Here is a 144,179-nt window from a genome sequence, read left to right as displayed (position 1 = left end):
ACTGATTACACGCCGAGCTCCGTGAGTGCACGACAGTGTAAACAGCAGTGTCAACGGGGCAGGGTGGTGAAGTGAAGCGGGTCACTGAAGTGTGTTTCCAGGGTGAGCTGAGTTAAAGCTGAACTTAAATTTTATGGGGACTGCAGCTCAAAAAGGTTGAGAACCACTGGCCTGAATGAGATTCATCAGGAACATGAACTTCCCATTTCCCTTCTCTAACTATTGACAGTTTGATGTCACATAACTGACTGACCTGTAATTTTAACCAGTTGAGATGTTCATTTAAATCTGCTGCAGAGCGGCTGAAGATACTGTATCAGTGTGGAAAAGGCAAAACTCGACATATAATTAAGTTTTTTTTTTTCTGCACTGTATTAAGGTGTTAGCCTCTGCCAACGAGACATGTAAACTGATCTTTGCTGTTTTTTTTAACATAAAAATCATCCAGTAATAACACAGAGGGCTGTTACTGTGTTTTTGTTTTTTTTTTTGTGAGTCTGTTCAGTCCCTGGGCGTCTTGAGCATCATGTCTGGAAGTGTTATGATGCTTTTTCATACACTGCACCTCTAAAAGGTGTAGTCTGAAATATAGTAAATAAATATACCAACAGTCAGCAGGACAGTGTGCAGTCGAACTTAAATTGAGCTGCTAAAGTGACACAGACTCTGGTTGCTGAGAGGACAAACCTGTCCAAAATCCACCATGAAACTGAAATGGAGGAAAAGGTCATCAACACCATGATGGGTGGAGACCGGACATCCAGCTAAACATATTCTACAGCGGGTTCAGCATCTCACAACTACAAGAACCCCAGGACCTGAGCTGCCTAAGGAATGGGGGGGGGGGTCTTTGTCAGACTGTCTGTCTGTCGGACTCCGGCTTTGTTCCCCTCATGTGGAAGGAATCCATCATTAAACCTGTAAAAAAAGGCTGATGTCCCAAATGACTACAGGGCAGCAGCATTAACACCTGTGCTGTGTAAATGGATGCAGCGTGTGGTGTGTGTGACCACCACCACCACTCCGGTTTGCCCATGAATCAAAGGGAGTGGTTGAGGATGCCTGTCTGACACTACTGGACACTGTGTGATACATTCTCCACAAGGATTTTATTTATGGGCTTTTCCTCAAGCTTTTAATAGACTCTTTGTTTAACCACTTCTCTGGATCTGCAGGACACACCACCAAGGGCGTCGGTTTGGTCTCAACATTGATAGAGAAACAGCAGCTCCTCCAAAACATAGATGAATTTATAATGCTATGAACTGAATGGTTTATTAACATATGATCTGTATTTACATTTCAGTAAGAAGAAGACAAAGCGACAGAACAAAGACGAAAAGAAAGTAAACTTTAGGAAATTACTAAAACAATTATTAAAATGATATTTTAGCATCTAACATCAACACTTTTACGTTTAGTGTTCCTCCAGTGCTGCAGTTTCCCGTTCACACTATATTTTTCACATTTAAAAATCCACTCCACCTTGACCTGCTCCAACAGTAACGGCTGCTAATGCAGTGATGCATCAGTATTAACAGTCTAATATTGGAAGGCTGGTAACGTTATGTAGCTATAGCAGGTTTTCATTTAAATCCCTGTGGCTGCTGGCTAGCTGACTACTTATTACTGATACTCTGGATGGTGAAAAAGCTCCAGATGTCTCTTTAATAGTGCCATGATATTTAAGTACAAAACATGATGGCGATGACAACATGAAGTTATGTGTGCTGTGCAGTGCAGGCAATAGAGGAAAGGACATGGTGCAAAATACCCCAGAATCCAGAGATGTAGTTGTCCAGATGTTTCAGACTCTGACCCATATATGATGGAATCTGGACTGGACATGCTCCGATTACAGCATTGTTAGATGTCATTCTTGCAACAACCTAAAACGGATATCTCCAGATTCCTGGGAGTTTGGCGCAGTGGGAGTCATCTGAAATACTAAACTTTCACCCATGCTTGAGGTCTGGACTGACTCTGATAACTTAGCGCCGTCAGCACACTGATCCGCTGTCGCCTCCTCCGTGTCTGGTGGTAGTTGTTTTCAATTTCATTTTAGTTTTAATTTGTTATTAAGGCTCATTTAGTTTTTACTTTTTGAAAATGCTTAGTTTTAGTTTTCATCAGTTCCAGTGTTTTAGTTTTTTGTAATATGTGGTATTTGTCAGGGGTGACGTTCAAAAAGGTCAGAAAAAGTATTATGTGATAAAAACTCAACAAAATGTCAGTGCTCTTCACAAATGGTTTCACTGAGGATGAACAACCATTCACAACTATGAAAGTTGTTAGGTAGTGTTAGTCAGTGTGTTTGTGTCTTTATGCAGAAAAAATTCAACTGGGCACAGCAACAACTTGACATCATTAAATACAGTGAATGTTTTGGACACTTAAAGTACATGTGCACTGGTTGTACACTGAGAGCCAATCAGCTGGTAAGATACTGCTCCGCCTGACAAAAATTTCATATCCACCCAAAATACTCGGTATATGTATGAAATAAACTGACACAGAGGAAAACTAAAGACATTTTCTCTATGGTTTTAGTTTAAGTGAGCTTGTTTTGTAACAATACGGTTTCGTTATGATTCTTTAAAAAAAATGTATAAAGCCTCCTTTTTATTTTTATTTCAGTGAACAAAAAGGTTTTTTCATCTAGATTTCGTTATTTCATATTTTTTACTTAACTTGATGAGTTCACTCAAATATTGGCGACGCCCTCTTGTGGGTCAATGGATCAAGACTCAGCAACGTTGCTGTAAACACAGGGTCCCACAGGGCAGAGTTGTACCTCCCGTCCCTTTCCGTGCCCCCCAAGACATGAATTTGTCAGCATATTGGAAACGTGAGCTCCTTGGTCACCCTCACTGATGAGTGCTGTGCCGTGGGATGAGACTAACCTCTGGTGATGTACCCCTGATGAACCCCTGGAATTAAAAGGACAGGTGGTGGGGTTCGGGTGAAGCAGACAAAGTTGTGTCCAGGAAGCTCAACAGTTTAATGTGAGTTTTAAAGGAAAGACATTTGAACAGCCTGGTCACTCACTGAATCAGTCCTCTCATTCAATATGACATCTTGGTGTAACGTTCTCTCAGTTAAAACCAAATCAAAACTTTCAACTGTGCAAGTAAAATAACAGGCACAACCCAGCCTCACTAGCTGTAAAGCAAGTGTCATCACACAGGACCATCCACACCCCCTCTACAATGCATTCCAGTCGGAGGGTCTGGGTCTCTGGAGACCTTTATTCCTGCATACTTGAGAATTTTATGAAAATATTTTAATGGCTGATGAAGTAAATAAAGTAAGGCAGGGTTTGCCTTGGGCCCCAGGATCACTCAATCCAACCCTGGTACTAGGCAACAGTGGTTGTAGTAAGAGGCTGATTTCAAGCAGACAGTAGCTCCAGCAGGTTGAAAAATACAGAGCCAAGATTTATCATTTCAGCAGATTTTGTGTCACTGAACCCGGACCATTGGACTTTGTATCTAAGATAATCAAACAAAACACAGTCAGCCTTCATATTAATGTCACACTGATACTTGTGTTACTGTCAGCTACCTCGTTTGTGCCCAGTAACCACACATCATTATGGGCCAGTCAGTCCAGGAACATACCAAATGTCTCTATTTTGATACTTATTGGCCCAGTTGTCCAGCGGCTCATCGGGGAAGCTCCTGATTCTCCTGATGTCCAGACAGAATTACTGCCCTAACATTTGCACATATTTGCCCTTAACAGCCAAACTGTTCTTAACTATATGTGTAAAAGCTGTACATACAGTCCAGAATGTATATATTTTTTATTCTTCAGGCTTTGTGCTTCAGCATATTCAGTTTGAATTAAGATAATGAACACTACTGTACGTTAAAGTGGTTTGAGGGTAGATTAAGGTGGGGTTACTCTTGGTATGAGAAGTAAAGAAGAAGAAAACAAGGCTTAAAAAAGCTATCATAGAGATATCGAAGGTAGCTGGTTTGCCAGAACAGTTGGGTACATTCTAGAAAAGCTGGTGTGCATCATACTTATTTGAGTATGAGAAAAGAGAAAAAATCAAGAGAAAACCTCAAAAGCAGAAAGGCCAGGCTGCAGTTCACATCATGCAAGAAGAAACTGACAGCGTTCTGGACCAAAGGGTGCTATGGACCGATGAAGGAAAATCTACCTGTTCGTCAAACATGGCAGTGATTGTGTTGGGCATGTATTGATGACTTTACTGCTGATGAACACAACAGATGAGTGTGTGCTCAGATTCAGTCAAATACAACAAACTCTGGACGACATTTCATCATTTGGCTGGACAACAATTCTAAAATACGACTGAAAGCAACCACAGAGCTTTTCAGGGGGAAAAGGTGGATTATCAGTCTGCTCTCAGCCAACCTGCTGGAGACCCCACAACAAGCAAGAGCAGTGGCTGCAGTGGAGGCCGGGGAGAGCATCATCAGGGACGATACAGAGTCATTGATTTTGTTTCACCTTGTGTATCTGTCCAATTAACGTTTCAACTTTGGGCGCTGTGTGATTAAAGGGCTGTCTGTCCCACACAGTTCTTTCTACACTGATGTAAAATGTGTAGTTGTCTATATGACCTGCACTGTATAATAATAAATAACAATAATAATAATAATAATAATAATAATAATAATAATAATAATCTTTATTTGTATGGCATCTTTCATACAGGAAAAACAGCTCACAGTTTTTTACAACACAATAAATTACACATGTTAAAAACATTAATGTAAAATGTGGTGGAATAATAATAATGACATAATAACAGAAAAAAGTTAAATGCAAGTTAAAAATGGATGAAATAGAAAGCATGAAGTCAGTAAGACATTATAACATTCAAAAGAAGTGCGGAGCAGTGCATGAGTGTGAAGAAAAGTGCAAGATTTCAGAGCTGGTTAAAGGCTGAAGTGAAGAGATAAGTTTTTATCTTTCTTTTAAAAACACTCAGTGAAAAGCTCCTCTGATATCTATAGGCCATCTGCTCCACAGCTTTGGGTCGTAACTGAAAAAAAGGCCGCGCCCCCAGGTTTCCCTGGGCTGATCTCAGCGCTCTTGGAAGTCTGTAGTTAATCAGGGAGTTAGTTAGCTGATGGACTATTGTGCTCTCTGCTCTTGGTTCTGGTTTACAGCAGAGCTGCAGAGTTTTGAATGAGCTGAAGTTTCTCAGTAAAAAGTGTCTTACAGTAATTGAGTTGGCTTGAAATGAAGGCATGGCTCAGTCTTTCAGCATCTTCTTGATTTATAAAAGCTCGTACCTTTGCTATGTTGCTAAGGTGGAGAAATGATGTTTCTGTCACCTTTTTGATGTGGGACTTGAAGCTCAGATCTGAATCTAAGATAACACCAAGACTTGTAACCTCAGGTTTAATCCAGGGATTTCCCCAGGTTATTAAACAGTATTTCTCTTTTTGCACTGGGGCCGACTAGTAGGATTTTAGTTTTGTCCTTATTTAACTTTAAGAAAGATATTATTGTTCGTCCATTTATTTATTGCCAGAAGATATATGCTATGTGCATATTTTCTACAAAAATAAAAGTACCAGAAGCTTCTGATGCTTTCTCATGGAGCAGTGTGTCATTTTTATTACCAAGGACTTTTAAAGTCACCCTGTGGGATGTATAGACACTGACAGATACAGAGGATTAGTCAGGTTGAAGTGAAACACAGAGTGTTTGGAAGATTAAAACAGCTAAAATAAAACAAATACTGAGAACAAAGATATGCTGAGAAATATGAATAAATGTTGAGAGGAAGATTGGCGAATATAATGTGTCTTCATTAAAAAAAAAAAAAAAAGCTCAGCTGCAGCTCCTCATGAAAACTAATGGCAGTACTTTGCATTCAGCCTTGGCAGGTGTATGCTGCGCTCTCAGGCTGACACTAAAATGTTACACACCTCTTCATTTTGTTTTCTGTGTTGTCATTTGCTCTTAATGTAAAATTCATGTCACAATGAAAAACAGTTCATTCAGTCAATTATTCAAAACAAAAGGTAAATAATTACCCCTTTCATTTAATTATGACACAGTAAATGCACCCATACAGAACAGATATTTATGTCCCTATATCAAGTGTGATGTTGCCATATATGTAGCTTGTACTACTATCAGATATATACATCCTCTAGATAGATGAAGATAGAAATTGATACCATGTGAGAAATACCTTTAGTGAAATGTGTATATTAAAAATATCTATATGATGATTTTTTTATATGCTATAACATGCTGCAACCATATTTGTTAACAATATATATTTGATTTACATATGCAAGCTTATTTAAACAATATATGAATAAAAATTCTTATGTATGTTTTTCTAATTAATTTCTCATTCATTTTAAACATGTCTCTTCTCAAAAGTGGTCTTAGACTTTTTGACCCTACAGTATAATATTGACAGACTTTGGGATGGATGTTTCCTTGTCTACAATATAACCATACATACATACACATTTGTACTTGTATGGACTAGACATATATGTTAATATATTAAATTGTTCCAATTTCTAATAAGTTTCATATATAAGTTTTACTTTTGTGCTTTTACCTTATATGTACGTAAATGTTATATCTGAAAATACAGTAACTGTACATATATTACATTTGGATATGGGCATGTATGAAAAGAAATAAATATTGAACTGTGAAAAAGAAATACCTATAACAATGTATATGTAGTTTTATTTGCTTTGACTTCGTTTAGGCTTCATAAGCAGGAAAATGGAGAAACACAAAAGAGAAATGACAATGACAGAGCAACAGACAACAGAATGGTTTGTGATATCCAAGGGGAGCTGGCTGGAAAAAGCTAAGGTGAGACTGGAAATAAATAAAGCTAGCTGGCGTGAGTGATGAAGGAACCATTTGAAGAGTGTTCCACATAAACACTTGGAGCCAACAGGAGCCCCCGTCCTCCCACTGAGTCTCCAAATAAAACCTGAGGGCCATACCGCACATCAAATCCCAGGGACACATCATAGATCCACCTTCAGGACTAAATTTGCTGTTACATTCTCATGGGGGTGAATTATTCCAGGTTTTGGTGACACAATAAGGTCATTTGATTATAAATGGAAAAAAAGAAACTCTGAAATGCAGATATGGGTGAATACCTCAAACTTCCAGGCGAGCTGAGGGTCGAACATCTGCCCTTTCCATCATCGAGAGGCTGATGAGGAGGTTCTGGCATCAGGCATAGAGCCATGCCAGCCTCCCAATGGGGATGACTCCCCAGAATCTATGGTACACCCACCTAATACCCATCAGTGCACACTCTGAAAGGGGAGTTTAGACAGGTGCTCTCCCAGTACAAGATGCAGTCTGTTTGCGGGTTCACGTCTCTGTAACGGAGTCAGCATGTTTTGGTTCTGTCGCTGTCTGGCTACCACATTACAATTAAAAGCCTCACTACGCCGTTAGAAAATAAGTAGTTAGTGTCAGTGGATGAAGATTGTTTTTGATATGGAGCTAAAACACTTGTATGGATGGAAATTGCTTTATTTATTATCACCATCCTAAGGCTACTTTCACATTACCATGTTTTCATTTGAAAAGGGCATTTTAAAATGAGAGTGTAGTAGTGTGTCCGTAGCCTTAGGATGGTGATAAAGTGCTCGCTGAGTGTATATCACTTCATGAATGACAAATTGACTTTTCCTCTAGTGCCACCAGCAGGTCACAGGATCACCAAAGTCAATAGAGTGTGTCCTCTAGGGACCTTGGATATCTGTACAATCAATCATACAGTGATGAACGTCGTTAGACCCACACTGTATGTATTTTTCCTTCCATGAATCTCTTGAAAAACAGGCTGGCAGGCGTTCTTTTCAGTTTTGGGGAATGATTCCTTTGATTGCTATGCAGCCTCTGGGTCCACAGTCTATTAAGAATGTTCTCCTCTATCAGACCAAGTAAGCCGATTATGGGGCAGACAGGAAAAGTGGCACCGAGGATCTGAGAAATTATGGACACTGCCTCAGAACAGAATGTCTTAACAGGAGATAGAATAATGTTCTTCAATTACCACAATTAAACCGACATAAGTCCTAATTGTAACCATAATCTGCATAAACATTAGTACTGTATAATTCTGTACCTGATATGTGTATGAGAGCTGATAGCTGTAATAATAAATAACTGTTATCCCACTCTGCAATGATGCAGGAGCATCTAGAAGAGTGTGGAAGGTGTTATTGAGACTGAAGTGACTATAAAGAAATATAATGAATAATAAAAAGTCTGGATGCCACAACTTTTCAAGTGTTGAATCAGGGCAGAGAGACCATCACTATCAAGTCTTCTATTTAACTGTTTAATAATGGTGCAGTTATATTTAATAATCTCATTATTAACTGCTGTAAGTACCTTGAATGGTACCAAATGGTTTAAAGAGATATATTTTACCTTTCCAAGCTACCAGGCTCAAGTTTGGACTTATAGGTCCAATACAGTGGGCATATGGCATCATAGGACAATAATACTAAAACAAATGATGGGCACAGAAAATTTTGTGTCCAATCACCAGGACTTGTCTGCAAATGTGACTAATCACCAATCAAGTTTCACCAATCACAGTGGTGGGAAAGAAATCCAGCCTTGGACTGATCCACTGGGACCGGCCGCATGAATGACATTGACAGAGCTGTTAAAGACACTGATGGAGCTGATAATAACTTAAAAATCTTTATGCATGTTTTGACGGTCCAACGGCCGACTGTTTGAGCCGGTAGTCCTCAGTCCAGTCCACCTGTGCTCTGGTCTCATCTCTTTCTTTGTCAGAGGCTTTTTAGATTAAAACATTTTGATGAAAAAGGATTTAAGGAAATTCTGGAAGGTCACTTTCACCTGAGCGTTGAATACTGCACTGTGACATCTCACCTGTGGGCGGGGCCTGTGTGTTTATAAATGTGGAGAGGACCAATGGTTTAACAGGAGGGGCTCACATGCACTAACATGCACATGTACGTGCACTAACAAGCACATGCTACCAAGACAAAGAACAGGGGAACTGAGATTACAACACACACTAGGGGGAGGGGCTTCGTTCACTGCTCAGGACGCCATGACTCCACTATATCTTTACATAGAAAACAGTTGTTTGCTGCTGTGTTAATGTTTAAAATCTCATTTACAGAACTTTTAACCTGTGTTCGTAGAGCTAGAGTACAGTGCATACTTCTGTAACCAATGACATCCCACTGAACCAGTGGGATTATTCCTGCCCTCAAAATGCCTCTGTGCAAGGTGTGGGCATGTGTGTGTGTTGAATGACTCAATATGAGCTGTAGAGTAAAAGTTCACACCCTGTACTCATTGTTGAGGACTGACAGCTTGATGCTTTCATGTGTCAACACACCGGGAAATAAATTACCATGCGTCTTCCCTAAAGCTCTGAGCAGAGCCAGAAGACTGAGTCATTTAAGCTTTAAAAACTTCAAAGGCTGTTTTTGAGAGTGGCTGTCTTGGTGTTTAGGTTTTAAATGGAGCTGGTTCTCAAGGGAACAGATGGATGTCAGGAGTGACCTGACACTCTGTAATGAAATAAGACAGATGGATGATTTATCTTCATAGAGAGCAGAGCTGCAACATGAACTGAATTAATGTAAAGAACAAAACACGGGGGACAATCCAGATGTTTATCTCAGCAGCCATGGGGGTTTCTTCCAGGCCTGCGGTAGGGAAACATCTGTCTGAGCCTTTACTGGAATACACCTGGAAGAAGCTTGAGCTAATCACGAAGTTGAGAAAATATGGTGCCATGATTCAGCACAAAGGCCGTCAGGGTTGATAAAAGGCTTTGCAGAGCCAATTAAGTGCAAGCAGGGAGAGAGGGGATGTTTGAATCAGCATATTGCAAGAGAAAGACTTACATAACTCAAGCCGACAAGAGGAAAGATGCAAATTGTTGTAACTAGTAAGCTCACTGTGTCCCACAGCCAAGAGGCCTGAGTGCACATTACAGATTGCACGTAAATACAGACATATTTCAGTCCACTGAGATATGCCCTTACTGCAGAAGTGAATTGCTTGGACTGCACAGTTCCCCTGAGTGCAACTGACTACAATGGGCAATGAGGCTTAATATACAGAGTCTCCAGCCCAGCCCGTTGAACCATTATCCCTCTGTCTGTTAGTCTCTGCAAACCGCTGCTTTAGAAGAGCGAAGAAATGAGAGAACGTAGTGCATTGATAGTCTTATGATTTCTATTATTAATTCACAAGGCAGCGAGATAATGACATAAAAATAAACTTTTATCATGAAATTATTTTAGGACTATAACACAATATTGTTTTCTTATGCACAGCATGTATGGCTGAGCACAGGGGAGGGTAAACATGAGAGCAGACCAGAGGATTTAAAGGGAACCTATCATGCTCATTTCCAGCTCTATATTTTTATTCTGGGACTCCACTAGAGCAGATCTGCATGATTCACAGTTCAATAAAAGTCCTTATTTATCTCAAACTGTCTGTAATGCAGCCCCTCAGCTGGGCCCCTGACTGAAGCAATATTAGCTCAGGCCTCCTTGAAAGCCCAGTTCCTTCTGATTGGCTGAGTTATTTATTTGGACATTGGCACTAAGAGGTAGCGACCCCTCTAATTCTGTATCTTTGTAATTTCTTAATATATATGTCATCGTCAGCAGCATCAAATATTTTTTTTTTAAGATGCAGGAATCCTGTCTGTCTACATTCTTTATTCATTACTGTTCACATGATACATTATGTTTCAGAGAACCATGAGAGCAAAGGAATGGGTCTGTAATTAGAGAATGCCTGAATTTCTATCTCCAATCATATTAACAAAAATTTTATAAAATTAATCTCTAACCAAATCAACTTTATTGACAGTTGTATTATTCCCTGTCAAGAAACAGGCAGCCTGTCTTTCCACTTCCATTTTTAATATTGTTGTTTTTTTTTGTTGTTGTTTTTAAACTTTTTATTTATTTCACATACATAAACATACATAACATACAACACATATGGAGAAGCAATAATACATAATAAAGATCTTTTTTACCATGTCTCACCATTGCGTTATATTGGGAGCCTGTGGCTTCAGCCAGGAAATAGTTATCATTTCCTTTGCTAGCAAGAGCAGAATTCTCAGTAAATAGATCAAATCTCTATATCCAGTATGCAGAGTGCTGGATCCAAATCAAAGTTGAAAAGTTTGTGTCCAGCTTTGAATGCTTCCTCCCATTAATCATCTATTATTATAATATTTGCTTCCAGTTCCCACTTTTCTTTGACATAAATATTTTGATTGCTGGATTCATATTGCTGTGCTTTATATATTTTTAACATCATCTCTTTTTTTGACTCCTCCTCTGTAAAAGACAGAAACTATTTTTCTAATTTGGCAAATTCTTTACAAATATTTTCCCATTCCTTATGTCTTAATTGTAGGTATTTATAGAAGTCTTATATATATATACATATACATATACATATACATATATATATATATATATATATATATATATATATATATATATATATATATATATATATATATATATATATATATATATATAGATATATAGATATATATATATAGATATATATACACACATATATGGTTTAAATTCTTGGTGAAGTTGTTCGAACAACATATTTTGATCATTGAACAATTGCAAACTGTTAGGATGACCCTTTAGGATGCAGTAAAATAGGTGATGGTAAGGTGTACCAACCAGGTGGAACTTATTGTTTTTACCCCGGGGAACTGTGGCCGAACACCCTGGAGCAGACAATGGAAAAGAACAGGTGCGTGTTTTACAATACGACTTAACAAAATACACCAAACTAATGCACAAGTACACTGTTTTACTTCACAACAAATAGCACATAGATCATAATTTACATAGAACACAGTTGAACTATTATTCAATTATTAACGTATGTTTGCACAAACAATGTTATTGGATCCTAATCCAACTCCGCTTTCTTTCAGGCGGAGCCTATTACCCACCACAGCACCTGCCAGACGACAGCACAACAAGGGTTTGAAATACTCAATAAATATGCCATAAATACTCAATAACTAGTACAATAAATACTTGATAGAAAATGTACAAATATGCAATGTGCAAAATGTTCTGTGCAAATCCTGCTTATAAAGTTCAAATATTATTATAAAAGTGCAAAGTGCCGTAATTAATGTGCATAGTTAAGTTGTTTGTTAAAAGTGCAATTAATAGACCCCATTGTACAATATTTACAGGGCCAAAGCCGTCAGTCACTAGTAACTCTTTGTTACACTAACATCATATTTCATTTTAATGTCATAGTGGGCACATTGGGTTGGTAGTGTTCAGTCTGTCTTTTAGTTTGTCTATACATCTATTAGCCAGTGAAACAGAGCAGATTATTCATCTATATTTGTTTTGCCTTTTTTAGGATGTGTGTCCGTCCTGCTGTTCTCTTTAGTTTGATGTTCACTCAGGTAAACCTTTTGGCTTCTCTGTTTATGACCAGCTTTGTTTTACTGTCCTGCGCAGTCTAAAGCAGGCTGGCAGCATTAGTTTGTATATTTACATTCTTATTTTCAAAGAACTGAAGCACTGTTAGGCCAAATTAAGATCATCCAGATCTGCATTAACTTGAGCTCCCAGATCGCCTCCATCAGTCCAGGCAGCTTGTTGGTGAGCACCTTAGAGACCTCCTGATCTCTCCCACCTCATCTTCACTCAGGTTTTTCTTCGTTGACATTGTTCTGATCCGATGCACTGGTCTGAAAACTTTCCTCTGTGGTTTGACTCAAACAGAAGCACAAAGACCATGGTCTTTAACAAAGCACCATCACCCCACACACACCATGCAAAAGATTGGTTACAAAAAAAGAAATATCAGCTTCACACTTCAGATAACAAAGCACCATATCACTCCTCAGTGTTGGGAGCTCTTGTTGGGGATTCTGCTGCTGAAAGAATTTCAATGTGAAATACCTGTGCAGGAGTGTTGCATTTTATTGGCTGCAACTTAATATTGAATGAAGCAGCAAATTGAAGCAAATAGGAGCAAGAGGTGGGAGTAGGTTTAAATAATAGAAACACCTCTCTGTATAGTGCAGTTAATACAACAGTTCAACAGCACCACACACAACCAGTCCTCCCACCTAAACAACCAACAACCCTCTGATACAACTCATAGGAGTATCTCCTCTATGACAGCAGACCTACCGGAACGTGGTTGTCACCGTTACAATAATAAACACGAGGACTGGACCAAGAGCAGAGTACCTACACTCATCACCATGGTTACTATAATAATGGTCATGCCTTGGTTAGGTTTAAGAAAAGATGGTGATTTGGGTTGAAATAAATACTTCCTCGGCATTAAATGATCTCTGTTGTCATGGTTACAATAACAACAGTCATGGATAATAGAAACAACATAAGCTGCTACTGTCACATGGGAATTGAACACCGCTCTCCTGTGTCATATTCATCCATCCACCCCAACCTCCTCCTGACGTGGACTTTGTCGCTCTATAAACCTCGTCACTGCACTTTTCCCTTTGCTCCTGCCATCATTACTACGACCACTAGATGTCGCCTAGCAACAAAACCTAACTATGGGTCATAATAACCTGCTGACAGAAGTCCTGTGGGCTTGTTTTTTACATGACAGTCTCAGCACACACTGCATCCTCCAAAGTCAATCTACACTCTTTAAAACTGTTTCAACTGCAGATGCTCCATGAAGGCAGAAACTACTTGTTTTAGCTTTAGCTCATAAACTAGCAGTTTGAGTGTTTCCTGTAACTGGGATTTGTCATTAACCTTTGTACCATCAATAATACTTACCCACAATTTAAACCTGCTGTTTTCTCTCCCTAACAGCTAAGAATAGAGCATTTGAAATACTTGGTATCTGAACTCGGAAGCCTTTACAAACAGACACATACGCCTGGTGCTGGGACAAATCAGCCCATCTGTCTGGTGTATATTGGGTTTTGGGCCAGTTCTGCTTTTGTTTAGGCTTTGAAACACCACCTGCTGTTACCTGAGCTCTCAGGTGGGAGGAAATGGAAAAACACTGTCTAACCACATAGACACACATACTGAGCGTAGACACAGACACTAGTGACTGGTTGCTGAGTCAAATGGATGAGCACAGTAACTCCATGAGTTAAACAGGTGCTATAAATTCAGAGTAAACCACTTTCTGGACAAAACACGTTCTTAGATTATAGAGTCAAGTGTGACTCTGAAGCAGGACTTGCCTTGACAATTAACTAATAACCTCTGAAAACTACTGCATCAATGTTGCTGGGAGGCCATTAAACAGGCACCTGATTTATTGCTTCTATGACTGCTTCATTTAATTTCCCAGAGGGCTATGAAAGTGGATTGCTTTTTCGTTTATTAATGTCATGAGGCAAGCTCATAATCAGACTAAATACAACAGATTGTTTTGTTGGGGGAACTGTATGCTCTGCTCAGAAATGTCATTTTGGTCCATACCATGCTCTGAATTTCAGATCCAGCTCACACTCCCATCCCTAAAGAGCAGAGTGAGTGAATCTGGCAATACAAGGCATTAGGATCCTGCACAGCGAGCCTCAGATTTGTGGATTACAAGTGGGAACAACTGCAGAAAATGACGGCAGAGTGGTTTAAGTGTGTCAGAGTTTCAACACGACACATCAGACTAAAGTCTTGACTAAAAGCCTTGCTGGCAGCTGTGGAGGCTCTTTTTAGTCCACCACGTTGAAGTGTTGAACCCTCTGACAAGTGTGTTTGTCTTACATTGTTACCAACTGGGAGAGAAAAAATAAAGCATTTACTTCACATTTACTCAGGGAGAAAAACTCAGACAATTCAACAGAACCGTCCAACAATAAAGACAAAGTGATACCATTGCAGGTGCAAATAGCCTATGCAATATCAAGCTATATATATTTATATTACTCTGCCACTATATTAACTGTGAAATAAAGGCATAGAAAATGTATAAATAACTAGAATCACCACCTCCACCAAGCAGCCAAGAGACAGGAAATATGGTCCTCTGCTCCTGAGTTACAGTGTTGAATAATGGCCAGAGGTGTTTTTGCAGAACATTATTATGTCACAGTCAAGTTGACCTTTGACCGTTTGAATATAAATATTATCCTTATAGACATCTGAGTTAAACTGTGTCATAATTAGTGAATTAATTTTGTTAGTTATGGCCAAAAGCGTGTTTTGTGAGCCTGACCTTTGACCACCAAAATTTAATCAGTTTATTTTTGAGTCCAAATGAACGTCTGAGCCAAATTTGAAGAAGTTCCCTCAAGGTGTTCACAAACATAATGCCTCCAGCACGGAGAAAAATACTCCCATCGGCCACAACATTAAAACCAGCTACCTGTTTTAATATTGTGGGCGTGCATATTAAAGCCAAATGAGAACCCACACACTTTTTACACACCACAGCAGCCAGCAGAGCCCGTGTGACTCTCAATACAAATGCGCCTTGGGTAGTCAGGTGTGGCGCAGCTATAAGGATGGCGTGGAGGCAAGGAGGTGGCTATGACCCTGTTCAACTCTTCACTGAAATCTAGGCACTCAGAAGGGGCATTGAACAGAAATTGCATTTCCTGCGGAAAATGCTGTGTGAATGCTGAGAGCTGAATGGGATACCTGAAGCAATGCTAAAGAAGCTGAAGCAAACAAACAAACAAATAAACAATAATAATAAATGATTCTGATTTTGAACAGACTTGAAATGATGCATTTTCTCAGCTCCTCTGTTTTTACAGTGTAGAGGACATTACTGCCACTTATGTAAAGAATCTGAATACTTCCTCCATCACTGTACTTCTACTGAATTAAATTTTCATGATAATGCAGTAGTACGCCAGCTATGAAAAGGCTGCGGGTTCATCATTCATGACCTGTTTAGCATAAATTACTGGAGCATGGAGTAACCAGGAAGGATGTGGAGCTTTTCAAACACCCATGAGGTTTTTGCAGCACAGTTTGTAGGCACCTGCTACTGTACATGTCGCACCATTTCTATCTATAATTGGAGCATGTTGTTGTTCGAACCATGAACTTCCTCCGCTGGAGCCATGTCAGGCTCCGCTTACATCATGAGAGCTCCAGTGCCAGAGTCTGTTCTGCTACTGATAAAAATACATACTGCAAATCCTGTGTTATGAAAGCGGGGATGCAGAGCCGACAATCTGTTCCACAGCACTGCCAATGGGCAGAGAGGAAGTAAAACACCAGGCGGCAGACACACACGCACACACACACACACACACACACACACACACACACACACACACACACACACACACACACACACAGTTGTGTCTCCATGTTTTCAGAGGACATTAAAGTCATCTCCTGGAGACTCTAACCTTAACCATAAGTCCTGCCCGCCTAACCCGAACCCCAACTTAAACCAAACTCTTATCTTAACCTTAACCTAAACCTAAACCTAAACCTGGAAACATGTCTTCACCTTAAAATTGAATGATTTAAGTAATAAGGATCTGCTTTTTGTCCTGATAAGGAAGACAAGTCCCCATAATGTGACTGTGTGACTGTGTGCAATGTGACTGATTTAGGTCCCCACAACATGAGTAATACATGGACCGCACACACACACACACACACACACACACACACACACACACACACACACACACACACACACACACACACACGGCACGTTCTACCCTGCACAGGCTCAAAAAGGCATGTGATAATTAAATGAAATCAGTGAGTTGAGGATTACATGCTCAGCATTTAGCATCATACAGTCAGACATTCAGTGCAGTCACAAACAGCTCTGCAGAGGGTCAGAGGTGAGTCCTGGTCTCACTGTACCTGGTCTCCCAGCTGCAGTGTGAGATCTTCATATCGAAGAGATGGAGGGGTTTTGTACTGTGGGACGTATGGATGTAAAGACCTGACAGCTGTGTGGAAGAGCTCTGATTGAAAGACTATAACTTTTCTGTTTTCTCCACTTGGGGAAACTGTGACATCACCCACTGAGCGGACAGGTGTAGACTGGGCCTGGGTTGCCAGGAACAGAAGGAGTCTGTATTCTCTATGATTGTAGGCTGAGAGACAGACGAGAAGGAAGATGGAAAGGCATCTGAGGTGCCAGCATGTGTGCAGACATTTGAAGCGATGACCACCACATTAACTTCAGTCAACAATTTTAGCTGGCAGCAGCAGAGCTTGGGTGGAGGCCAGCTGTGGGACAGAGAACAGAGGTGGTCATGTGGTGATCGGAGCTTTAGCTCTGCAGAGACAGAGCTGCTCTGCCCATACACACACCTAATACATGATGTTTCCATCTATATCATTATCACATTATGTTCATCCTCTGGATATATCGAGATATACGTTTATAACATATAAAATACCCATAGAAATGTATCTATGGTATACATAGAATGTATATGTATACATATACATTATAAAAAATATTTTACATACAGTATTAAAAATATCTTTAATGAATTTTCATATGATCTAATATGTTGCAACCACATATGTTAACAATATATATTTCATTTATATATGCAAGTTAATTAAAACAACATACAACTCAGCATGTTTATATATGTTTTTCTTATTCATTTCTCATTAATTTTAAAAATGTCTCTTTTCATTCTGGACCCTACTGTATATAATATCAACATATACTGACAGGCTTTGGTGTATATATATATTTATGTAACATATGTACTTGATATACATATTTTTCAAGATATGAGCTTGTTCCAATTTCTAATCATGTTCTTTGATTTCTCCAGTGCTTTCAACACCATCCAACCCACAATCCTGAGGGATAAGTTGGAGTGCACGGGAGTGGACCACCACCTCACCACATGTATCCTTGACTACCTCACCAACCGGCCACGGTATGTGAGGATCCAGGACTGTGTGTCTGACAGGGTCATCTGCAGTACAGGGGCCCCGCAGGGAACCGTTCTGGCTCCGTTCCTCTTCACCCTCTACACTGCAGACTTCTCCTGCAACTCCACCAACTGCCACCTGCAAAAGTTCTGATGACCCTGCAATTGTTGGCCTCATTGCTGATGGGGACGACGGGGAGTACAGAGAACTGACCCAGGACTTTGTGAACTGGTGCCAGCAGAACCACCTCCAGATCAACGCGGGGAAAACCAAGGAACTGGTGGTGGATTTCCGCAGGCACAAATACTCTCAAACCACCCCAGTGAACATCCAGGGAATGGACATTGAGATTGTGGACTCGTATAAGTACCTGGGTGTTCACCTGAACAATAAACTGGACTGGACTGACAACACACATGCTCATGCAGGCTGTACCTGCTACGGAGACTGAGGTCTTTTGGGGTGCAGGGGGCACTCCTGAAGACCTTTTACGACTCTGTGGTGGCATCAACCATCTTTTACGGTGTGGTCTGCTGGGGCAGCAGCATCTCCACTGCTGACAGGAGGAGACTGAACAGGCTGATCAGGAAGGCCAGCTCTGTCCTGGGATGCCCCTTGGACTCAGTGGAGGTAGTGGGCGACAGGAGAATGGTGGCGAAGCTATCATCCCTGTTGGAGAACACCTCCCACCCCATGCAGGACACTCTGACAGCACTGAGCAGCTCCTTCAGTGACAGGCTGCTGCACCCACGGTGTGTGAAGGAGAGATACCGCAAGTCTTTCCTTCCAGCTGCTGTCAGACTTTACAACAAACACTGTGCTCAGTAACCACACACACACACACACATACACCAGAAACAGACAACTCACCACCGTAACAACCTCATGCATTAGCTACTGTTGTTGTAAATATGTAATTTTTTGTATCTGTATATTTAGTATATCATTATATTGTTATTATTTATCGCTGCTGTAACACTGTGAATTTCCCCACTGTGGGACTAGTAAAGGCAATCTTATCTTATATAGGTTTTATACATATGAAGGGATTCTGCTGCTGTTTATATATATATATATATATATATATATATACATATACACACATACACATACATCATTTTAGATATATTTTTATTTTATATGTACATATACAGTATGTCATATAAAGAAATTCAGTATATATATATATATATATATATATATATATATATATATATATATATATATATATATAATTCATCACTGTGGTTGTAAGGCCTAAAAAAAAAAAAACAACCCCAAAAAAAAAAAACAAAAAAATGGACTCTTCAAATACAAAAACATGTTTACTTCAATTACTAACTTGTTAAGTTAGTTAAAGGTGCCATATGGTATCAAGGTAGATGTGCATGTGTTTGTGATTATAAAGCAGTTCTAGGTTCTATATTAATACTGTGAAAGTATCAAAGCCTCAGTCCACAGAGAAATGCACACAGCCTGTATTCAGAAACTGAGCCTTAAAACCAGCCGTCAGGACTTCTGGAACAAAACAGTCACTGTTCTTAGCCATGCCCCAAGCTCCGCCCACCTGGAACCAGCATCCAACCTTGCAGGATTTGGTTTCTCTGAGTGTTTACCTGAAATTTCTGTTATATCTTAATTGGATCAATCAGAAAAAAGTCAGCCAATCATAGGTGAGGCTCTGAGCCTCTCTTCTGATTGGCTGACTGACCTGTTGTTACTAGAGAGGCCTGAGAGAGGAGATGTAAGACTACACTGAGATGGTTTTTGGTTCTTAAACCACAAATCATGTCTTCTGATGGAGATCAACACTTCAGACACAGGGAGAGTGTAAAATATGGAGCTTTAACTAAGTTGTCTGGAAAGAACAAACATCCAAGATGCAGATGGATGTTGTTCGATGAAACCTGGTGTTTTTCAGTAAGAAAGAGAGAGAGAAACAGGATGCAAGCATAGCAGAAATGATGTGTGGGGTAGGTAAGTGATAAACTCTCCACTATTGATCCCAGCTGTAAAAAACTGCTCTTCTCTGGTGACCAATGCTGTTTCCTAAAAATGACACTCATTTACCACTGAATGGTTTTACAAGAGGGTAATTACTGCCTTGATTATGTCCACTGGCAACAGTTCCAGTCCAGTAAGTCTGAGGTTGTTGTTCAGCACAGCTTGACTTTTCACCAGAGGCTGGCTTCACATCCTGCCTCCCATTCATGGTTAAGCCTCGTACTTCGGTCAACATTCAGGAAGGATGGTGGTTTTGGTTAAAGTTGTGGTCATTGTTTTTGACAGCAGATCAGTTTTGAATATTGCTGGGAGTGATGGATCAAGAAGGAGCAGCTACAGTGAGCTGTTAGATGGAGAGCTGCAGGCGACAGACTCCTGTCACTGGTTCCTGTTGTTGTGTGGAAAACTACTTGAGCTGTGTGCAGTTAAAAATCAGATCAGCGTTGCAATTTTATTCGAATGACCTCCTTATTAAATCATGGTTTGGTTGCACTGTAAAAAAATAGACCAGATACTATTTCTGACAAAGTATCTGCAGCAGACAGGTTTGTTGCACATGTGAAATCTTAAGGTTTATAACTTTAAATATTATTTTTCTTTAGCTTCATGTCAGAGTTGAGTCGCTCAATATTTAACTTTGATCTTGCTCTAATTCATTTGCGTTAAATTCACATTTCTTTGTTGCTCCTTCCACCCTGCAAAATCAAATATGAAAGAAACTGGCAGGGGAAAATACTGACATGTGGTAACATGCAAGCTACTTGCAGTATGCAGTTTGTTAAGGCATTTCCACACTACAAACCATGTAAGAACATTCATTCCACTTATTGGTCAGATTGTTTGGTGGAAGCAGGAAAGAAAAAACAGGAGGAAGGTCGTGTATTCTGGACTGTGACATCCTATGCAACATAGATCAGCGTCAGAACTGGTATTTCTTCATGGCTCTAATATGTATCTGGGTAATTTACCTATACTTTACTATCCTACTACTCCCCATACTATCCTACTATCCTACACACTATCATACTGACACCAGAACGTGGAATTGGCTTCAGTGCGTTGTCTTAATGGTGCACAGATTGAGACTCTGCGAAGATGTGCTGCTTTAACATGTCTGAGAAGGATGGAGCTGATGTTGAGGATGTGCAATGACATGCAAACTTGTGAGTTCACCTGCTGGTGGGATCGGATCAAGTTCACAGTTAGTTTGGGACCAGACAGAGACCACCTCCTCAAAAGGGTCTTGGTGTGATTGTCTTGGTCCACACTTGCCCAAACGAATTGCAAGAATCGACTAAAAAGTGCAGTTGTGACAGTGCTAGTGTTTTAGTGTTTATATGTCCCAATGATTTATGATTTTGGTCATCTCCTTTTCTCTCTTCCTGGACCACAATACAAACTACAAAACATTCGCCACCACTGTGTTCCTACATAGAACAGTGCACACCCTATTACTCCGCAGATCTCTTGTCTGAGTCAGACTGAGCTAAGTGTAAATGTGCTTGTGTGTAGGAATACAGTAGTTCAACGGTTGAGAAAATGTAGTTCCAAAGGAAAAGGCTGTCTGACGGCAGATAAAGTGGTGAAAATATTAGTATCAAAGCAAACACTTGAACTGATTTTGCATTTTTTTTTAAATGGCTAAAACAGTTTTTTTCTGCAGCACGTCACTCAGCTCCTGTGCCAGTGCTCCTGTCTGTTCCTCCAAACTGACAACACACCGATCTAAATCTGCTGCAGCTTATTCTCTGACTACAAGAACCTCACACAACTCCACATCAAATAACCCAGACTCCCAGTCACTTTAAGATGCTCAGTGCTGCCTGCACTCGTTTACCTGTGATCATTTCTCAGAGCTTCCTCTTTGCTTCTGGGAAACACCTGTTCAGCTTAAAGGCTGGTAGTTTTACAATCAACTATCCTTTCAGTGCCTTTGGCCAATGGGGCACTGATCATATCGTATTCCTGTGGTGATGCATTCTTCATGCATATACATCAACATGTTTTTTTGTTATCCAGATTATATACATAGTAATCCCAAGTGGGTAGGGGGCTCTTGATGTCACACTTTGGACTATATTCTTACCCCATGCTCAGGCCAATCTTTAATTTCTCTGAGCATAATCAAGCTAAAGATAAACCTTTTCAACTTGAAACTATGACCTTTCCTCTCGGAGGCACTTCTTACTCTCAGCCCTGGTAAGACTGAGAATATGAAAATGAACGGTGTGTAGCACTGTTGTGGTGCCACTCTGCCTGCTCAGCTGCTCTGTCCCTGAAGCTGATCAGCCCCCAGTCAGAGGTGGGGGTGCTAATTTTCCAAACTTCCGATGGAAATGAAACCATGTTCACAGAGCTGTACCACACTGTGTACAGACTGTCGGCAGGCTGAAATATATGATGTCACATACTGTATCCTGTAATGCCTTGTAGTTGCTTTTTTCAGCGCTATCCCACAGTGCAGTTCTTAAAGCCTGGGGAGCCACTCTGCCCTTCAGTATGCATTACAGAGGAGGATGAGAGGGGGATGTTTAATGCAGAAAGGTCTGAAGTGTTTGAGCAAGAAGAAGAGTCAGTGCTTCTCTGCAGAACGTTGCTCCCAGTGAGAGCCCCAGCTCAATGTTATTTCAATGTTGTTGTCTTCTGTGATGAAGCAGAGGCTGGCAGGGCCACATATATGTGTGTGTGTGTGTGTGTGTGTGTGTGTGTGTGTGTGTGTGTGGGGGGGGGGGGGGGGGGGGGGGGGGGGGTTAATGACACACAAGAGACAAGCGCTCATTAGGATGGTGGGGTTCATTTGTTCCCACCAGCCCTGTGACAGTCATGGCCCAGAGCAGGACGCCTCGACTACACAGCCAGCAGAACGAGCCAGTCACAGAGGGGCTGACGAGTGGGAAACTCACTCCATAACTGGATGTGCATGAGAGAAGCACAAAGGACAGACATGATGACTGGAGTCAGGTTTCCATCTGAATGAACAGCAAACCTTTAACCAAATTTATTGAAAATCGACAAAAGAAAATGCCAATGAATGCACGTGTCCATCCACTGCTGCCAATGCAAATATTACAGGTTTGCTTTATCGAGCTAAGCAGTAGGTGGCACTCGTTCTCTACCCAGGTGCCATTATACCACTGCAGAGGAAGAGGGTACAACAAGATGACGGGATAAAAAGAGGCCAGTCGAAGCTCAAACAAAGGAAAACCATGAATGTGTTAATGTGATGGAGAGTTTGATGACGGAGAGCTGGACACTGGACAGTGGTTGTTTCTTGTGTTCTTTCAGGGATCAGTCCACACAGGCCTCATGTTTTCATCTGCCGCCATTCTTTGTCTCTGCTGGAGCAGAAGCTTGATGAGCGACCTGATTTCTGTTCATTTATTCGCTGAATATTTCTTTTGCGCATTCACCTTTACCTTTTCCTTCTCTCCCATTTTTTTTGTTTTGCGATATTATGAGATTTGTTTTTTAATTTTTGGTGTTTCCTGTTTTTTAATGCACAAATTGAAAATGAGCATGTAGAGAAATCTCAAAGTTTATCCTGAGAAATGGGGGGAACCTCAGCTAAATTTCAAATGTCATAGCAGACTGTCTGAATACTTATGTCAATGTAATAGTTAAGTTTTTCCTCTTTAATATATTTGCAGAAATTTCTGTTTTCACTTTGTCATTATGGGAAAGTGAATGCGACGGTGAAAGAACTGAAGGGTTCTGAAGACTTTCTGAATGCTCTGTATCTTGAAGATTAACCTTAAGTTTTGACCATTAGTAAAACTGTTATTTGCACAATAATGAGTATGGTGTACATGCTAAAACCAAGCGGCAAATGAAGCCAACAAAGTTCCAGAAACTGCAGTTCCTCTAATGAGCACTAGAGTCTGGCTCCAACAGTGAGTCAGTCCCCATAGACTCCCATGTTCAAATGTCCAACTTTACAGCAGAAAGAAACATGTTTACAGCCTGGTACAAAACCTGTTCTGGTCTCTAGAGCTAATTTGTTAACTATATTTGCTTGCCACAAACTGGTATGCACTGAAGTCTCGGCTCCACATGCCCCACCTCGTTGTTAGGTGGAGTCAGGCACTGCTAAGATATTGAAGGCAGGGCAGCTCACTCTGAGCTTCAAAACTGTTCTTTAGAAACCTGAGGGTGACGTCACGGAGGCTAGGCCCATCTTTATTTACAGTCTGTGTGTGAGGATGCAGATGAAAATGTCCACCAATGTCAAAAATATACTGAAATTGTGTTACCAAATATTAAAATAGGTTTTCTGTGGCACTGTGCAGCTCCACCAGGTAAAAATCTATGTAATTTGTTATGATAAAAATACAAAAACAAGATGGGCAAATAACTTTCCGATGAGAACTACCTTTTACAGTAACTCCATATAGAAGCACCTAATTATGAATTTAGTATCATTGATTACAGTGTTTACAACACCACAGATCAATAATTGAGAATTAGAATTGGTCAATTAAAGTGATTTAAAGTTAATCTACCATGGAGGACTGTGCTGTTTATAATCGCACTTATGCCATGCATGTTTTATGGGCTAATTCATAATTCATTTTTTAGTCTAAAAAAATGAAAAGGTCAAAAATATTAAAGAAGCTTCATGGTGTGATCAGTAAGTTTTACACTGGTTGGTCAGCTCAGGCTAGTAGGGGTGAGTGTAGGACGGTGCAGCTAGCATGGTCAATCACAGAGACAAACACAAAAGCTCCAGGGAATATGTCAATCCTAATCACAGTACAGGGCAGCAGCAGCCAGCAGGAAGGAGAGCCAGAGAACGAGAGAAAGCAAGGGAGGAGGGAGAAGGGGGGATGAGTGGGCAAGGACACAGAGTGTTAGAGGACAAGAGGAAACGATGGCAGCGTCAGGACAGAAATGTGAGTTCAAAGAGTCAAATATATGAATCCAATGTAAAGGATAACCTGAAGTGTGACACTGCTGCTGCACATGGCACAGCGCTCTGAACTGTGGTTTCCAGCAGAGTCAACACGTGAAGTCCTGTCTGTGATTAAAGGTCCCACATTTTACACTTCGCACCATCACTGCATTAGGAATATCAAAATGTGATGAGGATGTGAATATTCCCATATTGTATAAAGTGAGATGTCCATTTTTTTTAATTATAAAGGTTCAGATCCTCTCCTCTGATTGGCTGACTGACCAGTTGTTACTAGCACTCCACAGAGAAGCCTGAGAGAGGAGATGTAAAACTACACTGAAATGGTTTTTAGTTCTTAAAACCACAAATATATCTTCTGATAAGAAGTTGTTGGTTCAACAACACTGAAAAGGTGTTGTTGAACCAGTCGGAAGAGAAGCTTTGAGGCCCTTTTCTGATTGGCTGACTGTTTTCTGAGTGAGTGAATAAAAATATAGCAGATTTCAGGTAAACACTCAGAGAAACCAAATCCTGCAAGGTTAGATGGTCGGTCCAGGTGGGCGGGGCTTGGGGTGTGGCTGAGGGTGGTGACTGCTTTGTTGTGACATCACAAAGTTCCAGAAGTCCTAACGGCTGGTTTTAAGGCTCAGTTTCTGAATACAGGCTGTGTGCATTTCTCTGTGGACTGAGGCTTTGATACTTTCACAGTATTAATATAGAACCTAGATCTGCTTTTTAATCACAAACACATGGACATCTACCTTTATACTATATGGGACCTTTAAATATGGTGTCTATTATAGCATGATTTGTCGAATAAAGTCTAACTATATTTGATTTATAATAGTATGTCAGGATCTCCTGTCTGGTTTCTTATTAAACTATTATTTAGTGTACTAAATGCTGTTTATTTTGGATGTAATATAGAATTATATGTGGTTTCTAATTACAGCATAATTTAGGTCTGTGGTGTCTAATTAGGGTTTAACTGTTTGTTTACTGTCTAATAAATGTGTTATTTCAATTTTTTTCCTATTTGATACAAAGTACAGCTTGTTACATCTTATTAATGAACCATGAAATATAGTGTGGTCAAATCATCTCTCCAACTGTGATTTGTAGTGGTTTTGGAAGGCTGTGATAAATGTTGAGGTGTTAGATTAGAAAACCCTCATATAATGTCTAAAACGCTTTGTTTGGAGAACTTACTGGAACCTTGAAATGAACAATGATCAAATTTTCTGAAGGCAATGCTGGATTACTTACTGGGCAATGTGGGAGCGGGAACAGAACAACTCCCCGGGACCCTGACCTGTGAAAATAGGTAGACTGTATTTAAACAGTGTTTGTAGACCTAGGGGAAATCTGGACTGGCAGCAAGCAACGCACAGGCTAGGGAGCACTGTGTAGCCAAAATAAAGAACTGTGGACTGATAGGGAGAGGAACAACGTTAACGTCTTGTATAGGCCAGAGCTCACTTATTTCTGAGCACAATTTCATCCACTTCAGAGGAACACAATCCAATTAAATATTACCACTAACATATCCCATAACTTAAATAAAACATTGTGACTAAAAGAAAATAAGCACATGAATTCAAAACTAAAGTAGGTATACTCAAAATACTACAATGGTACTAGGTACAATAATAATAATAATAATAATAATAATAATAATAATAATAATAAATAAGTAACCTACCATTTCCTACTGTCACTGACAGTGGCATCAGCAGGATTATATTTCATAGTACACACTGCTTGAATAGGCTAACTTTAGGTCTCCAGCTAGGGTCGCCACCCATCCTGTAAATTGCAGGACTGTCCCGTATTTGAAGATAAAATGCTGCAATTTGTCTCCAGTCCCATGCTGTAAATAATGTAAGGTCAAGTAAAACCAAAGTAGTTATAGCCTATAAATGGACTGGAGAATTTTATCAATGAGCAGTAGACCGATGAGCTTTGTGCACTGAGGAAACACATGTATGGTTGCCTTTTATAAATAAGAGTGACCAAACTCTGTAGTGAATTGACTGCTCACTTTGTAGGGCACAGGTCTTATGCCCTCATATTCAACCACAGCATTCTGGGATTGAGTCCAACCAGAGGCCCTTTGCTGCATGTCATCTGGTTTCTTCTTTCATAGTAACTGTAAAACAGTAATATGCTGCTTTTTGTTACCCTTGATATTTTTGGGTTATAAGCACACGAAAGTGTATCACAGTATAAAAGTACTGGCTATTTGAAATCTCCAAAAATGTTGCAGCAACAGATTCCATCATTTAGCTAAATAAACAAACAAAATCATTAAAAAAAAAAAAAAAAAAAAAAAGTTTTAAATTTACGTACAGGATGCTGGTGCCACTGCTCGCTGACACAAAGGCATATGCAATCCTGTTTACACTCATTCACCACTAGCAGAACACATACATAACCTTCCTACAACATTCTCACACACTATGGCGACAGTGAACAAGATGGCGTAACCACAACATGTTGGTGAGAATGTGAAACCAGTTGAAATACAGGATTCCTCCTAACACCATTTACTTGTGGCTGGTTGGCTAACACCCTAACAATATTTACAACACGTTTAATCATGTTACTGATTATTAGTACATACATACATACGTTGCTGTGCTTACTGATGTTCCTGGGAACAATTACTGTTGTCATGATGACAAAAACAAACTCACTGCACCTATTACACATATCACAAACCATCCGAAACAACACAAAACTACTAACACTGTATTTACATTAGTTTGAGAACCAGTTTAAGACTACAAAAGTGAGTTTCACAGTACCTGTGCACTTATCGAGAGAGGACCCAAGTTAGCTTCATCACCAGGCCACAGCTCGTCTATTTCTGAGCCGCATATGTGCAGAGCATGTAGCTATAAGCATGTAGGTGGGGCATGTAGGGGGGGGTTGTTTCAATGAAGGTGGACATATAACCTTTTTCCACACTGCAACATATGCGCTATATACTTAATTTTACTTAACTGCTTATGAGCACAACATTTTTAGGTTCTTTGTGTTTCCTTCTCTGCCATCATTTTCTTCATCGATGCTCTACTACTGAAGCACTTTGCAGAGTCTGTTTCAATATGAGCACAAGTGTTTAATCATTAATCATCTTTGTGATGTTTATTAATGACGACGAATACATCACTGTTTGATGGTTTACAGGTACATGTGGTTCATGAATGATGCGGGTTCTATAAATAGCTAGAGCTGTGCGTAATGGTCACAGCAGATGCTCCTGCTCTGTTGCTGATGTAGTCAGTGAAACTGCTCTTCCTTTCTGCCCTTCTTTTCATTGACAGGTCTCTCTAGTGGTGAAGCAGGCACAGGTATTGACATGCAGATGGGGGATTAGGGGCATCTGAACATCCATTCATGGCTACCTTTGGGACTGGAAATCGGTTGAATGCGCCCTGTTCCATAATGATACAGATTCATGGCACAGTCCAGGATTATGCTTGGCTTATTGACACTGGATGTGGATTTCTGTTTTTGTGAGTAAACACAGTATTAGCTGTGTATCTATGCAGTTTTATGCTTCATAATTTGGAAAGTATGGAGCAACACTAGAATACAATAGGTTTTGGTGATACAACCTTTGTGACAGGTTTTGCTGACAACAGCACAGGAACAGGATCCAAATACCAACACAAAAAGGCAGGCTAATGCAAAGAGGTAGTCTTATATACACTATACACACACACACACACACACACACATTTTACAGGCAGATGGATGGAGGAGCAGTCAAGCTGGTCAGGAATCCAAAAAGGTGATTCAAAAACACAGGAAGCAAGAACCAAGGTCAATTTATGGGAACACAAAAACAGATGATCTGACAGAGAGCAAGAGACAGAGGTGGCTTTAAGACAGTGGGAGGGGAAGCTATGTGATAACAAATGGAAAACAGGTGAGTAAGTGGAACAGGAAATAAACAGGACTGGGGGGGAAGTCATGACAGCCTCCCCCCTCTGTAAAGAGCAGCTGGAGGGGGTCCAGAGGCCAGAATCAGGGAGCAAGATGGAGTTGGGGACCAAGAAAATTCAGGTGGACAGCTGAAGAACATGGCAGAAAACCAAGGTGGGCAGACTGGCAAAGGCAGGGACGAAGGTAGAGCCACTCTGGTGGGCCCTAGAATGGGTCTGATCTGCAATGGGCCAGCAAACTCCCACATGTCTGGAGATGTTAAAAAAGAGCACTGTCACCTGCTACCCATTGTCCCCTTTAGCTCCCAGTATACTGTGTTTACTGGTCCATGTCCACTTGTCAGATTGTCCCAGCTGTAGCTTCCAGGCTGTCAGGCTTGCTCTGCCTGCTCTTGGACCCTTTGCCAGCTCTTTTTGCCTTGTTCACCTGGTGTTTCTGCCTGCCTGTTGCCGACCTCTGCCTGCTTACTGACTTCATCCCTCCCCACCCCCCTACCTGCCTTTCCCTGCATCACCTTTGAATAAAGGGCTGAAAGATTTAACCTGAGCCTGAGTCTCTGGTGTAGATGCTGCAGATCTCAAACTGCTCCAAGTGTGCAGGAGATGGTGTTAGGGAGGGCTGCAGGGACTGCACCTGTTCTCCTCTGAATCTCAGTCTTAAATATTCTTTAGTCTTTATCAAAATGATCTTCACGCACCTCCAAAACATGTCTCCTCTCTCTCTGCTTCAACCCCATCTCTTTGCAACAGTTCTGGAGCTCTCCTGGGTAGTTTCCCAGATTAACAAAGCTGATAAAATGCTCTTACATCTAGTCCTACACCTAAGTACAACCATCATTAATATAGTAATGGTGACTGTGGCTCAGGAGGTAGAGTGGGTCATCTCCTAATCAGAGGGTCAGTGGTTTGATCCCCAGCTCCTCCAGTCTGCATGTTGAAGTGTCCTTGGGCAAGATACTGAACCTGAACTTGCCTCTGATGGCTGTGTGTGAATGTGACTTACATTGTAAATCACTCTCAGTGCTCGATAAGACTAGAAAAATGCTAAATATGCAGTTCATTTTAATGGTAGTAACCTGGAGAAACCACAGGGGAACATATGGAGAAAATGTTCTACATGTTGACCTGTTTAAATGACAGTCCAGCATTGAAGACTTTGCCCCAGTGGCTTGTAGTTTGTCAGTTGTACTTGCAATATGTCCAGTAACTTCACAACATACATGCAGCTTGTATCTTTAGCACCAGTTCAAAAGGAGAGAACCTGTTTTTGCTCTACATCATCTTTTTGAAACTCCAGGTACAGATGCAGTTCTTCTCTTTGGTGGTGATCCTCACTTATCTTAATCATTTATATATTTTTGCATATGAAATGTATCACTTTGTGTGGGTGACCAGTAGGCAAAATGTAATGAAATGAAACAATCATAGACCCAATAAAAACAGCTCTAACTTTATTCAGATGCAGCAATGCCTCCAACAGGGGCTGGTCTTTTAATACATATATGAACTGGGGAGAGGACCTGTAGAGCCCCCCACTTGATGTGTCCCCCAATGTTCAAATGAAGCACCCATACCATATATACTGTCTTTAGGTTTAGACATAAAAAAACATAACCACTGTGCTTATTGTGTGTTACAATACTGTGTTACTGTACTGTGACTACTGCACAAGTCATTTTTGTAATAAGGTAGAAGCACCAACTTGCTAAAATATCAGACAGGACAGGTCTGTAGAGGTTTTGCTGGGTATTTTCATCACACCACTGTTACCACCTCGATGAGCCCGTGTGGGACTCTGTGCCTCAGGCTCCACTGGATGCCCAACAACATTCAGACAGTTTACAGGATGTGTTGCCTCAGGATTTTCTGACAACAGATAGATGAGGTCTTGCACAAATACCCACAAAATCATGTCCGGTGACGGTTTATATTCAGTAATAGACCAGATCTGCTGGATTGTGGTTTAGTCCAACAAACCACTGCATGAAGTATAGTTGTGATTTTAGGGGGAGTCTGTTACATTTCTGTTTGCACAGATTAAGCAGATGTTGTATTATCAGCTTTAAAGGTGTTGGTTGTTTTATTTTTCCCTCTCAAGTCTTTTTTCTGAGCTGAGTTTAGAAGAACCTCACCCTGACTAGAGCTCTGTATCTAACACAGACATGAGATAGAAAATTTCTACACAGAGAAATCACAGTAACACCTGAACAGATATTCACTAGTTGGTCCCTGTCCTGTTGGTGGGGTTGCCAAGTTTGAGTACTGTTTTCACAAAACAAAGGTGGCTCAAACCTGCTTGAGTGTCCTCTTGTAAAACACAAGCCCATTAATTGTCTCTGCAACAGGTTTTTATTACACATACTTACGTTTTGTTGCTAGGCGACATCTAGTGGTCGTAGGAATTATGACAGGAGCAAAGGGAAAAGTGCGATGACGTAGTTTATAGAGCGACAAAGTCCACATCAGGAGGTTGGGGTGGATGGATGGGTCAACAAAACACAGGAACATGACACAGGAGAGCAGTGTTTAATTCCCATGTGACAGTAGCAGTTTATGTTTATGTTATAATAACCATGACATCAAAGATTGTCTAATGTTGAGGAAGTATTTTTTTTAACCCAAATTGCCATCTTTCCTAAACCTAACCAAGTCCTGACCAATATTATAGTAACCATGCCGACAAAGGTAGGTATGTTGCTCTTGGAAGAGTCTAAGTGTTTTTTTATTAAAAGGGCCAACCAAGGGCTGGTACGCCAGCCACCATAGGGGCACTATTTCAGGAGACAGTCCTGTGGGTTGTATCAGAGGGTTGTTGGTGGAGGACTGGTTGGAGGACTAGTTGGCTTGACAAGATGCAACATGTAGAGGAGGTTCTCAAGCTCTCAAAACACAACATTAACAGCTTCAACTTTGCTACACTGCATTTGGCCTGTTGATTAGAGAGGTCGTGGCTCAGGTGGTGCAGCAGGTCCACTTCTGATCTCTGGGTTGACGGTACGATCTCCAGCTCCTCAAATCCAAATATTCACAAACTAGCGCATCCTTAGTGCTAGTCCCAAGCCTGGATGAGTAGGAGGGTATCCGGTGTTAAACCTACACCAAATCAAATATGCAGATCATGCACCAGAATGATCTGCTGTGGTGACCCCTAACAGAGAGCAGACAAAAGAATTAATTTCTTATTGCTATGTGCATGTGAACCGATTCCAGAAAATAAAGCAAACAAAGTTTTAAACTTCACCTAAACCTGTGTCTTTTCCTTTATTTAAAGGTTCTGTAAACAAGATTTTAAACAATAGTATAGCAGTAAAAAAACTATTTTCTATGTTAAGATATAGTGGAGTAATGGCATCCTAAGCCCTCTCTGTGTGTGCTGAATTTCTCTGGTCTCTGTTTTGGTAAATGGTCTGAGAAAGAGGGATGTTCGTACATTTGAGTCCCTCCTGTTAAACTGTTGGCCTTCCCCATGTTTAAAACACACAGGCACCGCCCACATGTGAGCTGACATAATGCAGTATGGAGCGTTCAGGTGACAGCATTAAGGTAAAAGCCACTGTCTAGAATTTCCTCCACTGAAGAAACCACTTTTTCATCTAAAAAGCTTCTGACAAAGAAAGAGATAAGACCAGAGGTCATGGGATCACGTTTACCAGCTCCTTCAGTGTCATTTGGGCGACTGCAGTGTTAATGGAGGTGTGGCTGACAAAGCATTTGTTGCGACATCTAGTGGCAGTGATGATGGTTTACAGAACCTTTTACTTGTTTTGGTGACATGTAGTTTTTGATCCCTCACACTGGTCTCTTGCAGTACCATGATGTAAAAGTGCATTATTTTGCATCATCTTGTGATGCAGCTGTCTGACCTAACTGATGCAGTATAATGTTTCCTATCTGTTAACATTATTGACAACATTTTCACATGCGGTACTGTTCTGCACATTTATTTTGTGTGCGCTGGGGCTGTCAGGAACCCTATGGGAAATAATAAATAATAATAATAATAATAATAATAATAATAATAATAATAATAATAATAATAATAAAAGGTGGAATGCTGTCATATAAATGATTTCTTTATCCTTTGTTGTTGCCTCTTGTTTATTTTTGAATTTATTATTTATGTTTAATTTGTCTGGTTACTCCATTGTTCTGTTTGACTCATTTTCCTGTGTCCCTGTTTTTACCATCCAGTTACTGTATTTGTTGTAATAATTGAACTGAAGCTGACCAGTGTCCATGATTGTCTCCTGGGTTTCAATGACTGTGGTTCTATGGAGATTTACCAGAGTGACAGTCCAGACATCCAGATTTAATTTGTGTAATTAGGGTCAACAATGCCTTGGGTAATGGAGATAGGACACTCCGCTTTCGCTAATAAAAATGTATTTTTACAGTGTAATCCTCCCTACAAAGAGGCGTTAGTGGGGGGAAAGCCATTTGACTCATGAGATTACCCCAAATGAAGAAATGAAATTCAGTCTAGACATGGAATTGCTGTGGGGTAAACCAGTTCTTGCACATCAATAATTCATAATCAGTTTCACCTGCCTCTCCTTCTGTTTAACGGTTGGAAATAAGAAGCAAAACGAGCACAGGGTGCAGAGGGTAAAATCCACAAGACCATTTAGATTCCATAACGCGTTACTCACTGTACCCTATGTGATGTTTTCCTGCAGTTTAACTTAGCATGTACACAAGAAGACAGCCGCATCTCCAAGGGGCAGCTGTGTTTCCCCCAACAAGGCTGCCAACGATCCAAGATATCTAGTGTTTTTCTCCAGTAATGCCGATTGAACTTCAATGTAATTTTCTCTGAGCTTCAATTTGAAAATGTGGTGAAAGTGCAAACTCTCTGTCATTGCGTTGCTCACTAATGTAGCTTTTATTTGAGGCGTGATTTTAATCAGGTTTAATCTGTCATACAATCAAACATGAGTTACCATTACCAAATAAAACACACCACTATCCATCTGCAGCCCTACTGTATTTCTACTAGGAGAAGATGGCAACCATACGCACATATTAAGCAGAAAAAACCAACAGCAGTTGTTGTGTGTGGCTGCACAGAGAGCTGCGGGGCCCTGGAGAAAAGAGGGAGCTGCTGCCAGCTGCACGGATGGCCAACAGCAGTGAAATCAGTCTGTTACCAACCCTGTGTCCTCTCAAGGCTGCAGGGAACACACTGTTTCCTCACACCTCATTCCTCCACTGTACAGTCTGCTGATTACAATTCACTTGCACTCAGACATTAGAGTTTTGCTCTTGTGAATTTCCACCCAGCCACAAATGTTCATTTGAAACAAATTGTCCAAAACTGGAGTGGCAGCCGTCACCCTATGCCACCCTGGTAGATCTGCTCCTGAGACTCAGAGATGAATGAGAGGTGGGAAGGTGATGCAGAGCAGAGAAGCTGCTGGAAGGTGAGATGCTGAGCAGCAGGTAGGTGGGATGAGGTTTGGTCCTGGAGAACAGGTTGGCCAAATTGGGGAAAAGCAAAGGACTTGAGCAGAAACCACTGAGCACTTGGTGTTTGTGCCACAGAGGAGAACCAGGGTTTAAATACTGCACACTAACGAAATGATGAAGAGCAGGTGTGTAGCAGACCACCTTTTGGTTTTGTGAAATGCTGTTTCTCATTTCGTCCACTAGAGGGCAGCTTATGTTTGTTATATGAGTTAAATCTTGAAAAAGTCATAAAAGGTGTGTATATTCCAACATGATTTGGGTATAAATATATTATTGATGATTTAAGTTTATGGTAAAAATGTAATTCATTTGTTTTTTATATGTTTATTGCTCGTTTTGGAGTTTAAGATAGTATTGAGCTTTTATTTTGAAGCATCGCTAAATCTCCTCCTACTTCCTGGCGGTTTTCTGTCTCCCTGTAACAACAACGGAAATTGACGACGATACGAGTTGACGTAAAAGCAAAGTAAACAAAGGCAGCAAGGAAAATAAAGCCGTGACGGTAACATAAGAATAAAATGGTGAAGGCTGACGGTAATAGCAACCACTCGAGGAGGCACAAGTTCTCACGTTGGTCTCACATTGATATAAGGATTTCATGAAGTTGATTACGGAGCTTGCATGAAAAATAAAACATTGTGAAAACCATCAGTTTGGGTCCACCATCTTTCGAAGGGTATGCTACAGTGAGAACTTGTGCCTCCTCGAGGGGCCAGCTACAAATTACCACATGCATCGCCACTCCATCTGTGAACTCCATGGTCAAGCAACACAGCACGGAGCTACTCTTCAACATCGTGTGGTAAAGTGATGGCTCAAGGGACGGTAAAGACTGCAAATACAGTTAGAATGGATGCTTTAAATGAACAGATAAATCATCTTCAAACAGAAATCGAAGGAAATAGAGGATTATTAAATCAAAGGGATGAAGAAAACTTGTCATGGCAAGAATTAAAGGAGCTAACTAAAAACAAAGATACACTACTATTTGAGCCTCAACCAATGAATGAAACTGAAGAAATAAAAATACCACGTCATTCAGAACGCAAAAGTGTACCCACGGAGAAGTTTCTTGCCTATCAAAAAGAGGAACAAAGTAAAAGGGAAAAGAGACTGCTTAGTCTTTATGAACAATGGAAAACTCAACTTAGATCAACAAAAGAAAGCCTAAAGCAAAACACATCAGATGAAGAACTAGCTAAAATGGCAGACACTGTTGAAAACGGAAGGGATGACATCTTGAAAATGTATAACGAAATAAGACAGAATGCCACCCCATCTGCAGATCTAAGACGCAAAATAGATGCCTGTGAGGCAGTCACTCAAGACATTATGAGAATAATTAATGAACGCTTGTCTGGAATAGACGAGGTCTTTGATGCAGAGCGTGAAAAACGCAAACTCCGTGAGCTACATGCCCATAACTATGCCCACTCCATATACGGGACTGCTTCTCAGTCAGCCAAAAGTCACTTCTCTGAAACATCAGTCATGGCCGCGAAGAGAGTTGAAGCAGTCGCAGAGCTTGCTGCAAAAGAGGCTCAATGTATACTAATGGAGGAAGAAAGAAAGCAAAAAGAAAAAATAAGGATGATGGAGTCTGAATTAGAGCGTTTGCAAGCAGAAAGGGACAGAAAAGTAGCACTTGCCAGACTGGAAAGCTACGACAGACAAATCAGACAGGAAACTGGCAGTCAACCCTTACAACAAGAAGACAACAATCTGCCTACACAGCAACAAGACAACAGATACAACAGGCAGAGCCCCCCCATTCCCTTTGTGCATCACCAAAGCCCTTCCCTAGTTCTCCCAAATCCCCCCACTGACATCTCCTCTCTAGCCCAAGCATTACAAGACAGCATAACCATTAACAGACTCCCCATGCCAATGCCCACGGTGTTTGGAGGAGACCCTATCCACTACATTGAATGGAGAGCTTCATTCATGTCACTGATAGACAGAAAGGGCATCTCATCAGCCGACAAACTTTATTATCTAAAGAAACATGTCAGTGGCCCTGCTCACAAATGTATTGAAGGAACCTTTTTTCGAGATGATGATGCAGCATACAGAGATGCATGGAACAAGCTCAACCAACGGTACGGACAGCCATTCGTCATTCAAAGGGCTTTCAGGGACAAGCTGTCAAAATGGCCAAAAGTGCAAACCAAAGATGCTGAAGGGTTGAGGGCCTTCTCTGACTTCCTGAATGCCTGTCTCCAAGCTATGCCTCACGTGAGAGGTTTAGAAATATTGAATGATTGTGAAGAGAATCAAAAGCTGGCTAGCAGCACACTGGAATCGCCGAGTCTCCATAGCTCTCATGGCAGGTAGAGACTTCCCCACCTTTGAAGTTTTCGCCACATTTGTGTCAGTAGAAGCGGAGATAGCATGTAATCCAATCACCTCCCTGCATGCTCTGCACGCATCCAGCTCATCCTATGTCAAAAGAAACACAAATGAGGCAAAGGGAAACAAAGTAAGTGTCTTCAGCACTCAAACAAATGCAAACACTGAAAACATAAGGCCAAGTCATGGAAAAGAAAAGCCTCCCTGCATGTGGTGCAAAGATGACAAGCATCAACTGTCCAAGTGCACAAAATTCAAAGACAAGTCCCTTGAAGAAAGACGAACATTCATAAAAGACAATAAACTGTGCTATGGATGTGTCAAACCAGGTCACAGTGCCAAAGAATGTCATCACCGCCACACTTGTGAGCTGTGTAAAGGAAGGCACCCCACCTGTCTGCATGATGAAAATTACAAAGGGCAAGAGGAGAAAGACAAACCTGCAGTGATAGAAAGAAGGAAATCTACAGCTAATGTGAACACAGCTTCAAACAGTACAAGTGAAATTGTGACAGCAAGCCCACTCTGTGTCACAAGAGAAGGTCAGTCATACAGCACCTCCATGATCGTCCCTGTGTGGATCTCCTCTGCCACACAGCCGTCGAAAGAGCAGCTCGTCTACGCACTGCTGGACACCCAGAGTGACAGCACCTTCATTGAGAGAGAAGTAAGTGATGAATTGCAACCAAACACTTTTCCTGTACAACTGAAACTCACTACTATGTTGGGAGAGAGCATGATTATGAAAAGTGAAAGAGTAGAGGGGCTCCGTGTCAGAGGCTATAATTCGGGCATCTACATTGATCTCCCTCCTTCATACACAAAAGACTGTATCCCCATGAACCGTGATAACATACCCACCCATCAAACAGCAAAACAATGGCCTCACCTAACAGCAATCGCAGATCAGGTACCACCTCTCCTCAGCTGTGATGTGGGACTCCTCATTGGGTATAACTGTCCAAGAGCTATAAAACCCAGACAAATGATTGATGGAGCTGACAACGAGCCCTATGCCGTCCTTACAGACTTGGGGTGGAGCATTGTGGGCTGCTCTACACCCGGCCTCAATGAAAGACAATTCAGTGTGTGTCACAGAGTCACGGTCAAGGAAATTCCTCCAGTAACGCCAGTGGATGTGATAAGCGTCCTGGAGTCAGACTTTAAGGACACAAAAGGAGATGACAAAACTGTCTCACAAGAGGACCTCATGTTCCTGAGCCAACTCAAGGATGGTATAAAGAAAAATGCCCAAGGACACTACGAGATGCCTCTTCCATTTAAGAAACGGCCCTCTCTGCCTGATAACACAAAGCTCGCTGAAATCAGGCTCAGTCACCTTCGACGAAAGTTCAGCAGAGATGAGAAATACAAAAGAGACTACACAACATACATGAAAGAAATCATAGAGAGAGGTGATGTGGAAGAGGTGCCTTCTGATGGAACTCAAGGTGAGCGGTGGTATATTCCACATCATGGCATATATCACCCTCAGAAGCCAGACAAACTACGCATTGTGTTTGATTGCTCTGCAAAATATGGTGGCACAAGCTTAAATGAACACCTGCTCCCAGGGCCAGACATGATCAACAACCTAACAGGCATTCTCATAAGGTTCAGACGGCATCCCATCGCTCTTCTCTGTGACATAGAAAAAATGTTTCACCAATTTCATGTCCAAGAGGAAGACCGCAACTACCTCCACTTCCTCTGGTGGAAGGATGGAGATACTACAACACAACCACAGGAGTACCGTATGAAAGTTCACCTTTTCGGTGCAGTGTCATCCCCTGGGTGTGCGAACTATGGACTAAAATACTTAGCCAAAGAACACAGCCACTCACACCCAGCAGGATCCCAGTTTGTGGCAAAAGACTTTTATGTCGACGACGGAGTGACAAGTACCGACAAAGTGGAAAAGGCAATTCAGTTGGCTCAAGAGGCAAGGGAGATATGCAGCAAAGGTGGTCTCCGCCTCCACAAATTTGTGTCAAACAACCACAATGTGTTACAGAGCCTTCCCTCATCAGAGTGTGCAGCAGAGGCAAAAACAAAAGACTTAATCTTCAAGGACACACTGGAGCGAGCCTTAGGAATTCAATGGAGTATAAAAGAGGACAGCTTCAGATTCAACAACACCTTAAAAGACCAACCAGCCACAAGGAGAGGCATATTATCCACCGTTGCTTCCATATATGACCCTCTCGGCTTTCTCGCACCATATGTCCTCAACGGAAAGAGAATCCTCCAAGAGATGTGCAACCAGGGCATTGGTTGGGATGAACCCCTGCCAGAGAGGCTGAAGCCACGGTGGGAGAGCTGGCAACGTGACTTCATCAACCTACAAAAGGTAAACATCACTCGCTGTTACTTACCTGCTGACTTTGGAGAAGTTGTTGAAAGTGAATTACATCACTTCTCAGATGCGAGCACCAGCGGATACGGGCAATGCTCTTATCTGAGAGTGAAGAACAAGAGAGGAGAGATTCACTGCTCATTAGTGATTGGAAAGGCCCGTGTTTCTCCAACAAAAGTAACAACAATACCACGGCTCGAATTAACTGCAGCAGTGGTTTCAGTCTGCATCAGTAACATGCTCCGAGAAGAATTGAGAATTGTTGATGTGAAAGAATACTTTTGGACTGATTCAAAGGTGGTGTTGGGTTACATAAATAACGATGCACGGCGGTTTCACACCTTTGTAGCCAACCGGGTCCAGAAGATCCGCCACTGCACAGACCCGCAGCAATGGCGCTATGTCCCTACAGCTGAGAATCCAGCGGATGGAGCATCCCGAGGTAAAACTGTAAATGAACTACTTACCTCTGACTGGTTTACAGGTCCCATGTTCCTATGGGAGAAGGAGTTACCTGTGGAAAATGATGCAGTGCCAGACCTGTGCATAGGGGATCCAGAAGTCAAAAAGGCACAAGCCCTACACACAAAAACCACGGAAATAATGAGTCTTGTCGACCGCCTGTCCAAGTTCTCATCATGGTCCCGAGCTACCAGAGCCGTAGCCCGTCTGCTCCGACGAGCTAAAAAGATCACATCACATGACCTTTCAACAGTGAGCGAAAGAGAAAGTGCTGAGCGAGTCATAATACGGGATCTGCAAAGACAAGCATATGAAGAGGAAATCAAATTATTGAGCAAAGGTAATCAACTACAGCGTTGTAACAAACTACACCACCTTGATGCTTTCCTTGACACCGACGGTCTCCTCAAGGTGGGAGGACGACTCCGCCACTCGTCACTCACTGACTCCTTCAAGCATCCAGTTGTCATTCCCAAAGAGCACCATGTGACAAAGTTAATCATCGCTCACAACCATGAAAAGACAAAACATCAAGGAAAAGGATTCACAATAAATGAAATCAGAGCCAGCGGATATTGGATTCCTGGAATGAGCCGAGCAGTAACATCATACATCCATCAGTGTGTGATCTGTCGTAAGCTCAGGAGAGCTACAGAGAGTCAGAGGATGAGTGACTTACCTGTGGAACGTGTCGAGCCCTCCCCTCCATTCACATACTGTGGGATGGATTGCTTTGGCCCACTCATGACCACACAAGGAAGAAAACAGCATAAACGGTACGGCCTGCTCTTCACCTGTTTCTGCTCAAGAGCTATTCACATCGAGGTGTTGGAGGATATGTCCACTGACACCTTCATCAACGCCCTGCGGTGTTTCATTGCTATTCGAGGCTCAGTTCGCCAGATTCAGTGCGACCAAGGCACCAATTTTGTTGGTGCGAAGAATGAGTTCAAGGCAGCTTTACAAGAGCTTGACACACAGAAACTGAGCACATTCCTGTCACAAAAACAGTGTGACTTTGTGATGAATGCGCCTCACTCCAGTCATGCAGGAGGGGTGTGGGAGCGTCAGATAAAGACCGCCAAAAGTGTTCTGAGCTCCACCCTGTCTCTTTCTCAAGGCAGACTGAATGACGCTTCATTAAGGACTGTACTGTACGAAGCTATGGCCATAGTTAACAGTCGACCCCTCACTGTGGACAACTTAAACTGCCCTGACAGTCTAGAACCTCTCACCCCCAATCACCTCATCAACATGAAGTCCACCACAGCACTCCCTCCACCAGGCACGTTCCCTAAAGAGGACCTATATGGAGCAAAGAGATGGCGTCGTGTACAGTTCTTAGTTGAACAGTTTTGGTGTCGATGGAAACGAGAATATCTGCACAATATCACCACAAGGCAGCGGTGGCACACGCCAAAGAGAAATCTAATGGTGGGTGATATAGTCATGGACAAAGATGAACTGTTACCCAGAGGTGAATGGAAACTTGCAAGAGTCATAGAAACTGTCAGCGACAAGGACGGACTGGTAAGGAGAGTGAAAATCTCTGTAGGAGATAAAAATCTGAGCAAGAAAGGGAAGCCTCTTGCAAAACCTTCAGTGTTGGAACGCCCAGTTCAGAAGTTAGTTCTTCTGTTTGAAGCTTCTTAAGCTGTGGCTACATAAAGACATAGACACTCTTAATGAGAAAATTATTCTCAGTTCACAGCATTTAATGTGTGATGCTCATAATTTTGGTGGGAGTGTAGCAGACCACCTTTTGGTTTTGTGAAATGCTGTTTCTCATTTCGTCCACTAGAGGGCAGCTTATGTTTGTTATATGAGTTAAATCTTGAAAAAGTCATAAAAGGTGTGTATATTCCAACATGATTTGGGTATAAATATATTATTGATGATTTAAGTTTATGGTAAAAATGTAATTCATTTGTTTTTTATATGTTTATTGCTCGTTTTGGAGTTTAAGATAGTATTGAGCTTTTATTTTGAAGCATCGCTAAATCTCCTCCTACTTCCTGGTGGTTTTCTGTCTCCCTGTAACAACAACGGAAATTGACGACGATACGAGTTGACGTAAAAGCAAAGTAAACAAAGGCAGCAAGGAAAATAAAGCCGTGACGGTAACATAAGAATAAAACGGTGAAGGCTGACGGTAATAGCAACCCCTCAAGGAGGCACAAGTTCTCACGTTGGTCTCACATTGATATAAGGATTTCATGAAGTTGATTACGGAGCTTGCATGAAAAATAAAACATTGTGAAAACCATCAGTTTGGGTCCACCATCTTTCGAAGGGTATGCTACAAGGTGAGTTGGCTGGTGCAATCAGGGGGAGGAGTAGAGTGGACTAGAGAAACACAACTAAGCACAGACAAACGGGGGAGAGACACACTGGAAACAATTTGTTAGTCTAGTAGAATATGTGTATGTTGCATAATGAATGATGAAAAAGATGTCTGTCTAAATTTAACTAATTTCACGTCATCAGCAGCAGTTAGACTCTAAAGTGTTTGTTGCTGTGTTTGTCTGTACTGCGGACCAAATACCCACATCAGATAAGACCAAGGAGATTATGGCAATTAAGAAAAAGGGTATATGTGCTATTCAAAATATTCCCTGTAGATCTGTGTCGTGAAGGACAATAAAGCAAGAACCCCAGTAATTATGTCTTGTGTGGCAACTAACTTCCCTGGCTTCAACATAAAGACCCATGTTACGTTTACTGGGAGGTTTAAAAAAATACAAGTGTGATATGATGAAAATATTGAAGGACGTGGGTACAATTTGGATGTGGGGAGTCATGAAACATCAGACTGGAGATGGTTTGATCCTTCTTGTTTATGACATATATATATGTATATATATAGATATATATATATATATATAAAGTGCTGAGAATATAGTCTTTGGCACTTGGTCTCATAGGGGAGTTATTTAGGGTTGGGATGAGCCATATATATATGGCTAGTGAACGCTCTCACACTGATAAACGTTGAAGATCCCTCAATGGGATGGTTGAGAGTCCTCTGGCGAAGAGATGCCGAAGAACCCTCTGATGCTGAGATGGCTGAAGATCCCTCTGACACTGATTATGGCTGATGATCGCTCTGACGATGGATGGAATAACTGGAATTTAAGAAACTCTGGAACCGGGTGGAAATGGGGAGGAGGAGGGGTGCATATCAGTGGAGCAGGACACTGAAAGCTGAGAAGGAACATCTTTGAAAAGGGAGCGCCAGTAGATTGGCTAAAAAGAAAGTGTCGCCCTGCTGTTGGTTAGATGTGAACAGCTGACAGAAAGGCTGAAATGACAGATGACAACAGCAGGCAGGTAGAATGAGAGAATAACGAGTGAATATGTGAGAAGGGGTATGCCATAATCAAGATTTTATATATACAGAATGTGCATGCAAAAGGATAGGTCTTCCTGACTGAACTTCATATATAGCGTGCATCCAGAAAGTATTCACAGCACATTTTGTTATGTTATAGCCTTATTCCAAAATGGAATAAATTAATTTTTTACCTCCAAATTCTACACACAATACCCTATAATGAGAAAGTGAAAAAAGTTTGAAAGCTTGAAATTTTTGCGAATATATTAAAAATTGGAAAACAAAAAACGTCACATGTACATAAGTATTCACAGCCTTTGCCATGACACTCAAAATTGAGCTCAGGTGCATCCTGTTTCCACTGATCATCCTTCAGAGGTTTCCACAACTTGATTGGAGTCCACCTGTGGTAAATTCAGCTGATTGGACATGATTTGGAAAGGCACACACCTGTTTATATAAGGTGCCATAGTTGACAATGCATGGCAGAGCACAAACCAAGCCATGAAATCCAAGGAATTGTCTGTAGACCTCTGAGACAGGATTGTATCGAGGCACAGATCTGGGGAAGGGTACAGAAACATTTCTGCAGCATTGAGGGTCCCAATGAGCACAGTGGCCTCCATCATCTGTAAATGGAAGAAGTTTGGAACCACCAGGACTCTTCCTAGAGCTGGCCGCTCGGCCAATCTGAGGGATCAGGCCAGAAGGGCCTTAGTCAGAGAGGTGACCAAGAACCCGATGGTCACTCTGACAGTACTCCAGTGTTGCTCTGTGGAGAGAGGAGAACCTTCCAGAAGGACAACCATTTCTGCAGCACTCCACCAATCAGGCCTGTATGGTAGAGTGGCCAGACGGAAGCCACTCCTCAGTAAAAGGCACATGACAGCCCGCCTGGAGTTTGCCAAAAGGCACCTGAAGGACTCTCAGACCATGAGAAACAAAATTCTCTGGTCTGATGAAACAAAGATTGAACTCTTTGACCTGAGGAAACCAGGCACCGCTCATCACCTGGCCAATACCATCCCTACAGTGAAGCATGGTGGTGGCAGCATCATGCTGTGGGGATGTTTTTCGGCAGCAGGGACTGGGAGACTAGTCAGGGTTGAGGGAAAGATGAATGCAGCAATGTACAGAGACGTCCTTGATGATAACCTGCTCCAGAGCGCTCTGGACCTCGGACTGGGGCGAAGGTTCATCTTCTAACAAGACAACGACCCTAAGCACACAGCCAAGATAACAAAGGAGTGGCCTTGGGACAACTCTGTGAATGTCCTTGAGTGGCCCAGCCAGAGCCCAGACTTGAACCCGATTGAACATCTCTGGAGAGATCTGAAAATGGCTGTGCACCAACGCTCCCCATCCAACCTGATGGAGCTTGAGAGGTTCTGCAAAGAAGAATGGGAGAAACTGCCCAAAAATAGGTGTGCCAAGCTTGTAGGATCATACTCAAAAAGACTTGAGGCTGTAATTGCTGCCAAAGGTGCTTCAACAAAGTATTGAGCAAAGGCTGTGAATACTTATGCACATGTTATATTTTTGTTTTTTATTTTTCATAAATTTGCAAAAGTTTCAAGTAAACTTTTTTCACTTTGTCATTATGGGGTATTGTGTATAGAATTTTGAGGTAAAAAATGAATTTCATCCATTTTGGTATAAGGCTGTAACATAACAAAATGTGGAAAAAGTGAAGTGCTGTGAATACTTTACGGATGCTATCTATCTATATATATATATAGATATATATATATATATATTCTGTTGAACATGTTTTCACTCATAAAAAGTGAAGAAACCTGGATCAGGCCTTGGCCCGGCCCCCCACCACCTGCTTGCTCCAGGTGTCCAGGTGAAAGAGCAGAGTGGATGAAGACGGTTAGAAGAGGAAACATCAGAGAGACTCAGCCACATGTTGGAGCCTCAGTCAGACCCAGACTCAGATGAGGAGTCTGAGACCAGAATCAGAGACTAGCAGACAGATCAGAACAGTTAGCATAGTTAGCATCTTTTATTTGTTTATGTTGTTTGTTAGCTTGCAACTGGCAGTAGTTGACACAGTGTTAGTGATTGTGCTCATGCTAACTCTGCCTCTCTGTACTGACAAGATTTCAGGTGTATTTAGCCCCGCCCCTCTGTCCCCACAAATTGACAGGATTGGTTCCTTAGATTCTATGATGTATGAATCCCTGGCTGTCTGAATCTGAGTTTATGAGACCATCACTGTTTCACTGCAGTTCAAGGTGGAAACACTCAGTCATGGTGTTGACTGATTATTTCACTCATCATGTGTCTTTATTATATAAAAACACAGTTTTAACAAAGTTAAACACTTGATTGTGATTGCAGAGCGTCTTTAAAGTCAAACATGCAACTGACCCTGACAGTGTGGTAAAAAAAAACTGTAACTGTCTACAGACTGAAATCATGGCAGCGAGGACGCCAGAAAGAAGTAATGTTGAAATAATCATCTTGGGCCTGTGATTCCATGGCTGGATTGAGTCACATATGGTGCACCAGCTGCCTTTGATAAATAATAATCACTTCCTTCACTGAATATGAATTTGAAGCCATGCGCAGACAGCTGGACTACAGCCCTCTGCTGCTTCCCATCACTTCTTGACATGGTAGAACTGATCTGCAGATCTGAGAGCAGTGATTTGTTTGCATGTATGAAAGTGCAGGTAAGAAAAGGATATTTGCAAACATTTGGCAAGCAGAACTCCGAATTTCACACTTATCTTGTCATTTTTAATGAGAGCAGTCTGAACAGCTGCTCAGCTACAGAGAAATAAACTCACTGAGGGAAGGAAAGTGCGAAAAAAGCGTGTTGGCTTAATGTGTTCATGTTAATGAGCTGGCTGTAATCATTTCTTGAGATAAAACTGACTGGCTGTCACATAAAGTCAAGAGGTCTGATTTAGTGGGAGAGCATTCCTACCTTATGCACTCAATCAAGCTGCTCTGCAATATGTGGTTTCTCACTGAGGCTCCCTGCCTTATTATTGACTAAGAGTTATTGTTATGCTCTTGGCAAAGCCTCAAAATTGGCTCTTTGTATGATTTACATTCAGTTGCATATATTTTTCTCAGCAAGTCTCCTCAATTTCTGTAACAGATGATCAATCGCATGGTTTGAAGTGAAGCCTTGTCTTTAGGAAATTACATTCTTCTTACATTCTTTTATCTTTATCCCAAAGTGTGAAGTGGGTTTGGTTTTTTCACTAGGTACAAGCATTGTAAAGCTTCAATTAAAGTTTAACCCTTCTAAAAAACTTGATGAAAAAATTTACGCATCACAAAACTGAAATGGAGATCTTCTGCTCATTAACATATTACTGCAATTTTTTTACCTCTCTGCCGTTATAACATAGAATCTATTTTATCAGGCTTTCATTCTAAAGTCCTGGCGACAAACCTTTAGTTTTTACTGTTTTCCACCACATGAAGCCCCATTTGGCCTATGGAGCACATACATACATTTTCCTGGTTTCCACTAGAACTATTGCTGCTCTTTCATGGGGCACTGTAGGCCAATTAAATATATGTATGCAACTAAAATGGTGTGGGTGTGTTAAGGATGTCAGTGTGTGGTGTGAATGTGTGTATTGAGAAATTAGTGTGTGTATGTGTGTGCTTGTACTTGCTACATAGTAAGGACCAAAAAAAGTAAAGAGTGAGGACATTTTGGGAAAGTGAGTACATTTTGGCCAGTCCTCACTTTTTGAGACACCTTAAAATCACATTTTGAGGGTTAAGACTTGGTTTTAGAGTTATGGTTAGAATTAGGTTTAGGTTAGGGTTAGGGTCAGGGTTGGGGTTAGGCACTCAGCTGTGATGGTTAAGGTTAGGGTAAGGGGCTAGGGAATGCATTATGTCAATGTCCTCACAAAGATGGAAGTACAAGTGTGTGTGTGTGTGTGTGTGTGTGTGTGTGTGTTTTGATGATGACACACACACACTCACCAAGCCTACGATTAAACAGGTGTTGTCATCATACAGTCTACATACAACCAACTTGATATCGTACCCAAGTTCATCAGATCCATGTTGCACAGTGTGGCTTGCAATAACCTTCTAAGATTGGAGAAATCCCTAAGTCTGTAGGCACCATAATGCATCCACAAGCACTATATGATGAGCAGAACTGGAAATAAAATCTAAACTTCTGATGTCTGTGATCAGATCAATGATCCACACACTGATCAGTATTTCATCATTAGAAATGAGCATTTCAGTCACACTGATGTTGCTGTAAATTGATTAACTGACAGCTATCACACTTTCCTTTCAGATCATGTTAAGTACATTATTTATGGTTCTGATGTTGTTGCTTATAATTAAAAACCCCGCCTCTTTCACATGAACATGCTTGTATACAGACAGGTAAAACCACCTTTTCCATTGTTGAATGTTAGGACAATGGACTTCTTAGCTTCAACATTTCCAAAGGAAAGATGTGGCTGGGGATTGAACCCAGGATCTAGTGCATGCAAAACATGTGCTCTACTTCTGAGCTACATCCTCTACATTAAACCTTACTCTATTCTTAGCATAGGGGTTCAAGGGTGCTTCCACACTAAAGATTACATTTTAAGTGCTTGTGGATACATTATGTTGCCTACAGACTGAGAGATTTCCCCAATCTTAAAAAGATATTGCAGGCCATGCTGTGAATTGTGGATCTAAGAAACTTGGGTACGATATCAAGTTGGATATATGTAGACTCTACAATGAAAACACCTTTTACCACAACATTGTTTGCCAACCGCTATAAAAATCAATCAGAAGAGAACAAGAGGAAGGGAAAAACAGAAATCATAATGTGCCACTGCTTAACAAGAATATGAGAATGAGGCCAGGAGTTCCATGCCATTTAGCTGTTTGCCATGTTTCAAAGAAGAATCTTGTGGGCAATGCAAGATATTCGCAGGGTTACAAATTTTTGGCCGCACATGAATGTCAGGACGTAGACAACGTTCAAATCATGTGACCAAAGGGTACAGTATGAATGGGTCCTTGACCTATGTCAGATGTCAGGGATTGAACCCCCTTGAACATGCATAGCATGCTATCTACCATTGTAGACAGCAAACTAGAACAGCACATGAAAATGTACACCCCGTTGCAAGATTCATATCTGCACGGGGATACCCCAATGGATTTCTAGTCTACTGTCCTTTGTCCATAGTGCATTATTCTGTGTGGGTTCAGGTTTGAAAATCTAGGTAGAACCTATGTGTATCAGGTAGAAAGGGCTGATCAAATCTTTCTATTCCAGGTTATAGAGGCACAGATTTCTGAAAGGAAATCAAAGAGTTACACACTAAAGTTTATCTGCAATGGCTGGGAATCAAACCCAGGTCAACTGCAAGTGAGCAAAAATATTGGAACATGTGACTGACAGGTGTTTCTTGCTGCCCAGGTGCTGCCTTTTAGATTGATTGTTTAAACATTAAGGCTGCGTTCAGACTGCCAGCCAAAATCCGATTTTTAGCCCATCCAGATTGGAACTGGATGGCTCTTTTGAAGTCTGAACAGTCACAAATCACATGAAATCTGATTTTTGGAAACCAGATCGAAACCACCTTTGGGAGGTAGTTTCAGATCGCATTTGGACAGATGCGTCTCAGTCTGAACAGCTCCAAACGCTCAGATCGGTTTTGACTGTCCATGACGTCACTCTACGCGACGCCAGACCCAGCTCTTCGGGTGGCACCACACTCGTCACTGCACAGAAACTCCGGCAGTGAGTGCAGCACGAAGCATTGTTGTGTATAATCCTACCAGCCTCCTGCGTCAAATGTCTAGGGCAGGGGTGCCAAATACGTCGATCACGATCTACTGGTCGATCGCGATCTACTGGTCGATCGCAAGAGAAGTGCAGGTAGATCGCACAAAACTCCCAATGAAGTTGAGGAAAAAATGTAGATCGCACGGCATTAAAAGAAGTAGATTCTACTTCTTTTAATGCCGCGATCGACGTATTGGGCAACCCTGGTCTAGCGCGTCTGAGATGTTCTGCACCTCTACTAGACAGTGATAAGGCCAATATACTGAGGTGACTTGCCTCCATCATGTTTGTTGTTGTTGTTGTTGTTGTCGCTGTCGCAATTATATGACATATATCAGACGCTCCGTTACTACAGCAACCTGTCAGATCAGTCAATAATGTGGCACAGTCTGAACAGAGCCGTATCCGATTTGGACACTTGCTAAAAACAGTGTGGACAGTAAGCCCTAAAAATCGGATTTGAGTAGGAATCTGATTTGAATCAGATTCGCCTGCAGTCTGAACGCAGCCTAAATAGCTCTGAGTGTCTACTGTTTGTTTTAGCCCTGGGTTTCACCTGTGAAGACTGCATTTCTTGTTAAAAAGGATAAACCAATATGAAGACGAGAGAGCTGTCTATGGGAGAAAAGCAAGCCATTTTGAAGCTGAGAGAAGAGGGAAAATCAATCAGAGCCATTGGACAAACACTGGGCAAAGCCAACACAACAATTTGGAATGTCCTGAAAAAGAAAGAAACTACTAGTGTAGCAAATGACATCCAACAGGTTGGCCAAGGAAAACAACAGCAGTTGATGACAGAAACATGGTGAGATCTGTGAAGAAAAACCCAAAAACAACAGTCAGTGACATCACCAACAACCTCCACAGTGCAGCATTTGAAGAACACTTAAGGAGCAGAAATATAGAGGCCATACCACAAGATGCAAACAACTCATTAGCAGTAAGAATTGGAAGGGCAGATTGGAATTTGAAAAGAAGTACAGAGATGAGCCACAAAAGTTCTGGAACAATGTCTTATGGACCGATGACACCAAAATTAATCTCTGCTAAAGTGACAGAAAGGCCAAAGTGTGGAGAAAGAAAGGATCCGCTTATGATCCAAAGCATACAAGCTCATCTGTGAAGCATGGTGGAGGTGGTGCTGTGGCTTGGGTTTGCATGGCTGCTTCTGGAACAGGCTCATTAATATTTATTGATGATGTAACTCATGATGGTAGCAGCAGAATGAATTCAGAAGTCTACAGAAATGTTTTGTCTGCCAATTTACAGAGAAATGCATCCAAACTTATCGGGAGGAAGTTCATCATGCAGCAAGACAATGACCCAAAACACACTGCCAACACCACAAAAGACTTTATCAGGGGAAAAAAGTGGAAGGTTTTAGACTGGCCAAGTCATCACCAGACCTTAACCCAATAGAGCATGCACTTCACCTCCTGAAGAAGAGACTGGAGCGAGAAACCCTCTAAAATAAACAAGAAGTGAAAGAGGCTGCGGTAAAAGGCTGGAAAAGCATCACATATGAATTGTGTCAGTGGGTCGCAGGCTTGATGCAGTTATTGCAAGCAAAGGTTAAGAAACCAAATATTAAATGTTATTTACTTTAAGATTATCTGTTCCTTTACTTTTGCTTACCTAAAACTGGGGCAGTCTGATACAAAATGTGCTGTCCAAAGTTGTTTAACACATCTAGATGTCAATACCAGGAAATAAAAGCTGAAATTCTGAACTCTTGTCTCTTGTCTTTTGATTTTAAACCCAAATGTCTTCAGTGAACAGTAAAAACAAAGGAACTGGCCCTGCTGTTCCAATTCTTTTGGGGGGGACTGTAGGTATGTAGTGGTGCACGAAACACAATGATGTCTGATTGACAGAGTGGTATATATTGCCAAAAATATTTAAACTGGCACAGGAGTCATTACCCACATTACTCCCTTTGTACTTTGTCAATGTAATATTTTTATGCATACAAGGACGCCTCATTAGTTTGAAGAAAGTGTGGCTGTTGCATCAATAATGGATCAGGTTTTTTGCTTCTCTGTGGTTACTTATGTTACAGTGAATTTCATCATAATGCAGTTTTTATTTTTATCTGTTTCTGTTGTCAGATTAATGGATTACTGCCATTAGCAAAGAAATACTGTTATCTTGTTATAATTTTGTCTCCTTCAATTAAAGTGACTACTTTGGGTTTCCCTTCCCCTATTTAAATGGGATTATTACAGTTTCTTCTGAAGATCTGATGAGGTTTTGGACCAGTTGGACAGTTCTCCCAAAGTATCTATATGTGGATGTGTCTACATGCCAGTCTGTGCCAACTGCCTCCATCTGCCTCACAACACTCAAAAACACCTTTGATGTGTGCAACATACGATACTTTCGTACAGAATTTAAAGGTAGCTGTTAAGTCTTTCAAGTTTGGCTTTGGCATGATGTATTGAGGAGCAGCATGCATTAAGTTAGACACAAATATGTTATGAAGGTATTCTGAAGACTTGTTCATAGCTGACAATATACTGTAGATGTTTATTGTAGTATGTTGTAGTATGTGGCACGTGTGTAAGTCACCTATTATGTTCCTTTTTCAAGCATGTATTTATGCAAACAATCTTGCAGACAAATAGTAGTTTATTATGTAAGCACAAATGTAAAAAAAAAAATATTCCAGTGCTGTTTGAAAACAATAGAATGTGAAGTTTTAAAACTTTAAAGTTGTCTTGGTAATTTTTTGTCTTAAGCTAATTCTCCAAACATGTCCATAAGTCAATGGACTTTTGCTGTGTAAACACCAACAGCATCCATTAGGGACACGTCCTGGTTTGGTAATGCTGTTGTCTCTTCAGGAGTAAGGTCTTGGTTGAGATCTGGTTACTGTGAAGGTCATAGGATATGATTTACATCATTTTCATATCATCAAACCATCAGTGACCCTCATGACCTGTGGATGAGGGCCCTGTCATCCTGGTAGAGACCACTCCCAACGGGATAGAAATGTTTCATTGTAGTTAAAGGTGATGAACAAGAACAGTTATTTGCAGTGAGCTTTCCCCCTATGGAGACAAGCTGATCCAAACTGAGCCAGCAGTATTCTTCCCATGGTAGACCCGCCCACTTGTCCAGAATATGATGAAGAATGATTTGTGGCTACATCACTTTTTTTCAACATCTCTGTAGACCAGTGCCACACATCTGCAATGTACATGATTATTTGGAAGAAAGGAGCTCCATATCTCCACTACTGTTTCAGAGACTGGATTAATTAAAGGATCATTAAAGCTGTTGGGGTAGTATTTGCCCTTTCTTTATAACGTCACCTGTCTGTATGCCGTGCACACAAATGGTGACTATCCTGATTTCCCAGTAAATCTGTAAATTAACCGATTACATTCTCGATTTTAGTTGGTTGATTTTCATTTTTCACAAGAAATGTACATGCTCATTTATTGTGATGAATGTGCATTGTATCGGGTTATGCATATTCCCCGAACAAGACAGGAAATTTGGGTGGTCTTCCCAGTGAAAAAGGTCATTTGTGTGGAAAGCACTGCATTGCTGCACAAGTGAGGCTGGCTGTGTGCATGGGTGAATAATCAAAGGATTGTGCATTACATCATCTTACAAATGGACACTGTATAACCAATCTCATCTTCCCAAACATGCTTAACACATAAAGACACAGCACACAGACATGTAAAAATACAAGCCAGATCAGGAATCACATTCAGAGTAGATCTGGAGACTGATGGCCCTCAGTTCTAAGACCATGGTGGTTCCAGGCTTCCTTAAATGAGTGCAGTTGGTGTTGTAGTTGTGGCAGAAAGCTCCAGTGCAGTGTAAACATTGTCAAGATCCAATAGCCCCTCTGCCTCCATGTGTCTGAAGACTGTGGAACATATCAAGGACTTGCTGGTACATGTCTCTCCATAACTATTCAATCCTGCAAACAATTATAGTTTTAAAGTAGAAGTGTCACACACTAGAAAAAGTTAAAGAAAAATGTAGCACTTCTTAGATCTGTTATTCTATCTATCAATCTATCTACATCTATTTAATAAGTGCTACAGTGAAGCAGCATGATCGAGCTATGGATGCAATGTGGTCAGAGAAAGATAATTGGTCATCAAATATGACACCCCGTTCTCAACCTTAGATGGGGTAAGGGATGAAGAGGCGATTTTGATCTAATGATGAAAGGACTGATTGATCGACTGATTGACCAGGATGACTAGGAGTTCAGCCTTTGAGAGGTTTAGTTGAAGGTGGCGTTCCCTCATCCATGCTCATCTCAGCTTGTCAGAGAGACAAGAGACCGTGGGGTCATCTGGCGGGAATGACAGCTATAGCTGGGTGTCGTCAGTGTAACAGTGATACAAGAAGCCACGTGAGGAAATAATTGGACCCAAGGAGGTGGTTTATGTACCAAAGAGGAGAGATCCCAGAACAGATCCTTGGACACTCCACCTGGGAGGGGGTGGACTAAGGACATTTTGCCTTGCCATGACACAGTGAAGATGCCCCCAGTAAGATAGGATTCAAACCAAGAAAGGGCTTTGCCCATGATGCCCATGTTGGACAGCAGGATGTGGTGGTTCACGGTATCGAAGGCTGCTGAGAGGTTCAGTAAGATAAGAACTGAGGACTGACCTGCAGCTCTGGCTGCCCTCAGGGCTTCTGTCACGGACAACAATGCCATTTCAGTGGAGTGGCAGTGCAAACTGCCAGTGTCAAAATGCACTGTAGCCATGCCATGTCACCCACAGGCTCTTGTGCATCCAAATACTTTTTTTCTTCTTTTCTTCAACTATTCTTCAACAACAGACAAATTGATACTAAAAAGATTGAGTTTTTTGGTTTTTGTCAGTTGGAGGAGGAGGACCAACTGCCTCTATTCAAAACATGTCCCATAACCAAACAATTCCTTTAAGATCATCATCACACCAGTTTACTGGCTCACAATCATATCTCCACATAAACAGCAGTCCTACACAGAAGCCCCTGTAGTCAGCCCCAGTGGTTAGTAGGTGCATCAAAAGCCAAATGGTGTTTGGACATGGTCCTGGGTGATTATTCATTAGTGAAAAACAACAGTAAATTAGTGATTATCCAATAATGAAAACCTGGTATAGTGCCACTTAAGCAATAGCACAGGAGGCTCTGTTGTAACCCTCATATGTAATCTGGTGATTACACTTTGGGGGATGGCTTTCCATGTGTTTGTACCATTAAATAGATCATCTTGACCTACCAAAGCATTTTATACCCAAAAAATGCCCTTTGAATGATGATAATATCATTCAGTTCCCAAGACACCAAGAGACATCAGCATGGAAATGACCTTTGATTACACATACTTCTCCTGGTTATGTGAGAGTGCCTGTTCTCCCCACGATTTTGCACCATGAAATGTGCCACTTCAATGTTTTCCAACCTGTTATCTGACCTAACATGATATGGCAGACCAGACCGGTGCACAGCACCAAGGAAACTGTCCAGCACTGTGGATGCCCGCCTGTTGGTGGCCGCAGTGAGGTACACAATTTGACGGCTGAAGTTGTAAATTCCACCATGAACCACAAATCTCCACCTAGTAATAAAAGGGACTATGAGTTACGTACTATAACTGATATACAATTGTACTAATACTATTTCAATACTACTGCTACATTTTTACTTTGATAATTATGGGACATTGACTGGTTTAAGCTTCAAATATTCAAACTACTAGTATATAACTGCTGCATCAATTACTTTACCTACTGCATGAAATTATTAATTAGGCAACAATTACTTTATTAAATACTCCTTCATCTTCTTCAGCTAATCCCAAAGTACTTACAAAGTACTGCTTCAACTATATGTAGTAATGCTTTAACTACCACTTAATTTACTGCTTAAAAGTTTTACTACATGTCTTACTTTCATGTACTTCAACCCCTTCAACTACTACTACATTTAGTACAACTTCAAGTACTTCAACTCTTTCTACTACTTCAAGCAAAAGCAAGCATACTCAAATTTTCGTCACCAAATTTAGCCTTTTCGTCTTTCACTTGCAAACATTAATTTCAAACACAAACGCACACCCAGTATGTACTACAAAAGTATGTCAACTGGTTACTAAAAACATACCTAACAAAAGGAACAGAGGAAGGTTAAACAGAATTCAGGGCCAGAAAAGAAATACCTGAGCAATTTGTGATTTCCATGTCTGTGCCATATTGCACTGGGGGCAGGAACAGACCCCACTCCGTTCAATGGGGTCATAATCCAGGACGAAAAAAAATGGCCACAAAATGGTGGCCTCACTAGAATTTAGAGAATAATCACCCCAACTTTGTAAATAATGCATCTTTGTTTTAGCAAATGGTTCTTGAGATTGTTTTTTAATATGCATTAGTTATGTATTAAATGATCCAGCACATTGATCAACAAGCCTGGAGCTCCATGACATTTCAGCAATGCATCTAGGCTTAGATATGTGAAAGCCTGTCTCCGATCTAATGGATAAACATTAGTAACTACGTCTGCAATCAGCAATTACTATCAAATCTTCACAAGCCATGTACTGTATCTATCATGGATCACAGACTGTGCAGAACAACGGTAGCTACAATAACACGCCTCACAACAGCACTGGTTTAAAAAGGACTACACAGTGAAAGACAGAGTCTGTTAAACAGCCTACAGTAATATTACTGGTGACAATAATAGCTACACCAAATCGTCTGTGTCGAGGTGAAAGTAAAGTTAGCATACACACATACTTCCAGCTCTCCTACATAAGTGTTGTTTGACAGATAAAGATTTTCTGACACACTCCTGCGATACCCTTGACTTTTACTTCTGCTAGCAGCTATGTCCCTGTGATGTCTATGGGGATGTTATTCTGCAGGAGCACAGTGTCTCTCAAACTTGAGAACACCACCTCATCTACATCGGTGAGTATTCTGCAATACTTCCATTCAACTGCTCAGCTCTGTAGCGAGCACCTGCTGGCGAGATGAGGTTTCTGTCAAGCTGGTCAGCCAGTGATTATTTCCCACACCAGCCAAGCCACTGCCATTGTCCCAGACAGGTCATACAGACTCTGCCACCTCTGGTTAATGAGAGGTCTGACAGATTGCATTTTCATTTTCACTGACCCCAAAATAGCGTAGTGACATGTAAATGTAAATGCAAATGCAATAAACTGGGGGCGCTCATTGCATTTAAATATTGCCCGTTAGTAGAGCAAGATAGGTCTTTGAAAAGAAAATGTGAAATTCAGTTTTCATTTTAATTTTAAGCTTGTTGGAAAATTCTATTTTTTATTTCCATTTTGACCTCAAAAAAGAGCGTAGTGACGTGTAAATGAAAACTTAATAGATGTTTCACTGCGTTTGCAGTCCTGATCATCACTACCACAATATTAAATCATTTTCAGGGTTTAAATACCAGTTCGTTTACATACTACCACTGTCACTTTCCATATACTAAATACTAAGGGGAGATATTTTGTGTGGATATTCACAAAAAATTATGCTGTAAAAACTATTTGCTTTCAGCTCATATGCACAGGCAATTACATACTCTTGTACACACTGGTACACCCTACAAAGATGCACACACCCCGTTACACACACACAACTTCAAAGCTCAAAAGGCTACTGTAACTCGTATTCCAAAATGTTCTGCTTTAATATTTTATATTCCATTGAATGCAGTAGTGTGACCAGGCAGTGAAATGAGAGCAGGACAGGCAACGCCTGAAAGAGCACTGGAGGACAATCCAGCACCAATTCACTCCAGCAGGAGGTGCAATCAGAATGACAAGAGCACCAGCTGCTGTTGGAAGGTGCAGCAGCCGACCCGGGAACACTTCTGAGGTCTAGTTTTCCAGTCTGGTGAGGTTCCCTGGGTGGAAAGGCCTGAAAATGCAGCCATGTCATAAAGATGAAGATATTGAACATTACTGAACAACTTTTGAGAGAATCGCCAGTGCATCACCAATGGCCACAGGAGGAGTGGGCACTACATCTGACTCCACTTCTCAGTGGTAAGGCACGAGCTGCTTATGTAGCCATGGACAGTCATAAGACTATGGACTATGCGAAGGTGAAGAGAGCTGTTCTCCAAAAATTTGAAATAAGGCCAGAATGAGGTTCTGCTCCACTACATTGGAGGACAACGAGACCTCCAAAGAGTTGCAGATGTGCGTGAGAGATCTGTATGACAAGTGGATGATCCTGAAAGAAAAGACCAAGGAGAACATAGGAGATACTGTTATAATGGAGCAGTTCCTGAGACTCCTCCACCCTGATCCTTGCACCTGGGTAAAAGGGCACGATCCAACCAGATCAAAGCAAGCTGCAGAGATGGCCGAAGCTTTCCTCGCAACCTGATGAGCTACATCGCTCCCAGGTCCAGTCCAGCCCCTCGTAAAACAATAAGTAGACACACAAGGTAAGTTATTTCAAAATAAAACAGGAAATAAACAAAAGTTCAAACATAAAGTTCAGACAAATAGCACTTTCAGAGGCAGACCATGACAAATTTCCCTCTATTTATCTTAATCTTCATATTTAGCACAGATTATTTTATGCTGTGACTCCTTTCATGCAGAAACAAAACCAAGAATCATTTAAAATGAGTAAATGAGTAAATATTTTTGTTGTGACATTCAGATGGGACTGAGTGTGGTTTATTTCAGGACACACTGTACATACAGCGGAATGGGGAGGGAGGCTTACTGTCGCTCCCTCCACCATCTCTTGACAAGCATGTCATTGGACTCTAATGTAAGATGAAAACTGGATCTCTACAAGCAGTCATGCATACTTAAATCTATCCAGGGCTTCATTTAAACGTTAGGAGGCATGGAAGCCCTGTGGGATGTGTTCGTGTTTAGTCCTCTTACTGTGCCCATTTGAGTGAATATTTCTTGGTAACATGTGCTTAGCTCCAACTGTGCGTACATTAAGTATCTAAGTGTAGGATGATTCCCTGCACATATATTTCATGTGCATTGATTCTAAGGATGATACCTTTATCTGTGCATTGACAAAAGCCTTATATTCTGAAGAGCGGTTTTGAAGCTCAGAGCAGGCTACTCTGCCGTCGCCATCTTGGCAGCGGCTGATCCTGTCCAACACCTGGCTAATCCTAAAATGTGAGCTGAGCCAAGACTTCAGTGCATGCCAGTTTGTGGCAAACGTGCACTCACCTAAAGCGACCATGCTCTCAATTATACATTTCTCTAAGCTTTGATAAAATGTAAACAGGTGAGTTATATCAAATTCAGCCCGTACAGTTGTCATGAAGGAGGAAATTAGCTCTAGAGACCAGAACAGTTTTTGTACCAGGCTGTAAACATGTTTGTTTCTGCTGTAAAGTTGGACATTTGAACATGGGAGTCTATGGGGACTGACTCACTGTTGGAGCCAGACTCTAGTGGTCATTGGAGGAACTGCAGCTTCTAGCACTAAGGTGTTGGCTTAATTTTTCAGTCCTGGGGGTTTCTGCTTGGGGAAAACAAAATAATTATATGTACTAATGCTAATGCTACATTTTTTAACACCACTAATAACAATAATAACAGATGGTAAGTATTGCTTGTTCAATTCTTCTTCCTTTGGCAAACTGATGAGAATCACCTCTGCTTAGCCTTCCACTCCTTCAAGAGATTTATATGCAGTACCCTAGTGGAATGTGGCTGTGCATGTGTGCACTGCATATGTAGCATGAGGTATGAATACACTAATTCTAAATCAAGCAAACCTGGATTAGATTTTTAAATATGATGAAAAGGCTTTTGTGTCCATATTTTTGTCATCCTCTTATCTAATTCTTTCTAAAATCTCATTAATAGTTGAACAAGCTTAGTGATTTCAGTGGCTTTAAAATGTTGACTCTTCTGGACCCCAGTGTTGTGATGGCAATGTAATGTTAGTAACTCTTCCCTGATTTGTAATTTATCTTTTAGATGTTCTACGATTTCAGTGTATAAGATATTTCAATTTAGAATCTTCTTTTCAAGGAGGCTACGGTGTCTACATAATCAACCATTTGCAGACACATGGAAATGGTGAAATCACAATCAGAACTGAGAACACTGGACACAACAAAATAAAAAAATACAATGTCTACATCAGTTTGTATTGTGTGCGTGGTGCTCTTTTATTACATGTCTTCCTGTGATGGTAAAGTAAGGGTTCACATTTAAGAAAGAACTCAGAAATGTTGGCTTGCTTGTTTCCAACAAGAAAAGGGAGTGCCACGATGAAGATGACAGCACAGTAAAAGAACATACTGGGAAGACTGTACAGAATATTGTGTTTTAGAAAAAAATGTTTGAAAATTGACAAAATATAAATTAAATGTGCCATACTAAATATGTGTCTGATTTGAATGGGCAGTGTGGACTAAGCAGGAGGTTCACTTGGGCCTTCTAGTCTTATACACTGTAATATTACAGTGCACTTTCATGCATGCAATATGATAATAGTTTGAAGATGTCTGTTATATCTATTATAAAAGAGAATATCAAATCTTTAAAGCATTCAGCACTGCTTATTGATTATATTTATCTGGAGAGAAAAAACTTGTTTGGGTTCAGATGAATAGTAAATGGTTTTTAAAAACCTTTTCAAGCGACTAGAGGGGAACCACAAGAGTAGGGCTGGGTATAATCAAAAATATTCAATGTCGGTACTGATACTGATACCTTGACTTTGATACCTTGTCTTTGATACTGATTATTGATTCTTAGTTCCATACCAATTATATCAAATTAAAGGGTTGAAGACAACAACCTGTATGGTTCTTCAGGTTGGAGGACTTGTTAGGACTTGATGTCATTTAGTTCCCAGATCGGATCAATTACCTGGTGAGTAACATGTTATCACAACTTAAAATATAATATAAAATGTTTACGTACTTAAAATACGTAAACAACATGAAACTGGAATCAGACACTTAAGGTTCAGTCACTGACTGAATGTTAGGAGCTGCTATGATGTGTCAACGGCACTTGCAGTAATTGGAGTCTCGCATTAATCAGATTATCATGAAATTGCAATGATGCAAATCAAAGTCTTTGCAGTTTAACAAGGCAACTATCATCCTGAACTCTTCACTTGTCATCTGCTTCAGGACCAATCACGCAGATCATTAACTTTAATTTGCTGCCATCCGAATGACCTCTGTCTAGATGAGTGCACACTGCCCATTAGGTAGACAAGTAGAAATTGAAGCATATGCAGAAACACTGATGCTGAAATGAATGAGTAGAAATGACTGAGACTATCTGGTGACTGGAATGCTCTCAATACAAAACCATAAGGTTACATACTACTGTGCTGAGAATATCTAAAATGTAAAACACACAAAAAGAAGAAGACAGAGGTGGGAATAAATAAAGAAAATATCATTTCATTACACTGCTGTGTCTGGTCCTGATAAAGCCCTGTTCTAGTGACACGAGCACTACAACAACAACAACAACAAGAACAACTAAAACAATCAAAAGATGCAGAAATCACTCAACAAATAAGAACTTTAAATAAGGTGAAAGGAGTAATTGCCCCCTGGTCTGGTTAAATTAATCTTTTTTATACATGAATTGAAAAAATATTTTTTCACATTGAGAGGGAAAATAAAATATTTACTGTACAAGAAATGACACCAAGAGGGATCCTCAACTCCCAATGTGTACAATCCCATGAAAAATCACCCACAATCCCTTTGTTAATGCTTTTTGGAACACATTAAAAAACACTTGACCTCCAAATTATTGATAACCAATTCTGATGGTAAGAAAAACTGTAGAAAAATAAAGTACCAGTAATCTCAAGATTAAAAGACCAAATGCCCTTGAAAATTTTCTTAAAATCTCCAGACAAATCGGAGAGGAGTAATCCACAAATGCTGTACTTTATTTTCTTTTTTTTTTTTTGCTTTTTTTTTTGCCTTAAAAAAGATTTGTTTTTTATTTCATCAGTCCAGCGGTCGATCTTCTGGCAGTTTGTGGAACAAGAGTGGAATTGTGGGGAATATTGGGAGGGTTCTTGGGAAATTTCCTGGCATCTTCGTCTCCTTCAGGCCGAACTCCACACTCATGGAGGTCAAAGGTCTTAGTTCAGTGTTGATGCTCGTTCCTTCTGATGTGGTCTGGTGGTTCACGTCAAAAAGGCAGTGCATTCAGGTGGAATGGCTGGGGATGCTGAGGTAAAATGGTGTGATGGAGACAGTAAGGAGGGAGAAGTGGGGGCAGCTGAAAGGAGTGGTTCAAGGGTTGGTAGAATGAAAGAAAGAGATGGACAGATGGTCAGAGAGAGGAAAAAAAAGAGAAAGATATCTTTAGTGGAAGTTCAGATCACAACACATGAAAACACCAGCAAAATCTGATCTGTGAGCACAGAAGGAAAAAGGAAATGATAGAAAATGAAAGGAAGAAATAACAAAAACTTTCACTAGTTACACATTAATTGATAACAAATTGATTATGTGTAAGGCAGTGGTTCCAAACCTGTGGGTCGTGAAGGTATTGCAAGTTGGCCGACAAATCATTTCCGAAACAGTACAATTTTAGTATCAAGATGTAATTAAGAAAGAAAATTTATACATCACTAATGTTTTAAAAGTCTTAAAATGAAATGACCTTTAAAAACTAAAAAAAGGTTTTGTTTTTTTTCTCTAAGGCCTATGAATGTGATCAGCCAACGATAGGAACTTCTATGTTGCGGATGACTGGACCACTTTGCCGCTGGACCACATCGTATTCTAGTTAGCTGTCTCGGTCTGATTGCGCGCTACAAGATCACATCCGTGGCAGAAACTATTCAAAGGAAACAGTCATGGGACAGATGGTGAATCGACAGGTCATCTCTCCTCTCTCAAACAAAACAGAAAAATTGAGCATCCTCTCTTTTCAGTTAAATCCTGAATGGTCAATTGTTTGTAGGTAGAGCACATACCATTAAGGCTTAGCCCTGACTATAGCGGCCTGGGTTTGAATCCGGCCTGTGGCCCTTTGCTCTATGCATGTGCATGCGACATGAGTGTCGTTGTACTGATCGAAGTAATGCTGTTAAAATGTACATTATACTGAATTTATCAGGTAAACATGGACCATGTGCTGAGTTTGTATTAACAGCTCATTAGATCAGGAGCAGGTCAGAAAACAGTGATGCTTTTTACTGAAATATGACAAAACATTCTCATAAAAGGAAAAAAAAACATTTCAGGTTTGCATAAAGACACAAGACCAGGTCACAATCTAGACTATATCTGGACTGCATATGGTCAATGTGCAAAATTGAGGACGTAGTTCAAAACTGTTGTGGAGCCGCTGTACAGCTGACAACATCTGGTCGTCTTGTGTCTCTCTGTGCTCACATATATCCCATATATTTTACTACAGCTGAATTCACAATAGACAGACTGTGTTGAGATTTCAGCTGCATGCTAGTAACAAATGCTCAGTTCTACTGCTGCGTCTCATGTCGCGTATTTCCATACTCACACTGGCTGTTTTAAGTACTTAAATGTGTTCACATTGACGAGCATGGCGACACACAGTGCAGTGTAAGTACCTGGATGGTTCACTCAACACGATCAAGAAATTGAGTTTAAAATGATGGACGCTTCTCACCCTTAACAGTCGCCATATTGGTGACCAACTTGTGAGAATGGTCTTCTGGAAGGCCTGGGTTCAAAAAGGTATCACAGTTCTAGAGGACTTCAAACATGAAAATCTTTTGAGGCACTCAGACAGTAATTCAACTGAATTTTAAAAGTATTTGCAGTTAAGACACCTGCTGGTATAAACTCCCCTTCAATAGCCCCATGTAATGCTGACACTCTAGAGAAGGTCCTAAAAATCTTTGGACGTCATCATGAAGCTTCTGCCTACTATTCTGTGATCTTTATGGCCTCAGATTCCAATATATTTCCTGTAAATAAGGTGTCCTTTAGAGAGGCAGAGTAGGGAACAATTCCTAGGAATGGGGAAAAAAAAAACCAAGGGAACCGCAAGCGATCCAGTTCTAAATTATAAATAGAGTTTACTAGACACCATCCAGGCTGGACAAAGTGGGTTTGGTGGACAGCTCAGAGGGCTGGAGGTGTCATGACGAAGACGATGCATCCCTTTCTCCCCGAGTCTTTTGTTTATTTTGGGTGACCCTTAAGCATTAAGTAACTTGCCTGAACCTCGTGCTGACTGGCTCCAGACTGCCCTCATGTTAGGGCAGAATCTCGTAGTCAAAGAGTGGAAAGCCTCCTCTGCACCAGCGTCATCTCGGTCATCTGGCTGCACTAGAGCAATGATCTGCTTGATAAGTTGGAGGACTATCGCTTAAAATGGGGGCAGTCCACTTGTTATATACCAGGCGTTTAATGGCATTTCCAGCTCATAAAACAAACTATTATATAAAGTACATTTGGTTGGAATACCGGTTGACAAGCAATGCTGTAAACTTTTAAGCACTCACTGTGCATCACAGACCAGTTGGACTTTTTTTTTTTCCCCTTCTTCTCATCTCAGTATATTATCCTCATCTTTTGTTTATTTTGTGTGGTGGTTGTATTCAGTATGGTTCCTTCTTACTCCATTTTAATCTTCCATGTCATTTGTGATCGAAATAGTTGCACATATTTGCAAGTTTTGTTAATTTTGAAAACAAACTATTAATCATACAAAAAAACAAAACCTTGTGAAAACAGTGACTGAAGAAGGAAGACGTGTCATCAGCACTGATGGCCGATGTTGCAGGAAAGTAAAACATTCAATTTCAAGCCAAAACAGCAAATCAGGCAGGCGAAGGTCACATGTTGTGATCGTCATTTCCGGTGAGTCCACAACAGCAGTGTTTCATTTGGGACACAAACCTGTCAAAATTCGCATATGAAGCGTGCTATGTGTGAGTGTACTGACTGAAGTATCTGATGCAGCATGTCTGTCAATCAGTCACTTGTGTTTAAAATATGCTTTGTATTATTTCTGCTCTTCATTAACATTCCCTCTGGCTCTAAAGCTCAACAGGTGTGATAAACAGCTAATACAGGACAAAGATATTAGGATGATAATGGCAGAGTAAAACCAAATAAAGCAGTGCATTTCTACTTTATGTTTATGGAAGCAATAAAATGTTTAATGTGACAGCAGCTTGTGTGTCAGAGAGCTGGAGACCCTCTCTTCATGTAGGACAGTGTAATGAACACGTCTGTGCCACAGCAGCAGATCCAGAGGATTTAACTCAGAGGAAGGATGCAGTGGTTAGAGTCTGGGGATGAAGCTGTTCTCAGGCTTCACTCTGATCTAAACAAATTGAAGTTGACTGAATATGCCAGGAGAACAGAGGCACATGGGAGTGTTTAATCCCTCAGTGATGTCTCTCAGACTAATTACACCCTAACTCCTCTCACACAGGAATGATCCTACTCTTCACAAAGCCCCTCTTAGAAGAATAAAGTCGAGAAACTGCAGCTTGTTTCGGAAGTTCAGACTCCAAGTTTCTCAAAACAGACACAAAGGTAAAATGGATGTGGAGAGTTATGCTCTGGGCGTCAGTAACTAATTACGCCCTCTGAGTGCAAATTGTATCCTAGCATAAAGCTGTTTTAATAAATTAATAAAAACATCTGCTTAGCTAGCTCCTGCCTCCTAACCTCCACTGCTAACATGTAATGCTACTGATAAGCTAACAAAAGGCCTTACGCACAGTTCAAACTCTTGTTCCTGAAATTTCGTAACAGGGAAGTTGAATATGTGAAATCTAAATGGTCAATGTTTTGTCTAAATAATATCAAAATTATATTTGGTTACACAATGACACTTGTAGGTTTTTTCATGGCCTTCTGCCATCACTGCTGCTTCTCTGTTGATGCAAAATGCATGCTGGGATAACTGGTGTTAACATGCGAGTCAGCTCCCTTCTTCTGGACTGTTCTGCTAAATGTGGACTTGGAACAGTAATTTCACAGACTGTGTCACATGACTACCTTTACTATTACTTGTACTAGTTTAACTTCGGCACGTTTGTGATGGCTGTGCTCATCTAGATGCCTTAACAGTCTGTCAGACTGCACAGAGGGCTTGCAAGGCCCCCACCCATGCCCCCATAGCTGACTGGGAGGCAGGGCCATGTGTTTACATACCAGGCTGTCAGTCGGCTAAACAGCACCAGATTCCCAGCCTGAACCCTTTGACGTCCCATAAACAAGGCCACAATTAAAGCCTCATGGGCACCATTACTTAACATACCTCCTGCTTCTGAGGCAACGTGTTTCGTGTTGAAACATACTCGACCAAACTAATACCACTTTCATACAATCCCTCAGTACACATTTTAATTAGCATTTTGCAAGGTTAAGCAGTGATCAGTTGAGTCACAATCAAGACCTATGTAGTGTCATGATTATCACCATCACCATGTTTACAGCTTTGCTTACAGTTCTGTCGTATGTTCAGCAGCTCGTTATGCGTCCATTTACAACAAACAAACAACAAAACTGTCAGAGGAAGATTCACTACAACGAATCACTGCCTCGTGGTTGTTTCCTCCACCAACCAGACAAGTTACAGGAAGTATGCTCACAATCTCAAAGGATGGCCATCACTTCATCATTTTATCTTATTAGACATTTGGCTTAAACTGTGTAATAATTAATTTAAGAATTTGTGAGTTATAAAATGTGTTCTAATCAGTTCACCCTCAAGTCCGATTTAATGTTTGAGCTGGAATGAGTGACAATCTGACTTTGGCTTATGATCCTCTTCAGAGGTCAGTATATTTACATATCTAATCCATTGTTGACTGTTAAACAGCTAGCCTGCTAACTTGCAGCTAAAAAATACCTAAATGTAGCAGCTCATTAAAAAATAGCAGCACTGGGATGATATGAAAATTTCAACGTTAATTACTAATGTGTAACGTTACTTAATTTTGCCTGTAGTTCGGTGAACTGAGCTGGATCTTGGAGATGAGTGTTCAGATTGGAGGTGTTGGACGGTGGGGGAGACACCTTCCTCCAGCAGGTTCTGCAGATGGGCATTTAATGTCCCTGTTGGTTTTAGTTGAATCCAAAGTATTTCCACACATCCAACTTAACTTTTTTGGTGGGGGGGTACAATGGACAAGCTGAACCTTCAGCCATGGTGACAGGCGCATTTAGAAATGACTGGAAAGATGCAAGCTCCCCCATGTGGCAATTAAAAATAAATCAAAATAGGCTGTATGTTGGCGAGCCAGGCAGCATTTTCAAGTCACTCCTGTGAGGATATTGATGATTATCCCCATTCAGCATTATCCCGATGATGGAAATTCATCACGATTAACTTATTTTAAGTGTTTTTTTTGTGATGTATGATAAAATCATGTATACTAGTCCCTAGTCCAAACCAATAATCCATATGAACAAAGCAAAAAGTGAGATTGGTTGTAAACAGAAGACATTAAGGACGAACAACATCCAAAAGAAGCGCCACAGTGGTGGAAAGATGCAAATCACAACTTCTACTCACTTTCACAATAAAATTGGAGCAGAAACAGGATGCAGATCGTGATTCTACCCAAAAAGATGCCATATGATCTTTTGCCCAGTAGCCCAAGTTATCTTCATTCACCTGAAAAAAAACTGCTCTGGAAATAAACTATGATACAATAATGTATAAACATTCATTAGTAGGATAAGTCCTGTGAGATGAACCATCTCATTTTCAAGGGGGTCCTTAACACAAATATACAGAAACTACATAAATCAGATCAGCACAGAGACACACAGATGCTCTCCCAGGCCCAGCCACTCCCACACCCACAGGTTCACCTATGATGATGAATACATTAAATAAATGCACACATACCCATATAAAGCAATACACATACATCAACTACAGTACCTACACAGCACCTACACAGTGGGAAAAAAATCCTAAGCATAATTATTAATGCATTAGGAAGCATGAGGGAGGGAGAGGGGGAGAAGGTGACTGAGCATCAGGTCCAGCAGCTCAGAGCAGAGTCAGTGGGTCTGGATGTTACTGCAGTAAAAATTGCAGCCAAACACGCATTTAAATGTCTGGCTCATGTGGCTCACGTTGGCTAAATCCCGTTATTCTCAACCCCTGTTCTTTGTGCAATGCATATGCCAGAAGGAGAGAAGTGCAGCATCAAACAATCACTAAAATAACAGGACGACTGTGACTCCAGCTCACTGCGTCTCATAGATAAAAGCAGCTTATGTGTTCGGGGCAGAATCTGCTGCATCCTGCACAAAAGCCTGTAGAGAGGATCTCAGTGCTTTGTGGTAGAGACATGCATCCAGCCACAGAACCAGAGGGCGGGTGTGTTAGACAAGTTTATTACAAACTAATATAAAGAAACATCCATTCATGGCCTCTGTGAATTTGACTGTCAAATGGATTCAATCTTTGTCGTCCTTCCTGTAAGGCCAGAATCAGCCGCATGATAGAAAATTCTTCGGACAGCCCACTTACACTCAGGATTACTGGACATGTAAGATTAATCAAATTGGTTTGAAGTCAAAATGAGGGATTTCTATTAAGAGGCCGTTATCTTTCCTCGTCTCCACAACTCATTAATCATGACTCCGTAACCTTTAGTAATAACACACTGGTGTTAACAAGCCAATGTTTGTGCCTGACCACTGGACATGGTGTAACTAACAGACATACCAACAATATGGTCTTCTCTGAATCTTTATGGGGCATTACTTTAAGTTGTCCAAATCACACAGAACCACACGAGACATCAAAACAAGATGCTGTCAGTGAGATTGCAGATAGTGTGAAGACAACAGCAGTGGGACACACAAGGACAGAAATTACTGTTTTAATCCTGTTTCTCTATGATTTCATGGATGATTGACTCCCACTCCAGTTTATCACAGTAAATTGATACGTCTTATTATAAGACGTATCAATTTACTGTGATAAACTATCATTTATACCACCCATCCATATTCTACTGCTTCTTCGTATGTGGGTCACAGAGACAGCAGTCTATGCAGGGCTGCACTGATGTCAGCTCCGCCACCTCCTCCAGCGTTTTGCAGTCGATGAGAGCGCCTCTGTCTGGACTGAGAGTGAGCTGTGAGCCGCGTGCAGACTGCTAACATGGATCTCATCCATGGGTTGGTCATCTTGTCAGTGTTGGAGTCTCAGTGTGAGACGATGCTGTAGTTAAATGTGTGTTTTTGAAACTTATTCAGCGGGGATACACAGCAGCTAGCAGCTAGTTAGCATGGCCGCTGTCCTTAAAACCCTATCACGCTGGACCAGGAGGCGGAGCGGCATGACGTAATATGAAGTGGGCATAGCTGTTAGTATTGAAGCCTGCAAACGAATCCTTTTGCCTGGTTCAGTAAGTCACTCCTAAGCCCAGGTTCTCCTCAGCAGCTGATCGCTCCTCAGACTCACTTTTAAGACAAATTGGGAAAAGAGAATAAAACAATAACACCAGATGGGAACACATCCACCTTTGGTTCATTTCTTCTCAGGGTTCATTATCAGACGGGTAAAAACATATCTGAACACATGGCACTCCTGCAACAGATGTAAGTAATCATCAGCTAATTACACTCATACAGTCTGTTCCGCTCCTGCTCTGCTGTGTCCTCAGCTCAGAGGCAGAGGTGGCTTCTTTCAATCACATTGATTGATGTATAACTTCATAATTAGATGTTTTTCACATCACTGTTTCTTATTTATTCGTGTTATTTTCTGGCCTTCTAATTGGTGTGTGCAGCTGGGACGCCAGCTCAACTCTTGCTTTTTGTTCTTCCAGTTGTTTGAATGACGCTTCTCCCGTGAGGGATGGCTGAGAGTGGGTCCACTCACCTTCCAAAGGATCAGTCTGTCCTACTCTGGGGCGATCTCCGTTTCCTGGTGCACAACCACTTTGGTAACAGACATATCTGGGTGCTGCTCTTTTGCCTCTTTAATGGCCTGAGCCAAAGCCTGAGGAGTGAACAAGTCCAGGTTGGTTAATGAGAACATAATTTATGAGTTTAATTAAAATAACTTGCACACAGAACAGATTTACTTCATATATGAACGCAATTGTGCTGTGAGGCAAATTAAGCTGACAAACAATCCTAACTTCTTCTATTGGGCACATATACATCAAGCAGAAAGCAGTAGCAATAAATCCCACCACTTGGGTACTACAGTGCTTTGAGGGAAACATTATCTTCCATCATTCACAGTCCTCACCTTGTCGTGATCAATTTCAGTGTCTCCAGTGATGACGATTCTCTTCTCAATGCGGGTCTCAGAGATCCCTCCTTTCACCGTCTACAACAGAGACACAACACAAGCTGAAATACAAGTGAGGAAAAACTGATCGCCCTGTAAGAGAAGTGTGATAGAGGATTACGACACATAAACTATATGGTTTTTGAGACATTTGAGATGCATTTAAATGAGAGCAAAGAACTAGAATGGCAGCATGTCCTGCTGGAACATGCTCACTGCCGAGTACGTCTCTGCTGGTTGTGCCGGACTTTGTGTAAATTCTATTAGATTCTCCAGAATATTCCCTACAGCAGATTGTACTGCACCATTTCTCAACACTGCATTTGGGAAATGAGCCTTCTCTGTAACAGCCACACATCAGTGGAACAGTGTGACGATGAGGAGCTGCAGCTCTATCAGCACTTTTCAAACAAGCTGAGCTCTGTACTCACTGACTGGCTTTTACTTGTTGACACAATGCTTGTTGTGCGCTCTCTTTTGTAAAGCTTTGTATGTTGTCTTTACTCTGTAAACATAACTGTGTATTATACTGTGAATTACTCTGTTGTTTCTGGCCTGGCAAGGGGCTGCAGATGAGAGTTAGCTTGAAGCCACAATCTGGTGTGGCACATTTATGTTGAAAGCTGTACATGGTCCCTTTTAAATAAATAAATAAACAAATCGTTTTCTGGCGTCCTTGCAGAGCTCTGTGCATAGCAGTTATCAGGAGAAGAGGACAGAATCTTGGGCAGTCGGCCCAACGGTCGGACAGACAGGCAGAGCCGCTTGGGCAGCCTGGAGGCTGGAAGACGGGAGAGAGGCGGACGCAGAGACGAAGGCAGGGCTGCTCTGGTGCTGGGCGGGGAGGGCAGGGATGAAGGCAGGACTGCTCCAGAGGTTAAGCAGAATGCCAGTGGTGAAGGCAGGTACCCTCAGGAAGCCGACCAGGAAGGCAATGGCAGAGATGGGTCCCATCAGGAGGAAGAGCAGGAGGGTGATGACAAAGGCTGTTTCCCTCAGAAACAAAAGCTGGAGGGCAACCAGACAGACAGAGCCTCTCTGGAGGATGATATGGAGGCCAGTGATGTAGGTGAAACCGCTCTTGAGGACAGCGAAGAGACTGGCAGAAACCACTGCAGGTCGGAGCTGAGAGCAGGGCAGGCAGACCACTGGAGTGCTGAGGTGGTGAGCTGGAGATATGGTTCGGCAAAGATGGCTGACTGATGATATGGGAGATGAGGAAGACTGTCCGACTGGGAAGAAGAGCAGACTTCATGTCAAATGGAACCTGTGACATGAGAACAGACCTGCCAACTCAGGAACAGACTCAGGAACAGATGAAACATTAGCTGATACTCCTGACTCAGGAACAGTTTCAGGAACAGGCAAAACGTAGGGCCCCTGATGCAGGAACAGACAGAGCATTGGCAGGGACAGTCAACTGGCTAGGGGCCCGGCTAGGCAGCGATCACGGCGCTGGGCAGCGCTTCCTTTTAAGAACTCTGGATACTGCAGCATTCAAACCATGATTGATTGGTATTAAGGTGCCAAAGTGAGGAAAGAAAAACATTCCCCACACCATCAAACCACCACCACCACCACCTGGACAGGGTGGGTCCATGGATTCAGACTCTGACCCTACCATCTGCTGCCTCAGCAGAAATCCAGATCCATCAGACCAGGTCTTCACCTGTCCAGTGTGGTGAGTCTGTGTCCACTGCAGCCTCAGGTTTCTGGTCTTGGTGACAGGAAGTGGATCCTGACGTGGTCTCTGCTGTTGCAGTCCATCCACCTCCAGGTTGGACGTGTTGTTCACTCTGAAGCTTTTCTGCTCACCACAGTTGTAAAGAGTGGTTATCTGAGTGACTGTAGCATTTCTGTCAGCCAGTCTGTCCATCCTCCTCTGACCTCTGACCTCTCTCATCAACACAGAGCTGCTGCTCACTGATGGTTTGTTGTTGTGAGTCTGTTGTGAGTGAAAATCCAGGAGATCAGCAGCTTCAGAATCAGTCAGACCAGCCAACTGGAATTCTCTTGCAGTGTTAACAATCCACATCAGGCTCCTGGGGCCATCCTCAAACCATAAAACCCAAACACCATCAAAAACAAAGCAAAGCAAACAAAAAAATCACTGCTCCTAATTTTCAGCAGGTACTTAAGTAAGTGTGCTGTGAAGGGGCAGTCCCACTGGCACAACTGATTGAAAGTAGAGATCCACCACGGCATGGTAGTAAATCACTGTATTGATCTGTATTGACTGACTGTGGGAGTGTTAGCGAAGGAAGCAGACCTTGGTGATCTGGGTGGTGGTGGTGGTGCTGATAGTCTCGGAGGTGATGGTTTGGGCACTCAGCAGCACTCCTGAGTCCCTCTCTGCCAGGCTGTCCACCGGCTGTGGGAGAGACACCTTTTAAGTGTTAGACCGGAATCTCAAATGAATCCATTTAAACACACTCAGTTAACTCTTATCTGTTATTTGTATGCATGATTTGTAATTTGTGTAACTGTGAGACTTACAAAGATATTATGATTTTATCTGGACCTGGAGTTAAATCACTGTTACTACTGCATGTCAAGATTAGTAATCTTCCTAATAATTATGTTTTAATCTAAGTTTAAACATTATTATAGGCTGTTTTATTCAGATTCAGTTCTTGTGTGACTGCCTTTTTTAAACTACTCTGCCTTTGTTGTCAATGACAAAAAACGTATATTTCTCCAAATTATGTAATAGAAATAGAAATAATGGAGGCTGGATTACTAACTGGGCAAATAGGGCAACTGCCCCGCGGCTCCAGTACCTCAAGACTCCCAAAAGTTCCAGGTTAAATGTAAATAGTTAAATGGCTGCATTTATATAGCACTTCTTCCAATATCATTAAAAAAGGCTGAGAAACAAACAGAATGAAGCAGTGTGGCCATAAAACAGAGTCACCACGAAGAAACTGAGGTAAGTTAACCAAACATTATAAACATTGTTTTCCTTTAAAGGTCCCATATTGTACAAAGGGAGGCGTCCATGTGTTTGTGATTATAAAGCAGGTCTCTGTTCTATATTAATACTGTGAAAGTATCAAAGCCTCAGTCCACAGAGAAATGCACACAGCCTGTATTCAGAAACTGAGCCTTAAAACCAGCCGTCAGGACTTCTGGAACTTTGTGATGTCACAACAAAGCAGTAACCGCCCTCAGCCATGCCAGTGTCTCAGTGCTATAACGCTGCTATATTTTTATTGGATCACTCAGAAAATGGTCAGCCAATCAGAACAGAGGCTCAGAGGCTCAGATCCTCTCCTCTGATTGGCTGACTGACCTGTTGTTACTAGAGCTCCAGAGAGAAACCTGAGAGAGGAGATGTAAAACTACACTGAGATGGTTTTTGGTTCTTAAAACCACAAATATATCTTCTGATGGAGATTAACACTTCAGATAAAACACAGGTAATGTCATGGATTACATTGACAGACACTTTGTGTTCGATCGCTTTTGGTCTCTGGGTTTAGACTTTAATTTATTTTCTGTTTTATTTTGTAACTACACCCCTTGTGTCTCATGTTAGTTTACTTCCTGTCTTTGTCTTTCTTTTTTCCACCTTGATTGTCTGCCCTGCCTTAATGTGTTTCACCTGTGTTCAATTGCCCTTGCCTCCCTTGTGTATTTAAGTCTCTGTCTTTCCCTTTGTCCTTGCCAGTTCATCTGTTCTGTTATACCTCGGTTGTTTCCTGCTCTCTAGTTTTTTCCTGTTTGGCTTTTGAGTTCTGTGCATTTTCAGATCTTGTTGACTTTGAATGGATCCATGCCAGCTAAATGTAGTGTAGGGTAACACCTGCTGGTTATTAAAATGCACAGCTGTCTAGTACTTAGCTTCCTTTGTGAGCAGTGCACCTTTCATAATCAAGGCCACAAATAACATAAAAAAAAAATCAATTTTAATGGTAGCATACAACCTACTATAAGACAAGCTAGTACAACACTACCACTGAGGCCTACAAAATTAAAGAATAACATATTAATGTGGGATTTACTGTTGGGATGTTGTCAATTCTCTTTTTGATCGTGAGGGGTTTTCTTTTGTCTGGATACTTCCTGATTGACTCATATTGCAAGAGTGAGATTGCTTTGTATTTTTTCTAATTTTGCTGCATCTTTCCAGACTGGATTGTTTATACTCTTTCATGTCTGGATATATTGCTTAAATGAATAACATCAGACCACACAGTCTCTCTCCAAAGCTTACTCATACAGTCTGTCATTTGGTGGCAGTTTGTTGAAGTGTGCTCATTCCTGTTCTTGACTAACACTGGACTAATACGTCGACGTTTTGGCAGATCAGCTAAGGACCAGAATGTCAAGCAGGACCAGTGAATACTCTGTATGTCTACACGTGTAGTATCACAGCTTTAAGAATAAACCAGCATTACATACAAAGGTGAGACAATTTGGTATACTTATTTAATCAGAGCCTGAATATAGTTTGTGTAAAAATGTTTCCTCCTGTGTGCAGTTCCCAGAATTCCCCTCACCTGTGCTGACTCGTATGTAATGGTCTTGGTCTCAGTGTGAACTAAGGGCATGTCCTTGTAGGTCACAGTTCCTCTCAGGGAGTTGGTGACGTCGGAGATGGTGATTGTCTGGGTCTTTAGCACAGGAGACTGGAAGGATGAGATGAATAGTCAGCAACAACCTCTGTGACGGCTCCATCACAACAAACTTTCACACATGAATGTATGATAGATAGAGCAAGAAAGCCAAACACACTGATGCAATGCAGCCTGTAACGATTAAAGGTCCCATATACAGTAGTCTAAAGGTAGATTTCCACGTGGTCCATGTGTTTTTTGATTATAAAGCAGGTCTAGATTCTATACTAATACTGTGAAAGTATCAAAGTCACAGGACCTCTGTGACTTTGTGATGTCATAACACATCAGTGCCATCGGCCATTCCCCAAGTCCCGTCCACCTGGGCCTACAATCCAACCTTGCAGGATTTGGTTTCTCTGAGTGTTTCCCTGAAATCTGCTATATTTTCATTCCATCACTCAGAAAACAGCCAGCCAATCAGAAGAGATGCTCAGAGCCTCTGCCCCTTCTGATTGGCTCACTGACCTGTTGTCACTAGAGCACCAGAGAGAACCCTGAGAGAGGAGATGTAAAACTAAACTGAGATGTTTTTGTTCTTAAAACCACAAATATATCTTCTGATGGTGGTCAACACTTCAAATAAAACACTGGAGAAAAGTAAGATATGGGACCTTTAAGGCTGGACTGAGGTCCTGTGGTTGACGACGCCTGCAACTGCCACCATACTGGTGGGGCAGATAACATGGTACTCTTCGTCCTGCAGGCATGCACATATATTAATACTGAAGGCTGGGCTAACTACTGTAGTTCTCATTTCTTAAGAAAGGCACAACATTAATACAAGTCAGAAAACACAAGATACAATCAGATCTTTTGATCTTACACCAGATAACAGACACAGATCCTTGTTCAGGTGTGTTTACTGAGCAGAGTTTCACTACGTGTGATGTCCATCTGAAGCAGGATGAGGTGTCACATTTCCAACATCAGTCTAATCAGCTAACTAAGAAACAGACAGGGCTTGTTGTCATCACCTGTGCAGTGTAACATTAGTTAAGCCTAAGCTGAGCTTTCACTGAACAGCATCACATCCACGTATCTCTCTTACTTTGTTTGTTTTATTTGGATCTGCTGAAAAAGCTTTGCTGTGCTCACCTTACTACTACTGTAACTCTTTATTGTCAGGATGTCCCAAAAATTCAGTAAAAAGCCTCCAATTGATCCAAAACGCGGCAGCACGAGTACTGACAGGAACTAGGAAACGAGATCACATCTCTCCTGTGTTAGCCTCTCTGCATTGGCTCCCTGTAAAATCCAGGATAGAATTTAAAATGCTCCTCCTCACCTACAAAGCCATTAATGGTCAGGCACCATCGTACCTTGGAGAGCTTATAGTTCCCTATTTTCCCAATAGCACACTTCGCTCTCTAAATGCAGGTCAACTTGTGGTTCCCAGAGTTTGTAAGAGCAGAATGGGGGCAGAGCCTTCAGCTATCAGGCTCCTCTCCTGTGGAACCAGCTCCCAGTGTGGGTTCGGGAGGCAGACACCCTCTCTACCTTTAAGATCAGGCTTAAAACTGTCTTGTTTAGTAAAGCTGTTAGGGCTGGCTCGGGTATGTCCTGACCCATCCCTTAGTTATGCTGCTATAGAGCTAGACTGCTGGGGGATTCCCATGATTCACTGGGCGCTCTCTCTCTATTTCTGTCTCTCTCCCTCTCTCTCTCTCGATGACTTCATGCCATTAACTTTGTATTTTTTTCCTCTCCTGTAGTTTGTGCTTCTCCTCTCTCTCCCTCTCTCTGTCCTCATTCTGCAGGTCTCTCTGCCTCTGGAGCAGCAGGATCCAGATCCACCACTACTCATCATTACTATTAACCACTGTTATCTATCATTATTATTGATAACACCATTACCTACACAGCTGTTCCTGGTCTCTCTCTCTCTCTCTCTCTCTCTGTTCTCTCCTCTCTCCTCCCCCTCCCCCTCTTTCTATCTTCTCCTAAACCCAACCGGTCGAGGCAGACGGCCGCCCACCCTGAGCCCGGTTCTGTTGGAGGTTTCTTCCTGTTAAAAGGGAGTTTTTCCTCCCCCCTGTCACCAAGCGCTTGCTCGTTGTGGGAACTGTTGGGTTTTTTCTCTGTAACAAAGTAAGGTCTCAGCCTTACCCTGTAAAGTGCCTTGAGATAATGTATATTATGATTTGGCGCTATACAAATAAAATTGAATTGAATTGAATTGAACCTTAAATGTGTAAGTATGAGGTGAATTTGTGACCAACTTACACACAGTGACGTTTAACCTGAAGCGTCCAGTGCTCAAACACTGAGAACAGACTCTTCAGTGAAGCACGTCCTCCAGTGAAACTTTTGAAATGAACAATATATGCTCATAGATTCAGAATTTTATGATTTTGATTAGGTAATTAAACATTTTAACATTTTGGATAAATATCATCGATCATATCAGACACAAAAGACTTTGATGATTTAAGGAGATCTTTAATTATGTCAGCTGAATACCAGCAAAGCATTTTTCATTCAAAATGAAGATGAGGGATGATGTTGGTGCTTAGATAAATGTGTGGCAAGGCACTGACAGCACCTTCAGGCAGGACAAACGTCGAAAACCTGGTGTGTCAGTGGCACATAAGATGGAAACAAGCTGCATGGCTTAATTATCCCTGAACTCACTACAGTGTATTTATGGTTATACTGTCCCTATATCAAGGAGAACACAAGGATATGTCTATAGAAGATGCAGTCCATGAATTAGGACACTACTGAAACACTGAGTCCACAACCCTAAACATGTCACCATACACTTTTAAAGAAGAAACTAACACACTGGATAAATATGATCAGTCAGCTGAGAGCAAGCATGCTCACAAACGTTGAGTCAGGTGTCAGCAGAGTGAAAGCTTTCCAGTGTTGTTACAAAATGTGTTTTCAGTTCAGACATAACTTGAAAGGAAAGTTAACCAGATAGACTTCATGGATTAACAGTAACATTGCACATAAATATTTTTCAAGTATGAGAATTACAATTTCTTTAACACAGTGCTTGCAAATGCCATGCCATGTTTGCTGAAAAGCAAATCTAAAACAGAGCAGACAAGTTGTTTAATAACCTACAAAATTTAAGAAGTGTGTGTCTAGCAATTCCAAGCAATTAGTGTGTTTGAAAATGCCAACACTTACAGACAACATCTGCGCATTTCTGCTCGCTTTATTACTCTTCATAAGGAGCCAACCTTTTTAATAAATCCTCAGCCTTATCAGTGTTTTTTTTTTTTTTTTTAACACCTTCCCCTTGACGTAAAGGTTCTGTAAGTGACCATCACTACCACTAGATGTCGCACTAGATCACCAACATCTTAAACCTAAACAAACGCCTCATCTGCCACACCTCCCGACTTTATATGTTCTCAGTCAGCCAAATTTTATAAAGCCGAGTGAAAGCAACACTAAACATACAAGAAGCACAACTGAATAAAGTTGCCCTGTGCACTTGAGTTCCAACAAAAAAAGCAATCCAGCCACAACCATTAGCCCACGCTAGCATTACTATGAAATGCTCCACAGCAGTGCTGACAGTTAGCCAGCTAACGATAGCAACATTTGCCGAACACATGCATAGTATTGGAAAAAGTACATTAGCTAACATTACCACATATACTGTAGCTCTCACTAATAAAATAGACATGTAATATTATGTAGCATCAAGTTACTGACACATGGAGGAGAAGAAAACCAGTTCTGAGTTCAGCTGGAGCCTTTAGCAGCTCATAGGGTTCTCCATCTCTGTAAAGACAGACCAGAATTGGCTCTACGGTCAAATGGGAAAGAAATTCCAACTGCATTCAAACAGTCTCAGGTAACTCCTTTGTTCAGAAAACCTTAACTTGACCTTGCTCAAGTAGAGAACTACCGACCAGTCTCGCTACTTCCATTCTCTAAGTGCATGGACTGGATGGTTTTTAAGCAGGTCTCAAAATTCACGGAACGATCTTCTTGATCCAAATCAGTCAGGCTTTAGGGGTGGTCACTCCACTAAAACAGCTCTGTTGTTTCTGACAAAAGCCACATACTGAGCTCAGTCCTCAGTTCATATCTTGCTGGACTTATCAGCAGCCTTTGATATAGTGAACCACTGCATCCTGCTGTCGGTAGTCTCAAACATGGGCATCTTGGGTAAAGTGCTTTCTTGGTTTAAACCCTATCTCATGTTCGCTCCTTCAGTGTGTCATGGCAAGGACAAACATCCTTACCCCATCCCTTCCCCACTGGAGTGCCCCAAGGATCAGTATTGGGACCCCTTCTCTAGACCTCGTCCATGGGTCTAATTATCTGCTAACATGGCTTCTCATATCACTGCTATGCCGACAACACACAACTATACCTGTCATTCCCACCAGACGACTCCACTGTCTATGCACAGATCTCACTGTCTCTCTGACATATCCACATGGATGAAGGAATGCCACCTTCAACTAAAGACCGAACTGCTAGTCCTCCTAGCCAATCAATTCATCACAATATCAATATCATAACCACCTCTTCATCCCTTACCCCAGCTCCCTCCTAACACCTTTAACACCCTAACATGGCTAACTAGCACTTACTATGCACTTTTGGTGCACTTCTTCACTTGATCTCTATGCACTTATTAAAAAGATGTCGCCCCTAGTACTTACAAGGTATCCTACTGCACTGAAGCTTTAGTGATGTCTCTCACCAGCTAAATTAGTAAATGTAATGTAATAAAGATTATCACATTTAGGTAAAGAAATTACCATTTCTAAGAGCTGTTGGCATGACAACATACATATTTAACATACATTAAACTTCTAATTCAAAAGTTTCTTGGACCTTTGAGCTACAATCTGCTCTATTTGACTACATGATGAGATGGGAGAAGGTGGACAGAGCAACCTATAGTGTCACAGATGTTCACCTCATGGGGAAGTGGCATGTACATACCCTGCAGACTCCAGAGGGACCATCATCAAAGACATGCAAGGCAAGAAAACACTGTCATTCATACCAGTAGACCACAACTGTATCACACATAGTCAAAGGTACATACTTTAGTTTTGATGCATTTATTATTTTTACAGTACCTGTAACACGCCTAACTGTAGCTTTAAATTAATACTAGAAAAGTCACAATATACCAAGAAAGATAGGAGAAATCCAGTGGCTGAATGAGGGATGTCCATCAGAAGACAATGAAAAAATATGTCATGTCCTACAGTTTCACAGTGAAAAGTGCAGGATTACAGATTCAGAATTATCCAAATAAAGTTAAAAAAAAAATCCAATGACAATAAACCATCAGCAGGTGATACAGATGTGCATGCACCCACCAATGGCTTGAGGGCATTAACTTGAGCATGCACAGTCTTTTATGTTTGTATTTATTTAATTAGCAGCATTGTATAAGTGTATTATGTCAGTCCCACCAACATTTCAAAGGGTAAACATTATACTTTCCCAGAGTTTGTTTAGACCCAGTCCTGTGATTTTACATTTACATTTTAAAGGCTTCTGAGCATCAGCTACACTGTGGATACAACATTTATTAAACTTAGAAACTATGCTGAGGAATCCATGATACAGTATATTGCAATGGATTCTTAGAAGATGGTTTAGTGATGCAAGAAAAGTTTGATACAGAGTGTAATGTCAGTAAAAACAATAAAAATATCTTTTTTGAAACAAGCCCTGGAAAAGTTCTCAGGAAACTAAAGATGTTGTGGAAGTCACACAGCAGGAAAATGATACTACACATCTTAGTGGACCAGACTGAAGCCATCAACAAATTGGACTTACAGCATTAACAAAGGAACCACAACAATACATCACCAACCCCGAAACAAGGGTTTCTATCTGTCTACCTGCACTGTTTAGACACGTACACAGACCAGATTTAAAACTAAATATGCAACTTTTTACACTGAATAACCATTGAAATAAAGACTCATTGAGCACTTTATTTGGAACCCCTGTGCATCTGATTATTCATGCACTTATCCAAGCAGCAAATCCTACACATACAGGTCAGGAACTTCAGTTAATGTTCACATCAAACATGAGAATGAGGACAAATGTGACTCAGTGACTTTGAGTGTGATGTGATTGTTGGTGTCAGTGGGCTGGTTTGAGTGTTTCGGAAACTGCTGATCTCCTGGATTTTCACTCACAACGGACTGAGAGACAGAAACGGACAGAAAGGCTACGGTCACTCAGATAGCCACTCTTTACAACTGGGCTGAGCAGAAAAGCTTCAGACTGAACAACACATCCAACCTGGAGGTGGATGAACTACAACAGCAGAGACCACATCAGGTTCCACTTCCTGTCACCAAGACCAGAAACCTGAGGCAGCAGTAAGTAGAGAAACCTTCCCTTAACAGAAGTGGAGGTCTAAGACACCACCTGTACCCCCACCTACAATGCTTTCCTTCGCTCTCTTCCCAGGAGATTTAACAACCATTCACATTTTGCCTCAGGTGACTCCAACAACTCTAATAACATGTCATTACAAAACCAGGAGCACAATGAATAAAGTGACATCAATGGCCTTGATAACAACCCAGCAGAGGCTCAGTACCTGGATCTCCTCACCTGCCAGTCAGACCTGAAGAAGCTTCTTGGATGAGAGCTGAAACGTTTTCAAGTTTCTACCGCAAAGTCCAGTTACCCACGACTCATATTTTCTTGGAAACGCAAAATAATTGTTTGTTAATTTTGTCACAAGCATAACAACCTGAAATGGCTTAAACACAACTTCCCAAATCAACTCTGCCATCTTTACTGTAGACCCAACATCTCTCAATTACTGCTCACTGCTGGAGAAAGCCGCTGCACCAAGGCAGGTGTTGATTTTAGCTTTAAGCTGTTATTCCGGTGCCACAGCTCCACCTCTATCTCACTGCCCCTTGCCATAATGTGTCAGACACTCACATCAGTGCTCTAGTGTCAGTTTTAGACAGAAATCTAACACCAGGAGTAAGTCTCTTCGCCCAACAATGGACTGTACTGAAACGATTCAGGTGTGTTGAAAGAACGTAAAGCGAATTTAAGATGGGATGAAACTTCATTCAAAGCAACTGAAAGAGCTTATCATGAGTCTGTTCTGATCTGGATCTGGAAAATCTGATCTGGAAAATAACAGGAAGACCTGGACTTCCTGGTGACCTCTGACATTAGCCTTCTGAACAGGTGCTAGCTAACACTTGGCATAATTGGTACATTGGCTGTTTGGGCTGAATAAACACAGACTGTACAAAAAGTACAGCAGTCAAATTTGTGTGACTCACACATTGTGGCCATTCACTTTGTTTGGTCTGATCATCTCTGTTGTAGAGCAGTATAAGCAGGGTTAATCAAAATTGCATGGGGGAAACAGCATAGTAGCTTCTTCCTTTTTGGATACAAATAAATCAGCAAGCCAAAGAGAACCACAGTTAAGCTCCACATGGATTTACTTTGCCTCTGCGACTGGATCCAGATGAGTCACATAGAAAACCACACAGAAAAGTTGCACATCATAGCTACACATACAAGAAAACCTCCAACAGTCATGCAACTAACAGTTTGTTTTGATTACCAGCGATGATGTCATGTAAACAAGTACACCATGCCTTAAGAAGTGCAACAGCTACAGTTTAAGGCATTTGAAGGTACATGAGCACTGCAGGTCAGTAGGCTACTGAGCCAACTACTTCAGAACATGATGTGTTACGTATTGAAATAATTTAACTTTCTCCTCGTTGGAAGCTGGACCTCACCGTCCCATGAAAACCACACGTCTCCAGTTCTGATGGATGTATCGCTTTACAGATGTGTGAATAAGTTGATTACATGTATCTTCAAAAGTTTAGGAAATTCTCCTGTTAGGCTCAGGAAATTCTTTCAAAAGCATCTTAACTGTGTCAAAATTACAACTATACAACTGTTACAACTGCTGCAAACTGTTTCATTATCTGTAACCTTTAAATGTTGAGATAGCTCAGTAATGTCCTAAACTACAGCCACTAAACCAAATGTTGCTCATGTCCCCTCTTCTTAACTTCTGGACGACTACAAAAATATTTATCTACAGTTTTATCCCATTTGGACATTGTTATATTATCATCTCAATGTCATGGCTGTGTCTACACAGTTGGTCCAATCATCAATTAGAGCTTAACTTGTTCTTGAAATCAGAATCATGATTTGTTTGATTACAAGTCACTGGAAAAGTAGAAAATTGCTGCGATGCATTCCTGAGTTAATTCCTTACCTCCTCTCCACTGACGGACTCTTAAACTACACATGGCCTGATTGTCTGCTGATACTTGGTCCGAGATTAACACGGGGCTAATGCATGTCAGTCACAGCATCACACTGCTGAGCTTCACACAGATTCTTAACACAGTCTGAGAGCTTTGGTCAACTGACTGAACTGTACTTCTTCCTCGTGGCTGAATGTAAAACATCCTAAAGAAACATCCTAAGTGAGGTCTTAGTATATTTTGAAATTTATCATGCAACTTACTACTTCCTGTAGTGCAGTAGTAAAAAGTGCTAACTACTTAGGAGAACAAACTGTATATACAATGCAAGTGCTAAGTTCTAGTTACCATATTACCTTCAGTCAATTAAAAGCGGGGTCTCCAATAATGGCCGGGGCGTGGTCAACACAAACAAATAATGGCCGGCCCCCAAATACAGGCCGGGGAACAAACACTATGCTGTTTTCAACACTTTATTGTTCTGGATTACTCATCTAAAGTATTTGATTCATTCACTCTGATCCCCTTTGCTTTGTCGTCCTTTAATCCCGTCTGGATGTTGTTGCATATGGTATGCCTCCAAATGCTTCATAATATAAGCCCTGTTAAGACACGAAAGGTTTTTGTCCAATAGAATGCTAGAGGGCTTTTAATTTGAAATGGTTACAGGAAGTGTTGCATTTGCATTAACAGCATTATACAGTAACTTAAACAGAGTGGATCAAAACAAGGGGTCCTATTAAAATGTGACCAGAGGGAATTAGAAATAAAGGCCTGTTAGCTTCTGCAGTTGAGGTAAATAAAGGCCCCGGCCACTACTTGAGGAAATACATTATTACTAACTTCCTGAAGAGTGCACACGTTGTATTATGTTTCATTAATGAGAACACAGAAAAAAAGTAAAGTTTTTCTGAAAAAGAAATGATACTGCACTGATTCTTCAAGTGAGAGAATGTAACTTTTAAAACAAGGAACAGCAACTGGGCAATAAAAAGCTTCATTCAGTTCACTTGCTGATGTAGTCTTACTTGGTCTGGTGGTTGCTAATGTTAGCAAACATTGGATGGCATTTCATTAACATTACACGTGTTAAGTATTTTAGCATTTACCCTTACACTGTGATTGACCTTTTGCTCAGTGTCTCCCCTGAATGACAGCTTAGGCTAGCAGGTCTGTCAACCTTTGGACTTCTCCACATGATGAAGCAGAGTGTGTGTGGCTCTGGTAAGGACTGTGCTCGACAGGGGTCCAAACTGATGGTGTCTTTTTTTTTCTTCTTTATGTTTTCCAATCAGAAACACAAGGAAACTTGTAAGGAGTGGATTAAACAGTGTTTGTCTGCTAATGTTAGCATGCCTGGTGAACCTGCTTACTACCAACAGTGGTCACCTTATGTTCCAGGGGCATATTGTTCACTACATTGTTTTGTGGGGTTAAAGGTTACATGAGGAAGAGGACTGGAGCATCTTCGGTGCGAGAGCTGGTCCAAGATGCAACGGCATCTGTTTGTCTCACTTCTGCTGTTAATTGGATTTGGGAGGTTTGCACTCCAGTAACCCAGCAGAGCTATTTACTCGAGACAGTGTTATGTTTGTCAAACTCAGTGGTTAGTTCTCATTCCCAAATCCTTTAGAGGGATTCATTACATATGAAAAAGTGAACGAGTGGATCTTCTCATTGGTGTGAGCTGAGCTGTGACTCGGAGGATGTTACCTCTTTGTTAAAACCTTATTAATACACTGTGACAACCACATAAATAATCTTAATGATAACTTTATAAAAAGAATAAGAAGAGGGTCAGAATCAGAGCTTAACATTGCAGCTCTATGAAGGGTGATGCTTTCATTTACTGAATTTCATTTAAACGGTGATGCAACTGCTGTGAGGGAATCTTTAAACTGAACTGAATTACAGGATTAAAATCAGCAGGTTTTAGTATGGATACATTATCACTGATGTATTCTTGATCAACAGCAAGAGACAGTTTCGAAGCATTCAAGGGTATAGGTAATTAGTTAGCAGTAGTTAGTAGAATCTGCCAGTGACAGTTATTTCAGCCAGCAAAATTGAAGGTTTAGGTCAGCGGTTCCTAACCTGTGGGTTGGGGCCTACTCGTGGGCTGTGAAGGTGTTGCAAGTGGGCTGACAAATCATTAGAACATTTTTTTTAAAGATTTGAAAAGAAGTAATTATATATATATATATATATATATATATATATATATATATATATATAAATGCATTTAATGTTATAAATCGTGTAAAATGAAATGATATTTAAAAAGATTAAAAATGTTGAAAAACTCTGTTTTGTTTCTTGGATTAAGGCCTACCACTGTGATCAGCCAATGATAGAAACATTTATGTTGTTGCTGCTGGACCACATCATACACTTTGCCATCTCAATCTGATTGTGTTTTAAAAGATTACATCCATAGCAAAAACTGGAGAATCAAACTGGAAAGCCATTTAGAAACAGGAACAATTAAAAGGAGTCAAGAGACATTTGGTGAATCGACAAGTGATCTGCCCCACATCACACAAAAAAGAAAAACTGAGCTTCCGACATGTTTTCCCTGATTTCAGTTCAGTCCTGAATGTTTGACTATTATCATTAAAATAAAAAGTGCTGCTCTGAGGAGGCTTTATTTGGCCTCCATGTTGTTATGGGGTCAGATGTGGGGCACCAACATATTTAAGGATTTTCAAGTGGGCCATGGGTTGGAAAAGGTTGGGAACCACTGGAAAAGGTTAAAAACAAGAAGGCTGTTCTGCATCAGCTCCATCTGAAACAGAGCTGCTGTGGATTCCCACTAATAGATCTGCCACCTTTATCATTGTGGAGAGGTTGACTGGCAGCAATAAATAAGCAGGAGAGGAGCTCAGCAAGGGTCAACTGCTAATTGTGGCCACAGATCAGCAAAAGTTACATAGGCTCGCTTTAAAGAGTAACATTTCTTTTTGAGTCTGGCCATTTTTGGCTGAAATGAGATGCATGAAGAAAATAACTGCAAGTATAGAACACATAGAAATTATGACTTCAAGGCAGAAGGACAAAACAGCGCTTGAATGAAGCAGTCTCTGGATGGCTGGGGAGACCTTGCAGGAATTAATGTTCAGGGGTCTCCCCATTTACTTGTCTTTTAAATAAAGGCCAGCCACAGCATGGTGAGGGCCATCACCAGCAGCCCCGACAGAAAGAAAGACATCCGCGAGGGCTTCAGTCTGGCTGGGTTCAGCTCGCACGGGTTAATCGTGCTCCTCTCCTCATCTGGCACATTGATAGCCACCCTTAGAGTGTGACCGCGAGCTTGTTCTTCCTCCTCTTCCTCCTCCTCATCAACATCATCAACCCACTCAACCTCACTGTCCTCCTCATCTTCTTCCAGCAGACAGTCGTGTCTGTGCGGCGGCGGCCGTCCCCCTGGCACTGGGGACAAACTACATGCTCTTACCTTGTGTCCGAACAGAGACTGCTTCCCTCGCTGTGCTCAGCAGCAGCAGCAGACCAAGAGAGACAGATAACAATGAACAGAGAAGTGGAATATGGTCAACTGACAGGAGAAGGAGGAGGGGGGATAGAGGGATGATGAGATGGAGGAAGGCGATGGTGGAGGGAAGGTACAAGAAAGGGAGGTTCTGGAGGGCATGGGTTCAGTCCCCTGTGACTTTTAATAAAGTCGTTTGTGGTTTTGCCCGACAGAGGAATGTTAACATGTACAGACAATTCACTTCACACAGTAACTCCATCATTAGCTTCATGGAGCCACATGTGAATGTCATAACTCGGCTGAGCTCATACTCTAGTTATGACAAGGTGAAGATGCTGGGTGGCTTCCTGTCACATGAAACAGGATAAATCTGGTCTAGTTGTCACAGCTGACTGTACCTGAAGTGTTTCTTTTATTTTCATATGTTACACAATTACTACAGAAAAAGATTTTCAGATTTTCAGATTTGACTTATTGCTTTAAAATGCACGAGGAGACAGTTCAGGACACAACTTAAGTTTGGTTTATATCAACCTGAGTCATATTTTTGTATCTATTTGTTATAACATTGTACTCCACAGAGTAATTGCCAAGATGCGGGAACACAGCAACATTGCACAACAGAGTCTGAAACAACAGAGCAAAGAGGGTTAGGTTTAAGCTGGGACTAGGTTTGGGTTGCCATAGCTTAACCAAATAGGAGTCAGGGGACTAATCAGGGTAAAACCCTCTCGCCTTTAATGTTGCTAATAATTCCTTACTGCATATTAAAACCTTGAGTGTGAAGAAGTCTGGTAGGTCAAAGTTGAAAGAACCAGGAAGTCCCTCTCTTTGGATAGATATTTTACAGGTGATGTTTGTTTTCTCTTGTGATATAAGTTTGGCCAACCCTGTGCTTTGTTTCCTGTCTAATCATCTGAACACTTCTTTTTTAGTGACGTTGCCCTTTTACAAAGTTAATGCAACAGGTAAAAATGATTAGATCCAAGTTGTAATAAGGTGGAATTATCCTTTTTACTCATTTTTTCTACAGAGACTGACAGAACGGTACGGACTGTAAGGACTGTATTTCTTGGCTTTGTTGCAGTGTATTTTTGCACAGGTCCCTGCTCCTGCTGGCTTTGGTCCACTGACAACATGTAACTATAAGAAACTTAAAAAGCTTCCTGGAGAAATCTGAAGGTTAGCAGAGATATTCTGTTGCTGTATGAGCCAGTTCAGTAGCCAGCTCTGGTTGTTATATGAACTGTGGCTTATTTAGAGTTAGCTGGGTGCATTTTGGCTACATCCACGCAAATACATCTTAGTTTTAAGACACATCACTTTTGCTACATTTACATCTGGCATCAGTTTTTGGCCTTCTAAAACAGAAACGTTTGGAAATGCTGATGGCCGCATTTTAGTTTGAAAAGTCTGCATTTTAGTCTGGACAGACGGAAACAGACTTTCGAAATGATAACGCCCAAATTTGCTTCCTGACTGGGTCTTATCACTCATGATGTATCTTTCCCTAATCTGTGGATTTGATGGATAATGCTCCCTGTACCACTAATATGTTGCTGTATTTGCTTTGTGATTCCGTCGCCATGACCACCTTATACTCTTGTTACTTTCAGCGACAGTTCCAACCTGTCATCAGTCCAAGCAAAGAAATCTCTGGCCTTACTTTTTGCCGCTGCTGTTCCTCGTTTGCTATACCTTCTGCAACTAAGAAACCAACTGCAGAGTAGATGATCAACTTCCTGTTTACACCAGCACGCACATGCCCAGTGCACATGAGTGGTCATGTGATATGCGTTTTCAGGCATGTTCATATGAACGGAGATTAAATTTTTGTTTGAAAATGAAAACATATTAGTGTGGACGTCACCGTTGCAGATCAAAGCTAAGCTGCAGTGGCTGTGGCTCCATTTGAATCCAACAAACTGTATCATGGAGACAGATTGTGCGTGATCAGAGCCTGACTGAGGGATAAAAACACCATGCTCCTGTCACTCTGTGGGTCACCCATCTCTATGGGTACAATGAAGAAATTAACCATTGGCTAAAGCCCTATGACAAAGAGCAATTGTCCAGTATTAGTTAAGCAACTGTAGACTAAATAGCTCTGGGTTGGATTTGTTCACATGATAAAAGGGGTAAACACTGGACACTAGTAAGAGTAATACTCATCTAAAGAGGATGGAGGCTATCTTCATAGTTCATAGTTCAGTCCAAAGCTACAAACAAAAGAGCAGCTTGTTTATCTGCTCTTAGGAAAGCCAGTGACATTGGCACGCATTGATTATTAGTTTACCACCTACAGTGGTAATGTAGCATTACTTCCATAGCAATGAGTTTGCATATCATTAATTAATCAAACTACATCACAGGTGACGTTAGAAGATGGCCCATCCACTGCATAGGAGCCTGTCCTGGTTGCTACTATATGAGAATTTAAAGTAAATGAAACATAGTGTTTGTTTATATGTTGTGAAAGTGTATTTTTTCTTCTCTGTACTATAAAACTGAGTTTGCATGACATCATCTATGTAGCCATCAAATGCACATTTAAGACCCTTTTGCTGGGTTCTGATTTGATTTTTAGTTTACATTCTTGAGTCAGCCAAAAACACTGCAGAGTTTTCAGGGAACAGTTAGTCAGTGAGCTAGAGCTGATCAAATCTGACAGTTCAGCTGAAAAAAACCTATGGTCACTGACTAAAAATGAGATGCCTACTTTGGTCTTCCTGTGTGAGAAATCAAGGAACCTATTGTGAATCAGGAATTACCACAAATTTTGAAGCTGAAGTCATTAGCTGTGTCCCTATTCAGTGGCCGCATCCATCGGAGGATGAGCTCTACTAAAGTCTGGCCTCTGTAGCCGCTGTAGACCACAAAGGCCGAACCAAAATGAAACGGTCTGGCCTACAGAGGAATTTCGCTTTGCATCACCAGCTGTGCCTGCTTTCACCATTGCATCACAAAGACCGGCTCCTGTCGCCTAGCAGCCTTGACAACACATAACTTTTTTAATGCCTCCGCACTGGTGACAGCCAGAACCGGAGGCATTGTTTTTTATGGTTGTCTGTCCATCCATCCATACGTCCATGGGAACGTGATAGAATTTGGCACAAACATGAACTGATTAGATTTTGGTGGTCAAAGGTTAAAGATCAAGGTCACAGTGACCTCATTTTCTTGTGAATGAGAAATATTAGGAACGCCCAGAGGGAATTCCATTACATCTGGCACAAAAATTCACTGGACTCAAAGATGAACTGACAAGATACAATTAAGTGATGAAAAGGCCCTTGGTTTTAACCGTTGTACCATTAGCTGTTGAACTGAGCTAAAACTCAACACTGACTTTGGGCTTTCAGTCTGTGTTGTTTGCTGCCACATTATTTTGACTACCAGCATGCAATGAATCCTGGGATAGGTTGGGTCATGAAGGATCAACCCGTTGGAGGCTTCGTTGCCCACAAAAAGACATGGGCCACATTTCTTGGCCACATTTGAAGGCGCCTGGGACAGCCTAGTTGTGCTGTTGTGACACATTTAGTCTTCAAATTCAGCCTTTGAGGGATGCGAACCCTGAACTGGGACACAGCTAGTATGAACTGTGTACAGTGCTAGAATGGAAAGCTTGACAGGTGTAGCAACAGGAACTAAGGGGGGTGGGGGATTACTGATAGTGATGGTGGGGATTACTACTGCTATTTGAATTAATTTGACCATGATTTGTCTCCACTGTGGTAAGCGACTGTAGTTCAGCTGAAGGAGAAAGAGGACTATTAAGTGATTTATTCCTGGCAACAAGTCAAAGGATATCAAATGTTCATTTAAACATGAGTATGAGCACAAACTGAGTTAATGTCTCAGAAAAACAGCCACTGAAAAATCCTGTCAGTTGAAAAAAGATGGCAGGGACACAGAGGAGGTTGAATCAGGCTGCAGCGGCACAGGGGGAAGGAAAGAAGGAAGAAAGGAGGGGAAGAGGAGTGCACTGAGAATTGATAAACCTCTGCTCCATGGTGGGAATAGGACCAGCTTTCTCTTACAGCTGAATTGCTAGCTAGTGCAAACCGTTTGGTAGTGCAAAGTTGTCTAAATACCAACAGGATGGGAGAAACACCAGAAAAGTGAATGGAATGGGCAAAACCTATAATATGCATTGCTTTACAATGTACCAAAAGTCTGTCAAATATCTTGGCAACTCAGATGACAGGAAGTCTGGAGGAGCTTGCCATGAAACCTTTTTTAAGGTATCTCTGCACTGCACTCGGTGGGGCTGATGAGGATGTAGAATTGCACACAAGGCAAGGTCTGTGTTGAGCCTGCAAGAATCTAACAGCTCAGGGAGAATCTGAGGGTTTTTAACTGACAGAGGGTGATGCAATGGAGACTATTTCTGTTTTTTCATCTCATGTGTCATCATAGCATTCAGCAATAATATGAAATTACCAAGACTGTGCCTCAAGCTTTCAGCAAAAAAAGTGCCACCATGGCTGGATTTTTGAGTATTAAAAAAAGGAGATCATTATTGTGCAGGGTCCCATGGCTGGGATAGAAACTGTGTCTTCAAGTTGTGGGCAGAGGAAAGCCGAGAGCCAGGGGGGGACACCGGCAGGTCAGAGGACTGAGATCCTCTCTGAGCTTCAGTGTCATTGTTTGAATGCACAAGAAAGGATGGTGGGGGCTGTGGGGGAGAGGATGGAGTTGGTGGGGTTTTCACGGGGGCCAAAACAGGCCCAGACTTCAAAGAGGAAGTGAAAGGAGAGGAGGACAGACATGGCAGAGATACAAGACAGAGACACAGAAAAACAAATAAAGACATCCAGGTAGGGACAGATATGGGGAAGAGGATTGGAGGGTGAGACAGATTGGGGGAGGGGGGGTCAGTCCTCTGGCTAATAATCATTGTTCTTTAACCTATTTTCTTGTGTTCTGTTGCTCTTCAGTCTTTCACCGATCATATCAGGCACAAGAGTCATGCAAATACATCATCAGCATTAACCCGGCCATGCGATTGATCAAGCAGGATGGCAAAGCTTGCAGTAGCCATTCACAGAGCAAAGGCAGTGGTAAGGGGGCGAGCTCAGGGATAGAGGGGGTGGGACCCAGGACAAGGCACCTACAAAGGTGCCAGTATGCTTCAAACAAATTGGTTGAAAGAAACCCTCTCCCCCTAAACTTATCCGACTTTGTTTCAGGGGGCCTGCGTCTAACAGTTTTTGTAACTTTTCCAAAAGCAACTTCACGAAGTGACTGGACAGGTGTGCAGAGGTGAGAGAGTGAGCACGACGTGATGGAAGTACAGCACCACAAAAGCCTTTGAGAACAGACTTTCCCCAAATATCCACCATTTTCCCCATTTGTACCATTCATGGAGTCTATTTCCTCTCTGTGACAGCCAGCTCCAATCTACCAATGCTGTGTCTCAATCCACATTCTTCCATACTCACACTGACTATAAGTGCGTTCACACTGACAATTAGCCAGCAGGTGCACCTCTCTTCCTCTACGGTCGCCATCATGACTACATAGAAGAAGGGGAGGGTCCACCAACGTATTTCCAAACTTGTGAAAATGACGCTGATGGCGGCTTAATTTCCATTAATGTCACATGACATATGAGGTAGACACAGAAAAGTAAAACGTTCAATTTAAGTTGAGGGAGCAAAGCAGGCGGCAGGTGGACGACAATCGTGGTCACATGTTGCCCTCGTCTTTTCCGGTGAGTGCACAACAGCAGTGTTTGACCTGTCGAACTACACCAGTGAGTATACTGTGTACACAGTGTACAGCATGTGAGTGTACTGACTGAATTATAGGACTTGGGACACGGTGTATCAACACCTCTGCCTCTGAGCACGCTCAGGCAACACTTCTACGAACTAGTTGGTTTGAAGCATACTGAACCCTTTATGCTGCAGCTGAGCACAGTCTGTTGATGTTGGAAAGCTGCTTGCTAACAGTCGGCCATGACCGCAGCCTCCAGGAGCCATTCTTCACATTGCTCATGAGGAAACACTGGACAGCGTCGACCTTCTGCAGCCGAGGCTTTAAAAAAAGCTTTAGGTGAGAGCACCTTTACCTCAGACACGCCATCAACTACTCTGTGTGCAGGTACAACTGCGGACATCCTCCCCTGTACGCGCACACACACACACACACACACACACACACACACACACACACACACACACACACACACACACACACACACACACACACACACACACACACACACACACACACCATCTTCGCATTGGCAAATATGGAAAGCAATCCTGAAGTGTCTGGTCCCTCTGTGACTGCAGCTCTAATCATGCTAAAGCAGTGAAATGATATGGACATAGCCAACAGCACCACCTAATGGAGGATCAGTGTACAGGTCTGGATGATGAACTACATTGTGGACATCTGCTATATTCTTCATGTTCAGTATTGTTCATATATATGTGTCTTGTCCATAAAAATCCTCCATGCAGGTGTGGACATACTATTTAAAACGGTGGGAATATACAACCGAAGACTAAGCAAAGTGAGCAGTGCAGTCAACACAATAAAAACTGAAAAGCTCTCAGATTTTTAAAACTATGTCTAACAGAGGGACCTAAAATCTAAAGTAACAGGTCAAATTGACAGGTCAAATAGTCCTCCATGAAAAAGACATTCTGGGCCTGATACATAAAACAGTCTTGACTTAATTTGTTGTGGGGCTTTAATCAAAGTTGCCCCTAAGGGATCTGTACAAATGATATGATGGTGATGATAATAAGGTGATATAGTGCTTTTATAGTTCTGCAGATCTAGCTGAAGCTACCATTAGTAGCCAATAGCCTGCCGGTTAGTTAGCTAGCATACAAAGTGTTTGGTTAAAGGAACAGTCTGACATTTTAGAAAAATCCTTGTTTGACATCTCACCTAGAGTCAGATGAGAAGAATGACATCAGTTTCACCTCTGTATGTCCAGCCCATAGCTAGGTCAGAGATGTGTTTAGCCTAGCTTAGCACATCCCAGACTGGTATAGCACAAGCCTGGAACCCGGGGCAGCTGCTAGCATAGCTACATCACATGAAGAAACACACCACTTGGAAGCTTTAAACTGACTCTGCGTATGTGGATGATCTAACGCTTATATCTCCAAGAAAACTGGACAGTACGGCTGCAGTGGATTCTCTCCTGGGGCTGCTGGACTCACCGCTGGTTGGAACTGGCCGTTGATGCTTGCCGTGCGGAACGGTGAGTTGGTGGAGAGACGCTTGTCCCACTCACTGGGCCGAGGCTCTGGTACCGACTCCATGAAACTCCTCTTCAGCTCGCTGATGCTAGTGTGGTGACGCATGATCTCAGTCTGGGTCTTATCCAGGTCCTTCAACGAGAACACAAGAGTCAGAGCAGGTAGAGAGAAGGGACGGAATGACAATGTGAGAGAAAACAGGATGACAGAAAATGACTGGATGAGATGTGAAAGAAAGAATTGGTGAAAAGAACATGTCAACATGTAGAAAGTAAAGATTTATAAGATGAAAGGAGATAAATAGCTAAAAATAATAAAGAAGCTGTAAGAACAATCTGCCATTCTCTCAACATGCTGACAGATGATTCTTTAATATGCAGTGTGGCCTTGTGTTATTTCATGTACATTCCCAATGACACGCTGAGGTCATGGAAGAAGATATGTTCCAGACAAACCAGACACCAGACTGCAGTGGGAGCAGTCAGCATCTGTCTGATGTGATCTGTGATCCATATTTCAGCTACTGAGATTTGGAGTTTACAGCCTTTTCTAAATCTCCCTCACGTGGGAGATTGTGATAACAGAAATGAAGCGGCAGAGGCACTGAGGATTATTGGTCACTAATAAGGCGCACAGATTATGTCTTTCATCAGTGCCTCTGAAAGGGGATGTTAAAAACCTGAATATGGTGAGCAGGTCTGATGGAAGGTACACATCCAAGAGTCTGTAGGTTGTTTGTGTATTGTCACAACAATGAACACATTTTTTCCTGCTGTTTCCGAGATGAGGCTTAATATCTACACCTGCACTGTACAGGCTGTGGCCTTTGTAGTAACAATCTTTGGATGACAGGTGTTATTTTGTGTGTAGGTAGACAGTCTGTTTTTTATTCACAGGAACATAGACTTCCCTTTTTTTTCCTCATGGAATAATACAGAAATGAACTAATTTCCTTAATGATCAAACAGCTTAAAGGTCCCATATTTAACACTATTCCTGTGTTTTATCTGAAGTGTTGATCTCCATCAGAAGATATATTTGTGGTTTTAAGAACTAAAAACCATCTCAGTGTAGTTTCACATCTCCTCTCTCAGGCTTCTCTCTGGAGCTCTAGTAACAACAGGTCAGTCAGCCAATCAGAAGAGAGGATCTGAGCCTCTCTTCTGATTGGCTGACTGTTTTCTGAGTGATGGAATAAAAATAAAGCAGATTTCAGGTAAACACTCAGAGAAACCAAATGGTTGAGAACAGTGACTGCTTTGTTGTGACATCACAAAGTTCCAGAAGTCCTGACGGCTGGTTTTAAGGCTCAGTGTCTGAATACAGGCTGTGAGCATACTGTTGTTTTGATTGTGTACAGCCATGTGAAATAGCAACGTGATCATAGCCACCGCCTATACTGCATATCTAAATGACTATTGTCAGGCTGAACAGGGGGCAGGCTGAGTAAACAGAAGAGGGGGAGATATGTCACTTAAGTTGTACCCAGTATTAACAAAGCTGTGAGCTCAAAGAGCTGCAGAGATGATCAATTATTACCTGTGCTTGTCACTATGAGTGACGCCTTTTACACTACATGTAGTCTTGCAGGGCAGCTTTGATAGGGGGACACCACTATGAGTGCTATCAAACTGTCGCACATGTCACCCCTCTCTTCTGAAATCACTTCAACTCAGCACACAGGATGTCACACAGTGGAAACAGTAATCAGGGCGACAGAGACGCAGTCACACACAGACAGTAAACACAGCACGAACATCACAAGAGTGTCAGGTCCATGTAGTGAATCGAATGAAAACAGAGAGGAGGTCATCTGTGAGCACGAGGACCAATGAGAAGAACAGCAGCAGAGTCAGTGACATCGCTGAGGCATACATGACTGGGAAAGAACAAAAAAGTCTTCTTCTGTCAAAAGATCCTCCTCACAGCAGCCATTTTGACTTTTCTACAGCAGGTGGAATTAATAACACAGATGACGGCTGTATTCCACTTCCAGGGTTCACTCACTGGCTGTGTCCCAATTCGGAGGCATTTAAAGACCGATTATGACACAGCAGTGGGACTAGACTGTCCCATTTCAAAGGCTCCTCCAAGTGCTGCCGAGAAATACCACCTTCCTTCGCAGCCAAACCTATATCCCAAGATTCATTGCGTGCCAGTAATGACAATAATATGGCAGCAAACAACAGTGACAGAGAGCCTGAGGATTACACTGTTAAATGTAAGTGTTGGGTTTTAACGGTACAACTGTTAAAACCAAGGGCCTTGAAACCTCAGGTTTTATTCCGTGTTGTCAAGGTTGCTAGGCAACAGGAGCCACAGTTTGCAACGCAACTGTAAGGGCGGGCGCAGCTGGTGACGCAAAGTGAAACTCCTCTGCAGGCCAGACCGTGTCATGTGGTCCGGCCCTCGCAGTCTTCGACAGCGACGAAGGGTTGGGACGCTCATGACACAGCTTACTGGGATTAGCATTGTTAATGTTTTCATGTAAACCTGTGCGCCTCCTGCTTTGACTGTCTGCTGGGACAGAGGAACAACATGGCAGAACAGCAGACTGGGTCCTGAACCTAAACTGGGCCCCTCCTTTCTCACAGTCCTAGTTCAGATTGTTTTTAGTCACAGTCAGTGTTTGTGAAGGTCAGGAGAAGGCCATGGTTTCACTCTCAGTCATGTAAAAAAAGAAAAATCCAGTCCACTGCTTGTCTGAACTTTTGTTATATACTGTGTAGTGACCAACAGATGGTGCGAGGAGGGAGGAGTTCGTGGTTTTTAATCTGTGAGCTGAAGTTTAACGTTTTTGTCGAGCTTAGGGTGGTGAGAGCGACATTACTGTACGGCTGATGTCGTGATATGTGAATTGACAACAAATTAAATGGAGTGGACTTGACCAACGTTACACACAATGACCAGTTTACTGGTCATGAGGAGTACTACTGTAAAGACAGCTGTACAGAGGACATCAGTCTGGGTAAATAACCCAGCATTACCAAGCAGGGTGGGGATCCACTGATGGAAAGGCTGATATATCAGCAGACTTGTGGTGGCGTAACGACCAGCACAAGCTGCACTGTGACAGTTTTGTAATTTCCTGATCTTGACATTTGCTTTGTGCAACTCCAGTCCAGGTGTCAGGGCGCAGAGCGTCTGGTGCACAGGTGGGAGGTTGATTCGAATGAGGCAGCGTAAAGCGAGTTAGACTTTGCACTGAGCAAAGCAAATGAGCAGCAATGATGGAATAATTCTTAAAATGTACATCAGGCATTTTAATGAACCGGCCAGTAGCGGCATTTAAATCAGAATAAAAACTTCACGTTCACAGTCTTTAAAGCAGGAACCTTGGCTTATCACCCGGTTGAGCATTTATGAAGTAAGGTACAGGAGAAATAAAACTGTGTATTCAGAGAAATGAGATCATTGATGTGACGGGATAAGATCACACCCTGCGATTTCTCTTCCACCTCAGTCAGCACTTTAACACTTTGTGCTGCTGCACCTGCACAAACCCAAACAGCCGGTGTGGCTGAAGACGCAGGGTTAAAATAGAGCCCTGTGTCTGCACTGTTTGGTTTCTCTTGGAGACCCAACATCTTTACATCAAATGAGGCAGGTAGAGGTAGGTATGGGTATATCTTTGACTTGATCTGCAAGTGTCTTGACAATGATAAGTTTATATCGCACAACATTTTTTGTTTCAGCACCACAGGCCAATCGGCAGTACCACTTTACACATTGACCTAGACAACAGGCCTTTCCCAATCACATATTTCATACAATGACAATATAAAATGACACAGACAATGTCAGAGTGACATGAAGCTACTTGCATGAGAATCAGAGAGGAAAATGGTGCATGCCAAGCCTTTAGGGTTAAGCTGAAAACAAGGCAAGAAATGTCAAAGCAAAAAGAAAATCAATACAAACTTCATGCAGGAAGAAAAAGATGACGACAAACAGCCAGGACAGATATCTGAAGACTGAAGATACAAACCTCCAGCATTAAATTGCTATGTCTGATATAAATAGTTTCACCCTCAAGTTTCTTAGCTCTTTTCTGTGGAAAATTAGGAGAAAGGGAAGAGCTGGTTGGAAATGATGCAGAACTGACCCAAACATTTAAGTATTTGATTTGCAGTGAGGAGCAGTGACAACGACAAGAATCACCAAAAAAATAAAAGCACTATGGGGTTGCAGCTCTCAGGGTGCCCAGCTCAGCGGGGGGGCTGAATTCAGAATTCAGCTACACGCACACACACACACACGCGCATGCACACACACACACACCAGTTGCGTGTATGAGAAGCCAGGCAGATGCACTCTCACTGCTGGTTGTGGAGGTTACATGCTGTGCATGCAAAGGCTGCTGCAGTGCAGTGCGCAGGAGGAGGAGCATCAGTGTGCGTCTGCTGGAAGAGTCACTTCAGGAATTTGCATATTTTAAAAAACACATTCACTTCTGACTTTTCACATTTCAGCTCCTTGATAAAAATCTAATTTTAAAAGTTATTGATTAGCTTGTTGATACATATTCTATGATCTTATTTAGAAATATGTGACCTGGCCATCTTCAGTTGAGACCACCGTGTCATGTGTCAGCCACAGTGATCCGTAGGCCTGGTTGATATTCAAAAAGTAATATCTCCATACAGTCCAGCCCAAATATTCCAATATATGATATTATTTATATTATTGTATTTTATGTTTCAGGTACAAGTGTAATTTCTTGACCTTGGCACTGTCTTTGCACATCTCTGTGGTTTGTGTGTCAGGGCGCAGAGTGTCTGGTACACAGGTGTGGACAGGAGGGAGATTCATTCGAATGAGGCAGCGCAAAGCGAGTTGTTTGTGGAAACTTTGTCTTTTGACTTTACACTGAGCAAAGAAAATGAGCAGCAATGATAGAATAATTCTTAAAATGTAAATAAGGTATTTTATTGAACCGGCCAGTAGAGGCGATTAATTCAGAATAAAAACTTCACGTTTTACAGTCTTTCAACCAGGAACGTTGGCTAATCACTCAGTTGATTAAATCCCTGCAGCCGTCTGAAGGCAGCAGGACATGTGATGGTGGATCTACAGCTTCTGATATAATATCGGCCCAAGCCTAGAGGTACGACCGCGTTGGCCTGGATTGCTGCAGACTAAACGTTTTCTTCACCAGATACAAAATCACCTACAACTAGTCACCAGGGCACCATGTAATTGGCTGTGAGCCGGCCAATGTAACAGTAGGACTGACATCACTGGCCAATAAAAACCTGCAAGATTGAATTTGTGAATTTGTGAAATATATTAGAACTGACATATCATCACCCAGACAGTCTGTTATTTACAGAGCAGCATTATCCTCCAGCTGGAGTCATGTTTCTGGTCAAATCCTACATTCACCAGCTCCTGAGGGAAATATCTGGCTCCCAGCTGCTGAACGCTCCACTCTGGTGTGTTACGCTAATCATCAATATGTGCATCAGTGTGTGGTGCGTCTCCCTCACATGACACCACCTTTACAAAAAACAGAGATTTCTTGAATTAAGTTGTAGTATTTTGGGAACAGTCTCAATCTGATTTAGAAAAGCCATGACATTATTAGGATTATGGAAGTTATTGTTATATTTTAAAAAAGTAAACTAGATTGAGTTGATTAGATGTGTTTTGGATTTCCTCACTGTTCAGTTGCTATTTTAATTGCAGAAGTTTTGTGTTTGTGCTGCAGAGTCTGATGTCTATCTTTAATCTAACTTAATAAGAAGGCAGCAGAGCATTAACCTCCACTCCATGCACAGAACATCACTAACCAGTCCCTCCAGGAAGTTGTGATGTTGCGATCGCAACTATTAAGGCAAATTCGACCAATCCCCGCAAAGTGGTGGTAAACTGTTTTGCAACACGTGCAATATTGTGGTGGAACACAGACAAAGTCTGTGAGCAGCTGTAGACCAAATTTCGGAGATATTTTTTGTTGATGTAGAAGTTCAGTGGTATTTTGCTGATACCGTGTATACAGGTAATGTGAAGATCTGAACTTGGATGCAGGATATGCACTTTTGTATTAATGGAATTTTTCAACATTTCATTTCATTATTTTATTTATATTCAGTCTATTATTTTTAAGAAAGTACTTGAAGAGATTTGTTGTCGTCACTGACAGCTGATATCAATGTTCTGTGCACTTTAAACCTTAATATTGTTGAAATCCTGTGTCTTTTTTGTAAAGGTTACATAGAACCTTTACAAAAGTTGCAACTGTTTTTGTAAATTCATTTGTTCTTGCAGTGTTATAGAAAAAATAACATTGTAAAACATCGCAACTTTCACTGCAACTTTTTGAAAAAGCTGCTGCAAAATCAGGCATTTTAGGCCCCAACAATCCTGGAGGGACTGATTAACATTAGAACTACTAAGATCGGTAATTATGACAGTGCGTGTGTGTGTGTGTGTGTGTGTGTGTGTGTGTGTGTGTGTGTGTGTGTGTGTGTGTGTGTGTGTGTGTGTGTGTGTGTGGGCTCTGTGGCTCAGCTGCCTGGAGGACGATCCATACCCTGAAAGCCTGTCTGGTTATGGTTTCATACATACATCAATTAATCAATCAATGTAAAATCAATATAACAAAATAACCAATTTTAGGGCTTAAATATTTAAAATATGGACGCAGAAGCAGAAGAGCTGCTAATACACAGTTGAAAACATAACAGTATCACGTATGTTAACTTCATTTGACTTGGATTCAGATAAAAAAACACATCCACGTGTTAAACAGACTGTAAACATAACTGACTTGAAAGAAGATTAAGAAATTCAGTGTAGAGAAGACATCACTGTACTGTATGATAAGAAGACCAGCCATTGGCTCGTTTTTTGATTTTAGATTTTTATATTATTTTTATTATTATTATCATTATTATTGTTATTATTACACTTTAAACAACAAGCTACTGCTAAATCCTGGAGGGACTGATTCTACTGGAGTTTTTCCGAAATAGAAATGAACACATGAGTTTATGTGTTAAACCAAAGGTATCCTCCTTCTGACAAATCTCATTCTGTAAACCAGTATAACTATGTTTTGCTTCTGGAGAAGGAGAAACCAAGTTTTACACAGTAAAAGATATTTCTGTCAAACAGCTGTAGGGAATAACAATCAATTGATTTCTCCTTGGTCCAAAGAGCAAGTTGTCGTGCATGAACAAGCCTTCACAGACACAGAAACAGCCAGGAATCACAGAGCAATCCGTCCATTAGAGTGTTAGGTGTCTGTGCAATGATGGACAGACAACAGAAAACAAATTAAAAGCCTCTTGATGTGTAACTGATACATGGATGAGGGTGAGAGGCTGGCTCAGGAACATGCTAACCTTCCTCATTCGCACCACCTCCATCTTTGTTTTGTCCTGAGGAGAGTGCTGCTCCCCCATCAAAGGAAAGACACAGTTACTGTATATTAAGGTTTATACTGTAAATTCTAAGAAAGGCATAGTGAAAAACTATGAGCTACATGGACTGCACCATATGTGTGTGTGTGTGTGTGTATGTGTGTGTGTGTATATATACATATATATATATATATATATATATATATATATATTAAGGCTGTCAAAAACGTAACATGCCTTTAACGGGAGTAATTTTTTTAACGTGATTAACGCTTGTGACATTTGAACCTCGGGAAATCAGGAAGCAATGCACCGAGGTCGATGCCGTTGTGAGCAGTAATGGATAAAAAATATATTTTGAATGGCAAGTTCAGCTTCAAAGTCTTGCCAGATGGCTCTCTTGACAGGACAAAAGTAATTTGTATTTATTGTTGCGGTGAATTTATGTACCACCGGAGTACGTCTAGTCTCAAATACCACATTACTATAATGTTACAGTTAGTAAATTGCTATGCCCATCTGTAATTTTTTTGTTGGGCTTTTGTTTTAGTTTATTTCAGCATCTTGTTTTACAATGCAGTTTGCACGTTAGTTACTTGAACTGAGAGTATTTCTCATTGTAGCAATAAACAAACATGATTTTTTTGCATAAAGCAAGCATTTGTCTATTCTCATGTTGAAAAGAGTATTACAATTTGAAAAAAATCAGTTCAAGGTACATTTAGAACAGATTAAAAATATGCGATTAATCATGATTAACTATGATCACTCATGCGATTAATCGTGATTAAATATTTTAATCGATTGACAGCCCTAATATATATATATATATATATATATATATATATATATATACACACATACATACACATATGCATATAGGTGCAAAAAGTCTGAGACCACTAGCAAAGACAGTAAAGATCCTTCTATTTTGCATTTGTTTCAAAAGTACGACAATAATCAGTTTAAATGAACTTAAATTTCAGCTCTGAGTGCGATCCTGCTGCAACATGAATCCTCCTCTACAAAGACGCAAACAGAGGGTGGAGGGTGGAGCATGGCTCTCAAGAATGGAGTGGTACTCCTCCTTGGTCAGGTGGTATTTCTGAGACACCAGCCCCCCCCATAATAGCAGCCCCCCCCCGAAGGTGGAGCTAAGAACGAGTGAGGGGTGGAGCTGACCTGCTCTGTACTCTATCCTGATTGTGTAGTACAGTCTGTCAATCACATGGTAGCCCCGCCCTAACGCATCCTCTGCTTTATGGTCTATTTTCCTCAAAATGGACATTAATGTAAAAAATGAACATCATGTTGTATTGAAGAAGACTTGAAACTAGAGACTGAGACCATGAACTCATCAGGAAAACGTTTACTGAGGTAATAAATCAGGTGAGAAGTAGAGACATTTTCACATGGACTTCAATACAATCAGACTTCTGTTTACAACCAGTGGAGCCCCCCCTGATGGTCAGTAGATAGAATGAATCTTTAAGGCTCTTCAGCACTGGCCTCACTGTTCAGACCCAGAGTCTACGTCCAGGTTTATAAACAGAGTATGGTACAAAGGAGTTCAGTTGGTCAACGCCCCAAATTTACTTAATGTTTCAAAGTGGTCTCAGACTCTTGGACCCCATATTCCTATGTGTATATAATTATTGAATTATTTAAATCTCAAATCTCAGTATTTGGTTACTGGTGTCATCACTGGTTCCAACATTGCTTCAGTCTGATCATGCATCAAGCAAACAAACCTGGCTCTTTTTCTCTCTTTCCCCATTGGTGGTGGTCACAGAGGGGGAGTGCCTCCGCTCTCTCCTGGCCAATGTCTGGTAGCACAGACAAAGCTCACACATCAGGATCAGTTCCACAAAACACTTCTGTTTCTACATGGAGCTAAAACTAAACCTTTGGTATAACATCGTTTTCATAAGTACTGGCTCCAGTCAAAACAAAATTATGTTTGTAGTTTCTAGTACTCTGGTTGCCCCACTACTCCATCCAACACTTCATCATACACAACAGAGAGGCTCCATGTGAACTCATACAGCAACATTCTTCACATTTGTCTGTCCTCCTCCCTATTCCCTCATTATTTTGTTCAGTAATGAGTGGAAGCACATGGTGATGTGAAGGAGTGTGTCACTACCTTGATTTCTGGAGTGGACTCTGGTCTGGGGCTGTGGCTCTTGCCGTAGTCAGCTGGCTGGCTTTCCTTCTTTACCTCTGCCTTCCTGTCTGCGGAGCGGTGACCTTTAGGCGTGCAGCCGTCATGGTGGTCAGAGCGACGCAGGGTGGGCAGCAGCGGCGATGGGGATGCCTCCCCAGGAGACACCGGTGACATAACGGGGGCGCTGACCGGACGAGTAGATTTGTTGTCGGGAGTGGACGCCATGGCTGAAGTGGACAGAGAAGAGAGACAATCACCCACCCCACTTTAAAACCAAGATGAAAACTCATGTATTAATGTTTTATCTGACAATTCTCATGTTACCTAAAGGTTAAAATCCAAATGTTAACTCTGATCATTATGCACTGTTTGGGCCATTTTCAAGCATGGTCCACAAATATAGCTTTTGTTTGATGACACTGATGCAGATGCTGAGATAAACCCATGCTCCTCCAGCCCCCACATGTTCCCAGGCCAGATGGGTCCCATCCAGCAGGTCCTGGGTGTTCCTCAGGGTCACCACCAAGTTGGATGTACCTCCACACAGAGGCTGATCCACCTTGAATGACTCCCTTTGATGACACCCTTTGCCTCAGCTTCCTCTGCACACTGACAGTCACACCTGCTGCACCAATCTGCCTCTTGATCTGGAATTCCATCTTATCTAAGTACCACAGCCTCAAGCTGGAGATGTGAGTTGGAGACTAGCATGAACTCTCGGCCAGGATTGTGTCCATGAATATCACAAGGAGAATTAGTGACAAGGCCCAACACCCTCTCAGAGTGCACCTTCCTTCATGCAGAATGCAGCTATTGCATGTGCTTATTTAACAAGATTAGTTTAATAATGGGAGCATGGATGAAGGAGCACTTATTATGCATTTTCAGTGCACTTCTCGACCTGATCTCCTTGCACTTACTGAGCAGATGTAGTATTTTGTACCTACATAAAGGAAGCTTTTGTGATGCCCCTCACCTGTAAGTTGCTTTGGATAAAAGCGTCGAGTAAATGTATATGTAAATGATAAACTGATCCAGGAGGATGCTGCTTTGGCCCTTGTTGCAGGTTCAGGTTCTCAAGCTAGCAACAGTTGCCCCTCTGAATGCTGCTTTGTCAGCAAACAACAGACTCAAGACAGTCCTGCTGTAAAAAATGACCCCATAGATTATTACAACCCATAGTTATGTTTTATTATTGCAACCTCTAGTGGCCATATTAACAATGACAGAAGGGAAGAAGGAAGTTTGGTGACGTAGTTTATAGAGCAACAAAGTCCACATTAAGACGAATGAACGATCAAAACACAGGACTTTCACACAGGAGACTGCAGTTTGTTCCTCTGCTAATATTTTTTCCTTTTCATTCATGACAATTCAACCAAGGTCCTCTAACCTTACAGAAGAACTTCTTGTAACCCAAACCTCAGTCTTTCCCTAAACCTAACCAAGTTGTTTTTGAGCCTGAGCCCAACCAAACAGTTCAACATTCCACAACCTTAACCATGTGTTTATTATTGTTACCATGACAACAAAGGTCCGGTATTCCTGCTGCTGATTGAAGGATAGGGACAAGCCACCTATATGGTCATTTTGGTTGAAGGATACTGGTCCAATCTACTGCTTATGTGCAGTTTTACACACACACACACACACACACACACACACACACACACACACACACACACACACACACACACACACACACACACACACACTGTGTTGACAACTATTTTCACTAAAGCTGCACATACATCCTTTCAAATCTGAGGATCTTTTTTTTAAAACTGATTGTAACTCTGTAACACTGTCACGGCAAGCAAAGCAAGCAGTGCTTGCCCGGTTAAAGCTAAAAATAGACATCAATAAGAAGGATACTGAAGTTGAAGTGATACCTCTCAGAACAGCTTTCTTTCCCATAAAGATCTGATGCCTGTTTGTATCCATCATGTAATTTTTTTTTTTTTTTTTTGTTATTGCAGTTTCTGCAGCTTTCCTGTTCTCTGCACTGCCACTTTGCTGCTGTAACACTGTGAATTTCCCCACTGTGGGACTAATAAATGCGATCTTATCTTATCTTATCTTATCTTAATTTACCTCCCTCTGGTGGTGGCAGCAGGGTATTGTCCCTGCAAGCTAGCCTGACTTCCAACCGTTGCGCCCATTGTGTCTGTCATTTTCCTGGGTGTGTCCTGTTCACAAAGGCTGGAGCTTGTCAAGCGGAGAGAAGAGCAGCTTAATTTGGAGGTTTGCGCATGTGCATTGGGGACAACGCTGGGTTCTTTGACTTATGATTAGCTACAGCCAAAGTGTTCTAGGCAAGCTGTCCTTGACTCAGCTTCTACTGTGCTTAGATCAGTTATGATATTGCAGCAGACGTGTGGAAACTGAACCTGCGCATTAAAGAAGCAAGTTACAAATTACACAAATTTACCATCACCAGAGAGAGAGAGAGACAGAGAGAGAGAGCAGTGAGGCTGTCAACTGGAGCAGAGAGTTAGCTCGTTAGTTAGCAGTTAGCAGTGTAGCTGTGAATGTAGCAGTGTAATGATTGTTCACTACGACTCCTCAAGACTGAAGTCCAGACGATGAACCAGGAAGAGGGAGTGATCAGGTCTGTCCACAAAGTCTCCAGATGTGTCTCCAGCTGCTTTAATGAATAAAATCTCTAAGGAGTTTTATCAGTCACCAAATCTAGAGAGAAAATCACAGTTACCAGCACGGTTCAGTAGAAACCTCCTTAAGGGGGTTTATGTGTTGATGAGCTCTGGTGTAATGTGGGTTATTTACAATGTGACAACACTGAAGCTAATTGGTTATTTATTTAAGTTTTTCACGTTCTTTAGATTTATATTTTGAAAGTGTGAAATTATTTATTACATAATGGTGATCCATCCAAAACACTGTAGACTATTATCTCCCAGAAATCCCTGGGATACATGGCTGCTGCCAGATTTATTATTATAGCCACTTTAACTGCAACATTCTTTTTACGATCAACCAGAATCTGTTGATCGTCGTCAGAGTGAACAGAACTCTGCTGCCAGGTTTTTAACCGCACCCACATTACTCCTGTCTCAGCCTCTCTACACTGGCTCCCACTATGTTTTAGACTAGATTTGAAGATTTTATTGATCACTTTTAAAGCTCTCCATGGCCTCTCACCCAGCTATATCTCTGATCTCTTAGTTCCGTATGCATCAGTACAAACTTTGAGATCTTCAGATAAAGGTCTTCTGTCTGTTCCAGGAGCCCAGCTGAAAACTAAAGGGGACAGAGCATCTGCAGTCAGGGCCCCAAGGCTCAGGAATCTCTTTCAAGACTCTTCTAAAACTGACTTTTATCTGAAAGCTTTTCCTGGTTTTACTTTCACCTGAAGTGTTTTGTTTCTCTTTAAATGACTCTGTATTAGTTTTTATAACCCTGAAACGCTTTATCAGTTATTATTATTATCATTATTATTATGAGGAGATCACAGCAGGAATTTTGATTTTTCAGGTCCATCTTAATACAACACCCACATGCTGTAGGTAGACTGACAGAGCTCCTGATACCCATGATCCTTCCTCAGTTTCCTATTGACGATGAGGTGACCCCTTTACTCTGCAGCGCCGGTGTGATGGAGCATTTCCTCACACAGACTCAAACTTTGGAGACGAGAGACAATCACAGTGACGCTACTAAAAGACTCCAAAGACTCCCAGTGGTGCAGTTTCGCAAATGTCATCTTACACGAGGAACAACAGCCAATCACACTCACAGAAGAAGCGTGGAGGAGTTCTCTGCCGCACTCAACCACATAAACTGCTTCAAACAGAGTCAAGGAGAAGACGATCATCAGAGTTAATGACTTCCGAGCTCTCTAAAGTCATTAAGAAAACCAACGCATGGACAAACATCAGTTGGACAATGAACTACTACATAAACAGGAAACAAGAGAAGATGAATTACGAGCCTAAGACAAACACGCAAGAGACAAGAGAGAGAGAGTCTGGGATGAAAAATATATTATTATTATTAAATATTAATATTATCTATCTATCTATCTATCTATCTATCTATCTATCTATCTATCTGGTAGTTGCCAGAACACAACATCCACTGTAAAACTAAACCAGACAGCCACAACGAAGACACCCCATTGATTTGACCGAGTGTCAACCGGCCGTGAGTGAGGGGTGGAGCTGACCTGCTCTGTACTCTATCCTGATTGTGTAGTACAGTCTGTCAATCACACAGAAGCCCCGCTCTAATGCATCCCCTGCTTTATGGTCTATTTTCCTCAAAATGGACATTAATGTAAAAACTGAACATCATGTTGTGTTGACGAAGACTTGAAACTAGAGACTGAGACATAAACTCATCAGGAAAACGTTTACTGAGGTAATAAATCAGGTGAGAAGTAGAGACATTTTCACATAGACTTCAATACTATCAGACTTCTGTTTACAACCAGTGGAGTCGGCCCCTGATGGTCAGTAGATAGAATGAATCTTTAAGGCTCTTCAGCACTGGCCTCACTCATACTGCTGAAGCCTCCTATCAGGCTGTTAGTTTGAGAACTGTGGATTTCCTCCTTCACTTTTTTACAGTGCAGTCAGACACAGAGTCATTTCACAGCCTGTACAGACAGAGGGAAGAGTTACAGTTACTCTTTCTCCACCTTGGTGGTTTTCAGCTCTGTGTTTGAACCAGATGAAGGATTTTAGTTGTCCGACGTCTGGATCTGAAGTTATCAGAGAAACAAGTTAGACAGCTCAGCTCCAGCCAATCAGAGACGTCCTGTGTCACTGACACAGCATCAACCAATCACTGACTTTAAATGTGAAACAGTTTGAGTCAGTGTTTTTACTGGTTCTGATCAGCTGCTCTGTTTGTTGTGGAGAGGAGGAGACTCTGTGGAGAATTCAGCTCCAGGTCAAAACCTCCTGAACTGACACTGAAGGATCCAGACAAGTATAAGACTACAACTCCCATGATCCCCTGCTATTTCATGATGTCATCAAACTCTGTATTTTGTTATTGTTTTGATTGAGGGACCCCCAGCAGCAGAAGTGAGAGGCTGTGTGTTTAACTGCAGACATGTAGCACTAATGTCTGAGGACACAACACCACGATGTGCAGACAGTGAAATGCAATGATACGAGTTCTCTTATATGTAGGCCAAAAACTCAGTAACCAGCACTGAACAAGAGGACACTTTGAACTCTACACCAAACACACACACACACACACACACACACACACACACACACACACGCCTGCAGCTCAGCAGTGGAGCAGTGTACCTCCGTCCAGGCTGCGTGAGTTCCTCTTGCTGGAGGAGCGCTGGAACAGAGGAGCCGGTCTGTCGATCAGCGAGCTCGCCTGTCTGGTCTGAGCCTGAGTCCGACCACTGTAGCGAAACTTGGAGCCCAGCGCCAGGAACTTCCTGGGAGTGGTGGCCATCTCAGTGGAGGTCAGCCTGTGCACAGAGAACATGACACTGATCCTCCGGTCTGATGTGGCGTGGACAGCAGGCGGGCGTATCCACGGTTCCTCCAGCTGAAACAGTGACTTCAAGAACACAACACCCACCTGAAGAAGGTGTGATGCTCCACACACACTTTCCATAACTTCTTCGCCGCCTTGTAGTTAGGCAGTTTGAAGCCAATTGCGCTCTCATACTGTTCCACCTGTTGAAACACAGACATCAGGCTCGTGGTGAGTTCAGTGTTAGACAGTGAACACATGTTACAGGGGGATGAACGTGTACTGAGATGAAAAGGCTCTGTACCTCAGAGGGTCTGATTTTAATGAAGAAGCTGCTGCGTTTGTATGAGACCTTGAGGACTTTGGGCCACGGGAAACGATTGATCCTCAGTTTGTCTTTGTAAACCATCAGACCACTGGAGCAAACGCCCAGCATGATGTCCACCCCATCCAGATCCTGACAGAGAGACAGAGAGAGAGGATCTGCAGATTTCAGACAGCCAATGCAGGTTTTTTGGCTTATTCTGCTTATTCTTCAGCAACAACAGAGACAGACAGAAAAGTCAGAGCACAGACAGGGAATCATATGTGGCCCAGGCTGGACTCAAACCAAGGCTGCTGCGGTAAGGCCCACGGTACACATGCTACCAGGTGAGCTGACAGGGCACCCCAGGTAAGGCAGGACTATCTACATAACACCTCAGACACAAGGCAATTCAAAGTGTTTCACACAGGCATGGAAATGTGTTAAAAATAGGACATTAAGATGACATCAAAAAAACATTTAAAACAATTAAAACTAATTTGAACAAATAAAAATATTTTAATAAACAATATCAAGATTGAATAAAATCAGGTCAGAAACATAGGAAACCATTTTATAAGAATAGGTGCGGTGATAAGAGACTCAAACAAATGCAAACATGGCACAAGATTAAAATGGATGGATGGATGGATGGATTGATGGGTGGATGGATTGATGGATGGATGGATGGATGGATGGATGGATGGATTGATGGGTGGATGGATTGATGGATGGATGGATGGATGGATGGATGGATGGATGGATGGATGGATGGGCGAATTGATGGGTGGATGGATTGATGGATGGATGTTTTAAGCCCTGATTTAACCGAGCCAACAGTTTCTGCAGACCTCAGGTGAGGATCAGAGAACCTAAGAGCTGCTTCACCTGGCTTGGTTCTGATCCTGAGAACACTGAGTAAACCTGTCACAGATCACCTGAGGGGTCTGGAGGCTTCATATTGTAGTAGATCAGAGATGTGTTTGGGCCCAAGACCATTTAGTGCTTTATAGACAAGTAGTTGGATTTTAAAATCTAGCCGAGACCTTTTGAGAGATTCTGTTCTTGAAGATAAAGTCAGACCTTAAATGGACCATAAATGTCAGGAGGTGTTTTGTGTGTTCCACCACAAACCTCCATGGATTGGCACATCCCAGCTACTGTACACCACACCATGTTTGACATGTTTACTACTGTATGTAATACTTTCAGTGATTATCCATGTAGGTAGAAAGGACGAACTCCTCTGTATTTGCATCTGCAGCAACTGTTTTGTGATGCAGCTTCCTTGTTAAGCTCAACATAATCCACCAGGGGGTGGTGCAGTCCTCTAACAGTTCCTGATTCTATATTTGGTTTAAATCCCTGCTCTGATGCAAACACATTGACCTGATTTCTGCTGTAAAACCTGACGAGCCACGTGCCTTCCTGCTGTTCATGTCCGCTTCTTGAAAATACTAACAGACAAAGCTTCAAACACACTTGTGCAGTTTGTTTTCATGGAGGCTGAATCACATTCACACCTTTTCAAGCACTGAACAACAGAGAACAGCGGTAACAGCAGAGTAGCTGAAGAGCCGTGGCTGCTGTTCTCACCTTGGCTTGGTGGAGGTCCACTCCATACATAGACAGTTTCTTGGCATTCTCCAGGAACATCAGGTCTGCCTGGGCAGGAGTCATTGACCTGTTACAAAAACACAGCAGGTATCCAAAAAAATCCTAAGTTGTTGTGACATTTTTAGGCTTCCCCTCATCTCTGATTTATCGTTTACTTGAGCCTTCCCTGGTAATGTACAGTTCTAACAAAGGTCCATCCAGTCTAAAGGTAGATGTCCATGTGTTTCTGATTATAAAGCAGGTCTAGGTTCTATATTAATACTGTGAAAGTATCAAAGCCTCAGTCCACAGAGAAATGCACACAGCCTGTATTCAGAAACTGAGCCTTAGAACCAGCCGTCAGGACTTCTGGAACTTTGTGATGTCACAACAAAGCAGTCACTGCCCTCAGCCATGACCAAGCCCCACCCACCTGGACCCACCGTCCAACCTTGCAGGATTTGGTTTCTCTGTGTTTACCTGAAATCTGCTAATTTTTTTTTATCCAATTGCTCAGAAAACAGTCAGCCAACCAGAGGAGAGGCTCAGAGCCTGTCTTCTGATTGGCTGACTGACCTGTTGTTATTAGAGCTCCAGAGAGAAGCCTGAGAGGGGAGATGTAAAACTACAGTGCGATGGTTTTTGGTTCTTCAAACCACAAATATTTCCTCTGATGGAGGATCAACACTTTAGATACAACACTGGAGAATATGGGACCTTTAACTGTGGTATTCAAGCCCATAATCTGAACAACTCTTCAACCACTGGTTCACTGAGGAAGTGTTCTGACCTGTATGTATGGTGCAGCTCCATCATTTTGTCCTCTAGCTCCTTGGTCTGACCCTGGGCCATTTTCATTTCTTTAGCGTATTCATTGCCGTGCACCTCAGGGTCATATTCGCCCAGCTCCGACTGCAGGGCGTAGGAGCCCAGCAGGGCCAGGGTGACAAAGGAGCAGGGAAGGCGACCCTGCAGGATATCTTTCCGCAGCTGGAGACACAGGTAGTACCTTCAATGCACAAACAGGGATCACAATGACTACGTGTGGAAAGCCGTTTTCATCATAACTCATGTGGCTTCTTGAGTCTGGGAAACCACAGGAAAGATGACTCAAATGCACAACTTAGAGACAGTCACTGGGTTCAAAAATCTAAGTCTTTACTTGCAACATTTGGTTGGTACACACACAGTCAGTAGAGCAGGCGAACAAATCTAGCAAGCAGTAGGCAGAGGGGGGGTCAGAGGAAACAAACAATCAAAAACCAGGAACACTCAACACAAGGAACTGCTGGAACGCTTGACACTAGGGACGAAGACGAACTGGCTCAGAGGAAGGGGAGAACAAAGACTAAATACACAAGGAAGGGGAAGACAGATGAAACCAATCAGAGTGGAGCAAACAGCCACACTGGCAGGAGACACAGAAGGACAGGTAGTGGGGATCTGAAACAGGAGAGTAACAAGGAGAGTAACACAACACAAAACAGGAAACAACAATGAAAAATAATGAGAACATAGGGAGAAGAGCGGGACATGACAAAGTCTCTCATCTGCACATGCTCCTGTTATACCTGATTACAGTATGCTGTTTAATAACTGCTGTTTTAGGTGTACTGTATTTAAACTCATGACCCACCAGACATGAGCCTGTGTTGGTGACTTACAGAAGTTTAACACCAACATCGGAACTTGTTTCTTTAGGTTCTGTGGTGGTCTCGAACTGGAGTAAGTTACTTTTACATGTTATAACAAGAGACCATTATCACATCAGTACTCAGTGGTTATTACTGCATTATTACATGAGTACTCAGCAATCCTGGGTCAGACCACACCCACCTTTGAACTCAGCCTTCATTTCCATCTAAACTACACCCCTGTGAAGTTTTGTGACTGTATCTTTCAGGTTGTGACATTCCATCTCTCCACAGACACATAAACACTGCTAAAGTACTCAAAACCACCTCTGAGGTAGTTCCTGCTACAGTCGGTGTCTCCAGGAGCACATTTTGCCATGATGACAGACAGACACACACACCAAAAGTCATTGCTGGTAATAATATGTAACCACCATAATTTTAAAAGGAAGGTCAAATTATGACAAAAAGGGGAACCTGGGAATATACTTCTATACAGGTTAGAAGTTATTGCACACATTTATTGTGTTCAGGTTTGACTTAGAATGATGTTATTGTACTGACAATACTATTGTATTGGTTTGTTGGTGACGTGCTTGCACTGCTCCCTCCACATCAATGTCTTGATTTGTGTTGATCTTGACATTTTGAAATTGTTTGTCACTTAATGCTCTCAAAAATAAACTATAGTACAGTAAAATGTCTGTGGTTCACCTGAAGATCTATATCTCGATTAGACCTGCTGTAACCAAAAAGAGAGAGAGTGCCGATGAACACCAGGTATTTTAATCCTTATTGATTAATTCAAATTAATCCTGGGACAAGGGTGGGTGGGGTCACCCAATACGTCATGCAATGTTCAAATCCACCTTCCTCATCTGGAGACGTAAATGTTTTACCCATTGAGCTTTTCACAATAATAAAATGATGTTTGTAAGTCTAACGCATGAGGTACCTTGTTATGTCTTCAGACAGCTGGGCTGGGTCCGGAGGATAGAATTTCACATTGAAGGTGAAATCGTAGTTGGCACCTACAGAAAAAAAGGGTGAGTGTGGCTGCGATGAAATAACTGTTACAATGTTAACATGTTAGAAAAGAGGATGAGAACACGAGATATTAAAGTTACACTCACCTTGTACCTGCCTGCGAATCTCCTTGGTCAAGTCCATCCAGGTCTGATCAGGAGAATGACAGGTGAGATGACATCATCAGACACGTTTACACACTGTATGAAGAGCTGCCTCTTTCTGTCTTAATGGAATACTGAGATTGGGATTGTTGAATTGCAGGGCTCCAGACTGCAACCAAAATGGTTGCATATGCAACCACTGCCCGCATTTAGTGCATGGTGATCAGTTGGTACCCCTTCCAGCCCGGGTACTGCAGACACTGGCTCAGTCAGTCTCTCTCCACCTGCCAGCAGCACGTTCGTTGAACCTCCTCATGTTTTTTGGTGAACAGTGAACAGTGAGTGTATTAATTTGTAGCTAAAGAACATAAGACTGTTTGCCAACCGCCAGGAAAACCTCAGGAAGAAGAACTGTGTTTTTACAGCAGCGCCTGAGGATTTACAGCAGCTAGCATGTAAACTGAAACCTCAGCCCGTCTTTCAGTGAGCGACTGTGAGGACGTCAGTGGTGCAGCCTGCACCAGCCTGTCATCTGTCTTTGAACTGCTGCACCATTTGGCTCATGCAGGTTAAATAAACCTTCCACTGCATCTACACCTCACCTTCACTGCACCTCTTTTTTCACACGATAAAAAATGTCTAGAGCTGAATTACATTAGTAAACTCATCTATTTTGACTTGCTTTATATACTCACATTGATTTTCTGACTGTGATTCTACAGCAGTGCACAGTAATGTGGCAGTGATGGGGGGCTGGGGGGGTTTGGGTAGGAGGAGGTTCTACTGAAAAAGAACAACTCAGAGCAGCTCTCTTAAAAAAAGAAAACAGAAGAACTAGTTCATTTTAGTCTCTGGGCTCTTCAGAAGTGTGAGCACGGTTGGTGGCTCATTATTTTAAAACACAAAATGATTGTCGGTCTCATAATAAACTGCGTATGGCTGGAGCTTTGACCTCTGAACTTGTTACCAGATCAAAACTGTTTAAGCTTCAAAGTCTGAAGCACGACGACAATAAGAAACAGCTTCATAATAATATCACATCGAAACACTGAGTCTCTCCCCAGTGCCACCAGTGGAGAGGTTAGTCTGGGGCACCGGACTGAGTCCAGCTCACCTTCATGGTGGGCGTCTCCCAGATGGCAATACCATAGTAGTCCTTCTCCAGCAGGTTGAGGTGGTCACACACCTTCATGAACAGCTCCTGGCCTGTGGCGTGTTTCTACAGGGACAAGACACTGAGTGATTAAACATTCACCTGCTGATGTCACACACCTGACATGACACACATGACAACGTGTTTAATAATGTGCTGAACACGACTGAGCAGATGGTGAGAACAACAGTGGTCCAGAGGTGTCATAAGCGCGCGGTGATGACTTCCTGTTTGACATGGATGGGGTGAAGGTTCAGAGGTCGTCTGAGTGAAAAGCGGATCCACTCAGAGGCTGTCTCCTTGACTTTGACCCCGTCCATCAAAACGACGAAATCAATTATTACCCATCATTTTTAACGATAATGAGACAGAGCATTTAATTTTCAGAAACAACTCAGAGGTTGTATTTATGAGAGAAAAGACAGTGACAATGACTGTGTGGTAACGTTTCATGTCAACATGAGGTAGGTAAATGATTTTTTTTTCTGCAGCGGCAGCAGAGGAAAGTAAAACACAAACATGAACAATACAGTTTTTCAGAGTTAGACAGTTAAAATTAAAATATGAACAAACTATTGTCAAGAAATTCAATGGACCTGATGTAGCCTGAACTCAAAACCAAGGCAGACCACTGCAGAGGCAACTGTCAGCAGGTTGTGCATCTTTGACTTTGACTTCTCAGGCTGTTTTAGTTTTGTTCTGAAGGCTGAATCTGAATCTAACACTGGAATTATCAGCTCCACTTCAGCCAGAGTTCTGAAGTTGGGGAACAGTTCTCCCAGGGAAGTGAACAGAGGTCGGGTAGATTCTCTGAGTGTGGGATTTCCTGATCCTACAAGGCAAGCACTGGCTTCACCAGGAGGAAAACCTGCAGCATGTGCTGTTTCTGCACCTGGGGCGCTGCTGCACCCCTCTGTGACGCGCTCCAAGGCCTTCTGCCCGTAACGCGCTGTCAGCACCTGGACAGTGAGATGCGTTGCTCCGAGGGGAATTTACTTACCTCCACGATGTTGTCTGTGTGCAAAATGTTAAAGGTCTGTGTGTCTGCCTGTGTGAGCACAATGCCACAGGACCTGCTGCCTCACTCTCTCAGATCTTTCTGTCATTGTTAAAAAATTCAGTCAACGACAGAAAAGATTTGGTTAACGCGACCCCTGGATCCACTCCGTGCTCAAACAGCATCTCTCATCAGAGCGGAGGGTTCGGTCCGTGGTGGTGTGAGCTGGTACTCATGGTTCTAGTTGAGAGTTCTCGTCCCCCTGAGCTTGTGACCAGAACCACTTGGACTCTTCCACAGCCCCTGTTAGAGCGGTATGTTCTGTCTCCAGAGTGTTTTTAACAAAGATACTGTTCAGGAGAGTTTTTCCAACAAGAGACATGGACTGTTTTTCCTTCCTTTGCTGTTGAGGTAGAAGGAACTTCTAAACTAAATGGTTCAGTGTGAGTTACCCCAGATGTTGTCCAGGGATCAACTAGAATCACCTCCTTGTGGTTGCCCAGTTACAGGAAATATGATATGTGAGTTAATGATGAGTTGCAGCACTGAATGATGAGCGGAGGTGTTTTGAGTGAGTGAAGTTTGATGTTTGAACCATTTGGATATAAAATGTCATCACTTCATTTTATCCGATTAGACATTTGTATTGTTTGATAATTAGTGTATAAGCTTTGACCTTTGACCACCAAATTCAAATCAGTTCCTGGCCTTAAGTCGTGACTGAGACTTCACATTCACCAGACTGGGACGACCTGACAACACAAAGTATCTGGCTCTGGCTGTGATGAACTAATTGTTACATTTGACAAACTGGGATCAGGAAATTTCGCATCTCTAGTCTAATGGCCAGGTTTCTCTTTTGTAGTGGGTGCTGTGGGATTCATTTGTCTGTTTAACAAAACACATGGGATCACAAACTATCCAAAAATAACTGCAACCAAAATTGATTATCATTCCAACATATGACTACAGAACTTCAAGATGCATCGATGCACAGCTTTTGGTTTGTTTGTCTTTTGATCTTTTTTGATTATTAGAATCTCTTTGCGTTTCTGAGCTTGGTCTTTATGCTGATTGGACAAATATACGAATGGTGGGATGGAAAAAGAAAAAAAACAAATAGTTTATACAGCTCGATTTTACCCATGTCTAACTTTGTATTTTCATATTTGCCACCTGTGTTTATACATTCAGCTTTTAAACTGCTTCACTCAGCATGTTTCTGTTTTTTATAGTCAAAAAACCCTACGCACAGCAGGCGTGTTTCTAGGAGTTGACAAAGTCTTGGGCTAAACCCAGAACATATGGAGCTGAGGCCAGGGTGGGTGTGTGTGTGTGTGTGTGTGTGTGTGTGTGTGTCTGTGTCTGTGTGTGTGTGTGTGTGTGTGTGTGGAGAACACAGCCATTTATTTTTTATTTTTTATTTTTTGATGAGCTTTGAGTGCTCCTGTGTATCACACCATAATATAGATATATTTATATAGATAATATTTAGGCTGCAGGTAAAAACAAAAAACCTCCTGAACCACTGACACTGAAGGAATCAGCTGTCTGAAGACAACAACTCCCATGACCCCACGCTACCTCACAACTTCACCAAACACCATCTTTTGTTATCGTGTTGATTGACAGACCCCTGAAGCCTGTGCTACGAAGCAAGTTCAACACACCTGACATCCAAAAACATCTACTGATCTTCATCATTATCATTTTATTGTAAACTCTTTTGTCCCTGTCAGGATCCGGTAGAAGGACGACTCTGGTATCTTATTTGTCAGTAGTTTGGCTGCTGACAGGTTTTGATCAGATTGGAGCAGGTGTTCAGCATCAGTTACCATGGTGATTTCCCTGACTGAATAAAACAGTATGAATAAAGTTGAATTGAAAAAGCGCTTACATCCAGCTCGCACTCGTACAGAGTGTCGTCCAGCAGGGTGACTTTGATCTGCATGGTCTTAGGTCGGCGGGGAGCTCTAGGAACTTTGACCTCCTCCTCTGTCGTCTTCTCCTCCTTCTCTCCCTTACTGCCTCCGTCAGGACCTGACTCCTGCTCCTCCTCCTTCTCCTTGTCCTCCTCCTTCTCCAGGGCAGCCTCCTCTCCTTTCTCCTTGTCGCAGTCTTTGTCCTTTCCACCCTCCTCTTCCTCCTCCTCCTCTTCAACGTCTTTCTTCTCTACCTCGACAACCTGACAAAGACACTCTGATTACAGAGCAGTCTACACTGTGTCCGGTCACAGAGGTTGACCACAGAAGTGACCAGATGGTTGATGTGTGAATATGACGGATGATGGTTAATCACATCTGTTATTATCACTGGGACAGACGCCATAGAGCCCACTCCCAGACACTGTGAAACAGCCAATTTAAGTCTCATATTTAACACAAGCAACACTCATGTAAGTCAACTTTGTTTATGTTTCCAGGTATGAAAAGGGCCTCAGATGTACTGCAGACTGTGTGGTGTGGTAGTACGGACCCCAAGTGTCATGTGACTCAGTAATTAACAGAGAAAAGCAGAAATGAATGCCTCATGTGTGGTCATTAAAATATATTACCTTACATGACAGCACATTGATAACAGTGACCCTGGCCCTGTTGTTACTTGGTATTAGACCCGAACCAGATGTTACTACTGTAACAGATACACAGCATACAGGCTGACCTGAGCCTCAGCGCTGCTTACTGAGTGCTGATCCAGGGCGACCTCTCCCTCTGTCCTCAGCTCAGGTTCAGGGTCAGCAATGGGGGCTTTAGCTTCCTCCTCTTCCTTGTCCTCCTTCTCCCCCCCCTCGCTCTCACACTGTGAGCGCCTCTTCAAGAAGGAGGAGAAGAGGCGGGAGAGGCCGCGGCCGGCAGAGTTGCGGTTGCGAGGCCGGAGCTGCTCCTCCTCTGGTGAGGGCGGCCTGGCGTCCTGGCCGGCTTCCTCCTGCTGCCTCGGCTTCTTCTGGTGACTCTCCGCCTCGTCTGTTGTCATGGCAACAGCTGTGGAGGTAGAGGATAGAATCAAGTTAAAGAACAGGAATCCAGAGAGATAAAGAAATGATCAAATGTTAATGTCATTATTACAGAGGGACCCAGGACTCAACCTCCAACCCTACAAATACAATTCAGCAAATGGTTAAATAAAACTACCAACAAAGTTACTGCTGTCCCCAAGGAACCCTCATCGAGCTCATAACACTGCTGCTGCTCAGAACTTCATGCAGATCAAAAATGTTGATGCTGCATCAGACATTAGAAAATATTTTGCTTCTTAAATTCTGATGCTGCCTCATGTGGGTAGTACTGAAGATAATTGTTGAGGGGATGTTTTATCCAAGTATACTGAAAAAGCACTGACATATGATTACAAACGACATCAGTCAGGGCAGAGTTAGAACTAGAGCTAGAAAATTAGTGTCTGCCGCCTGGCGTGTATCAGTCAGCTGTCAGATGCTGTGTGCTTGAACAAGTGGATGTGAGAGACACACACACACAGGGGTGAACAGGGGACATCATGGACTTGCTCTCCTGTCCTGCAGACTCATCTTCACTCTGACCACTGTCACTGCAGGTACAGAGGCCTTGTTAATCTCATGAGTGACACCTGTGTTGATCTGCTGCTGTCTGATATGTCCTGCTGGGAGACGACAACACGGCTGACCGTTAAAAGGCTAACAGTTAATAAGTCTAATTAGCTAATCAGAGTCAGGTTAGTCCAATTCTGCCCAGAAACTGCTGAGTCACTTGTGCTAAGACGCTGGTTGCTATGGTGACTGGAGCCCCCACAGACAGAAGGGAAATACAGACAAACCACCATGTATCCCTAGGCAGACAGCAGCTTATACACCAAAACCTCTCATGGAAAATGCCGTCATAGCTCCAATAATACAAATCCTACCAACGCATTCTCTTCACTGTGAGCGTCCCAAGGCTTCAACAAAGACAAAGATACGTGGACCTAATGTATTATATGTGGACCTACTGTTTATGGTTTAGGAGCTGCCGCTTCACAAAACTCCCGTCACCTCTGATTTGAACAAGAACCTCAGTTTAACATGGAAGTCTATGGGGGCTTTGGACGGCACTCTCTGCACTTTGGGGGAATTCTTCAAAAAACACAACTCATATCACAGAGAGAGTAACACTAGGTGAGAGAAGACACATTTCTCTACGTTTCTATATGTCAACTGTCCATGAAGCTGGAAAATTATGGGATTTAAAAGAGGATGAAAGAGTTTTTTGTTTTTGGGGGGGGGGGTTCAGGGTTGTCAGTTAGAGTGTGTGTGATGTCACACACTAACTCATAACATTCCTTGCAACGCACACCGGTTATAAAATCTGTCACGCTCTAAAAATGACATAAAACTAAAATCATAACAAATTATCAAAATAAAAGTTTAAACAAAAGCGTCTCATGTCTATGGACTTGTTTCAAGTTTCCCATTCATTTTCTATGGAAATTTTTTCACAGTTTTTCCCGCCTTGTGTCACCAGGGTTACTCAAGCCACAAAGAAAAATCATTGCACACTATTCCTGATTGAACTCCATGTTTTCATGTATAATTCGCCTGGGTTTTCTGAAAGCTGAGGGAGTACTAATACGCCGACATTTTAAAAAGTGTCTTTGTATTCTGTGTTGATGATGTCACAATGAAGTTGACCTTTGACCTTTTGGATATAAAGTTTAATAATTTCATTATTTGATCCTACGGATGAATGGACAACCTGAGAACATAATGCCTCCGGCTGCAGCTGCTGTCAAAAGCATCAAAAGGGAATTCTGAGCAACTCAAGGTTCACTTATTTGCATTTTCTTTATTTCTTAATCTTCATCAGCAAATGGAATGAGCTTAGTTGTCACGAAGTTAGTAAACAAGTATGAATCTTGAGGAAGTGGTCATAGACTAAATAGGGGTGGGGGTGTCTGATATGGTTTTTTCCACAATCTATAAACACACATTATCATTGTCTCCTACTTCACTGAAGGGTCCATTCTCAGTGTATGTGCAGCACAGGAATTTCCATCAATCTAGTGACCACCGCATCAGGAACCATGAAGTCCTGTTCGTACACACACGTTAGAGTGAGAAATAAGGTGAGCACAGCGAAACTTTCCCTCATTAAGAAACAATGCAAAATGAAACACGGTCCTGCATAATGCTGAGGAACCAATCAGATAGAGCAGCCCTACTGGCAGCCAATCATACGGGTAACTGAAAAGTAGCGAAATGTGTAAGAAGCCCAGACCAATGTCAGCAGCCCGTCTCTCCTGTCCTGTAACTTTATCATCCACAGATTTCACATACATAGATGTTTTTACATACACTTGAAAGGTATCTTAAAAATAACTTCCATCGCTGAAAAAGGACATGACAACAGACTGAATGAATGCCAGCCTGAGCTGCATGCTCAGTTATTTCACACAGGGTTTCACACTAGTGTCACAGGGTGAAAAACTGCTGTCTCACTTTGACTTGGTGCTAATGGCAACACTAACCTGCTGACACTGCTGGGATTCCCATCACATGATCTATCCTCCATCGACCCGTCACAGAGACACAGCTCTTGCCTTCTGGTTAATGTGGACATATGTGAGCCGACTGCTAACGTTTACAGTCTGATGCCTGCAGACAGTCACTGTGTTACACTGAACTAGGGGGCCAGGAGGGCTGAAGCTTTCATGATTGTGGAAGCAAAAACTATGGGAGGAGTTTGCAGAGACAATAGAGAAGGACTTTCTGTTGGCCTGAAGGAAGTTCTGACAAACCATTCCGCAACCCAGGGAGGGAATGTCATTATACACCTCCAACCAATCTCTCTGCACCGAACTACTTTAAATACTTTTACTTTTAATAGTTTATCAAAACACCAGAGCCCCAGTGGTTGGTGCCCCAACAACATACTTCTTTTTGTAAAGGGGTCACAAACCAAAAGGTTGAGAACCACTAGGCTAATCTTAAGAAATGTATCTTATGAGCTCATCCATCACTTCTATGTAAAATCTAAAATTAGCTGTCAAATAAATGTAGTTTCTCTCTGAAGTGCAGTGGAGTAGAAGTCTCAAACATGGATTTTGAAATACAATCAATACAATGATAAACACACACATGTTTTGGTTTTAGCTCACAACACCTGATGAACTATGTCACACCCGCAGGTTCTGTACAGACAATCGGCTCAGGCAATAGGCCACTTGATGTGGCGCGGTGCTGACGGAACGCGATGCATGCTGGACTTAAAACAATGCTTCCTGACTAAAACTTCAGCGCGATTCGCCAGCGCTGAAGAACGTCATCATGTCACATGACACTGAGGCCACGTGGCATCAAGGCGGCTGCAGTTTTCCGAGTCTGGCGCTGCAGCGACAGAACTTTGTCCTTATTGGCTGAGGGCTCACTGACATGGATGACATGTTCACTTCAGATCCTTATCTCCTGTGGAGGAGGTTTGATTTCCCCCATTCATATTTTATATACAGGCACCATAAGGGGAGGACTCCCACCCAGACCACCCTGTTCACACAAACCATCAGAGCACTAACGTTGTAGGCTAACCCTGTTTGGTCATGTAACAGGTACCATGTTAACTATGTTCATCTGGGAGGGAAATGATCCAGATTACCACAAACAAACCTTTGGATTTATATGAAAAAATCTTCACCTTTTTTAGCTGAATGTTATTAAAGGAGACAGTGGAGGCTCCATGTGAACTGTAGTCACAGCAGATGTTGGCTATGATTACATTATGTTAATAAACGTGCGTTCACTGCCCAACAAACTGGATGAACTTCAGCTACTGGTGCAGAAGAACAGAGACTTTTCCTCATCTGCCGTCCTGTGCTTCACGGAGACGTGGCTGTGTGGATCGATTCCGAACTCTGCGCTGGAGCTGGCCGGCTTCCAACTCTTCAGAGCGGATCGCGACACAGAGCTGTCCGGCAAAACCAAAGGTGGAGGAATCTGCTTTTATGCAAACAGTGGCTGGTGCAAAGACGTGACAGTGATCCTGCAGCACTGTTCTCCTGACCTGGAGACTTTCATCATAAACTGCAGGCCCTTCTACTCCCCCCGTGAGTTCACCTCATTCATCCTGGTCGGTGTTTACATCCCACCACAGGCCAACGTGCAGGAGGCACAGCGGGCGCTCGCCGACCAGATACTGTGTGTGGAGCGGACCAACCCGGACTCCGTAGTTATTGTCCTTGGTGACTTTAACAAAGGTGACCTCAGTCATGAACTGCCCAAATACAGACAGTTTGTTAATTGCCCGACCAGAGAGGGGAACACTCTGGACCACTGTTACACCACAATCAGTGGTGCTTATCCCGCCGTCCCCCGGGCTGCACTGGGCCACTCTGACCATGTCATGGTCCACCTGATTCCCACATACAGGCAGAAACTAAAACTGTGTAAACCTGTTGCGAGGACATCAAAGCAGTGGTGCAGTGAAGCCATAGAGGATCTGCGGGCATGTTTGGACCGCACTAACTGGGAAGTGTTCAGGACTGCTTCCAACAGTCTGGATGAGTTCACAGAGGCTGTGACGTCATACATCAGCTTCTGTGAGGACTGCTGTATCCCATCACGCACCAGGGTGAGTTATAACAATGACAAACCCTGGTTCACAGCTAAGCTCAGTCAGCTCAGGAGGCAAAAGGAGGAAGCTTTCAGGAGTGGGGACAGGGACAGGTTTAAAGAGTCCAAGTACAGGTTTAGCAAAGCGGTGAGAGAAGCTAAACGACTGTACTCTGAGAAACTTCAGCTCCAGTTCTCAGCCAATGACTCTGCTTCTGTCTGGAAAGGGCTCAGACAGATCACTAACTACAAACCTAAACCCCCCCACTCCATTAATGACTTCCGTCTGGCCAACGATCTGAATGAGTTCTACTGCCGCTTTGAAAGACAGTGGGACAAGCCTGACACTAACCTCCACATCAGAGCCACATCAGAACCCTCCTCCTCCCCTACCAAAGGAACATCTCTCTCTATCCTGGAGAGAGATGTCAACAGGCTTTTTAAGAAGCAGAACCCCCGCAAAGCAGCCGGTCCTGACTCTGTCTCTCCATCATCCCTGAAGCACTGTGCTGATCAGCTGTCTCCAGTGTTCACAGACATCTTCAACACCTCACTGGAGACCTGCCACGTGCCAGCCTGCTTCAAATCCTCCACCATCATCCCTGTCCCCAAAAAACCAAGGCCCACAGGACTAAATGACTATAGACCCATTGCCCTGACCTCTGTGGTCATGAAATCATTTGAGCGTCTTGTCCTGTCCCATCTCAAATCCATCACTGACCCACTCCTGGACCCCCTGCAGTTCGCCTACAGAGCCAACAGGTCTGTAGATGACGCCGTCAACATGGCTCTCCACTTCATCCTCCAGCACCTGGACTCCTCAGGGACCTATGCCAGGATCCTGTTTGTGGACTTCAGCTCTGCCTTCAACACCATCATCCCGGCTCTGCTGCAGGACAAGCTCTCCCAGCTGAGCGTGCCTGACTCCACCTGCAGGTGGATCACCGACTTCCTGTCTGACAGGAGGCAGCACGTGAAGCTAGGAAAGCACGTGTCTGACTCCCAGACCATCAGCACTGGATCCCCACAAGGCTGCGTTCTTTCTCCTCTGCTCTTCTCCCTGTACACCAACACCTGCACCTCCAGCCATCAGTCTGTCAAGCTCCTGAAGTTTGCAGACGACACCACTCTCATTGGACTCATCTCTGATGGCGATGAGTCTGCCTACAGGTGGGAGACTGAGCGTCTGGTGACCTGGTGCAGGCAGAACAACCTAGAGCTAAACGCTCTGAAGACAGTGGAAATGATAGTGGACTTCAGGAAGAGCCCAGCCCCACCCACCCCCATCTCCCTGTGTGACTCCCCCGTGGCTACCGTGGAGCATTTTCGCTTCTTGGGAACCACCATCACACAGGATCTCAAATGGGAGCTAAACATCAGCTCCCTCATCAAAAAAGCTCAGCAGAGGATGTATTTCCTGAGGCAATTGAAGAAGTTCAACCTGCCAAGGACTATGATGGTGAACTTCTACACCTCCATCATTGAGTCCATCCTCACCTCCTCCATCACCATCTGGTACGCTGCTGCCACGGAGAGGGACAATAACAGACTGCAGCGTATCATCCACTCTGCTGAGAAGGTGATTGGCTGCAATCTTCCGTCCCTCCAGGACCTGTACGCCTCAAGGACTCTGAGGCGTGCAGGGAAGATTGTAGCTGACTCCTCCCACCCTGGACACAAACTCTTTGAGACACTCCCCTCTGGCAGGAGGCTGCGGTCCTTCAGGACCAAAACCTCTCGCCACAAAAATAGCTTCTTCCCATCTGCTATTAGCCTCATCAACAAGGCTAGAGAGCCCCACTGTTGCTGATCAATTGCACCAATCACCAGAAAAAATTCCTTGTATGTGAAAGCATACTTGGCAATAAAACTGATTCTGATTCTGATTCTGAAGTTAACAGAACATGAGCTGAAGGGCTGAAGTGTTCCAGTGCTCTCACTTTCTCTCTCTCTCTCTTTTTCTCTATCTCTCATCACATCACAACTCTTCACTTATAATAAAATGAAATCAAACATTTTATTATTGATGCCATTATCAAACTCATTGTTTAAGGATTGGGCTGGCAGGAGCAGCACCGCAGCAGACACACACACACACACACACACACACACACATCCAGCAGTACAGCGAGGCAGCCACACAGGTGAGGTAAGAGCTCGGTCCTGCTCACTATATTACCACATTTTGCAGTTTCTGTATAAACTCTATGTGAGACACTTCTATATTTCAACTCATATTTCAGTGACTGTCTTCATGTGTCTTTAAGTGTATTTGAGGTGTTTCAGATCATTAATGATGTGACTCCTTACTCTATTCCTAACTCTGAGGATGAACCACATTGCATTCACTGATTAACCTACATCTGAGGCAGGCTGCTCCTCCCAGAACACATGTAGGCCAGGACCACACCTTATTTCCCTTCCTTAACCAGAACCACCATCTTTCACTGACCTTTACAAAAGAGCTTTAGCTGCCTGGACCACAGTCAGGATGTGAACCATGATCCTTCCACCCCCCACCTCCTCATGGCAAATGTGCTGCCAATAATAAACGTGCACCTTCGTTCATCCACTCAAAAAATGTGGATCACCATCCAGCCAGAGACGACATTTCCTATGAAACACATCTGCTGCAGTCTAGTTGTATAGAGACAGAATTTCTAGGAGACAGTTGGTGTGTGTGGAGTGTGTGGAGTGTGTGTGTTTGCAGACTTGCAGGCTGATGATTAACTGGACTGTTGAACAGACCTATGCCTCCTGTACAACACTTTAAGGTCTGCTGGCAGATTGAGGGTGGACACAAATCACAGCTTGCTGCCACATGAAGTTCCAGAAGCTGCTGGCAGCCTGCGGTGCTGAATGGATGCTGGCACAGCCACATAAATGCTGACGGGGCAGAGAGAAGTGAGAGCGTGGGCTCCACAGCTCCAGGTGCACTGAGGAGTTTGTAGCAGGCGTCACAGATAAGACAAGAGTTTGAAAAGCTGGACTACAGCTCCTCCTCCTCCCCTTCCTCAGTGAATCGAGCTGTTCACTGGAATAAAACCAGGTTTGTTCCACCATGGTCATTTTTTTCATGTCTAGCCTTACAGAAAATTGGATGATGATGATGTTGATAATGACAGTTTCTGTATCATGAAGGCAGTGGAGGATGTTAAGCTATTGTTCTGCAGGACTTTTAAAGAAGCAGGTCTAGGTTCTATATTAATACTGTGAAAGTATCAAAGCCTCAGTCCACAGGGAAATGCACACAGCCTGTATTCAGAAACTGAGCCTTAAAACCAGCCGTCAGGACTTCTGGAACTTTGTGATGTCACAACAAAGAAGTCACTGCCCGGAGTTGTGCCCCCAAGCCCCGCCCACCTGGACCCACCGTCCAACCCTGAAGGATTTGGTTTCTCTGAAGCCCTTTTTCCACTGGTCAAAAATGATGAACCCCAGATGAACCCACTAATTTTTTTCTTTTCCTGCTGTAACATCTTTCAGAACAAAAAGACACAGGCATGTCACCTGTCCAGGTGCTGTTACACCAGAATCTCCACAGCTACACTGAGCTCAGGGATGCAAGAGTGAGCTGCAGCTCTGAAAGTTTTAAAAACATCGATTAAAACATCTCATATGGAGGCTCTGACACTTAAACAGGCTGTTACCAGTCTGCAGGGCAGCTACAGCTCACTCTTCCTCCCCTGCGTCTGTGTGTGTGCTCTAAGTGCATGTGATGACATCGCTCCCGGCAGTTGTGTGTGATCAGTCTGAACAGAAAGACAAACTTGACTGTCAGTGGAAATCTGCTATATTTTCATTGGATCACTCAGAAAACAGTCAGCCAATCAGAAGAGAGGCTCAGAGCCTCTTTTTTTAAAGGTATCAACACTTCAGATCAGCTGCAGGTAGATCTCTCTGTACTCAGCAGTGTACAAGAGTTTTAAATCTGGTGTGGAAATTCTGTGGAAAGTTCTCTGTAGCTGTATTTGTTTGTGTAATTCATCTAACTACCAGAGGGGGGAGACAAGAGTTCTGCACTGCAGCTTTAAAAAAACTACTGAGTGCCAGTTCAAGGTCAGTTTATTGTGATGCTTCAAACACATCATTCCATCTCAACTGGAACAGCAGTGTTTCCCACACACTGATTAATTTACCACAGTATCACCACTGACCACCACTCACTGACTTTCCAATTCCTTTCTATTTCAAATGGGCAAAATCTTATTTCACCGTAGAGCTCTACACAGCCCCCCCCCCCCCCCCCCCCCCCCCCCCCCCCCCGTATGGGTGCCACAATGACCATTTTTGGATTAGCTGGGAGTTAGGGGCGGAGTCAGGCACTGCCACGATGGCAACTTTGGAGCAGCTCACTCTGAGCTGTGGAGGCTACGTCCATTACTGTCACTCATGCAGACCTGCTGCCTGCTTGTTCTGGGACTAAGCTCACTGTGATCAGATAACACAATATGTGATCGACCCTCACCAACTCCTGCCACGTACATGATCTGACACCAGGTGAAGCAATGGAGCTGTATATATCGCTCATGAAGTGCTGGGCAGTTCAAATATTTGCAGTGAAGTATCATATATACAGTATTATCTAATAATTCATTTAAGAATAGGAGTAAGGCTCAGTTCAAAGGTCAAAAAATCTAAACAAATCTGTGAGAGGGGAAAACGTACTTAGGCATATCTGTATTTGTGAGTGCGTGGTCGCTGTGTCAGAGCGCTGAGAGTGAGCTTAAGGACTGAAAGCAGCTTTAAATTTAATCGGGCCCTGTGTGGGATTAAAGGCTGCTGTGTGCTGATGTGGAGGCCAGAGGAAGCTTGATGTCTATCATTCACTGCTGGACACTCCTCCCTCCTCACCCCCTCCCCACACATACACACACACACACAGAGCCACTCTGCTAGCACGAGCTCTGGAAACAGCCCAGAAACTGGGAGTCAGCCTGACCCAGATGAAATCAGAGGCAGGGAATATTTGATGAAAGACACAAGTGAAGAAAAAAGCCAAGAAACACACAAAGAGTTGAGCTACAACAGAGCGTGCACGTGTGTGTGTGTGTGTGTGTGTGTGTGTGTGTGTGTGTGTGTGGAGGGGGCAGGCAGGATCACGCTGTCAACCAGGCCTCAGGGATAAAGATGCTGGAGACAGGAGACATTGGTGACAGTGATGGAAGCACGCAGCTCTGAACCTGCAGAGTCCTTTTCACAATAAAACTATTCAGAAGTCTGTATCAAGATATCATAATGATACATGTTATACAAAATACCAAAACACTCTCATTGCCAGTTCTACTCTTCATGCTGGTGTAGCACCCCCCGCTAACATTTCCAGGCTCAGACCTGACGCGTCCACCTGCTCTGAACCTTTTTTGAGAATCTGACAGATTGATCTGTTATTGACCACACAAACAACCAATCACTTGTTTGATCGTGACCTAACTGCAGGTCCATTAACTTTCCCTTCTGGAGCCTTTAACTGTATCTCACTGACATCACTGAGCAAACCTCATCTTCAGAAGAAGAAAACCATGAGATGTGGTTCAAGTGCCAAAAAAGTGAGTAAGAGGTATTTCAAACTGCTCCACTCACTATCAGAAAAATGTAACTGTTACAGTATTAATGTCTGACATAAGATAAGGTGAGAAGAAAGTAACAACACAATTAAAACAACTTAATGCCAGGACACATGAGTCAATAGTGTCCATATGAGTATTGTTGTCTATGGTGCTGTCTGTTACTCTTTCTTCCTTCTGTCCACTTCTCTTTCCAGGAATTTTCATTGTTTTTTTTTGAAGGTTCCAGTCTAAAGGTAGATGTCCATGTGTTTATTGATTATAAAGCAGGTCTAGGTTCTATATTAATACTGTGAAAGTATCAAAGCCTCAGTCCACAGAGAAATGCACACAGCCTGTATTCAGAAACTGAGCCTTAAAACCAGCCGTCAGGACTTCTGGAACTTTGTGATGTCACAGGAAAGCAGCCTCCACCCCAAGCCCCGCCCACTTGGACCCACCTTCCAACCTTGCAGGATTTGGTTTCTCTCAGTTTTTACCTGAAGTGTGCTATATTTTTATTGGATCACTCAGTTGTTGTTACTAGAGCTCCAGAGAGAAGCCTGAGAGAGGAGATGTGAAACTACACTGAGATGGTTTTTGGTTCTTAAAACCACAAATATATCTTCTGATGGAGATCAACACTTCAGATAAAACACAGAAGAAGTGTGAAATACGGGAGCTTTAAATGTGCAACAACAAACACTGCGAGTGAACAAAGCAAAAGCTGACGAGCAAACACGACGTTGTACACGATGAACATGTGATATGAAATAAATCAGTAGGGGAGAGATAAATACAGAAACAGATAAAGAGGCAGTCACTCTCACCCGCACTGAAAAGTCTTTTACTGCACTGACACATTTAACTTTGTGTAATTTCTGTGTAAACAGCAGGAAAATAGGTCTCAAAATTTATCTACAACTATAAAAAAATTTAAAAAATGAAAGATTATGCCTTTAAATCAAAGCTGCAGCTGTTCTGAGGTAAACATCTGCATCACAGCTGTGTGTAGGGCTGGGAAATGAACTGAAGAAGTAACAAAACATCTTCATGTTGCTCATGTCGGTTAATTTGGTTAATTCTTTCCCCAGTGACCTGTCCCCTGTTCTCCACTGTCCCCGTCCGACCGTTAGTTCACCTTCGCTCAGAGTGAAGCTGGTGATGTGGACGACACGAGTGCAAACACTGAGCCTCAGCCTACGTCCACACGAACACGTTTTAGTTTTAAACTCCTCACTTCAGCAACGTTTCCTCCTCCGTCCACTCACAGAGACTTTCAGAAACACCATTTTAGTCTGAAAACTCCAGGACTGTGCTGTAGTCTAAACAATAACCTTTGGAAAATGATCAGTAAAGTTTGACATAAAGGTGATATTGATGTGAAGTCATATCGCCCAGCTGCAGCTGTCACTCAGGAGTTACAGACTTGTGCCCAGCAGATCTCGGCTGTCTCACATTAGATCATTATCACACTCACCCCACACAGTACATGTCATGCAAGGAAAAGTTAACTGACTGCACTAAATGTGGAAGAGCTACAATGATAAATGAGTTGCTGAACCAACAGTTTGAGGCTGATGTTGACATGTGGTCCAGTCACTTCCCCCTCTGACAGAAGAGTTTGCTGGTGACGCAGCCGAAGGTGTGAAGTCTGCTCAACAGCACAATTTCAAGAATTAGCCTTGTCCTCAAAGACTCCAGACTGTTAATAAAGACAAGTCCCGTCACCTACATGTGAATAAACTGACAGTGACATTCAGACCAGGTCCAACACGATGTATGAATACGATTATTACTAGTAACAGAGTCCTACAGTCAAATACACCTTCAACAGTATCTTTCTGCAAAGACACTTTTTCATTCCATGAATATTCTAAATATTGAAATATTTGCATGTAGAGATGCAGCATGATTATACAATAATCAGCCTCAATTTAAAAATCAAACATGCAAATAAAATGTAACAAATATAATAATAAGCCAACTAATGACCCATCTTCACTCCTTCATGTTCCAGTGTCTACTGTAACTGAGGACTGTAAATACATAGTGACTGTGGCCTCACAGCTGAGCAGGCAGCAGTAGTTTGAGATGCCCCTGGTGAAACAGTGTGTAGTGTTTGCAGAGTGCACTGTCACAGAAGAAATAAAAACACGGGAGACAATGAAAATCAGCAACTTTCTTTCTTCCGACAGAACAATTCAAAGCACATGATTAGTCTCCATGATGCTTCCACGGTCCGTGGATGGAAAAACACTAACGCCTGCTCCCGCTGTGTCAGAGGTGGATAACATGAGAGCTGTTTACAGCCGCTGCAGACACTATGAGACCATTAACAGACAATGCATCACATCAAGATATTAACAAAGCAATAATTAATAAAAAGAAAGAAAAACAACCGCAAATTCGCGTTTCACCGCGATAAAAATACGAAAAGTAACTAACTCTCGTTCTCATGATGATGCTACAGCCTCGCTTTAATGATCCCACATCATGTTCGACCACAGAGGACTCATATGGAGACTGGAGGAATAAAAGCACCTCCTGATGTCCCCGCAGCGTTTGTTCCAGCATGAGGCACAGCGCGCCTGACAGCGGGGACAATAAAGGGGGCGGTGGGTGTACCTGTCTGCAAATGGCGCTGAATGTGAAAAATGTCAACAGATAGTGTGAGCGGCTCCGGGTGCTGGAGAGAAGCGCCTCACCCCGCTCCGGTCAGATCCTCCAGCGGGGGGGAAGCTGCTGTGTGACGGGCAGGTGCTCACCGGTCCCTCGTCCTCACGCTGGAGAAAGCGCTAATTGATGAACGTTGTCAGGCGGCGGTTTAACAATGTGTTCAGGGTCCAGGAGATAAGGATGCGCTGTGCCGGTGCGCCCTCAGCGCGGTCTGACAGGCTGCCACAGGAGGCGCAACCCTGCAATCACGGCTCTTTGTTTTGTTGTTGTTTGTTGTTCACTATAATCAATACATACGTACATTTATTTCAAAAATTTATCTACACCGTTATATTTGCCGTTTAATTATCTTAATCCGTTTAATCCATTGAATGTTTGAATTTTTTTAAATGAAATTGTAATAGACATTTTAACAAGTAAAATTAATTCTATATTTAGTAATGACTACTTCGTGTAGTAATGTAGTCATGACTACTGAGTACTTGTGTAATAATATAGCAGTAACTACTGAGTACTCATGGATCAGACTGCCAAGATGTGGCTGTGTGATCCCATCACCAGATGGTCTGTAGTTTTAACATGTCATCATAATGACCTCAGCACAAAACAACGACAACGACAACAACAACAACAACAACAACAACAACAGCGGTAAAGGGAACAGAACAGCCAGGCTGAACAGATACATTGAAACATTCATCCTGTAAGACAGCACATAGGGGTTAGTCACCCAGTCCACACCCTCTCTCTCTCTCTCTCTGTGAAGCAGGGTGGAGCTTTGTATGTAATAAGGCAAGTGTATTTGTGGAAGCAGCCAATGGGAGCAGTGCAGGGAGCAGCCTCCTCCAATCACAGCTCTCAAAGCTGCTGTTCATGGCAGAGCTCCACCATCAGTAACCAAGCATCCCTGTGCCATGAAAAATCAATGCCTCCATTTTCACACGGAGATTGGAAACAGTGTGTCAGTGAAAGAGCAGAGCATGTTGGCTGAGCTCCTCTGAATGAATTCAGGAGGATATCAGCTCAGGCCCTGGCTCTGTCCTCAACTGATGGGATGCCGTATTTCATGGCAGCCAGTGTAGAGAGCTGAGAGGATTGTAGATACAATCCCACATGAGTTTGGACGCTGTTTGTTGCGTAACAGACTGTAGTAGGCCCACACTCTCCTGAGTGCATGTGAAACGAGGTTCTGTGATCAGATCTGGCGTCACTCAGAACCTCTAAATAATGAACAGGCCTAACAGTAAAGCATCCTGTAAAGATGAGGGACAGAAACAACGATGAGGAACCAGAGAGGTGACAGTTACAACACATTACACAACATACTCCGAGGAGGAAAACACTCAAATCCTTAAAGGAACAGTTCAGCATTGTGTGAAATATGCTAATTCAGAATCAGAATCAGAATCAGTTTTATTGCCAAGTATGTTTTCACATACAAGGAATTTTTTCTGGTGATTGGTGCAATTGATCAGCAACAGTGGGGCTCTCTAGCCTTGTTGATGAGGCTAATAGCAGATGGGAAGAAGCTGTTTTTGTGGCGAGAGGTTTTGGTCCTGAAGGACCGCAGCCTCCTGCCAGAGGGGAGTGTCTCAAAGAGTTTGTGTCCAGGGTGGGAGGAGTCAGCTACAATCTTCCCTTCTCTTTAATTCACATTCATTCTGAGAGTGAGATAAGAAGATGGATATCGCTCTGATCTCTGGAGTCAGGATGTTGAAAGCCTAGCAAAGCATAAGACATGCAGGGACAAACAGCTAGCCTGGCTCTTTCCAAAGTTAAAAAAAGACCAACAAACACCTCTAGAGCTCCTAATTAACACGACCTGTCTTTTGTAATATTTGTACAGATCAGAAAACAACAGTTTGCAGTTTTAGGGGCAGTTACCTGCAGAAACGGTGCAGTGCGGTTGGGTTTAGCGCCGCTGTATCTGCCAACCTGCACTGTACCAGGAGACATTGCACTAAAGCACTGGTGGACGGACACACTGTTTTTTGTTTCAGCGACTTCCCTAAAAACCACACTTTGTTTGTCATGGAAAATTCTTGATTCTGATTGGCTGACAGCTGTTAAATCAGACACCTCTGACACAGGTGTTCTACCAACTCCTAAAGTAATTCTCCAGCATTAAAAACAGCCACAATGAGCTTACTAATTGTGTTATTTGGTTAACCAATAAAATAAAATAGATAAATAGCTGCACAACGAGACCTTTGAAAATTTAATTTTAAAATGTGTTAAACATTCTTTTTTTTTTCACCATCTTTTGCTAAAGCTAACCAAGTCATGATCATTATTATAGTAACCATGGTGACCAGTACACCACTGTTGGCACACTCTTCATGTTTATTATTGTATCCATGACAACCAAGGTCCAGTAACCTGCCGCTGTAGGGCCAATACTTCTGGAGAAGCTCCTGTGGGTCACATCAGAGGTTGGAACACATGACCTGTGTGGTTGTTCAGGTTGGAGGACTGTGCGACAGTGAGCTTCATCATGAAGTAATACCGAGTTACTTTTTCTTTTCCAATGGGAAGAATATGTTGTATGACGAATGTGTATTTTTTTTTTTTCAAAAATTAGGTTAAAAAAATCTGTTATATTGGCAAATAAAAAAAACTTGATATGGCACTTTGTGGTTTGTGGCCATAGTATAAGTGGAATAATACCTTCCAAACTACATGTTCCACAACAAATATCAACCCAGTGTGAAGTGGAGAGCGGTTTGCAGAGGCACCTTAAAGCATAAAAATAGACTTTCAAACATGATTATATTTTCTGCCATTGACTAATCAACAACTCAACCAGTTGTTTCAGTCATTTCTCTCTTGGTAAAGTTATGAAATACTCTCTAAATGTATCAGCAGATTAAAATCCTGCTTCAGTTGCCAAATCCACTTAAAAAGACTGAAGACGAAAAAAGACTTTCTTTCCATCTTTGACAAAAATGGAAAACAACATCTGAATTAGTGCCAAGACGCAGCCTGCCTAGAAGAAGAGCAAACCAACAGCCAATTAGCACATCAGTGCTCAGAGATGTGGCGTGGTTCTCCATGAACACAGCATCATGGTAATAATCAGCATATCTAAGCCACTTTGAGTGCTTTTGTCTGGGGAGCAGTCTGCTCAGCACAACGCTCCCTGCATCAGCAATCTGTACAGTCAGAGCTTCTCACACATTCATACAGACACTCCTTCCCCCATCACTACACAAAAGGCCACCCTTTGCCCTTGCATCCCCCTCCCCCCCTTCACTATCACTAGCATCCTCCCCTTCCCCCTAGTGTGAGGAGCAGGTGCTAAGCCAGACTGTCTGCTGAGGTGAAGTGACAGCACAGGGCATGACGGCTCCCCAGAGAGGGAACACCACCACCCCTCCACATGTCTGCTCTCCCTCCCTGCAGTGTACCACCAGTTTGTGGACAAAACGTTTAAAGTATGAATGATGTCTGCTGTAGAGAGTTGGACTGAAGCGGCGTCCTCATGCTGGTCTGCCAAACACAGAGACAGGTGTATAAAATGATCTGCTACACAACTACAATATTCCTATATAACGTGATTATTGGTAATATTCTGTCTATCACGTTGTCTTCAGTATATACCGAGTACATACAGGAAAAACACCGGACACAGCGATTGAGCAATATTAAAGGTCCCATATTTTAACTTCTCCTGTGTTTTATCTGAAGTGTTGATCTCCATCAGAAGATATGTTTGTGGTTTTAAGAACCAGGTCAATGAGCCAATCAGAGGAGAGGCTCTGAGCCACTCAGAGAAACCAAATCCTGCAAGATGGCGGGTCCAGGTGGGCAGGGCTTGGGGCGGAGTCTGCTTTGCTGTGACATCACAAAGTCCTGATGGCTGGTTTTAAGGCTCAGTTTCTGAATACAGGCTGTGTGCATTTCTCTGTGGACTGAGGCTTTGATACTTTCACAGTATTAATATAGAACCTAGACCTGCTTTATAATCACAAACACATGGACATCTACCTTTAGACTGGATGGACCTTTAAACAAACTTCATATCACCAACCAATAATGGACACGTCATGAATTCAGAATTCAGCTTCTTATCAACTCTCTCTAGACTCTCACTGACCCCAGCAACAGCATTGGGCTCAGAGGTGATTTTTGCTGTAGTTGTCGGGATCAGTATTGTAGGATCAGGTGTATTCCAGCCAAAAGAAGACATTTTCCTATACATTCATTATATATCTCATTGTCACAAACACCTGAAAACAACTCTTTGCGCAATCAGAATCCAATCCAATAAAATTCAAACATCTCTGAGTTGAATCTGTAAATCATTTCATGTTCTCAACATGAAGTCTGATTTTTCTCTTTGTTAATTTTTCGCTCATCTGCAGCTTCATTGAAATTAATGGGTTGGCATTGAAGCACAGTTATCCTGGGGTCCAACCAAAAGTCATCCCTTTTATGATAAGATAAAAGGGATGACTAAAAAAAGTCAGTGTGCTTTTCAAATGTATTACTGATCTTTGAGGAAGTATCAGCTAGCTGGAGGGGGCATGTCGGTGTCTGTGTTTGATTGACAGCAGCTGGGAGACCGTCAGAGTGCTGGTGTTAGAGTGACGATAAATGAAGTAAACAAACATGGGTTGTAGCTACATGTCCCGGGCAGACAGCATGACATCTGCAGTTAGATTTACATGCTGTTTACGGTGCTGCAGCTGAGCAGGTGATTCGCTCTCTGGCCTGCAAGCTGACGCCAGCAGTGCACTTCACTGCTTTGTAAAGAAAGGTGCACAGAGAAGATGGTGGTATGTTCAACAAGTTACGCTGCAGAACAAGACACGTGTTCATGTTTGTAAGTCAAACTCTGAGCAGCAGACATTAGCTTTCCCACCAAAGCCTCCTCTCAGTCTGTGTTGTTCACCAGACATTGATGTTGCTGCTTTATGCAAAGTTTGATTGGTTGTATCCAGATTAGACCACACAGCTCCTGTACTACCTGCTGCCGCCTCCTGAGTTCACTGCTCTGAGCCAGTGCTAATAAATTCATCTGACTAGTGTATCAACATTTCTTCCAGACCAGTGCAGCTGTTCCTCTGAGAGGCCGGTGTGGTTTCATCCCCTCACATTGATGTAAACCACATGAACAAAGCAGCTTCCACCCCCCCCCCCACCCCCCCCATATTGACATCTGCTTTGTGGACTCCAGCTGAGCATGTGCTCTTTAATTGCCTCCCTCCACTTCCACTAAAGTACCTCTGTGCCAGCACAACAATAACCCCCAGCCCGGACACAACACCACCAACAAGCTGGCTGGTGTGTTTCTGTGGAGGCAAATCAAAATGACCACAGGTCTATCGTTCATCACGAAGCATTAAGCCTCGCTGCGTTTGCTTATAGTAACTTATTCAATGACATTTCCATTCCCAGAGATCTCTTTCTGTGAAAGCACCCTCATTTTATTAGACAAAGATATCTGAATCTTTCTGACATTACAGTTGTAGAGGAAAAAGATTCTCCAAAAGCTTCAAGGGGCTATTTGTGAGTTTTCTCTCCTGCTGACTGTGGTTTCTTGGCAGGAGCAGGTGGTGGTGATTGTCACTTCACAAGAGCTTTGGCCATTGTTGCATTTACAAGACAAGCGGATATAATATGCCCTCTGAGCAGCCACGTCTTCAGGACCCTGGAGGCTCCAGTGAGTCGCTATCTGAAACTGATGAAACAGGCTGGGACTAGCTGGTTAGCATGCTAACTGTAGTGCGAGAAAAAAAGTGATAGAGACAAGAGTTAATATTTGAGTTGTGTGTATGTATGTATGTATGTAGAACTCGCAATGTTTGTTCTAGACAGGTCAGTAAACAGCTGTTAATGCTAACATTAGCTATCTAGCAATAGCAAAAGTTACAAATAGCTGCCTTAAATGAATGGGCATTAAAGGGCATGCTAGCATCCCTGTGTTACATCAGACAGTATTCAGGCTAAAAAAAACCTAACAGGTCCATCTGCTGCTGCATTACATCAGCACAAAGCCACTGGACCTATTCAACTCTGCTCTTTAGATAAAAGCTTCCACCTTTTATCTTGTTACTATTATTGAATGAAATATTATAAATGCAAATGTGTCATGTTGTCAATATATACACACAACAAACAACCAGAATCACCACCTCACAGTTGTGTTCCTCAACCAGTTTACGTCCACATCTGTCCAGACTCATATATGTAGTGAAGACTCTGAAAGAATTTGGTAAAAGGTATTCAGCCCAAAGGCCTTCTACAGCCCAAAGAACATTGGACATTATTTTGGAGGATTTTTTTGCAGAATTATTTTTGCAAAAACTAGTTTGATAGGAACCAAAGTTTACAGGGTTGTGTTCTCTAATGTTCTCTAGAGAGGAGTCTACATTCCAATTGGTCGCTGCCAAACAACATCATAGCTTATTATCATAAAGTGGAGTGACAAACTGGTTCACAAACAAAATGAACAACGTCTGGTCACTTTGACGTTCTCGCTGCTTTTGGTCTGAAGGTACAGTGAGACTGACGCAGGTCTCATCCGTCCAGACCATCCTCTTCATCAGGGGTTCAAAACAAAGACATGGTGTTCTAGACTCGCTTTTGTTCCTGCAGCCACTGACAGGCTGAATCTCCTCATGTAACTGACACATATCATATTGTATTTTTTATATATTTCTATGTATTTTGTTTTTCTGCTTTTCAGCATTTGACTATAGATTGTTGTGGTTTATTGTCATCCCTGTATTCGCTGTGTTTTATGTGTTGATCACCTGTTTCCAATGACATAAAGTTGAAGCCAAAGCAGAGTTGAGATCATTTAGTAAAATTATGTAGTTTTTATATCAGAGGGTTTATTCTCACACTGCTCCATGTCTCAGTCACTGTCCTTTAATAAATTCAATCCTCCTTTATCAAATAAAATTTATTTATGTTAAATAAAGAAATATATATATTATTTTCAGACAAAACTCTAAAGCTGGTGTAGCTAATGTCATCAGGGAGGCTGTACGACTGTGCACAAACAAGCTTTAGTCTTAGTCTCCCTGACTTGTGGGCTCAGTAAATTTACAGCAGAAAGATACCGTCCTCTCTCAGAGGGCCGATCTGTACAGCGACCATCTTCAACATCTGCCTGAGGGCTGGATGTGAGTAAATACTCAGCTCTCCTCCCTCCATCAGATCAGGACGCAGACATCTGATGGTGATAATCCATCCTGAGTCAGAGACCACCTGTTCGTCCATTTCTGCTCTCTGCTGCACTCTGCTGGACGCACTGACGGAGGAGCAGCTTCACCACACTAAATATGGACACTGGAGCAGGAGAGACTGTGAATAACTGAAGCTCTCACATCTGTCAAGCTGAGTCATATCATTACACAGTACGTACCATACGACTGGATCTTTATTACTCATACATGTACGTAACATTTTAATTTTGCAGTTGGTGGAGATAGAACCAGTTTGAATGACTTGTATATATATATATATATATATATATATATATATATACACTTATATAATACAGCCAGGTTGCTTATTAAAGATCACTTTTTTGAGTTGCAGTAGAGTAAAAGAATAAATTGGCATAAATTGTTCCCATCACAGTCTTGTCTAGTGAGCAGACATAACATGTGCCTCTTACATGTTACATAATTTGAGTTTTAAATAAATGTCTAAAACAAAATCTTGCATGTATAGAATCAGATTTTGTCAGTAATTTCATCTTTATGTGTAAATTGTAAAGTGACCATATTTGTGTTATTTTCATATTTTATTTTATATTATTTCTTTTTAATATTTCATATTAATTAGGTTACACTGTATCCAAGGTAACAATGCAACTACATAAATTCATTACCAGGGGAACGTGTCAGACCGGTCTTGTAACCCCCAGGTGAGTGTGTGACTGAAATGAAACCTGTAAATATTAAAGTATTGCCTGGAATGATTATCTGTTTGTATTAATCCATCTGTAGCTTATCAATAGCTTTTTTATATCATTTGTAATAGAACTTAAATACACTTCACTCAGTAGTATTTTTAGTTTTACTGAATAGTTTCACTGACAGCAGGTTTGTATCCCCTGTGTCTCTTCCTCAGCTGTCAGTCCATCATCATCCTCAACACAATGTCATAACTGTCATCACTTTCAGTTAGATGTTATGAAAGAGTTTAACGGGGGTGTTGTAAACTGTGTCAACCCTGTGAAACAGGTAAACCGGTAAAATGGTTGCATCTATTTCAGAACCTCCTCAAAACAACAGTATCAGTTAGAAGAAGACATGGGTGAGGCCTGTGTCTGAGCAGCTGTGTCCACTGGTGGCACCGCTGGTAAAGTGCTCAAGTGATGCAACAAAACACACTTCTGGGCTCAGACTTCAAACCTCCAACCAGAGGAGAGCAGTGCAGCTTGTTAAACTACTCCTGATGCAATGGCTGCAACACTCCACCTGGATGGTGACTGCTCCACTCTGAGTAAAGCCAACTCTGAAATAAATACCACCTCTCCACTGCACTGTAACTCAAGCCAATAAATCCCCATGACCTACAGAGCAACCTGAACACTGATCAATGATCAGTAAGAGATTTCAATAGGAAATAGTGAGAAGTTGTGTACAAAGTGTGGTGACATTAAAGGTCCATAAAGGTGGATCCTCTCCTCTGATTGGCTGACTGACCTGTTGTTACTGACGCTCCAGAGAGAAGCCTGAGAGAGGAGATGTAAAACTACACTGAGATGGTTTTTGGTTCTTAAAACCACAAATATATCTTCTGATGGAGATCAACACAGTGTAAAATATGGGACCTTTAACTGTGAAGACATTCAGCATCACAATGCCTCTGGAAACTCTCTTTCACCAACGTCAGCATCACACCGGCTTCCCAATTTACACCTCAGCAGTGAGTCACCCCCACTCCACTGACCCTGAGTCAGACTGTGACACAATTATCTCAGTCACTGCATGGTGATAGAAAGCTGAACAAAAATGTTGACTTGTGTACAGTTCAAGTGAGATCTCTGTAAATTCATTCAGGCTTGACATTATTTCTCTCTCTAACTCAGAACAGTTAAAATGTAATGTTACTGTTTCACACCGTTACATCACAGGACGAAGTTCGGGAGATGTCAGCGGTCCATCATGGGTCATCAGGGGTCATCAGGGGTCATCATGGGTCCAGCAGGGTGAAAGATGAAACCAGACACAGAGAAAACAAAAGGTTAGCACAGTATCAGTAATGACATACTGATACTTCAGTCTTCATGGTTGACCTGTAGTAGATCATCACTATTTTTCCCTAAAACATGCATAGCAAACTGAAAGAGGCCACACTTCAATGAAATGAAAGGTGTTTTGTGATTTTGGAGACTTCTGTCCTCTGTGGTCTGAGGAGCTTTTCACACCAACACAATCTTGTGCCAAAACGAAGACCAAACTTTTTTGTCTGCAGCCAATAAATTACCAGACAGGCACAGACTCTCCACATTAGACCAGCAGCGCAGGAAAATGGAATAAAACTCTGTTTTTCCTAGTGCTGACTTTGCTCCTGCAGTAACCCAGCAGCCACGCAGCTGGCCCCAACACCCTCAGATGCTGATATTTGCTTGAATGGTTGTGAATGTAGGGTGACTGAAATTCAATGTCTGCACAATGCCTAATGTTAACATCTATGTGATGTAGAACACTGAGAGGTGATGTTGATATTTTGATGTTTTAAGTTGTGTTGTTCAGTAACTAAAATCCATCTTCCAAACATCTCATGCCAGCGTCATCTTGACCTATAAGACGTTTCAGTCATGAACAAAACCCATGCTTTAGAGTGAATTAGAGTCCAACATCTGTCTGATGTTACACTGACCTCTGGTGCCTGCTGGGAAATTACAGCCCAATATTGCAGGTATACGGTAGCAGGTGATGCAATGAGATGATATTTATTACAATTTATTCTGTGTGAGCACCAAATTTCTGTAGTGCCTCATTACAGTTGTGTTTTTCCAGGCTGACAACAGCCTTACATTTCTATTCAGCAAGCAAATGAATAAGTTACTTTGAAAAATTAAATTAAATTAAATTAAATTAAATTATACTCATAAATGGCAGCGTAAGACAAGAATAACCTTTGGTCCAATGATAAAAGCAGCAGCTGGATTTCTGCACAGATTCTGAGATGCATCAGTTATTATGTTGTAGTGTAGTTTAATGCAGGCATTCACTTATTAGTTGATTTGTAATTCAGCTTGAGTTCAGCAGCCTATAGACTGTATCTCCTGTCATGTTTGATGATGATGTGGATGGTAATGTTAGTGGGACAAAGTCACATATTGGCCAACTCACTACCTGCCTGTTGCTGTGGCCTGCCATCCTGATTTAGTCTGAACTCACCTGAGGGTATAAGGGAAATGACAGGAGATGAAAACAGCCTGCGAGCTAGCAACCTACACAAGTTTTGATGAAGATTTTGATGATGCAATAGGCAGACCTGTAATGATCTACAATGATGAGAAAACTTGGGGATTAGTATGTTACCAGCAGTGGAGTTGCAGTAATCTCTTGTTAACGTCTCGGCCGTTATAAACGCCAGCAGGACTTTATCTGAAATTAGCTTAAACTGTCTGAGAGCATCGCACCACTGAAGTATCAACCAGTTTTGTTGTAAAAAATCACAAGTGTGGTTCAGAAGTCAGAGACGCAGGCTGGTCTAGTAAAAACCAGTGCATAAAAATAGCTCAGTGAACAAAGGATCTGAGCATGAGCTCTGTGATGGAACTGCATCCTGTGTAAATGGTAGGTAACACACTATGTAACCACAGACTCTGTATAGAAATAGACGTAGACTCTGGGTCTGAACAGTGAGGCCAGTGCTGAAGAGCCTTAAAGCGTCATTCTATCTACTGACCCTCAGGGGGCGACTCCACTGGTTGTAAACAGAAGTCTGATTGTATTGAAGTCCATGTGAAAATGTTTATGGTCTCAGTCTCTAGTGTCTTCTTCAACACAACATGATGTTCATTTTTGCAGGGGATGCATTAGGGCGGGGCTACCGTGTGATTGACAGACTGTACCACACATGGCGACCTGCCTGACAATCAGGACAGAGGACAGAGCAGGTCAGCTCCACCCCTCACTCCTCCTCAGCTCCACCTTCTCCTCCAAATATGGTTTCTTCTGGTTCTCTAAAGGAAAGACGTGATTGATGGAGAGCTGCTGACATGGTCGTGTTTCCAGCAGGTCCTCCACCTCTGCAGAGGACCTCTAAAGCTCTGGTCAAGGGACTGTTGGTTCTCGATCACTTCCCTGACCAAGGCCTTTCTATCTTGGATACTTAGTTTGTTTGGACGGCTCCAACTCCAGGGAGAGTCCTGGTTCCAGACTTCTTCAGTTTCATAGTAATTGTTCCCAATGTTCTCCTGGGAACACTTAGAGCTTTAGAAGTAGTTCTGTCCTTACACTGGGATAGAGCTGCTGGAGATCAAAGCTAGCTTAGCCTAGCCTGTTAGCTTAGCTGCGTTTTCATAGCCTAGCCTGTTAGCTTAGCTGCGTTTCATTGCCTAGCCTGTTAGCTTAGCTGCGTTTTCATAGCCTAGCCTCTGCTGCCCTGCAGCTTCTCTTCTGAATGGATGTTTCCAATCTAGCTTCACTTGCTCGACACAAGTCAGTAAAGAATCATTCAAAATACAAACTACTTGTGTTGATTCACCTGCTGCCGATTACAGCCTCCTACATCATGGTGTCATCTGACATCTGAGCTGATGTTTGTCTGATGCTGCATCAGATTCTCAACATGATGCTGTTCATACAGTCATCTGATCATGTGATCAGAGTTCACTGATGTAAACTTGCCCCCATAGGAAAAGTGGTTACATAACCTTCAAAACGAGCTGCAAGATGTTGCCAGAAATACTCACTGCAGGAATCAGTTGTAAAACCTGGAAATTAGTTGCATGTCATCCCTTCCTGTTCCCTTGTCCCTCGTCTCTGGGTTTCTGGTTGATGACTGAACACAGGTCTGTGTTTAACAGCAGCTCAGACATTTTCAGGTTTGATTCTCTGACATCAAATCTTTCAGTAAATCCCTCAGTCCTGATTTCTTGAAGCTTCCCCGTCTGTTAAAAAAGGCCGGTTGCTAACAAGTGTCTAAATGAGACGACAGAGGTTGTTGGGGATGTTAAACGTCATCAGTCCAACATGAAAACCGATCTCCTCACCAGTCCACCTTTACAGCCTCGCTGTGTTTCTACAAACTGTCACTAACTCTGTCAGAGGAAAGGCTTTTGTAGAAGAGCTCAGAGCTGAATCAGACTACAGGCTGAAGGTTAGTGGTGGTGACGGTGAAGTCATGTGACCGTGGTGTCGTTGGTTTATAGCCTAACATGAGCTTTTTACTGCTGCTGGTTGTATTTAGGCTTCAAACATCATAAAGTGGAGTCATTAGTGAAGATTATCCTGCTGAACAAAACCTGTCAGCATCAGAAACTGTTGCTGATTTTCTCTACTCATCCAAAACACAACGGAGAAATCCTATTGGCTGTTAGTGGAGGGAGCCAGGTGATGACTTCAGGGTTGGACTACAAAGATACGTCATCCTTGCAGCATCACTTCCTGTTTCATTAACATTCTGGTCAACAGTTTTAGTTTTAAATTACTCATTTTAAAAATGATGTGAGCTGTTTTCAAAGATTCACCTGTTCAGTGGGAACTAATGAGCTCAGGGCTGAGAGCCACAGAGGTCAGACGGTACTGAGAGACAGACTCACCTTGTTGGTTTGAGTCAGAGCCTGGGATTTGTTGTTAGTAAAGTAAGAACCACGACCAAAGACAATTTTACCTATGGAGACCCTGAAGTGTATCCACTAACTAGCTGACCTCAGTGCAGCATCACTTTTGGCCTGTGGGAAGCTACACCTTCTCATTTATGGGAGGAGGAACAGGTTCAGTAACCTGCAGGTCTTCAAAGGACCCTCGTTCTTGGAGGAGGATCCAAGCCTCTGAACTGGGTCACAGCTCATTCAGACCACTGTTGCTTTGTGGCAGTGAAGCACCTGGAGCTCTGTCGCCTGCCTGCAAAGAGCAGCCTCAAAATGGGATCATCAGCATCAAGCTCCCATCATAATCACCACCAGTAAATGCTTCTGCTGAGTCTGATCCACAGGATTCCAGCTCTGACGTCTGTAGCGCTCACGCTGGCACAAATGGCGAAAACTCTCGGCCGTGTCTCTGTGCAGACATGCACTGTGGGGGCTTGGACTCACGGAGGATGGAGGTCTGTTGCCTGGGCCTGTCAGAGCTGTGTGGGTGACAGTTCAGGCGTTTATCATCTGCTGCTCCACATACACCACATATCTACACAGAGCCTCATTTCATACAGAAATGACATCGTATCTTATCTGTTAAACCACCAAGGTAAACTGCAATTCTTAAACCTGCGGCAGTTATTTTGTATCATTCTGCTTTACTAACAAGATGCTGCTTTGTGAATAAGTGTAGGCTGAAAACACCAGAGCAAATGAATGATTCATCAACATGGGAATTTTAAACTGTGTCATAATGTAAAGGTCTTTGGTTGATTTTACAATGGAATTTGTCCAAGTTTCCGGGACCACATCCTCCCGTATCATGACACCATGCAGCTGTGGCAGATTAATCAAATATGCATTCACTACATGTGTTCTCTTTTACTCTCATGCATTTCTCATAAACACTATGCTGACAAAATAAAACAAAACAAAACAAAACAAACAAACAAAAAAAACCAGGCCAAATACATACATCAGCTTTATTAATACCTAACGGATCTAGAATATTCCTCCTGCCTCTCCATATAGATATTCAATAGGCTGCATTCAAACTACTGCAGCAGTTGCATATTTACAGTAAGACACAGCAGAACATGAAGCAGCACCACATCATGTATAGTTTGGTAAACAGTTACAGCACCTGAGCGCTGGACAGCGGCTCTGCACCGCTCCTCTGCTGACAGATGTCGGTCTTTTCCATCCGCCTCCGCCGGTTGGATTTCGGCCGATGCCGCGCCAGCATCACCTGCAGCCCGTCACATCGACAGCGGGCTGCCGGGCACCGCGGAGCCGCGAAGGAGTGGCAGCCTCGGTCTCGGGAAATGCTGCGTCAAGCTGCCGCTGTTAAACCGGAAACCGGCATGCAGCCTTCACACGCCTGCAATGGTACAGGCTTACATAAACATACTGAACGACCATCATGGAAGTATAGCTTCATGTAGGTGGTGGAGAAATGACGGTGAGCTCTCTTGATCACAGACAGTGCA

At 42.2% G+C, this 144,179-nt stretch overlaps 1 protein-coding gene and 1 long non-coding RNA gene across 15 annotated transcripts; both read right to left on the bottom strand.

Moving 5' to 3' along the window:
- Positions 1 to 58,630: 58,630 nt before the first annotated feature.
- epb41a (erythrocyte membrane protein band 4.1a) lies at positions 58,631 to 130,193 on the bottom strand. Of its 14 annotated transcripts, none has more exons than XM_071499739.1 (21): positions 129,941 to 130,193; positions 116,793 to 117,112; positions 116,029 to 116,316; positions 113,096 to 113,200; positions 111,985 to 112,027; positions 111,807 to 111,882; positions 110,008 to 110,226; positions 109,218 to 109,305; positions 107,622 to 107,774; positions 107,423 to 107,520; positions 107,134 to 107,309; positions 101,828 to 102,075; positions 101,433 to 101,507; positions 99,664 to 99,711; positions 96,303 to 96,365; positions 92,276 to 92,446; positions 73,257 to 73,385; positions 71,024 to 71,140; positions 68,713 to 68,793; positions 68,338 to 68,457; positions 58,631 to 60,699 (listed from the first exon to the last, which is right to left on the bottom strand). In XM_071499739.1, exons 2-20 carry the CDS (start codon positions 117,102 to 117,104, stop codon positions 68,359 to 68,361), a joined length of 2,589 nt encoding a protein of 862 aa, XP_071355840.1. In that variant the 5' UTR covers positions 117,105 to 117,112; positions 129,941 to 130,193; the 3' UTR covers positions 58,631 to 60,699; positions 68,338 to 68,358. The 14 variants fall into 14 exon arrangements, with proteins under 14 accessions (XP_071355840.1, XP_071355837.1, XP_071355839.1 ...); XM_071499736.1 differs by having other exon boundaries at positions 58,631 to 60,750; positions 129,861 to 130,191; XM_071499738.1 differs by having other exon boundaries at positions 58,631 to 60,750; positions 130,001 to 130,191.
- A 5,136-nt stretch (positions 130,194 to 135,329) lies between these two features.
- On the bottom strand, positions 135,330 to 144,124 carry LOC139633797 (uncharacterized). Its single transcript, XR_011693818.1, has 5 exons — positions 143,834 to 144,124; positions 142,654 to 143,183; positions 138,996 to 140,281; positions 136,049 to 136,115; positions 135,330 to 135,633 (listed from the first exon to the last, which is right to left on the bottom strand). It is a non-coding gene; the product is annotated as an uncharacterized lncRNA (long non-coding RNA).
- Positions 144,125 to 144,179: the final 55 nt, after the last annotated feature.

The sequence above is a fragment of the Trachinotus anak genome, unplaced genomic scaffold (genome assembly GCF_046630095.1).
Source record: "Trachinotus anak isolate AG129_WGS33_773 ecotype Australia unplaced genomic scaffold, CSIRO_AGI_Tana_v1 ptg000016l, whole genome shotgun sequence".
Taxonomy (NCBI): domain Eukaryota; kingdom Metazoa; phylum Chordata; class Actinopteri; order Carangiformes; family Carangidae; genus Trachinotus; species Trachinotus anak.
This window is presented reverse-complemented; position numbering and strand designations above follow the sequence as displayed.

Coding starts and splice junctions, on each gene's coding strand:
- epb41a (XM_071499739.1), bottom strand. CDS start 117,104: ATGACAACAGACGAGGCGGAGAGTCACCAGAAGAAGCCGAGGCAGCAG. Junction 110,227..111,806: donor CTGTCTGAAGACATAACAAG/GTACCTCATGCG, acceptor TGTGCATTGAAG/GTACTACCTGTGTCTCCAGC. Junction 71,141..73,256: donor TTACATACGAGTCAGCACAG/GTGAGGGGAATT, acceptor AACACTTAAAAG/GTGTCTCTCCCACAGCCGGT.